This window comes from Salmo salar, chromosome 28, assembly GCF_965601325.2.
Source record: "Salmo salar chromosome 28, fSalSal1, whole genome shotgun sequence".
Taxonomy (NCBI): Eukaryota; Metazoa; Chordata; class Actinopteri; order Salmoniformes; family Salmonidae; genus Salmo; species Salmo salar.
In genome coordinates this window covers 6,140,041-6,262,500 of record NC_138318.1, presented here as the reverse complement: position 1 = coordinate 6,262,500, position 122,460 = coordinate 6,140,041, and the positions used below count along the sequence as shown (strand labels likewise).

At 42.2% G+C, this 122,460-nt stretch overlaps 3 protein-coding genes and 1 long non-coding RNA gene across 8 annotated transcripts; 2 read left to right on the top strand and 2 right to left on the bottom strand.

Moving 5' to 3' along the window:
* The first annotated feature begins 9,779 nt into the window (after window positions 1-9,779).
* Window positions 9,780-20,064, top strand: LOC106589221 (tumor necrosis factor receptor superfamily member 13B-like). The gene is made up of 4 exons (XM_014178939.3): window positions 9,780-9,920; window positions 10,255-10,371; window positions 19,162-19,458; window positions 19,695-20,064. The coding sequence occupies exons 1-4, from the start codon at window positions 9,806-9,808 to the stop codon at window positions 19,946-19,948; spliced, it is 783 nt and encodes a 260-aa protein (XP_014034414.1). The 5' UTR covers window positions 9,780-9,805; the 3' UTR covers window positions 19,949-20,064.
* Window positions 20,065-21,525: 1,461 nt separating this feature from the next.
* Window positions 21,526-73,795, bottom strand: LOC106589337 (ubiquitin carboxyl-terminal hydrolase 22). 5 transcript variants are annotated; one of them, XM_014179180.3, is made up of 13 exons: window positions 73,299-73,793; window positions 42,444-42,576; window positions 39,258-39,371; window positions 35,532-35,633; window positions 32,491-32,657; window positions 31,919-32,066; window positions 28,770-28,875; window positions 27,020-27,358; window positions 26,598-26,724; window positions 26,368-26,459; window positions 25,372-25,431; window positions 24,523-24,672; window positions 21,526-22,932 (listed from the first exon to the last, which is right to left on the bottom strand). In XM_014179180.3, exons 1-13 carry the CDS (start codon window positions 73,416-73,418, stop codon window positions 22,890-22,892), a joined length of 1,701 nt encoding a protein of 566 aa, XP_014034655.2. In that variant the 5' UTR covers window positions 73,419-73,793; the 3' UTR covers window positions 21,526-22,889. The 5 variants fall into 5 exon arrangements, 4 of the variants coding, with proteins under 4 accessions (XP_014034655.2, XP_045566025.1, XP_045566027.1 ...); XM_045710069.2 differs by having other exon boundaries at window positions 28,770-28,872; XM_045710071.2 differs by having other exon boundaries at window positions 27,200-27,358; window positions 73,299-73,792.
* An 11,086-nt stretch (window positions 73,796-84,881) lies between these two features.
* LOC100217343 (COP9 constitutive photomorphogenic homolog subunit 3) lies at window positions 84,882-97,593 on the bottom strand. Its single transcript, NM_001142710.1, is given in 12 exon segments — window positions 84,882-85,205; window positions 85,379-85,459; window positions 85,592-85,705; window positions 85,854-85,940; window positions 86,245-86,418; window positions 86,550-86,690; window positions 87,072-87,251; window positions 87,999-88,091; window positions 95,711-95,760; window positions 95,971-96,083; window positions 96,376-96,505; window positions 97,449-97,593. Coding segments are annotated over 12 exon segments (1,272 nt in total). The 5' UTR covers window positions 97,504-97,593; the 3' UTR covers window positions 84,882-85,151.
* Window positions 97,594-100,748: 3,155 nt separating this feature from the next.
* On the top strand, window positions 100,749-101,436 carry LOC106589336 (uncharacterized). Its single transcript, XR_014383018.1, has 3 exons — window positions 100,749-100,869; window positions 100,982-101,096; window positions 101,299-101,436. It is a non-coding gene; the product is annotated as an uncharacterized LOC106589336 (long non-coding RNA).
* The last annotated feature ends 21,024 nt before the right edge of the window (window positions 101,437-122,460 follow it).

Genomic DNA, 122,460 nt, shown 5'->3' with positions numbered 1-122,460 from the left:
ACATTTAATTTACAATGCGCTTATTGAAAAACATCCTCAAAGTGCTAAAATGTTATATGAGGTAGTCTACTGGGGCTGGAAATAGTTGGGGTATGGGGTCGTAATTTACTGGGGTCGTAATTTACTGACCAAAGACAGTTATCAGGTACAATGTACAGGTAACTGCCAAAATAAATGAAACACTTGAGTAAATGAGGGATACAAATTATATTGAAAGCAAGTGCTTCCACACAGGTGTGGTTCCTGAGTTAATTAAGCAATTCCAATCAATGCTTAGAACCATGTATAAAAATGCCCAGTTGCATTTTAGAGATCTCAGTGGTCTAGAAATCTCAGTGACTTTGAAAGAGGGGTCTCAAAGGAGCAAATCATATCAAATCACATTTTATTTGTCACATGTGCCGAATACAACAGGTGTAGATCTTACCGTGAAACGCTTACTCACAAGCCCTTAATCGAGTTAAGAAAATATTTACTAAATAAACTAAAGTAAAAAATGTAATAAAAATGAACACAATAAAATAACAATAACAAGGCTATATACGGGGGTACCGGTACCGAGTCAATGTGCGAGGGTACAGGTTAGTCGAGGTCATTTTTACCTGTAGGTAGGTGTAAAGTGACTATGCATAGATAATAAACAGTGAGTAGCAGCAGTGTCCGGGTGGCCATTTGATTCATTGTTCAGCAGTGGCTTGTGGGTTGAAGCTGTTAAGGAACCTTTTGGACGTAGAATTGGTGCTCCGGTACTGCTTGCCGTGTGGAAGCGAACAGTTCATGACTTGGGTGACTGGAGTCTTTGACAATTTTTTGGGCCTTCCTCTGACACCGCCTAGTATATAGGTCCTGGATGGCAGGGAGCTTGGCCCCAGTGATGTACTGGGCCGTACGCACTACCCTCTGTAGCGCCTTACGGTCGGCTGCCGAGCAGTTGCCATACCAGGCGGTGATGCAACCCTTCAGGATGCTCTCGATGTAGCAGATAAAGAACGTTTTGAGGATCTGGTGACCCATGCCAAATCTTTTCAGTCTTCTGAGGTGTTGTTATGCCCCCTTCACGACTGTCTTGGTGTGTTTGGACCATGATTGTTTGTTGGTGATGTGGACACCAAGGAACTTGAAACTCTCGACCCGCTCCACTACAGCCCTGTCCATGTGAATGGGGGCATGTTCGGCCCATCTTTTCCTGTAGTCCATGATCAGCTCCTTTGTCTTGCTCATGTTGAGGAAGAGGTTGTTGACCTCCTCCCTAAAGGCTGTCTCATTGTTGTCAGTGATCTGTTGTGTCTACAGCCAACTTAATGATGGTGTTGGAGTCGTGCTTGGCCACGCAGTCGTGGGTGAACAGTGAGTACAGGAGGGGACTAAGCACCCCTCCCTGAGGGGCCCCCGTGTTGAGGATCGGCGTGGCTTATGTGTTGTTCTTCAGGGATCAATTAACATTTTAAATAAAATTCCATAGTTTCAAACGAAATAACTTGTAAAACAATGCTCCCACAACCTTGCATTCTTTCATCTCCCAAAGCCATTGACTCAGTATGTAAATGGTAGACCCTATTACCACCACCTTGGGGCGGCCCGTCAGGAAGTCCAGGATCCAGTTGCAGAGGGAGGTGTTTAGTGCCAGGGTCCTTAGCTTAGTGATGAGCTTTGTGGGCACTATGGTGTTGATCGCAGAGCTGTAGTCAATGAACAGCATTCCAGCCACACCAATGTGTCGGAGGAAAGACCGTACACCTGGTGACTGTGTCAGCGTGCAAGCGCCCGGCCCGCCACAGGAGTCGGTAGAGCGCGATGGGACAAGGAGATCCCTGCCGGCCAAACCCTCCCCTAACCCGGATGTCGCTGGGCCAATTGTGCACCGCCCCATTGGCTCGTGGTGGCCAAATGCCCTATTTAGACACTTTATGTCGGTGTTTCCGTTATTTTGGCAGTTACATGCATCTCCTCTGACACTTTTACAGGTTGTTGTCTTTGAAACCCTGTACTGGTAAAATGGTTGGTTAGTTTTATTTGAGAGGTTGAGTTAGCAGCAGAGGCACACAGTTAGCCTATTATTAGAAAGATGTTTAGAGGTTCTGTTTTACTCACAATGGCCATAGAAATGGAGGAATATGTATCTGAATGTGTTGAGGTCATGTTGAATGGCTAATACTAACTAGCTTTTCATCCAATTAGCGACAGATTTTCATGTGAATATTCAAAAACAGAAATGTTTTCCATCAAATTGACTTGTGCGTAAAAGGCTGCATGATGACGCAATGCACATAAAAATAACTTTTGCGGTTAAATTCCCATGTACCGAATAAAAAATACAAGTTAAATGGGTTTCCATGGTATTTATTGATGTTTTTTCACAAAAAATGTTGCGTTATATAACAAATGTGTCCACTCTGGCCTTAGCACATGAGCTCTAGCCAACACCTCGCACTTGTAGATACAGTGCGGGTAGGCTACCTACTATACATAATGAGATTATTATGAACAAAAGAACTAGATTATTTTTATTTGTTAAACAGCAACCAAGCATTGTTCATTATCTCACCAGAATAAAACCCTCAATATTTATTGGAAATGAGCATTAAGCTCATCACCGTGCACTTTCACCACCCTGTGAAGTTCATAATAATTGATTTAATTTGTAGCCTAATAAACTGCATACCTTCCCGAGTCGTAGTGGGAGGACCACACAATATCATTGCGTGACTCCAATTTACTTTGAAATGATTGTTAATATATCAATATGTGCTCATAAAAGCATTTCCACCACCCTTTCTCACACAATACATTTTACCGACATTAAAGATTCCACCTTGTCTAGCGTATTTTGTTTAGTCAACATTTGGAAAGTTTACTGACAAATTAGCAGTTTCCATCAGGCCCCTCATGAAAAGTTTTATCCGACATGTACTTTACTTGCATTAAAAGGTTAGACGGAAACCTGCCCACTGGACACAGACATCAGTTCAACACCTAGTTTTGATTTACATTTGGTTGAGTTGTCATCTAATGTGAATTCAACATGAAATGAACAAAAAATGTCTCCATGTCATTGCATTTAGATTTTAAAAATTTGTGAAAAAAAAAACACTAAATGCCCTTACGTTGATGACTTTTTGCAAATCTAATCAGCTTTCCACGTTGATTCAAAGTCACCACATAGATTTTGGGGGTTGAAATGATATGGAAACAACGTTGATTCAACCAGCATTTGCCCAGTGGGTGGTTACTGAAACACGTAAAATCTGGTTGAGATATCACCAAAAATGTTACTAAATGTCTCCCTCATATGGTTCGTTTTTGAAATTATGTAATGTGATTGCCCCAAGGATATTAGCTAGATGTAGATATACAAACTACTTTGCAATAGTCAGACAAACCACTGTGGATACACTGGATATACAGTCAGGTTCATAATTATTGGAACCGTTGATAATACAATTCCTCAGAGAAAGTGGATTTTGTTTAACAAGTAATAAAAAATGATTTAAAAAATATATGGTTCTACATTTTTAGCACCCATGTTTTTTAAAATAATACTCTTGCACCCTCCCCTTGCGAGGATAATTTTTATATGAAAAATTGATTGGAGAACATGTTAGGAAGGATCTTACAGAATCTTTCCAGATCCATGATATCCCTCGCCTGCTCTTATAGACTGCCCTCTTCAATTCAAACCACAGGTTTTCAATTGGGTTCAAATCCTGAGACTGAGATAGCCATTGCAAAATGTTGATTTTGTGGTAAATTAAACATTCCTTTGTGGATTTTGATTAGTGCTTGGGGTTATTGTGTTGCTGGAAGATCCACTTGTGGCCAAACGTCAGACTCCCGGCAGAGGCAACCAGGTTTTTAGCAAAAATGTCTTGGTACTTGGTAAAGATAATGATGCTGTTGAGCCCAGGACTAGCGTCATAACACTATATTTTACCGTAAGTATGAGTTACTTTTCTGCATATGCTTCTGTTATTCAATGCCAAACCCACCACTGGTGAGTGAAAAAAATGATTCAATACATTTTTGAATAAATCTGTAACGTAACAAAATGTGGAAAAGTCGAGGGGTCTGAATACTTTCCGAAGGCACTGCATATTTCATGTTATCTGCCCATAGCACTGGATAAAGTTTGACAAATGGCATTGGCACATTGGATTGGAACCAGTGCTATGTTCAGATGACATGAAAATAGAGCTCCTTGGCCACGCACACCAGTGGTGGCTCAGTGACGTTATCCCAGCAAGGGTAGAGTGCTAGACTATTGAATACAGGGGTGCCAATCACTTTGACCCCTATGTTTTTTGTTGTTGATTTTTTTGTATTACTTGTTCAACAAAATCTCTTTATCTGAGCAACTGTAATAGCATAACATAATATTGTTTCCCATTTTTTTGAGCATACAATATAGCTCAGTATTTGTATAATTGATTTTATACAGTATGTTTTGCTCATCTTTATCAAGGGTGCCCATAATTATGGACCTGACTGTAATTACTCTGTTAGGCTTGAAGAAGGCTCTTTGTCCATACAGCCAAACAAACAGACATTGTGAGATCCTAAATGGTTTATCTGAGAATACCTGGGTGGAGATCATTTGTTCGATTTCTCATTGTATTCAAAGTCCACTGTAACATTTATGTTGGTTTCATATCAAATGTCTGTTTTCTGTAAATATGTCATATTGTTGCTACTGTTGTTGTTACTACTACTACTACTACTACTACTACTACTACTACTACTACTACTACTATTACTATTACTATTACTACTAATATTACTATTACTACTACTACTTGCAATTAAAACAGTTAGATTTAAAAATGGCTGGCTTCACTCGTTTGGGTTGACAAATTTGTTAGCATTTCCAGTGCTGTTGAGGTTTGAGTGTGTTGACTTGTTTGGGTTTTCCTTCTTCCTCCTATTTGACTGAACATCTGTTTGTAGGCCTATTCTGAGGGTTAGTAGGTTTCTGTAGGTGAACTGTTCAAAAACAGGTTGCCTGTTTCTACATGATGTCTACTAGTACACAGAGAACTAGTACACCAGGTGCAGAGGAGGGTACAATTATGTGTCGCCAGTTATAGTTTCACAGTGACTCAACACACAGATCTTTATAGCTGGGAAGTCATTGCAAATTCCCTTCCTTTGCAGTTGTGTTGTTATTAACGTAAGTAGGGGAGACCAGGGTTGGTTCTCAACACAAGCATACTGTACACTGAGTATACAAAATATGAAGAACACCTGCTCTTTCCATGGCATAGACTGACCAGTGGAATCCAGATGACAGCTATGATCCCTTATTGATATCACTTGTTAAACCCACTTCAGTGTAAATTAAGGGGAGGAGACAGGTTAAAGAAAGATTTTTAGACAATTGAGACATGGAATGTGTATGTGTGCCATTGTCACGTCGGTATAAAGGGATCGGGAGACAGGTGCAGGAATGCGTAATAGGGTTTTTTATTTACACAAATTACAGCGTGCCATGTAAAGGCACAGGGACAAAGACCAAACAAACACATATACAAAACACAGGGTTGAGACCCAAACAAAAGAGCGAGGAGTACCTCGAATAAATACTCAAGCGCACAATGATACCACACGGGACGAGACCCATAATCATCTGCGCAATACAAGCGGCACGAAAGCCAAAACAACACAGCACAGGTACTCACACGACCAACAGACATTGGAACAATAATCGACATCCCAATGGAAACCAAAGTGCACGTATAAATAATTACAATCAGTGGGAATGGGGTCCAGGTGTGCGTAATGACACAATTCCAGAGGGATCCGTGACAGCCATTCAAAGGGTGAATGGGCAAGACAAAATATTTAAGTGCCTTTGAACAGGGTATGTATTAGGTTTTATTTAACCCGGACGACGCTGGGTCAATTGTGCGCCGCCCTATGGTACTCCCAATCACGGCCGGATGTGATGCAGCCTGGATTTGAACCAGGGACTCCAGTGACGCCTCTTGCACTGAGATGCAGTGCCTTAGAACGCTGCGCCACTCGGGAGCCACTGCCAGGCACAACAGTTTAAGTGTGTCAAGAACTGCTGGGTTTTTCACGCTCAACAATTTCCTGTGTGTATCAAGAACGGTCCACCACCCAAAGGTCATCCAGCCAACTTGACACAACTGTGGGTAGCATTGGAGTCAACATGGCCCAGCATCCCTGTCGAACGCTTTCAACATCGTGTTGAGTCTATGTGCAAAAAAGTGGGATGGGGGGGTGCGACTCAATATTAGGATGGTGTTCCTACTGTTGGTATGTCACGACGATTCAAATGGTCGGACCAAAGCGTAGCGTGTTCGTAGTTCCCCATCTTTATTAACCGTGAAACTAAATGCAATACACCAAACACTTGAAATAACAAAACAACAAACCGTGACGCAGAGAGAAAACACACTACTCAAAAATGAATCACCCACAAAACCCAGGAAGAAACCCCCCCTACTTAAATATGATCTCCAATCAGAGGTAACGAGGACCAGCTGCCTCCAATTGGAGATCAACCCCAAAAAAACAACAACACAGAACTTAAACATAGAAATAGAAAACATAGAAAAACACAAAACACCCCCTGTCACGCCCTGACCTACTCTACTATAGAAAATTACATCTTACTAGGGTCAGGACGTGACATGGTATGCTCAGTGTAAGTCATCTATATATCATGGGCTAGGCTCTGACAGTGGGAATTCCAAACCACCAGTTTGTATGACTCATTTAAAAATGTATAGAAAGACCAAAGTCTTGGGGTGAAGTGGGGACCCTTTTTATCCTCATATCTAATTCCAACATGTAGTTATTAGCCAGTCAACTTGTCACAATGTTTGCTAGTAGCTTATTAATTTTGTAACAGGAAATAAAGCAATATGGCATACAGTCTTAAAAATAGCTTTTCATTGATCAAACGATATTCCTGAGAAAATGCAGTGTTTTATGCCTTGAGAACAACATATATATATAGGTTCAGAAATGTTGTGAAATAGCACAGTTACAAACTGGATGGACATCAGAAATAGAGGAAGGACTAAAAACAAACAAAATATAACTATTGTAAAATAGATTGTGTCTATAAAATGTGTATAAGATGTATAAACCAAGTGTATATTCTTAAAAAAGTATGTATATCTATATAGGTATGTTTATGTATATATGTGTATATGTATGCATACGTATATGTATATGGATATATTTACCCCAAAAATATATGGGGGATTGGAAATGATGCAGACAATTACATTGATGGAAGCAACAATCTTTCCGCAATATTATGCTGATTTAAAAAATTAAAAAATAAAAACATGCTCACACACAAAACATACACACACATGCATATTGACGACACACACACACACTCACACATAGACACACTTTCACACCCGCTGCTGCCACTCTGTTTATTATCCGTTTTTCTGTCCTGATTGCCTAGTCACTTTTACCCCTACCTACCTGTACATTACATATTGCATCAATCACCTCAACTACTTCGTACTCCAGCATATTGACTCGGTACTGGTAGTCCTTGTATATAACCTCATTATTGTTATTTTATTGTGTTACTATTTCTTATTTATTTTCTTACTATTTAACTCTGCATTGTTGGGAAAGGGCTCGTAAGACCACACCTGTTGTATTCGGCCCATGTGATGAATATAATTAGATAATTCCATAATTCAAGAAAATATCAATACATATAAAAACACATACAGTACATTCCCATCACCTAAATGTTTTGTCATGCCGTTATTAATTGACCAGGTGGATGAGTTCTTTCCAAAAATTCACACATTATAAGTTTAGAATGATTACACAGTGCTCTCTGGATTGGTAGTAATAAGCAACGGGACAACCAACCCGTGATACAACCAACCCTGGTCTCCCCTAAGTAGCCTTGCATGAGCGAGCCGGAACAGCTCATAGGAGCAGGAGCCTATCTCCTGTGTCTGTAGCGTGAGGCAGCTTGATGTACAAGTATAACCCCCTGGAAAGTATGTGGCTAGTCTATAGCAGATGCTTACCCCCCAATTATATCTCCTTAATGCTACGTGGCAAGCAGAGACACATCGGGTCCCATTTTCACAGTCTTTGGTATGAATCTGCCCGGGATCAAACTCTGAACCTTCCGATCTCAGGACAGACACTCTAACCACAAGGCCATTGAGTGGATGCTGTTATTACAGCTTAATCTACAAACTACTTGCATGCATGTAAAAACATAAACATTGAATTAAAGTAAATCTGCTGTGTGTAAGTCTAGCAATATTTATGAACAGTAGCTTATGAAACAGATATGCATGCATACTGTATGTAACCTCTCTGTCAAATTATTATTAAAAACAGACAATTGTTATTCTGCAGAACACCTGTGCAAATGAACAGAATATGGTTATGCAGGACAGGTGAGTGCATGCTCTTTCAAATAGGATAGTAAGATGGTCATGGAAGTCTATTGCAATATAAGAACCTTACGGTATATTGCTCTCCAAGTCTGCATTCTCCATGAACTTGACACGGAACTGACATCTTACCAACTGCACCATGTATAAATGACACACCACTGAAAATAACTTATGGTCTCATTCAACATTTGGGAAAGGTAGGCAAATTCATATTTCTTAGTAATAGTATATACATAGATATGACAAAACTCCACATTTTAGTCACAATTCACACCTATCAAGCCTGACTCATCATAACTGGAGAGGAGCTTACCTTCACTGCAAGGGGGAAGTCCCAGAAAATGCATTGTGGTTGCACCCAAATCAGCCCCTAACTCAAATACATGTAGCCTAAGGTCACTGCAAGAGGGGCACATTTCAAGCTGAGGTCCTTAGAGGTCTTTCTTCTCTCTGTAGGTAAGTCATACGATGTCATGTTTCATTACATTGGGCATTGTTATTACATTCCATTATGAGATGTATTTTTAGTTACAAGTGAGCTGGTTAATGAGTAAACTGTTGACGGTTTATAACTTTTTAAAAGATGGATGTTGCCTTTGATTATTCATAGACCACCTGGGAATGGTATTGAAGGAGAACATAAAAAAAAAAAGGTTTACTTATCGGATATCCAGACTTAAAGATCAACATCATGCCTTGAATACATGACTTACTGGTGTAAGCAATGAGCCACTGCTTATGCTACAGAGTGTTACACCAACCAAGACACCATTGATCATATCATATGTGGTAAAAGGAATGAATAACCAGTAAAGGCGTTAAATGGTATTGTTGGAGAATGATTTCGGCAAATTCACAGATAAGAACAAATGTATAAGTCCATTTTATGAAGTTGAAGACCAAGGCGAGGCGTAGCTTCATTTGTGGAGCGTGTTATTTCTCCAGCTCAGTGATTTTGTGCCCAGTAGAGCACAGCGCAGTATGCCTCTGTCAAGAAAAGTGCATTCAAATCTTTGAAGTTGTGTATAGAGGCTTGTCCTCTCTTCTGATACCTTCTAGAGTTACTTGGACAGAATAATATACTGTACATGAGTAATTCATTCTTTTTTTGTATCCGGTTTGTTTGAGCCTGCTTGTCTGCCTGTAGACGAACCTACACCATCTAAAAAGTAAAGAAGAAAAATAGAACACAAAATCTAAGGATTCCATCATAAAGTAATGTAAAATCTGGAAGCCTAACCCCCCCAAATCAACTTGATTAGTGTCAGGTTTGAATCAATCCCAACCAAGTGATACAAAGCTGATTACGCAAGGATTCTATGAACTGACCCTGATTTCCCTCTGCCTGTCATTCAGTGAGTCAGAGTGTGAGTTGACACCCGAGCTGAGCCATGGGGTTAGGCTGCCATGAGGGTCACTTCTGGGATGGCCTGGTCAGGAAGTGTCTGACCTGTCAGATGGTCTGCCAGCAGCCTCACCACCACCTCAGATGCATCGAGTACTGCGGTAAGTTCACACACACAAACACTCACCGGAGGAAATAACACATACACTTAAGAAGTCAACGAGAGGCCAACGCACCGCACAATTGTCCATATGACTCAGTCCTCAAAGTTATACACAGAGATACATACATGTTATATTTCATTCTATGGTGTTGTATCAGTGGTAAAAGGCTCATAGAAAGATCAATGAATCTCGAGATCCTTTTTGTGGGGTTAAGTAACAAGTATAGCCTAGTGCAATTGTGATTGATACATAGCAGCCATTTTGTATCAAAACACAGGCATGTTATAATACGTATACCATCCCTGTGCCATTGTGTGTATGTTTGTGCCAGTGTCTCTAGGGTGTAAAGCAGTCCCAGGGCAGTACTACGACAGGCTGTTGAAGAAGTGTCTGACGTGTGCTGTGGTGTGTGGCAACCATCCCTCAGAGTGTTCCCACCAATGTCAGGGTGAGTGTGAACAGCATTATTTTTGTATCACATATGTTCTCTCTCTCTTTCTCTGTAAAACACTCACACACACACAGGCAGGTACACACATACACACACACAGCTCTCACAAACAGTCATAAGAGTTTGTACACTACTAAATAATTCATTGAGCCTACAGCCATCTCCAAAATAGTTTCTGGCTGATGATCCAATATTTAGACACATTTTTTATTTCGAAAATTGGTCCAAAATTCCATGACCCAGAAGTACTTTTTTAGTGTTGCTGATGACACGCTGATCATGTGATGAGTTCGCAAATCAAATGCCCCACTTGTGCTGCCACTGGACACTGAAAAACAAGTAAGTTAATATTTATTTATTGTAATATAAATTAGTTTGTAATCGTTAAGTGTTGAGTTAGATTACATACTGTAGCTACCTTAATCATTATTTTATGTTATTTCAATGACTTCACAGCAATTTCTCGCTAACCGAAATGTAACTAGCTAGCAGGCTCAACTAAATACAAATCCCTCTAGATACAGTGTGCAAAGCTGTCATCAAGGCAAAGGCTGGCTATTTGAAGGATCTCAAATATAAAATATATTTTGATTTGTTTAACACCTTTTTGGTTACTACATTATTCCGTATGTATTATTTCATAGTTTTGATGTCTTCACTATTATTCTACAATGTAGAAAATAGTAAAAATAAAGAAAAATCCTTGAATGGGTAGGTGTTCTAAAACTTTCGACCGGTAGTGTACATACCCCATCAGACACGCCACTATGGGTTTCTTCACGGAACACAAACCAAAACAGATTTAATGCTTCGCTCAGTTATGTATAGAGTCATGTCATCATGGAATGATCTCCCACCAGAGGTTTCTCAAGCAAAAAGCAAGTTTAGCTTTAAAAAACAGACCAAAAAAGATCCTGTATCACAGCACCTCTCCTCTTTCTAAAGATCTAATTTAACTCTACTGTATATAACAATATGAATATGTACTGTATATATGAATAGAGCAAATAGCATTTTTTGTTGTTGTTTCTTGGTGTCTTCCCAAAATACAGTGCCTTCAGAAAGTATTCACACCTCTTGACTTTTTCCACATTTTGTTGTGTTACAGGCTGAATTTAAAATTGATTCAATTGAGATGTGTTTGTCACTGGCCTACACACAATCCCTATAATGTCAAAGTGTAATTATATATATATATTTTTTTACTAATTAATAAAAAATTAAAAGCTTAAATGTTATGAGTCAATAAGTATTCAACCCCTTTGTTATGGCAAGACTAAATAAGTGCTTAACAAGTCACACAATCAGTTGCATGGACTCATTCTGTGTGCAATAATAGTGTTTACCTTGACTTTTGAATGACTACCTCATCTTTGTACCCCACACATACTGTAAGGTCCTTCAGTTGAGCAGTGTTCAAACACAGATTCAACCACAAAGACCGGGGAGACTTTCCAATGCCTTGCAAACAAGTGCACCTATTGGTAGATGGGAAGGGGGGGGGGTATACATTGAATATCCCTTTGAGCATGGTGACGTTATTAATGACACTTTGAATGCTGTATTAGTACACCCAGTCACTACAAAGATAGAGGCCTCTCTTGTAACTCAGTTGCCGGAGAGGAAGGAAACCACACAGGGATTTCACCAGGCCAATGGTGACTTTAAAACAGTTACAGAGTTTAACGGCTGTGATAATAGAACACTTTGGATGTATCAACATTGTAGTTACTCCACAATACTAACCTAATTGACAGGGTGAAAAAGAAGGAAGCCTGTACAGAATTTTAAAAAATATTCCAAAACATGCATCCTGTTTGAAACAAGGCACAAAAGTAATACTGCAAAACATTTGGCAAAGCAATTCACTTTTTGTCCTGAATACAAAGTGTTAGGTTTGAAGTAAATCCAACACATTACTGAGTACCACTCTCCATATTTTCAATCTTAGTGGTGGCTACATCATGTTATGGGTATGCTTGTAATTGTTAAGGACGGGAGTTTTTCAGGGTAAAAAATAAACAGAATGGAGCTAAGCACAGGCAAAATCCTCGAGTATAACCTGGTTGAGTCTGCTTTCCACCAGACACTGGGAGATGAATCTTTCAGCAGGACAATAACCTAAAACACAAGGCCAAATCTACAGTACACTGGAGTTCCTTACCAGGAAGACAGTGAATGTTTCTGAGTGGCCAAGTTACAGTGTTGACTTAAATCTATAATCAAGATAAGACAAAACTAGAGCCTGCAGGATTTGCCTTTGAGAGTGTGGTGTCAAAAAAGTAGAGCACCTCTTTATTACGGACAGACATCTCCCCATCTTTACAACCATTGAATATATATGTTTTGACCATGACAGTTTACAATCAATCAAATGTATTTACAATGCCCTTTTTACATCAGCCGATGTCACAAAGTGCTATACAGAAACCCAGCCTAAAACCCCAAACAGCAAGAAATGCAACTCCCTAGAAAGGTAGGAACCTAGGAAGAAACCTAGAGAGGAACCAGGCTCTGAGGGGTGGCCAGCCCTCTTCTGGCTGTGCCAGGTGGAGATTATAGCAGAACATGGCCAAGATGTTCAAATGTTCATAGATGACCAGCAGGGTCAAATAATAATAATCACAGTGATTGTAGAGGGTGCAACAGGTCAGCACCTCAGGAGTAAATGTCAGTTGGATTTTCATAGCCGAGCATTCAGAGTTAGAGACAGCAGGCGCAGTAGAGAGAGAGAGTCGAAAACAGCAGATCCGGGACAAGGTAGCAGATCCGGTGAACAGGTCAGTGTTCCATAGCCGCAAGCAGAACAGTTGAAACTGGAGCAGCAGCACGACCAGGTGGACTGGGGACAGCAAGGAGTCATCAGGCCAGGTAGTCCTGAGGCATGGTCCCAGGGATCAGGTCCTTCGGGAGGAGAGAGAGCATTAGAAGGAGAATACTTAAATTCACTCAGGACACCGGATAAGACAGGAGAAATACTCCAGATATAACAAACTGACACATAAACTATTGCAGCATAAATACTGGAGGCTGAGACAGGAGGGGTCGGGAGACACTGTTTCCCCGTCCGACGATACCCCTGGACAGGGCCAACCCGGCAGGATATAAAATCACCCACTTTGCCAAAGCACAACCTCCACACCACTAGAGGGATATCTTCAACCACCAACTTACTACCCTGGGACAAGGCTGAGTATAGCCCACGAAGATCTCTCCCACGGCACGAACCCGAGGGGGGCACCAACCCGGACAGGAAGATCACGTCAGTGACTCAACCCACTCAAGTGACACACCCCTCCTAGGGACGGCATGGAAGAGCACCAGTAAGCCAGTGACTCAGCCCCCCGTAATAGGGTTAAAGGCAGAGAATCCCACACTGTAAAAATATTGTCCCCCTTTTACTTAAACATTTTTGGTAACTATTTGCCTCAGCTTTTTAAGTAAATCCAACAAGGAGGATGTTTTAAGTGTAATATACTTTGCTTTTAGTATATAACAAACTCAAATATATTAAGTGCAAACAACTAACTGGATCTCAAAAATTTATTTCATTCAACTTCATTTTATCAGTTTCAGAACTGTTTTTTTGTTGTTGACCTGCTAAAGTCTTCAAGTCCCAGAACTAATGTTATAAGTTTGATATACTTAATGTAATCAGCTACAGAACTAATATTGTAAGTTTAATTTCCTGAATTTACTCAGTATCGTAATTGATATTATATCTACAAATGTTTTTTGCTCAGTTACTTAAGGTACTCAGGTTAGTAAAATGTATTTAAATTGGGTTCGTACTACTCAAATATATACTCACAACTATACTTAAAAAGCTGATGCAAATAGTTACCTCAATATACTTGAGATAATTTACTTTAATTATTATTTCTATACAAGGGAATATGCAAAAAGAAACAACAGTGTTCAACTTCAGACACCTTTATTTTGAATAAATGTTATCGTTTTATCATTTCTTCGAACTTCAATCTCAAATTGCCCCTTAAAGTTTCTCGAAAATCTACCAAGTTTCAATAATTCATATTTGTCCCAGGAAATACCTCAAAAATCAGAAGTGCGAATTTAAAGCTTTTAAAACCAAGATATTTTTACTCGGGTTTCTCCCCCAAAAAAGATTGTTGCTGTGCCACTTTGTAAATATTTTACAGCAAGTGAAACTGATATTAAAGAAACGATAGAGTAACTTTGATCGACAATGACATTGTTGTGAATTGCTTAACAGGCCCGGTTTTGAGGTTTATCATGTTCCACAATTAATTCAACGCATTTCAGCACAGAGCGGTCCCCGAGTTGGCCATAGCGTTGTCAAATCATACGAACTTTGTAACGGCAGTCAAACAAAAGAAAAATGACCAAAGTTGCAAAGCTTACTAGATAACCTCCAACGAATGACATAATATGTCCTATTTGGTCAAATCGAATTGGTGATTATACAAGTAGCAGATCAGCTTGAATAATGGGGAGATGAAGAGAGGAAAATGCTTAAATATCAAGGTATAACGGGGACCAACTCTGTTAATAAAATCCATATCTACTCTCAAACCATTTAATGATCACATATTCTCTACCAAAGCTCTCATATGGACAGAAATACGGGGAAAATGTTATAACAATGTTATAGCAATATTTTGACATGCAAAGGCGAGACGTGCTTTGATAATGCCACCTATGGATTACAGAATAGTTAGGAATTCAGGAGTCTGAATTCTGGGTTTCAGTGGGATTGGGACGATAGGAAAATATCATGGAATCTATTTAAGGCAATATAAGGCTTCTACGTTGGTCATTAGATAAATAATACACTTGATGTAGGCTACATTATTTCATGCTACATGTTTCTGATCAGTGATAGATGAGAAAACAAATAAATGAGCTACAACTTCCAGTTTTCCAGACATAGATCAACTAACTACTGTGTACAGACAGAGAAACAGTGGGGAAAAAATCACATTGATTGATTATCAGACAAATCACAGGCTTTTGGTCGGGAGTATGACAGGCTACTATGCGAGTGAAGAGCAAAAACTATGCATAAGATGCTAGAAAAATGTTCTGATCAGCTAATATATGAGAAAACTAGAATGAAGATGATGATTAGCACTCACCTAACATTTTCCCCAGCCTAATTGTTACTAAATATCCAAACGGAGATTCAGCGAAAACAAAGATCTGACATTGATTAATTTATCTAGACGAGTCCCCTACACTCGTTTCAAAAAGGTGCAATGGTGCTGTCCCAATCAAAACAAGTAGGGGTGCTGAGGGTGCTGCAGCATCCCCTGAAAAATCTGAATACAAAAAAATATATTATTTTTGGAAAAATATATTTTTTCACAAAGTATTAAACTGGAGCTTTAAACTCCTGTATTAGCGGAATGATATAGACGTCTGCAGCGCCAGCGTTTCAACCAAATGTCAATGCCATCCTCCTCTCTTTCATGTTGACTAAATGGTCTGTGACTCTGTCATACAGTACACACTTTTTTTGTTGTTGTCCTAGGCTACCTCTCTAGCCTAACTTCCTTTCATGGGCAACGTTAGTTAGTTAACATTAGCCTTGTACATCTACTGTAGCTACATATTGAACTTCCATCCACTCAGGCCAGGGGCACAATGTATGAATTTATAATCATTGGCCAGTTATAATCACTGGCCAGTATGGATAATTAAGTAAAACCATGAGTCCAAATCCCTATCTCCATCCATGGCTAATTTAGGAAAGGGACAATTTTTGCTAGCTAGCCACCGAGGGACAACAACACAACGAGATGCAACATTTCAAGTTGTTTCTGTCGATGACATATTGCTCTCGATTTGATTGGAGTGAAGGCAAATCCAAACTGGCTTGCCTTAACACTCTTTTTTTTGGTGCGCCAGGACCATTCACAGTTGAGCTCACTTGGTTTAGTTTAATGCCAGTCGACTGTGATTTAATATTTTTTTATCAAGGGAGGCCAAATGCTTGCTGGCTTCCCTTGCATTTAATGCTACGGGTGGCAACAATGTCATACTCTTTTTGACCACACAGCATCAGATAGATGGCCTACACATACAGAGACAAAGGAACGCTGTTTCACTTGCTCTGATGATTTCTCCGGTCGGATACATTCAGCCTCTTGAAAATGGAAGGAAAATAATGAATCCCAGAGACAAAATCTAAATTATTTTATGTTGTTTTCTTAGTACATTTTTGGGGAAAGCCTGGCTTCCCTTGGCATACATGAATACACACCACTGAGTGTCAATTATGCCTTTGCTTTGAATTTATGGTGACGTTGTGTGAAATAAATACACTAGGCTAAGGCTTCCACGCAACAACCTGTTAGGATAATGTGATCTAAATTTTTTTGCTTATCTGCTGCTGTGTATTTTTACGAGTTGCGACATTGGTAGAAAATATTGTAATTTTCTAGGTCTTGTCATTACCTTTTTTGGGGAAATGTGAAGAGTGGTCCCAGGCTAGTCCCAGGTTCCCGGTTACCCATGTTAATCCCTAGAGGGGACTAAGCACGCTCCTCTGAGGGGCCCCCATGTTGAGGGTCAGCGTGGCGGATGTTTTCTTGCCTGCCCTCACCACCTGGAGAAGTCAGGAAGTCCAGGATTCAGTTGTAGAAGGTGTTCAGTCCCAGGGACCTTAGCTTGGGATGAGCTTTGAGGGTATTAGGTGTTGATGCTGAGCTGTAGTCAATGAACAGCATTCTCACGTAGGTGTTCCTTTTGTACAAGTAGGAAAGGGCGGTGTGGAGTGCAATAGAGATTGCAGCATCTGTGGATCAGCTGGAGCAGTATGCAAATTGGAGTGGGTCCAGGGTGTCTGGGATGATGGTGTTGCTTTGAGCCATGACCAGCCAGCCTTTCAAAGCATTTCATGGCTACAGGTGTGAGTGCTACGGGGCGATAGTCAGGTTTAGATAGGTTACCTTGGTGTTCTTGGACACAGGGACTATTGTGGTCTGCTTGAAACATGTAGGTATTACAGACTCGGTCACGGAGAGGTTGAAAATGTAAGTGAAAACACTTACCAGCTTGTTAGCACATAGAAGGCATTTAGCTCATCTGGTAGGCTTGTGTCACTGGGCAACACGTGGCTGGGGTTCCCTTTGTAATCCTTGATAGTTAGCAAGCCCTGCCACATCCGACGAGCGTCAGAGCCGGTGTAGTAGAATTTGATCTGTCCTGTATTGACGCTTTGATGGTTCATCTGATTTTTTATAAGCGTCCGGGTTAGTGTTCCGCTCCTTGAAAGCAGCAGCTCTAGCCTTTAACTCAGTGTGGATGTTGCCTGTAATCTATGGCTTTGGGTTGGGATATGTATGCACTGTCACTGTGGGGATAACATCATCTATGCACTTTTTCATGAAGCTGGTGACTGATGTGGTAAACTCCTCAATGGCATCTGATGAATCCGGGGAACATATTCCAGTCTGTGCAAGCAAAACAGTCCTGTAGCTTAGCATCTGCTTCATCTGACCACTTCTGAATTGAGCTTGTCACTGGTACTTCCTGTTTGAGTTTTTGCTTGTAAGCAGGAATCAGGAGGATAGAGTTATGGTCAGATTTGCAGAATCGAGGGCAAGGGACAGCTTCGTATGCAGCTCTGTATGTGGAGTAAAGGTGATCGTGTCACGTCCTGACCCTTGTAAGATGTCATTTTCTATATTAGAGTAGGTCAGGGCGTGACAGGGGTTGTTTTTGGGTGGTTTTCTGGTTATCTGTTTCTATGTGGGTTTCTAGGTTTCTATTTCTATGTTGGGGTTGTTGGGATGATCTCCAATTAGAGGCAGCCAGTTCTCGTTGTCTCTAATTGGAGATCATATTTACGTAGGGTTTTTTTCCAGTTGTGTTTGTGGGTTGTTAATTTGTGAGTAGTGTGTATTTCTCTCTGCGTCACGGTTTTGTTGTTTTGTTATTTCAAGTATTTGGTGTATTGCAACGTTTCACGTTAATAATAAATATGTGGAACTACAAACACGCTGCGCCTTGGTCCGATCCTTTATTAAACAGCCGTGACAGATCTAGAGTATTTTTTCCCTTTAGCTGCAGAGGTGAATTGCTAGTGGAAATTAGGTCAAACGGATTTCAGTTTTCCAGCATTGAAATCAGTGATTGTACATTCGCCAATAGAACAGAGGGTAGAGGCGGTTTATTTACTCACTGACGTAGTTTCATCAGGGTGCCCCCACGTCGGACTCTATATCGCCGTCTGTTGGGGATTAGGGCCTGGTCCCATGTAAGCATTATGTCCTGCCGGAGTCAGGGAAGTAGGATTCTTCATCCAAATCGAGGTTAGTGATCACTGTTCTGATGTCCAGAAGCTCTTTTCGGTCATAAGAAACAATGGTGCAAACATTATGTACAAAAATATTTAAGATCAGGGCAACAACAACAAAAAAGACAAAATAGCATAATTGGTCAGGAGCCGTAAAACCGTAAAACTGCTGCCATACATCCCAGCTTCATTCAGCGCCAATGGATGAAATGTATTGTCTACGTCCCAAATGGCACCCTGCCATAAGGCACTGGCCAAAAGTAGTGCACTATTTAGGGAATAGGGTGCCATTTGGTGTCTTTTCTAATTCAGTCACATTTAAATAGGATAACCTTGGGATTAAATGCATTTGGTTTTGATCTTTTGAACTGAGAACCTCCTAGAAGTAGAGCTTTGACATTTGGAAATGGTGCACACATTTGTTTAGACTCACTTTGCATTACATGGATGTTATTGCAAGGCAAATAAGAATTTAAATTAATTTAAGTAATTTAATTCCCCTTAAGCCCAACAGCCTGACTTGAGAGCAACCTTGAGGCCTGTGGACGGGACAGTCTCCCAGAACCCTACCACCAGGGGGGACTCCCTACTCAGTGGCCTGCCTAACTCAGTCATCCTGGTGTACTCTCTGCTGGGCTTGGGTCTGACTCTGCTGCTGTTGACCCTGTCTTTGGCCCTGCTTGTGCTGCTGAGGAGGGCCAGTGCCAGAGGTCCCCGACCAGGGGCCACACAGAGCAGTCCCACCCAGGGCCGTGGAAGCCAGGAGGCCCAAGAGCCTAACCAGCACAGCAAGTCCTCCAAAGGTCAGTTTGGGCACAACTCTAGTCTAAAACATAGCTCAGGGCATGTCTTCATTAAGCCACTCAGAGTAGGAGTGCTGATCGGGGATCAGGACCCCGCGTCCATTTATTCCTATTCATTAAGATCTAAAAGGCAAAAATGATCCTAGATCACAATTGAATAATTCAGCATGGCTTCTTTTAGCTTGTTTATCTCTCTCTCTCTCTCTCTCGAGTGTATGCATTCGTACCATCTTTAGACAACCTGATGGATCCATCCCTGCCCAAGCTGAACAGCGTGACAGCGGGCCGTTCGTCCAGCCCAATAGAGACCTGTGTGTGTGTTCACTGCTTCCCTGACCTCAGAGTGCCTGGCAGAGGAGAGAAGCAGCAGAGACCCCCTCTCACCCTCTACCAGCAGGCTGTCCCCCAGGACGTCCACACTCCTACCAGACCACTCACTTGTGGATCATCAGAAAAAATCATCTGCTCCCCCTCTCAGCCTAGCTTCTGACAGGAGCAGAACTGAAACCCACTGAACACTACGGCAATCATCGAGATCCTATTAAATTACTAGAGGGGCTATGTCATAAACCCTCAAAGTTCCATAATGGGGTAAAAATGGCAGCAATCTTGGTCAGGGAAGAAATCCAAAACCAGTCTAATTGGAATGAATGGCAGAGGCATAGGTGACGCATTTCCTGCTTTTACTTATGCAGGAAAATAAAAGTAAGGCAGGTGATGTATTAGAAATAGTGTAATTATAGTCAACCTAAAATAGTGTCGTAATTATGAATACATTTGATACTGGTTTTATACCAATTTTCTGTACAAATACCTTCTAAAATACATGTAAACAGACCATACGTCACTTAGTTTTCTTGGAAAACGGTGTGCTATTCTATGATACAATATCAGTACTTGTTGCATTTACGTCTCTAAGTCATATCATCAACTGATTTGAGCCAGTGTATGGCTGTGTATTGACTGCCTTGTTTGAATGGAATGTTTGCTTGCTGTCAGTTAATTAGAAACATTTATGGTGTCATTCCTCGAAAACTGGTTGGCCAGCTAGCTAGCAAACACCCATACTGTCATGCCCTGATCTGTTTCACCTGTCCTTGTGATTGTCTCCACCCCCTCCAGGTGTCGCTTATTTTCCCCAGTGTATTTATCCCTGTGTTTCCTGTCTCTCTGTGCCAGTTCACCTTGTATGTTTCCAAGTCAACCAGCAGTTTTCCCGTTCTCCTGCTTTTTGCATTCTCCTTTTTCTAGTCCTTCCGGTATTGACCCTTGCCTGTTTCTGGACTTTGTACCTGCCTGTCTGACCATTCTGCCTGCCTTGACCACGAGCCTGTCTGCCACTCTGTACCTCTTGGACTCTGATCTGGTTTTGACCTTTTGCCTGTCCACGACCATTCTCTTGCCTACTCCTTTTGGATTAATAAACATTGTAAGACTCCAACCATCTGCCTCCTGTGTCTGCATTTGGGTCTCACCTTGATACACACAGAGCAGATCAATTCTTCACATTCATTGTTTTACACTATCTTATCACAGCACTGGTTGACCAACTCCCTGACCATCATGGCTGACCTTTGGACCATCATGAGGTTCATGGCCATTCTAGTATTATAAATCTATTATATCGCAATAAACAACCCTAGACAGATTTGACACCGCCCACTCCAGGATCAGCTTGCCCTCCACAACCCTAACCTGAACCATTAGGAGAGGAAGAAAAAAAACAACTCTAAACTGTCCCAAGATCAGCCACATCTATGGGTAACTTCACCTGGCCTACACCATGCAGACCAGAAACAACTCTCACTGTGACATGAGAAGTCTGGAGAGCAGAAATTAATAGGTGGTGAAGGAAAAAGGATACACAAGAAATGGTATTGAGGGAGTGACACATAAGGGAGTAACAGAGAACATGATTTATGCCTGTATGTACTCACCCCAAACAAAATGACACCTGCTGCATCTCTCGGGAGACATTCACATGTGGGTGGCCTCCTTGTGCCATGATTCAGCAAAGACCTCCAGTAAATATTGTACAAGTTAATAAAACCCTGAAGCACACGAGAGTATAGATATAGATTTTTATTGTGTGTGTCTCACCATCAGTGTCCAGTTCTTGCAGCAGATAAAGTGTGGGGGATGTATTTTGACTAGCATAATAACCCTTGACCTTTTCCAGCAACATGGATAAAGGAACTCAGTTTATACCTTGGTTTTCTTTTTTAACATACATACTTTAACATACATAATTAACATGTGAAAAAAAAGTACTGATTCAGTACACAAACATGCGCACAACACATGTGCGTACACCCACACACACACAATTAGAGCAACATGTGGCCAAAGTTTAACACTGTTGGATCGAGCCGCGGCAGGATACACACCGTGTCAGAATAGTTCTCATCTTTTTGTTATTCACAACAACGCATCACCTGAAACATCTTCACAACCATGTCAGCAACAAAATAATTATCCCATCACAAGAAACAAACAAACAAACCAACCAACAAATGTGAAAAAGGCTCCACAACAGCAGTCTCATGAGAAGAAGCATAAATTTTTCAAAAATACATGATTGACTGCACAACATAACAAGGACAGGGGTTCGAGGGGGGGGGGGACATTGGAAACTGTGAACAAGGATTCAAATGACTTACAAAAATATACTTCTATATTTTCCCTGCCCTCAAAGAAAGAAAGAAAAAAAAAAGAAAAAAAAAGAGGGGGGGGGGACTTTTCACAGAACAACAACCTCCCTTTCTCTACCTCCATCTTTTTTCAGTAAAAAAAAAAGAAAAAAAATGTGCGCTAGATTCATCATACAGTATTTTCAAAACTAAAAAGTTCAAACAACGATTATAGTCATCTCTTCTTGTGTTTGCAATGTTCTTAATATAATTTCTCAGCTTGTTTTGCATTTAGAGCAACAACAATGCATATAATGAACTTAGACAAACAAATGTCTTCCCTCAGAAATGTTTGGTCACTTGGGAGATGGGTGTGTGTGTGTGGGGGGAGTGGAATTATGGTTTTCAGAAAAATAATACAACGTGAAGTTGACTGTTTTTATGACTTGTGGCCACTGTCGGACTGTTCCTTCATCTGCCCGAAACGAGAGGAGGAGAGCGAGAGAGCGAAGCACCTCATCTTCCAACAAAGGCTTCTCGTTTCTCTTTCCATTCGGCAATCTTCCCCCTCCTCTTCCTCCTTTCCGTCCTATCAAGTAGATCCTACGTAGTAGCTTCCATGCAGATTGGTTTTGGAGTGTCCTTTAGTTAGAAAGGATGCGGGATTCGTTTTCCTTTGCCTCCATTCCCACAGCTTTCAATCTTCACTGATGTAGAGTTTCAGGTAGGCTTGTGTTATGTTGCCGTTTTGTTGTTGCGCAACTCTTGGTGGCGGTTGACATCAGTGCTGAAGGAAGCTGGCTATTCATACTCCAGAAACTGTTTATGGTAGAACAAAAGGTACCTGACAACAGAAAAAGAATCACTGATAAGATGATTTCACACTCAAAAGATATTTTTCTCATTATCATGAGGAATTACACAAGGTAGAAGCTACTGCATAATAATGATACATCAAAAGAATAGGGGAGATGGAGTTTTGGATGAAATAATATACACCGAGTGTACAAAACATTAAAACACCTTCCTAATAGCAGGTGTTCATAATGTGGCTTTGAAGTTCCTTAAAAAAAATAATAATAATGTAGCTTTGAAGTCTACTGATTGACCATAAAATATAAACTGGGCTACAAGTAAGTTTAATGGAGAATCTCCAAGTGCTTTTTAGTTCTGGACTAGGCTTAATCGACGTCTGGGAAACCTCCCCCAAAAGACAGAGTAGGTAGAAGTTGCCCCTAACCCCTGACACCAGATCTGCTATATGTTTAACCCCGTAATGGTAAAGGTAAGGATTGTATGAGCTTTTAACCCATAAGAGTCTAAGCCCTCTCTAAGCCAGGTGGGGGTTTCTACATTTTAGTCATATAGCAGATGCTCTTATCCAGAGCGACTTACAGGAGCAATTAGGGTTAAGTGCCTTGCTCAAGGGCACAGACAGATTTTTCAACTAGTCGGCTCAGGGATTCAAACTGACCTTTCGGTCACTGGCCCAACGCTCTTAACCGCTAGGCTACCTGCAGCCCAGTTCTACTAAGCTATAGGAAATTGTTTTAAGAAGGTCATACCGAGGATCATTTAGCTATTTGATTTTGAATGTTAGGACCCCTTGAAGTACCCCAAAAAAATATAATTTGATGAAAAACTATTTTTTGGCTAACTGCTATTAGCCCATACAAAACGCATTGACTAACAGATTCACTACATGGAACAACAGATCGTTCCCCTAAAAAAATCGAAAGGAAGTTTGTTCTGAAGTGGCTGACATATATCTGAGAGATAAGAAAGATCAGGACACATTTGTATTATTTTTATTTATCTAAACCCTTATTTTTGGCACTAAACAGTGTCCATATATACACTTGCATTAATGTTTTCTACCGGTACCAGGGAACCTTCAGACGAGTCTTGTGAGGCCTGTGGGCATCCTAGAGCAAAACAACATTACGTGTTCATGAGAGTCTCACTTTTCTACAGAGGGGTCATATTAGTGTGTAGCCAGAACTGTTCGGACGCTACCGACAGAAGTTGGCAGATCAGCTGTACCGACTTCAGACCAGTCCCAAGACGCTTGTGGGGTTCAAAGAGCAAAGCGGAGAACACCACCGTGTTCGTTAGAGTCTCATCTTTCCATAGAGGGGTCAAAATAGTTTGTAACCCATTCGGACGCTACAGACGTTTCGGTGAGGAGACCAAATTTTCACCACGTCTTATGGTCTGACAAACGCTGTCACCGCAGATGCGGAAGTACGACGGATACGGTGGATTGAGGCGCATTCAATGCGACAAAAAAACAACAACATATCTGTAGCTTAACCTGACAGATTTCTGTGGGGATTTTTTTATTATTACGCTAATTCAATTTCCGCAGGGGAGCGGACGTCGAGCTTAGGGGGTTAGCACCGTAAAGGTCGAGGTTGCAGCGGTCTGAGCTCACCCTTCACTGTCCAGCACGTCCTTGTTGCTGGCCTTGGTGATGATGGCATCGTCACACTTGAACCACTGGTCCATGTGCTGCCGGATGAATGTGGTGTAGTGACCGCTCTCCAGAGTACCCTGGTGGTTGACCACCGCAAATAGAGAATACCTGGAGGGAGGGAGGGAGGGAGGGAGGGAGGGAGGGAGGGAGGGAGGAGAGGGGAAGGCATGGAGAGAGAGTGGAGGGAGGGAAGGAGGGGGAGGGAAAGAGAGAAGAGAGAGCGAGGAAGGGAGGCAGAAAATGGGTGAGAATTGGTTCAAATCAAAGCAAAAGAGAACAGAGCAAATTCACTGTCATTATATATTGTTCTTTACATGCAACATACACTGAGTATACCAAACATTAGGAACACTTCCTAAAATGTAGTTGCAACCCTCCCTTTTGCCCTCAAAACAGCCTCAATTCGTCAAGGCAAGGACTCTACAAGGATGCTGGCCCATGTTGTCTCCAATGCTTCCCAATGTTGTGTCAAGTTGGCTGGATGTCATTTGGGTGGTGGACCATTCTCGATACACACGGGAAACTGTTGAGCGTGAAAAAACCCAGCAGCGTTGCAGTTCTTGACGGACACCGGTACTTAAATCTTTTGTCTTACCCATTCACCCTCTTAATGGCACACATACACAATCCATGTCTCAATTTTCTCAAGACTGATTGAAGTGTATTTAAAAAAAAAAGTGACATCAATAAGGGATCATAGCTTTAACCTGGAATCACCTGGTTAGTCTATGTCATGGAAAGAGCACGTATTTTGTAATGTTTTGTACACTCAGTGTAGTACCAGTGTTAGAGGGACAGTCCACTTACTTATTGTCGTTGAAAACGTCTACTGACTGCTGGTACTGTCCGTTTATCCTGTTCTCTTTACTGAAAGACACACGATCAGACAATATGTCAGCAACAATGAACAAAGACCATCACACTAAGCCATCCTCTAGCGTAATACCACACGTATACATTACAATCAATCCTCAGAGCAGGCCTCCTGAGTGGCGCAGCGGTCTGAGGCACTGCATCTCAGTGCTAGAGGAGTCCCCACAGACCCTGGTTCGATCCCGGGCCGTATCACAACCGGCTGTGATCGGGAGACCCATAAGGCGACGCACAATTGGCCCAGCGTCGGCCAGGTTAGGGGAGGGTTTGGTCATTGTAAATAAGAATTTGTTCTTAACCGACTTGCCTAGTTAAATAAAGGTTAAATAAAAAAAAAACACTTTAACACCTCACCCTGTCTGGCACTGGTTCTAATAAGGCCCCTGACTGACTGCTTAGTCCAATATGGCGCATCCCTTTCATACGTACACCCATTCATTCAATTCATGCAGTTCCAGTCATCCCTCTCTTTCTCTCTGGAGGAGAGAGATTTGAGTCCCCTTCAGCAGCAGGTGCTGTTTTGACATGCTGCACATCAGGGGACACGCATGGGGAGTCACGGGTTGATGTGTGTGTGTGTGTGTGTGTGAGCGCACACCTGTGTTTGGCTAATTAAGTTAAAAACACCAATTACACACACACACACGGCAAATTAATGTGGCTGGTCGGGCAGCACATACACACACGAATACGCGCACACCTATATAAGTCTATGCCTCTCAATCGACTCAAGGGGCTTCCTTTCCCAGGCTCCTTCACGTCACTAGCACTGATTTAAGAATCAGAAGGTGAAGGCTAAATAGCAAAGAGACCATCAGCGGAGTGACTTTCACTTCTCTCGGATCAGTGCAGATGAAGAATAATATGAATAAAGGAAGGGTCTTCAGACTATTGAGATGCAGCCCTTGTCTCCGCATTGTTCAGACTGACCTGGAGGCCATGAAGGGAGTCATGTCCAGCTCTAAGGGGAACGAGACGTACGTAATGATCTTCCTCCGCAGCTTCGCAGAGTGTTCAAACCTCTGGGGGGGAAGAGAGAGAGAGAGAGAGAGAGAGAGAGAGAGAGATATTACAGTGCGAAGGACGAACTAAAGTTGACCTCTCACACTTAATTTCTTTTACACAAATACAGACAACAAAAAAAACATGCGCTCGCTCACTTTGAGGTGGAAACACGCCACAATGGGGAGCTTCTTCATAGTCAGCTGTTTGGTGGACTCTTGGTAACTATGGCAACCACTACACTTAATCTTGGCGCCGCTCCCTAAGTGTTCTGGTCGGGTAAACCTGCAGAAGACGGACCAGGGTCAGAACCCACACCGTGTGTGTGCGCATGATAGAAAGATGGACAGCAGAACAGAGATACACAGAGAAGGTTAAAGCGATGATGTGGAAGGAATTAGCTAGAGGGATGATTACCTGCATAGACAGAAAGTGGGAGTGGTGGCCCCTGATAGACGAAGAGAGAACGAGAGAAAGAGAGCGATAGAGAAAGGGATGGTGATAAAGGGATGAGTAGAACCTGCCTAGACAATCAGTGAATTTGGTGGCCCCCTGAGAGAGGGGTAGAGTGATGAGATACCTGCGTAGACAGTCTGTGAGTGTGGTGGCCCCCTGAGAGAGGGGTAGAGTGATGAGATACCTGCGTAGACAGTCTGTGAGTGTGGTGGCCCCCTGAGAGAGGGGTAGAGTGATGAGATACCTGCGTAGACAGTCTGTGAGTGTGGTGGCCCCCTGAGAGAGGGGTAGAGTGATGAGATACCTGCGTAGACAGTCTGTGAGTGTGGTGGCCCCTGAGAGGTGGCTCTCTCCGTTGAGTGTGCTGCCGTCTCCCCCGGGGCTGAGGGGCCAGAAGGGCGTGGACGACCCCGGCAGGTCCAGACTGATGTCCCAGAACGGGTCTATCGTCGTGGAAACACCACTACAGGACGAGAGGGGAGGGGTCTGTTAGGGAATGGCTTTTGGGCTTTGACTGACCCAAAGCCTATGAATCCATCTTATGACCCATACATTTTAGTCATTTAGCAGATGCTCTTATCCAGAGCGACTTACAGTAGCAATTAGGGTTAAGTGCCTTGGCACTTATAGGGCACATGAAATTAGGGCACATGAGATTTTTCACCTAGTTGGCTCAGGGATTCAGTTACTGACCCCACGCTTTTAACCGCTAGAATACCTAAGTAGCCAGTTACAACACTTAAACAATGTTAGCTTGCATGCGAGTGTGAGTGTATATATAGACGAGTTAGCTGACAAAGTCACGAAAACGATGCGCACGCTTCAATGGGGTAGAAGTCGGAGTTGTTGTGATTCGGGATGGCTACCAACAATGACAAGAAACTGTGACGTGGGGAAACATTAAGCGACTCGTTTCCGTAAGCGACTCGTGATTCGGGATGGCTACCAACAGTGACAAGAAACTGTGACGTGGGGAAACATTAAGCGACTCGTTTCCGTAAGCGACTCGTGATTCGGGATGGCTACCAACAGTGACAAGAAACGGTGACGTGCGGAAACATTAAGCGACTCGTTTCCGTAAGCGACTCGTTTCCGCTAGTTTCATCTTGTTCTTGATACGATGTCTTGTTTTGAGGTATTTCCACTGATTTCATGTCAATCCTAATATGGCTCAAGTTTGCTAGCTAGCTAACCAACCAACAAACATCTGTAACGATGAATTTGAGAGACAACAAGTGCTCACTGTGCAAATTAACTTATGTTTTCATGAAATATTGGAGACGGAAAATTGTTTCCATCTTGTCACCAATCTAAGCCAACCTCGTCTGTTTTGCCCCCTAGTTGCGTCCACGTCGGTTTTGTTGCTAAACAACCAACCCGTCTATACACATTTACAAAACGTAGCACAAATGCTTCTCAATCAGTGTTGCAAACTCCACACGAAATCACTGATTCTTTGTGAATGAGTAAATATTGTGCAATACTCCGTGTCCACCAGATGTAGGTAGAACACTGTGTCAGAGTCTACACTGCCCAGTAGGGTGCCTGGCTGCTAAAGCAGTGGGAGTGGAGCAACGGGTGATGTGTGTGTTAAAAAATAAAAAAATTAAATCAGTCCCACTCTCCTTGACTCACTGCAGAGAGGGGGTCTGACCAGGGCTGAGAGTGAGTGATGTAAAACAAAAGAAAATGTTTTTAAAAGTGCTGGTTTGAAACCTGATCAACATGATGCATCAATGGTACACACGCCCACACAAACAAACAGTAAGGGTGAAGCAAAGATGTAGAGGAAAGAACTTTCACACGGCTGACACGCACGCACACGCACACACACACACACACACACACACACAGAGAAAGATGGAGGAGCATACTGGCAGACTTGACAGGTGACGTCAGACTGCAGACCCCCAGTGAAGATTTGGTCGATGATGCAGTTGCAGTTATTGGGGTTGTTGGCCTTCTTCCCGTTATCATCTCCTTGGTGAACATCGAGAGGACAGGGACAAAACACACGATTGAGAATTAAAGCTTGTCGACTGCTGCAGAACTCCCCCCCCCCCCCCCCCCACACCACAGTATCAGAGAAAGACAAATCGAGAGAGAAAGAGTGGAGAGAATGAGGGATGTTGAAGGAGGACACAGAGCTAAGCAAACACAATCAGCACTTATGTAAAGAGGCTCTTTGTCTGTGTCAATTAGCAGCCCCTCATCTCAGCTCATCCAGGCAGTCAGCTAGCAGACCAGTCATTTTCTTCACTTCTCCTCCTCTCTAGTTCATTCTCCCCCAACCACTGCTCCCTTCCTTTCCCGTATTCCTGCTTTTCCTCCCACCATTTGACTGTAGCAGAAGTAGAGAGCGTGGGTGCCATTTGAGTAGAGCAGTCTGCTTTCTGCAATCTGATTGTCTGTACAAGTTTGTATGAGTACATGTACAGTGCCTTCGGAAAGTATTCATACCCTTTGAGTTTTTCCGATAGAGCCATATTCTAAAAACAGGTTTTTAGAAATTTTACAAAACGTATTAAAACGAGAAATACCTTATTTACATAAGTATTCAGACCCTTTGCTATGAGACTCGAAATTGAGTCCTGGTGGATCCTGTTTCCATTGATCATCCTTGAAAAGTTTCTACAACTTGGAGTCCCCTGTGGTAAATTAGATTGATTGGACATGATCTGGAAAGGCACACTGTCTATAAAAAAAGTCCCACAGTTGACAGTGCATGTCACAGCAAAATCCAAGCCATGAGGTCGAAGGAATTGTCCGTAGAGCTCAGAGACAGGATTGTGTCGAGGCACAGATCTGGGGAAGGGTACCCAAACATTTCTGCAGCATTGAATGTCCCCAAGAAAACGGTGCCCTCCATCATTCTTAAATGGAAGTTTGGAACCACAAAGAGCTGGCCGCCCAGCCAAACTGAACAATTGGGGGAGAAGGGCCTTGGTCAGGGAGGTGACCAAGAACCCGATGGCACAGAGTTCCTCTGTGGAGATGGGAGAACCTTCCAGAAGGACAACCATCTCTGAAGCACTCCACCAATCAGGACATTATGGTAGAGTGGCCAGATGGAAGCCACTCTTCAGTAAAAGGCACATGACAGCACGCTTGGAGTTTGAAATCAAGATTGAATGCCAAGCGTCATATCTGGAGGAAACTTGACAACATCCCTACGGTGAAGCATGGTGGTGGCAGCATCATGCTGTGGGGATGTTTTTCAGCGGCAGGGACTGGGAGACTAGTCAGGATCGAGGGAAAGAGGAACGGAGAAAAGTACAGAGATCCTTGATGAAAACCTAGTCCCGAGTGTTCAGGACTTCAGACTGGGGCTTAGGTTCATCTTCCAATTAGACAACGACCCTAAGCACACAACCAAGACAACACAGGAGTGGCTTCAGGACACGTCTCTGAATGTCCTTGTGTGGCTCAGCCAGAACCTGGACTTGAACCTGATCTAACATTTCTGGAGAGACATAAAAAATAGCTGTGCAGCAACGCTCCCCATCCAACCTGACAGAGCTTGAGAGGATCTGCAGAGAAGAATGAGAGAAAATCCCCAAATAGAGGTGTGCCAAAGTTATAGCATCATACCCAAGAAGACTCGAGGCTGTAATCGCTGCCAATGGTGCTTCAACAAAGTACTGAGTAACGGGTCTGAATACTTATGTAAATATGATATTTCAGTGTTTTGTTTTATTATAAATTAGCAATATTTCAAAAACCTGTTTTTTCTTTGACATTATGGGGTACTGTGTTAATGAGGGAAAAAAACTATTTAATACATTTTAGAATAAGGCTTAATAACCTCTTTGGGCTAGGGGGCAGTATTTTGACGTCCGGATGAAAAGCGTGCCCAAAGTCAACTGCCTGTTACTCAGGCCCAGAAGCTAGGATATGCATATAATTGGTAGATTTGGGTATAAAACACTCTAAAATTATGTCTGTGAGTATAACAGAACTGATATGGCAGGCAAAACCCCGAGGACAAACCATCCAAAACATAAAAAGATTTTAGCCTACCACTGTTTCCAATGGCTGTCATGTTTATTATGAGGCAAAATCCTCCCAGAGTGCAGTTCCTAGGGCTTCCACTAGATGTCAACAGTCTTTAGAAAGAGTTTCAGGCTTGTTTTTGGGAAAATGAGCTAGAATTTGTAGTTTTTCTAAGTGGCTCCCATTTTGGCTGTAGTGTTCTCATGCGCGTGGATGAGAGCGCGTTCTTTGTTGTTTATCTCCGGTAAAGACAATAACGATTCTCCATCTTAAATTTTATCATTTATTTACGTATTAGGGTACCTGAGGTTTGATTATAAACGTTGTTTGACTTGTTTGGAGAAGTTCATTGGTAACGTTTGGGATTCATTTTGTATGCATTTTGAAGGAGGGAAACCGGTGGATTATTGAATGAAGGGCGCCAGCTAAACTGAGTTTTTGGGGTTATAAAAGAAGGACTTAATCGAATAAAAGGAGCATTTGTGATGTAGCTGGGACCTTTTGGAGTGCCAACAGAAGATGATCTTCAAAGGTAAGGCATTTATTATATCGCCATCTCTGACTTTCGTAGCGCACCTGCCTGGTTGAACATTTTTTTCATGCTTTTGTATGCGGGGTGCTGTCCTCAGATAATTGCATGGTGTGCTTTCGCCGTAAAGCCTTTTTGAAATCTGACACAGCGGCTGGATTAACAAGAAGTTAAGCTTTATTTTGATGTATGACACTTGTATTTTCATGAATGTTAAATATTTCTATTTGTGTAATTTGAATTTCGCGTTCTGCAATTTCACCGGATGTTATCGAGGTGGGTCGCTAGCGGAACCCCTGCGCCAGAAAGGTTAAACGTAACAATGTGGAATAAGTCAAGGGGTCTGAATACTTTCCGAAGGCACTGTATGTGGGTGTAAGGCTGTGTAATGTATTCGTGTTTGCCACTGTATATATAAAAAAGGTAGGTCTTATAATGTAGTGTGTGTGTGTGTGTTCCTGCGTGATTCTATGCGTACGACCCCTGTACTATGACGCAAACCTTTGCAATGGCGGTGCAACACGTCCAGGGCAGCGATGAGGAACTCGTGGGCATCCTGCTGCTCGTATCCTGCTAGGTGGCGCGCGTGAGTCCACACCAGGTGCAGCAGTCGGAAGGGAATGTGGGGCGAACGGTGGCCCGAGTAGAACTGACAGAGAGAGAGGGAGAGATGAGAAAAATAGGAGGAAGAAAGAACGAAAATGTTAAATGTGAGGGTAGAAGAAGAGGGGGAATGGAGAGAGAGAGAAATTGAGGCGAGGGAAAATAAAAAGAGGTATAAGAGAGAATAAGGGTTGGAGAAGGGGCGGGATGAAACAGGAACTTAAACCATGCAAATCCCACCACGTACTGATTCAATGTGACAACGACCTCGCTAGCTAAGTACTTCCACTACAATGGTTTTAGAGGGAGAGAGGGGGTAGAGAAAAATAAAAAGAGAAGATAGTTTTGGGTTGAGAGAGATTTAGAACAAGAGCGTTAGACAGCCGTAGAGGTGGGGTGGGAAAGAAAGAGGAAGGAGAATGGAGGAGGTGTGCGAGCCTGAAAGAGAGAGATATTTTGAACCCCCTTACCTCCTGAAAGAGCTGTGACATCTCACACACCAGACAGGAGTTGGACTGCATTTCACACTTGTGTCTGTCGGACAGGAAGAAGTCCCGCAGCAGGGGTGTATGGGTGAGGGCCTGGACGATACAGTTCATAAAACACGTGTTGCCCAGGTTGATCAGACCTCGAAGACCTGACGGCGAGAGGGGAGGGTTAGAGGTCGAGCAAGAGAGAGAGAGAAGCAGAAGGCAGAGGAAGATGGAGAGAGAAAGGAAGACAGGTAAATGGGGGAAATAAAGAGAGCGCTTGAGAGAGAGACATGCAGAAACAGACATAATACCAATCTTGAATATCATTTCCAGTGCCAAAACCACTACAGTAAATGAGAACCAGTGGAGACATGGCTGTAACAGATGGCCACAGTGGTCCCTAGACGGAGGCTGGAGTGAACACAGCAGCCTCACACTGGCAGGAGGGCAACAGGGTAAGACCCACTGAGCTGGGATACCCTGACAGGTAGGGTTGCATGTAAAGCTACAGGTAATTTACCGAAGTTACTGGAATTTTCAGTCATTTGGGTAAATAACAGGTCATCTACGGCAATCTATGGTAACTTTGGTAATTTATACTTGAATAATAGTCCCCCGTGCCCAAGAAAGCCACGGTAACCTGCCTAAAGGACTATCGCCCCATAGCACTCACATCTATAGCCATGAAAAGCTTTGAAAGACTGGTCATGGCTCACATCAACACCATGACGCAATCTCTATTGCACTCTACACTGCCCACCTGGACAAAAGCAATACCCAAGGTAAGAATGCTGTTCATTGACTACAGCTTATCATTCAATGCCATAGTCCACTCCAAGCTCAGGACACTGACTGAACACCTCCCTCTGCAACTGGATTCTGGACGTCCTGACCGGCCGCCCCCAGGCGGTGAGGGTAGGCAACAACACATCCGCCATGCAGACCATCAACACGGGAGCCCCTCAGGGGTGTGTGCTCAATCCCCTCCTGTACACCCTGTTCACACGCGACTGCATGTAAGACGCCAACACCATCAAGTTTTCTGATGACACGACGGTGGTAGGACTGATCACACACACATGACAATGATGCAGCCTATATGGATGTTGTCAGAGACCTGGCAGTGTGGTGCCAGGACAACAACAACCTCACCCTCAACATCAGCAAGACAAAGGAGCTGATCGTGGACTACAGGAAACTACAGGAAACAGAGGGGCGAGAATGTGCAAAGCTGTCATCAAGGCAATGGGTGGCTACTTTGAAGAATCTCAAATACAATATATATTTTGATTTGTTTAACACTTTTTTGGCTACATGATTCCATATGTGTTATTTCATAGTTTTGATGTCTTTACTATTATGCAGAAAATAGTAAACAAAGAAGAACCCTGGAATGAGTAGGTGTTTCTAAACTTTGGACTGGTACTGTAACTACCTCAATTACCTGGTACCCCTGCACATCGACTTGGTACTGGTACTCCCTGTATATAGCCATGTTATTTTTGACTCGTTATTGTTATTCTTTATTCACTGTGCGTTTATTCCTCATGTCTCTACGTCATTTAATGTTTTATCTGACTCTGTGTTGTTGGAAAGGACCTGTAAGTAAGCATTTCACTAATAGCCTACACCTGCTGTTTACAAAGCATGTGACAAATACAATTTTGATTTGAATAACTTTTTATAAAATGAATTATATATACAGTATAGACGTGTTATATCTCTGTCCATATTGTCCATGAGTTTCTAGTAGATAGACCATATGGTTCAAGAGAAAAATAGCCTAAATAATGAAAAAAAAAGCATTGAAATCAACAATGGCATTATTTTCAATTATCTCTTCTAAACGTATTATACAAATGCCACGAAAACAAAGACATAATGGCATACACTTCCGTTCAAAAGTTTGGGGTCAGTTGGAAATGTCCTTGTTTTTTAAAGAAAACGCCTATGTAGATATTCCTTTAAAAAAATCAGCCGTTTCCAGCTACAATAGTAAATGTATAACATTAACAATGTCTACACTGCATTTCTGATCAATTTGATGTTATTTTAATGGGCAATTTTTTGGGGGGCTTTTCTTTCAAAAACAAGGACATTTCTAAATGACTCCAAACGTTTGTGTATTAAAAAACACATTGCCCCTGACCAGCTGCTCACTCTAGAACCCTGGGGTGAGCAGCATGTTGCCACCACCACAGGGCACCATTACACACAGTACACGGCATCTTGACAAAAAGACAAATTGAGATTTCCAAGTGCGAGAGAGACAGCACGAGAGAGAGAGCAAGCGAGCGTGAACGTTTAGCACCTAGCAGTAGCACACTGCGATGCTTTTTAACACCACTCATCTCCAACTCTGTCTGAGCTGCTCCATAGCTGTGTGGAGGAGGAGGGGTGAGAATTAGAGAGGGATGAGAGAGAGGAGAGGAATGTCTTATTTCTCCACTGGACAGCACTTCCTAAATCCCTGATCAATAACATACTACTACTGTATGTATTTCTCTCTCTCTCTCTCTCTCTCTCTCTCTCTCTCTCTCCCCCTCTCCCGCACACACACTTTCCCAGATAAACACATTTTTCAGACACAGCCAACAGAAGTCTCTGCAATGAGATTAAGGAGAGACTGGGGGTTCTATCCGCCCACAGACATCACACAGTCTGTACTGCAGATGCTGTCATCACACTGAACCTCATAGGAAATGAACTACGCCCATATAGAGAGAAGCAGACTAGAGCTGTTCACCCTAGTCCCTTCCAACCCTTCTGTGTTGGCAGGTCTGAATGGACCAATATGGCGGGTTCAATAAGCCAATGGCCTTATAATATGCCAAGCCTTATAATTTCCTTCTGCCATATTGTTTATCCCATTATTGGGATTCTTCAGATTTGGAAATACAGAAAGGGGAGAGGGTATGGGCTAGGCAGGGGTAAGAAGCTAGGATAAGGGACCAGGGAGTATGGTTTGTTTTCAGACCAGGCACAAGACAACTCTTGCTGTAGCCAGACAGTGCAGCACTGGGAGGAGGAGCCCTTACCAATGGTGCAGTTTGTCGTCATTTTCCGACGCTTTGGATTGTGCCGCAGCAGCTCCAGCTCTCGTTTGGTGGGCTCCCACGTCGAATACTTCTCCCCTACACCTGACACACACACACACACACACACACACACACACACACACACACACACACACACACACACACACACACACACACACACACACACACACACACACACACACACACACACACACACACGACAACAGGAAAGAAATCAGTAAAAAAAACAAGTGCAAGGCGGAGAGCTAGAGAGAGGATGTGAGGACTTAGATTTAACTAGATAGGTAGCTTTACCTTAAACCTGAAGGGAGGGGAATAGGAAATAGGGAAACCTACATGGCCAATGCAGTGGAATCTCTAGATAATATGCATTTTATATATACCAGAGGTGCAGTAATGTACAGCACTAGGGCTGCACAATAAAGGGAAACCCCCCAAAATTATTGCGATTTTGGTCCCAAATATTGCGATTTTTACTTGCGATAGTCAAGTTCTTCCACACCGACCAAAACCATTTCTGTATGGACCTCGCTTTGTACACTGGGGCATTGTCATGCTGAAACAGGAAAGGGCCTTCCCCAAACTGTTGCCACAAAGTTGGAAGTAGATAATTGTCTAGAATGTCATTGTACGCTGTAGCGTTAAGATTTCCCTTCACTAGAACTAAGGGGCAGGTAACATTCTCCAGGCATCTGCCAAGCCCACTCCAGCCAACGCTTGGCATTGCGCATGGTGATCTTAGGCTTGTGTGCGGCAGCTCGGCCGCGGAAGCCCATTTCATGAAGCTTCCGACAAACAGTTATTGTGCTGACATTGCTTCCAGAGGCAGTTTGTTGCTCGTAGTGAGTGTTGAGGACCAACGATTTTTATACGTTAGGTGCTTCAGCACTCGGCGGTCCCGTTCTGTGAGCTTGTAAGGCCTACCACTTCGTGGCTGAGCAGTTATTGCTCCTAGACGTTTCCACTTCACAATAACAGCACTTACAGGTGGACGGGGATAGCTCTAGTATGGCATAAATTTGACGAACTGACTTGTTGGAAAGGTGGCATCCTATGACGGTGCCACGTTGAAAGTCACTGAGCTCTTCTGTAAGGCCATTCTACTGCCAATGTTTGTCTATGGAGATTGCATGGCTGTATGCTTGATTTTATACATCTGTCAGCAACGGGTGTGGCTCAAACTGCCGAATCCACTAATTTGAAAGGATGTCCACATACGTACTTGCATGCATGTATGCATGTACAGCGCATTCGGAATGTATTCAGACCTCCAAATTTTGTTATGTTACATACTTATTCTAAAATTGATTAAATTGTTTTTTCCCCCTCAATCCACACACAATACCAAATAATGACAAAGCAAAAACAGTTTTCAAGAAATATCCCAAGTATTCAGACCCTTTACTCAGTACTTTTGGCAGCGATTACAGCCTCGAGTCTTGAGTATGACGCTACAAGCTTGGCACACCTGAATTTGGGGAGTTTCTCCCATTCTTCGCTGCAGATCCTCTCAAGCTATGTCAGGTTGGATGTGGAGCATCGCAGCACAGTTATTTTCAGGTCTCTCTAGAGATATTTGAGTCAAGTCCGGGCTCTGGCTGGGCCACTCAAGGACATTCAGAGACTTGTCCCGAAGCCACTCCTCCGTTGTCTTGGCTTTGTGCTTTGGGTTGATGTCATTTGGAAGGTGAACCTTCACCCCAGTCTGAGGTCCCGAGCACTCTGGAGCAGGTTTGAATCAAGGTTCTCTCTGTACTTTGCTACGTTCATCTTTGCCTCGATCCTGACTAGTCTCCCAGGCCCTGCGACTGAAAAACATCCCCACAGCGTGATGCTGCCACCACCATGCTTAACCGTAGGGATGGTGCCAGGTTTCCTCCTGACGTGACGCTTGGCATTCAGGCCAAAGAGTTCAATCTTTGTTTCATCAGACCAGAGAATCTTGTTTCTCATGCTTTAGGTGCCTTTTGGCAAACTCGAAGCGGGCTATCAGTTGCTTTTTACTGAGCAGTGCTTCTGTCTGGCCACTCTACCATAAAGGCCTGATTGGTAGAGTGCTGCAGAGATGGTGGTTTTTCTGGAAGGTTCTCCCATCTCCACAGAGGAACTCTGGAGCTCTGTCAGAGTGACCATCGGGTGCTTGAGACCAAGGCCCTTCTCCCCCGATTGCTCAGTTTGGCCGGTAGGACAGCTCTAGGAAGGGTCTTGGTGGTTCCAAACTTCTTCCATTTATAATGATGGAGGCCACTGTGTTCTTGAGGACCTTCAATGCTGAAATCATTTTTAGGTTCCTTTCCCCAGATCTGTGCCTTGACACAATCCTGTCTCCTCAATGTATTTGAAAAATATTTCCAGCTCTCTCCCTTTCGATAACCACTCAGCATGAAAGAGAAAAAGTTAATAAAATAGGCCTACTTGATTACTTATTTTTCCTTGCCAAACTAGCCTATATATCTGTGTCTTTCACGAGCTTACTGGCTTGGGAAACTGAGGGCCCATAATATCTTATACAATGTTGCAATTTTGCTAGCATGAGCTTCAGGCCAGACCCAAGTTAATAGTTAAACCAATGTTTCAAGTTAGTTGCAGACAGGCCATGCATAGCCAATGTGATTTATTGGATAAACATTTTTTTTAATGGATATTTTCTACCTGCAGGCTGCAATGTTTTTATTTGTTGTCTTTATAGGCTATTTTTACATAATTGGCAATGACAATAGAAGTTGCCTTTTAGGTTTGTATCATTTTCATTTAGATAGAATTTTGATTAACCACATGACAATAATTGTGATATACGAAGACATTATTATAAATGAAATTAAACTGTTGCACAAAAAAGTGCATATGAAAACCATAACTGGCACGCAGATCAGGTAGAAGTGGTAAGATAAATTTAAATTCCACATCAGAAAAGGTTGCTGACTCCTCGTGTAGCCAATTACCGGCAACTTCAGGAAAGTAACAGCAGAATCTGCCAAAGCCAGTAGGAGCAGTATGGGGATGGTCGGGGCAATTTTTTTCTCCTAGTTATCCTGATATCTGGCTCCCCTCTTGTTTGTGTCTTATTTCAAACAGTACGCTTAAAGCATCAGACAAGATCGATGCATATAGGGTGTGTCTATGTGGGAAAAAATACACGTTTTTAAAAAGTTGAGACACTTCACACCACTTAGAGAAAAAGCGATTTTCGTAGCAGGTTAGGAGTGCATTTTCGCTAACCCTTTTCCTAACCTTAACATCAATCTCCTAACCTGCTATCGAAGTAGTGTGAAAAGAGTGTTTCCCAGATTTAGCTAGCAAGCGATTAGCATTAGGGGGACTTTTGTAGCTTGCTCTAACCAACTTATTAGCAAGTTACACAAAAGAATAGTATACTACAGAAAACATGTGGATTTATATTAAGAAGCAAAATAGAAAGGTGCGTTGTTCTTTTTTGGAAAGACCTGTTGACTGCATGCCGTTGTTTGGTCAATGCATTGCACTGCAGAGTGAATCTTGAGCATGAGAAACTGCCTGCTTGAGTGACAGGGGGGCAGGGCTTGGTGAATGGGACTGGGTACAGGCCAAAAGAGAGAGCGAGAGAGAACGCTAAACTCGAGCAATAAATCAAAAAGTTTAAAAAACAAAAGCTGTGATTATAACCGAGGTGTCACTGTATAAGTCAGAGGGAAATACTGGGGGGATTGAATAGGGGAAAGAACTTACCTTGCAATTTCCACGCTTTCCTTTGTTCCTCTTTGGCAATCTGTTCCATATCTTTGTCGTATATGTAGTCTTGGCACACAAAGCAATATATACCTCCATACAATAGATCTATAGCTGGAAGAAAAACAGAGACAGAAAGAGAATGAAGTGACAAATGATAAATGGGGAGGAGAAGGAGGTATGAAACAGCTCAAGGCTACGTTGGAACATTCTATTCATTTGTAGCTCTAGGGGTGCATCCTAAATGGCACCCTACTCCCTATATAGTGTACTACCTCTGACCAGGGCCCAGTGCACTACAGAGGGAAAAGGGTGCCAATTTGGGTCGCAAATCCAAGATTTGTCCTGGAGAAAGGAGTAAGCAGCTAGCTAGCTCTCTACCTCTGCAAGGCCAGCTTATGCGCTGACATCTTGACTTTCTGATAACATTCTTGGCGTAGAAAAAGATCCGGGTTGAGAGGGAGGGATTATAGTCAATGTGACGATGTGAACACATCCCCACTTGATAATGTTTTGATAAATGTCTATTTATGAACGTAGTGTAAAGTGCCCCCCGTTTTCTAATACCATTGTCAGCCATTGTTCATATCTTTACACCACTTCATCTGAAAATCTGACTTTTCACAGTCAACTAGTCAGCTACCATGCATGCAGGTACCCACACAGACAGAGGGATAGAAAGAGGATAGAGCCAGGTAAAAGCTTCACCTCTCCCTATTCCTCTCTCCCCCCTCCCTCTCTCATATCCTCCTCACCTTCTCAGCAACCGCAGCTCCAATACCTGTTTGCAGTTCCCATGACAACCTGCCTATGCAATTGGCTGCTTGAGGCAGACATAACAATCATTAGGTGTATGTGGAGAAAGCACGGGAATGCAGGTTGTGTGTGTCTAAATGATCGCCCGAATGATTCATTACGGGTATTAAAATGTGGATAGATATGGTGTTGACTGGTGTCCCAGCTGTGACTGAATGTATTGAAATGACAGACTGGGCCCTGCAGGTGTTGAAGAGTACCAAGCTGCAGCTAATAGCAAAGAGTGGAACATCAAGTCTGCCTGTGGATTCAATTCACACACCAAACCAAATACAACCAGTTTTACAGCTGTAATATGTTGTGGATATTGGACATAAGTGTATAATGCTGTCATTACAGTGAAAATATAACTTTCCTGCAGATTGCCACATCAACGAGGGATGCAATTTACCTAAAAACCCGGGCACAAAAATAGGATAGAGAGACTGAAAAAGTAAAACACTAGCCTTAGGACTCAGATTGAATAACAGCCACACTGTTAATGGCACAATAAGAGCTGGAGAGAGAGAGAGAGAGAGTGAGAACAAAGTTGCATAACAAGGTGAGACTTGCTGAGAGAAGACAAAATGAAAATAAACCCACAGACCTTCATGTAACCATGGGAACCGAGAAAAAGAAGGGAGAGAAAGAAATAACCCGATACAGGGAGAAACAACATGAAGAGCCAAAATAGAGGAAGAACAGACCAAATATCTGAAAGGAAGAAAGAAACCCCCCCCAAAAAAATGACTGCAAAATGAAGGAACTGGTTTAATTGAATTGTGTTGGGTTTTATTAAGACATGTTAATTACTCTGCACACTCATCTAGTGAGATCGGCCGTTCTTTTCTTCTCCTCCCGCTGTAGTGTAAATCTATCTATGGCCTACAGGCTAATAGACCTGGGCTGCAATGCACTGAGCTGCTCAGGCACATTTGTGCAACAGAGAATCAGCAACCCCACTGGTGCCTAGTGCTTATGTGGCCAACTACACAGGCGACATTCAATAGCCCCTGGGGCATCAGTCCTGGCGTGTTGCATTGTGTTGCAATTATGTTGCGTTAGGTTGCATAACGAGTTGGTGATTTATGTCGCCATCAGCTCCATCTCTGATGTGGTACAGCGACGATAACCCAAACAAGGTTTGTCGACACGTTCATCTTGACATTGGCTCATTTGGGGTTCTGCCACCATAAAAACCCTTGAGCGGAACAAAAGGATGTACCTTTTTATTTACTGGGTGCTTATTACCCTCCTCAACAGTATAATTAACTACTTAGCAGCCTTTGTTCGGGCCCCGTGTGTGATTGGAGGCTGAATGGGGGTGGAGGAGGGGCGGCCGAGGCCTGCCTAGTTAAGCGAAGGGGGTAATTAGGAGTCTTTAATGTTTCAGGGGTTTGGGTGAGGGACCTGGCAGGGGGCGGAGTGTCGTGGTGGTGCTGTACAGGTCTGACGTGTCAAATATGAATGAAGTAAGACGGAGGAGCAGAGCACATACATTTTTTTTTAAATTATCCGTGATAATTTTTTTATATTATAAAAAATGTTTAAAAAAAATCTAGTGCCATTTTTTTATTATTATTATTTATAATTTTTTTTTTAAATCGGGCGCCATTTTTATTATTATTATTTTTTTTATCGGGTGCCAGCACGCTTCTTTCTCATGTCAGGCAGTCATGTGCGAGGTTCTACATGGTCTAAATAACTCAACTGGCTGTCTGTAAAGAGAAGGGCGGGCTGTACTTTGATCCTGCGCTCTAATTGGATAAAGTGAAACTGTATTTCTCCGTCCACTCGCGTCATAATTTCACCCAATCACTTTTCCTTGCATGTTTTTCGGTTTAGATTGCTGCTGCCTGCTACTATGATAAATTACACGGCGAGGACGTTTGCTATGAAGCTATCAATGTGAATAATATCTAACAAGCGGGGGCAAGGGTAAGGGGGAAAAAAAGACGAACCGCTGATCCGCATTCTAACTGGTTGACAGCAAATTTGGCTGCCCGCTGCAAGTTCAGACACCCCTCTGTGCGCTGCTTCTAATCTGCAGATTCTTTGCAGTGAGAATGTGCAGGGAGGTATTTTGCCTATATCTACTTAGGCATATTAAAAAAAACACTTCCGTTTTTCTCCAATCATGAGTATCATCCGATCCGACTATCAACTGTCGATTTGAGTATAGGATGACCAGTACGGCCATGTCGGCACAACACTATTCCTATGGCTTCCCCTCTGTGAGGGCAGTGTAGAGCTGGTGTGGACTCAAGCTGTGGTCCATAGGAGAGGAGGAGAGCTATACTACAGCACCGCCCAACCTGACAGGACAGTGAGCAGTTTGATGTGATGTTCTCAAGCGTTTGTTGCGCTTGTGTGTGCGCGCGCCTGTCTTACCTAGATTGTGTCGTTTGTTTTTGGCGTGCTCGTGGATGTGTTTCTTGGTGAAGCAGCCGAAGAAGACGCAGTAGAGGCAGGAGTGGAGCCGGTTCAGGTGGGCACCGCACATGTGACAGACACACGACTTGGCCTGCGGGGGACGAGAGAGGGCCACAGGTTGAGGATCACTGATAGAAACCAAAAGCGTCATCATCACCATCATAAACTCACAAAGACTCAGGTCGGTCAATCAGACCGGATTTATCCGGTTTATAGTGAAAGTCGGCAGCCATGTTAGAGCTTAATGGAGAGAAAGTCTGCAACGAAAAGAGGAGCAAATTTACATTGTCTTTTGTGAAAAGAAAGTAAAGTACAACAAACTGGCTGAAGAGAACACCTGGCATCTCTGGGACACAAAGGGATGGAAGGCACATGATAAAACACCACATCCATTTTGTCATGGAGAGAGAAAGCCAGTGTCGTTTTCAGCTGGCGTGTGGGTGTTTGCTTACACTGTCCTTGCCACATCTCTGCACTTTTGGCAAGGTGGAAAAGATCACTAGCTTCCACACCTGCCAAACCCCTCCCCTGACATCATCAGCCTGGAGATCACAAGTCCACTACACACAATGTATTCTCAATAAAGAGAACCCATCTGGCATCATATCAATAATATAGGTAGGCCTACAACCAGATCTTGAAATAGACCTAGACTTTTGGTTCCCTTTTCTTTAGGCTGCTTTTAGGGTAGCCTTCCTGTTAGTTTCTTTGCTGTAACATTTTGCACTGAGCCCATTTCGGCGTGGCAAGCTGTCCTGCCACAGTGTCCCTGGTGACATGCCACCTGAGTGAGCTGAGAGATCATAGTGACACGTGACTATTGCCTCGGCCAAAATCCGTTGGTGAGGTGGAAGCACAAATCACACACACAGAGACAGAAACGGAGAGGAGAGAGAGAGTGCACGCGTGAGAAAGAAAACACAGACAAGACAAAAACTCCATAAAACCCTGGGGCCATACTTGCGAATATTAGAAAAAGTTTAAGCATCAGCCAATTAAAATCATTGACGTAGTAGTACGTGATCAAAGGCTACATGTTAGCCTTTCCCATTACATAACCTGGCCCATTTAGCCCCATGTCATCCTCACCAGGTGGCCGTGAATATATCCGGTTTTAATTCCGTATCAGCCAATTAAAATTGTCGATGTAGCTGGACGCGATAGAAAACTTCTCTGTGACAGCCTCCTTAACAGCAATCAAAACGGCACGGTCTGCTAATCAAAGTTAGCTAAAACACGCACCAATTTTCAAATTGGACAATTAGGCTAGCTCACAGTGTTGCGAGCCTGGAACCTGGTTATTTTATCCATTTGCGGCAGGTTCAAATCCCAGCTGAGTTTTTTTTATTTTGAAATGTAGAATTACATTTATTGTGCTAGCGTGTTGTGAAGAGAAGGCCAGCCAAAACCTTTTAAATTAAGATTGAATACATTTAAAGAAGAGCTTTTTGTTGGAGTCCCTCTTGCAGACCGACACATATGCTACTGGCACTGATACATAATAAATAATTGCTGCTACTATAGCCAATATTATATAGATGTTCAGGCCTACACTTACATGTACTTGGGATGCAAATTTCAGGCAATTTTGTTGCCAACTAACCGACCCTCATTAACCGGTCAACAAACAGTAATTTTTTCCCTAAACAGTAAAATGTGACTAACAGAAAATGCATACAAAGAACGGACATTTTTCGTTGAGAGCTTAATGAAAACATCCAACAATAGCAAGCCTATCGTCTTACAGTCAAAAGGCTATAGCCTATTATCGAACATGCAACATCAAAGTAGCCACCCTTTGCCTTGATGACAGCTTTGCACACTCTTGGCATTCTCTCAAACAGCTTCATGAGGTAGTTACCTAGAATGCATTTCAATTAACAGGTGTGCCTTATTAAAAGTTAATTTGTGGAATTTCTTTCCTTCTTAATGCATTCAAGCCAATCAGTTGTGTTGTGACAAAGTAGGGGTGGTATATAGAAGATATCTGTATTTAGTAAAACACCAAGTCCATATTATGACAAGAACAGCTCAAATAAGCAAAGAGAAACGACAGTCCTTTACTTTATTAAGACATGGTCAGTCAATCTGGAAAATTTCAAGAACTTTGAATGTTTCTTCAAGTGCAGTCGCAAAAACCATCAAGCGCTATGATGAAACTGGCTCTCATGAGGAAAGGAAGACCCAGAGTTACCTCTGCTGCAGAGGATAAGTTCATTAGAGTTACCAGCCTCAGAAATTGCAGCGCAAATAAATGCTTCAGAGTTCAAGTAATAGACACATCTCAACATCAACTGTTTAGAGGAGACTGCGTGAAATCAGGCCTTCTTGGTTGAATTGCTGCAAAGAAATCACAACTAAAGGACACCAATAAGAAGAAGAGACTTTCTTGGGCCAAGAAACATGAGCAATGGACATTAGACCGGTGGAAATCTGTCCTTTGGTCAGAGGAGTCCAAATGTGAGATTTTTGGTTCCATCCGCCATGTCTTTGTGAGACGCAGAGTAGGTGAATGGATGATCTCTGTGATGGTGCTTTGCTGGTGACACTGTCGGTGATTTATTTATAATTCAAGGCACACTGAACCAGCATGGCTATCACAACATTCTGAAGCGAAACGCCATCCCATCTGGTTAGCTTTTTTTTTCATTTGTTTTTCAACAGGACAATGACCCAAAGAGTTGGGAAGAGTTGGACCGCAAAGTGAAGGAAAAGCAGCCAACAAGTGCTCAGCATATGTGGGAACACCTTCAAGACTGTTGGAGAAGCATTCCAGATTAAGCTGGTTGAGAATTTAACACTTTTTTGGGTTACTACATGATTCCATATGTGTTATTTCATACTGTTGATGTCTTCACTATTATTCTACAATGTAGAAAATAGTACAAATAAAGAAAAACCCTTAAAATGAGTAGGTGTACAAACTTTTGACTGGTGCTGTAGATTCAATGGTTGTAAAGATGGGGCTGAGGTCTGTCCGTAATAAAGAGATGCTGGCAACACATTCCAAAAACCAAATCCCGCAGGCTCTAGTTTTGTCTAATCTTGATTATTGTCCAGTCGTGTGGTCGAGTGCTGCAAGGAAACACCTAGTTAAGCTGCAGCTGAACAAGAACAGAGAGGCACGTCTTGCTCTTCATTGTAATCAGAGGGTTGATATAAATACTATGGCATGCCAGTCTCTCTTGGATAAGAGTTGAGGAGAGACTGACTGCATCACATTCTTTTTATAAGTGACATTAATGTGTTGAAAATCCCAAATTGTTTGCATTGTCAACTTACACAGCTGACACACATTTACCCCACCAGACATGCCACCAGGGGTCTTTTCACAGTCCCCAAATCCAGAACAAATTCAAGCGTACAGTATTATAGAGACATTATTGCATGGAACTCCGTTTCATCTCAAATTGCTCAAGTGAACAGCAAACCTGGTTTAAAAAAAACAGATAAAGCAACACCTCACGGCACAACACCTCTCCCCAATTTGACCTAGATAGTTTGTGTGCATGTACAGTTGTGAACAAAAATATTGGCACCCTTGCACTTTTTTCAAATAATGCACCATTTCTTCCAGAAAACTGTTGAAATGAAAAAAATAATTTTGGTATCCACATTAGAGGTCGACCGATTAATCGGAATGGCCGATTTCACGTTTTCATAACAATCGGTAATCGGTATATTTGGCCACCGATTTGCCGATTTTTTATTTTGTTTTAAATATTAAAAAAATAATATACATATATTTTTTTACACCTTTATTTAACTAGGCAAGTCAGATTAAGAACACATTCTTATTTACAATGACGGCCTAGAAATGGGGGTTAACTGCCTTGTTCAGGGGGGATTCGTTTTTGCAACCTTCGGTTACCAGTCCAACGCTCTAACCACCTGCCTTACATTGCACTCCACAAGGATTAACAGGCTGACTACCTGTAACGCGAGGGCAGCAAGAAGCAAAGGTAAGTCCCTAGCTAGCATTAGACTTATAAAAAACTATCAATCTTAAACATAATCACTAGTTAACTACACATGGTTGATGATATTACTAGTTTATCTAACGTGTCCTGCGTTGCATATGATCGCCTGTTCATTTTCATTGAATCACAGCCTACTTCGACAAAACGGGTGTTGATTTAACAAGCGCATTTGCGAAAAAAAGTACTGTCGTTGCACCAATGTACCTAACCATAAACATCAATGCCTAACAGGAATATTTAAACTTAGGGATGCCACCCGTTAGATAAAATACGTCACAGTTCCGTATTTCACTGAAAGAAAAAAACTTTTGTTTTCGAGATGATAATTTCCAGATTCGACCATATTAATGACCCAAGGCTCGTATTTCTGTGTGTTTATTATATTATAATTAAGTCTATGATTTGATAGAGCAGTCTGACTGAGCGGTGGTAGGCAGCAGCAGGCTCGTAAGCATTCATTCAAAACAGCCCTTTGCTGTGCTTCAAGCATTGCGCTGTTTATGACTTCAACCTGGGTGGGTATAATTTGTGGAACGTTCCAACAGGAATCTATTCCAAAAACTTCGTAAATAACAAGGTTTCCAAAAAACAACGCATACAAAGTTGTATAGCGGCAGAATAAGATACCGGGTAGGGAGTGGTCTATTTCATTGCGTTTTTCACTCATCACGTTTATTCCGAAAAATGTCTGTCCTCACTCTGGTAGCCTATGGACAAACATTAAGAATAAGCTACGTGGTGAGTTGATGCCTATTCGGCAGCTAGTTAGCTAGGTTTGTATGCGTTGCTACTTTGTATGCGTTGTTGGTTGGCAACCTTTTACTTTACGTTTTTTTGGAACAGATTCCTGTTGGAACGTTCCACAAATTATACCCACCCCTTCAAGCCTATCAACTCCCAAGATTAGGCTGGTGTAACCGATGTGAAATGGCTAGCTAGTTAGCCGGGTGCACGCTAATAGCGTTTCAAACGTCACTCGCTCTGAGACTTGGGAGTGGTTGTTTCCCTTCCTCTGCATGGGTAACGCTGCTTCGAGGGTGGCTGTTGTCGATGTGTTCCTGATTTGAGCCCAGGTAGGATCGAGGAGAGGGACGGAAGCTATACTGTTACACTGGCAATACTAAAGTGCCTATAAGAACATCCAATAGTCAAAGGTATATGTAATAGTAATAGTCCTATAATTCCTATAATAATATAATAACTACAACCTAAAACTTCTTACCTGGGAATATTGAAGACTCGTGTTAAAAGGAACCACTAGCTTTCATATGTTCCCATGTTCTGAGCAAGGCACTTAAACATTAGCTTTCTTACATGGCACATATTGCACTTTTACTTTCTTCTCCAACACTTTGTTTTGCATTATTTAAACCAAATTGAACATGTTTCATTATTTATTTGAGGCTAAATTGATTTTATTGATGTATTATATTAAGTTAAAATAAGTGTTCATTCAGTATTGTTGTAATTGTCATTATAAAAAAAAAAGAAAATAACCGGCCGATTAATCAGTATCGGCGTTGAAAAATCATAATCGGTCGACCTCTAATCCACATATGTATGGTCTTCGGTGTGCAGTTGAACGAAAAAAAAGAGTAAACCTTGAATTTGGAGGTTTAAATATATCCCTCTCGTGGCCAAGTTGACCTATTTTAAGAAACACTATTGGTTTGTGGAGAAAAAGTTTAAGATCTTTGATAGGCTGATGCGGAATTTGTTACAGGAAATAATTACGGCCACCTGGTGAGGTTAGAAAAGCGCTGAATGTGCCATGTTATATAATGGGAACAGCTAACATGTAGCCTACGATTTTAATTGGCTGATGCTTAAAAACACTTAACGTTCACAAGTATGGCCACCCTGAGTCTGACACACACTCTAGGTGTGTGAACGTTTAAACCTTAAAACAAAGTTGGGACCCTTAACCTCTTGACGGTCGCCAAGGATAGGGGGCGCTACAGCGATTTTTGAAAAAAAATTGTGCCCATTTTAAATGGCCTCCTACTCAAACTCAGAAGCTAGGATATGCATATAATTAATACTTGTGGATAGAAAACACCCTAAAGTTTCTAAAACTGTTTGAATGGTGTCTGTGAGTATAACAGAACTCATATGGCAGTCAAAACCCAAAGACCGATCGTAACAGGATGTGGAATTCTGAATTGCGGACTCAACTTCATCACTTTGCCTATTAATCACACCGTGAGCAATGTTTCATTGACCACTTCCTATTGCTTCCACTAGATGTCCCCAGTCTTTACAAAGTGGTTTGAGTCTCCTACTGTGAAAACTGACTGAATGAGACGCTGTGGAAAGTGGTCACATGAGGAGGGCCATCACCATTATGACGCCGGCGCCCCTGGCTACCCTCCCCTTTCGAAACGTTTTGAAAGACAATGCAATCGTCCCCCTTGAATCTTATTGGAGCTCTGGTTGAAAAAGGCCCTAAAGATTTATGTTATACAACGTTTGACATGTTTGAATGAACCTAAATTTTAAAAAAAATGCATTTTATTGCCGACGGAAGTTTTGGAGCAGCCTTCAGAACGCGCTAACAAGAACAAGCCATTGGGACGTAAAGGATTAACTTTTTCGAATGAAAATACATTGTTGTGGACCTGGGATTCCTGGAAGTGCTTTTCTGAGGAAGATAATCAAAGGTAAGGGATTATTGACAATAGTATACAAGAGTAGATTTGATATGCAATTGTTCCAAGATGGCGCTGACCTGTAACGGTAGCCTATTTTTCTGAGAATCGCATCCCCTTTTATCGCAAAGTGTGATTACCCAGTAAAGTTATTTTTAAATCTGGCATTACAGGTGCTTTCAAGAGATATTCATCTATAAATCTTAGAATGACAATATTACATTTGAAAAATGTTTTCGAATAGTAATTTAGTAAATTGTAGCGCTGTTTCACCGGATGCATTTGAGGGAAAATAGTTAGTCAACGTCACGCGCCGATGTAAAATGCTGTTTTTATATATAAATATGAACTTTATCGAACAAAAGAATGCATGTATTGTGTAACATGATGTCCTAGGAGTGTCATCTGATGAAGATTGTCAAAGGTTAGTGCTGCATTTAGCTGTTTTTTTTGGTTATTTGTGATGCATGTGGTTGGTCGGAAAATGGCTATGTGGCTACTTTTACGATATACTCCTCTAACATAATCTAATGTTTTGCTTTTGCTGTAAAGCCTTTTTGAAATCGGACAACGTGGTTCGATTCAGGAGAGGTGTATCTATAAAACGATATAACATAGTCCTATATTCGCTAATGGCGATAGGATTTTTCGCTGGATGTCCGTCCCGTAGCCCGACCAGGGGTTAATGTTAAGAAAACATTTCCATTTGTCACATCCCTAACACACACTGCTGGATGTTCTGCACTCATGTTGCAAGGTATACGAAACTTCTGTACTTTTTCGATACTAGAATTTGTGATACTTCTATCAAATGTGTCTCCCGTAGTAGTTTACTGATTGAAAGAGGATCCAGTTGGTCTACTGATTGAAAGAGGATGAAATTGGTCAATCAGCACAGCCAATGTCCCCTTATAGCACGAGCGCACCGTGCCTGCTCCACTTTCTCATTGCCAGCTGTAGCCTGTCCTGAACCACTGCACTCACTGGGAGTCTTGGCTGCATCATGTTAGCTCCCCACTCATGCTGCACAGAAGTTAACACACTTGAATAATGCAAACACGGAATGTAGAACTACTGCAAATTGTTAAAAGGGAAACCATTTTTTACAACTTCATATTCAGCATCTCCACCCCAACATCAACATGTGAAATGCACCATTTTCACATGTTGGGGTGGTGGTACTGGAGATTATGAATGCAAACCATGCGTGTGGTGTTTGATTTCATTCCATTCCAGCCACTAGTATAAACCCGTCCTCCCCAATTAAGGTGCCACCAGACACCTGTGATTCACCTGTATTGTGAATAGACCTAGGCTACATCTTGATTAAACCAGTTTATTAATAGAGATGTATCATTCAAATCAATTATTACTATTATGTTGTTATGTAGTTAAATTGGTAAAACCTAAGTGAGATCGATTGTATCACTGTATAATTGATTCATTAATGCATGGCTCTCTCTTGAACTCAAAAGAGCTGTTCTGTAACTGGCTATTACGGCAAAATATGTGGGTATCGTGACAACAGGATTCTGCACTGCAGTACAGCTGCTCTCAGCCTCCCTCTCCTTGGTCTGTCCCAGTCTCACAGCCTGCCCTCTCACACCCCCGTCGTCATACATCTCTCCTCCACTGCTCACTCTCCCTTTCCATCTATTCCTCTCATCGTTCTCTTCACTTTCTCCATCTGTATTTTAACCAGTATGGATGCATTCTCTATCCTCTCTCCTTTTCTCTTTTTTCCACAGTCCCCCATCCTTTCCTGCTATCCCGCCTTCCCTCCTCTGTAGCAGGCAATGTTGTCAGCAGTCTTTCCTGTTGGTGTTGATGTGCTATTAGGGGGTGCATCGATCACAGCCTTGCCCGTGACCAGACCATCTGATAAAGAGGGCTGAGACAGATCAGATCAGGGCCCATCTTAAGGCTAAGTTCATCATTACAACTTTCGTAGGACCTAGGCTTGGGCGGTATCCAGATTTTCATACCGGGATTTACGGCATTACCGGCATAGCACACAAGGGGGCGCTAAAATGCAAGAAAAGCCCATTGGGCCTCTAACCAGACTGGAAAATTAGCACAAACTAAAAGCGAAATCACATAGCTAAATGTTAACGAGCTAAAACTAACCTAAACTAATTGCAAAAACAGGCAAATCCAGCTTATAAAAAGTTATACAAGCATAGCTAGCAGCTACCAAATATTTTTATTTTTCAACTGGTAATTAAAGTGTGCCTCCCATTCACCATTCAAGTGCAGGCAACAGTCAAGTTAGCAGTAACTGCATAAAGTTAGTGTGAAACCAAGGTAAATAAAAATAATTTTTCTCAGTTCCACGCGATGAGCAGTTACTGCCTTTTTGCTTGGTAGGGCAGCATTCCACACGCTAAAGAAATTAGCGTGTGGAACTCATAGCCTATAGGCCAATGTATCAGTAGGACAATAACTTCCATTGGGCTTTCACACTGAGGATTGGTGATTATCAAATGGGAGATTGTTGGAAAGATTTTTCAAATAACTTACTTTGAGGAACTATAGCTTTACTATATTATCATTCGCAATGGATGTTAAAAACACTCCTACATTTCAACGCAGCAGGCCAGGTACTTCTGTGTGCGCACGCTCCTTCAACATTATCAGGACAGAGAAATCAGTTTACCTGTTTATTGCTCACATGGAGCACTCCAAACAAAATAAATCTCGTAAATTATGGTTATGAAATGAACCAAAACCTGTTTGTTTCTCACAAATGTAGCAGGTCGTGAACTCTGCAAACAACATTTCCACTCCGAGACTGAGAACAGTAAATGGCAGGGCTAGAGCGGTGCTTGTCAGACAATGAGACATCCCGGGAAAAAATGGGTCTTCTCACTTAGACGTCTGTAGCATCCGAACAGTTTGACCTAGAAACCACTATATGGAAAAGGGAGACTCAAACGCGATGGTGTTCTCCGTTTTTCTGTACGACACCCACAAGTGTCACAGGATTTTTGTGCCTACCCACACAAAAAGGGGTTAATGTGAAGAAAAAAAACACACATCTATATATCTCTAAAAAATATACACACACATTTCCTTATTTTTAGATATCTCCTAGATTTAGGATAGACACATCAAAAGCCTTGTTTCTTATTAAAAAAAAATTACTGTCCTTTTTGACATTTATGAATTTGTTGTTCAATGCGTCTCTATGGCCTTTAGTAATAAAGGCCAAAAGACATTTTTTTATCAACATTTTTTTTTTTGATACAGTGCCTTGCGAAAGAATTCGGCCCCCTTGAACTTTTCGACCTTTTGCCACATTTCAGGCTTCAAACATAGATATAAAACTGTAATTTTTTGTGAAGAATCAACAACAAGTGGGACACAATCATGAAGTGGAACGAAATTTATTGGATATTTCAAACAAATAAAAAACTGAAAAATTGGGCGTGCAAAATTATTCAGCCCCCTTAAGTTAATACTTTGTAGCGCCACCTTTTGCTGCAATTACAGCTGTAAGTCGCTTGGGGTATGTCTCTATCAGTTTTGCACATCGAGAGACTGACATTTTTGCCCATTCCTCCTTGCAAAACAGCTCGAGCTCAGTGAGGTTGGATGGAGAGCGTTTGTGAACAGCAGTTTTCAGTTCTTTCCACAGATTCTCGATTGGATTCAGGTCTGGACTTTGACTTGGCCATTCTAACACCTGGATATGTTTATTTGTGAACCATTCCATTGTAGATTTTGCTTTATGTTTTGGATCATTGTCTTGTTGGAAGACAAATCTCCGTCCCAGTCTCAGGTCTTTTGCAGACTCCATCAGGTTTTCTTCCAGAATGGTCCTGTATTTGGCTCCATCCATCTTCCCATCAATTTTAACCATCTTCCCTGCCCCTGCTGAAGAAAAGCAGGCCCAAACCATGATGCTGCCACCACCATGTTTGACAGTGGGGATGGTGTGTTCAGGGTGATGAGCTGTGTTGCTTTTACGCCAAACATAACGTTTTGCATTGTTGCCAAAAAGTTCGATTTTGGTTTCATCTGACCAGAGCACCTTCTTCCACATGTTTGGTGTGTCTCCCAGGTGGCTAGTGGCAAACTTTAAACAACACTTTTTATGGATATCTTTAAGAAATGGCTTTCTTCTTGCCACTCTTCCATAAAGGCCAGATTTGTGCAGTATACGACTGATTGTTGTCCTATGGACAGAGTCTCCCACCTCAGCTGTAGATCTCTGCAGTTCATCCAGAGTGATCATGGGCCTCTTGGCTGCATCTCTGATCAGTCTTCTCCTTGTATGAGCTGAAAGTTTAGAGGGACGGCCGGGTCTTCGTAGATTTGCAGTGGTCTGATACTCCTTCCATTTCAATATTATCGCTTGCACAGTGCTCCTTGGGATGTTTAAAGCTTGGGAAATCTTTTTGTATCCAAATCCGGCTTTAAACTTCTCCACAACAGTATCTCGGACCTGCCTGGTGTGTTCCTTGTTCTTCATGATGCTAACCGCGCTTTAAACGGACCTCTGAGACTATCACAGAGCAGATGCATTTATACGGAGACTTGATTACACACAGGTGGATTCTATTTATCATCATTAGTCATTTAGGTCAACATTGGATCATTCAGAGATCCTCACTGAACTTCTGGAGAGAGTTTGCTGCACTGAAAGTAAAGGGACTGAATAATTTAGCACGCCCAATTTTTCAGTTTTTTATTTGTTAAAAAAGTTTGAAATTTCCAATAAATTTCGTTCCACTTCATGATTGTGTCCCACTTGTTGTTGATTCTTCACAAAAAATTACAGTTTTATATCTTTATGTTTGAAGCCTGAAATGTGGCAAAAGGTCGAAAAGTTCAAGGGGGCCGAATACTTTCGCAAGGCACTGTACCTAAAGGGGTACTAAATTAAAAATCAAATAGCTAAATGAACCATAACATGACCATCTTAACCGGTTAGGGCTAGGGGGCAGTATTGACACAGCCGGATAAAAAACGTACCCGATTTAATCTGGTTACTACTCCTGCCCAGTAACTAGAATATGCATATAATTATTGGCTTTGGATAGAAAACACCCTAAAGTTTCTAAAACTGTTTGAATGGTGTCTATATATAACAGAATTCATATGGCAGGCCAAAACCTGAGAAGATTCCATGCAGGAAGTGGCCTGTCTGAGAAGTTGTGTTTCATCTTGACTCTTTTTATTGAAGACTGAGGATCTTTGCAATAACGTGACACTTCCTACAGCTCCCATAGGCTCTCAGAGCCCGGGAAAAAGCTGAACGATATCGAGGCAGGCTCTGACTGAAACACTTTATCGCTTTTGGCAAGTGGCCGCTCAGAGTACTATGGGCTTAGGCGCGTGCCCGAGTCGACCGAATGCTTTCTTTTCTTTTGTCTGTTTACCTAAACGCAGATTCCCGGTCGGAATATTATCGCTTTTTTATGAGACAAATTTATTTTAAACAGCGGTTGACATGCTTCGAAGTACGGTAATGGAATATTTAGAATTTTTTTGTCACGAATTGTGCCATGCTCGTCACCCTTATTTACCCTTTCGGATAGGGTCTTGAACGCACGAACAAAACGCCGCTGTTTGGATATAACGATGGATTATTTTGGACCAAACCAACATTTGTTATTGAAGTAGAAGTCCTGGGAGTGCATTCTGACAAAAACAGCAAAGGTAATAACATTTTTCTTATAGTAAATCTGACTTTGGTGAGTGCTAAACTTGCTGGGTGTCTAAATAGCTAGCCCTGTGACGCCGGGCTATCTACTGAGAATATTGCAAAATGTGCTTTCACCGAAAAGCTATTTGAAAATCGGACATATCGAGTGCATAGAGGAGTTCTGTATCTATAATTATTAAAATAATTGTTATGCTTTTTGTGAACGTTTATCGTGAGTAATTTAGTAAATTCACCGGCAGTGTTCGGTGGGAATGCTAGTCACATGCTAATGTACAAAGCTGGTTTTTGATATAAATATGAACTTGATTGAACAAAACATGCATGTATTGTATAACATAATGTCCTAGGGTTGTCATCTGATGAAGATCATCAAAGGTTAGTGCTACATTTAGCTGCGGTTTGGGTTTATGTGACATTATATGCTAGCTTGAAAAATGGGTGTCTGATTATTTCTGGCTGGGTATTCTGCTGACATAATCTAATGTTTTGCTTTCGTTGTAAAGCCTTTTTGAAATCGGACAGTGTGGTTAGATTAACGAGAGTCTTATCTTTAAAATGGTGTAAAATAGTCATATGTTTGAAAAATTGAAGGTTTTGCATTTCTAAGGTATTTGAATAACGCGCCACGGGATTACACTGGCTGTTGAGTAGGTGGGACGCAAGCGTCCCACCTAGCCCATAGAGGTTAAAACAATTCCATATGTCAGCATAGCAACCCACCACCAATGTCTTAGATGCTAAATAAATAAAATAAATGTAACCAAATGACGGGGATTAACTGTAAATTTACGACTGGTGACATACAGTTGAAGACGGAAGGTTACATACACTTAGGTTGGAGTCATTAAAACTCGTTTTTCAAGCACTCCACAAATTTCTTGTTAACAAACTATAGTTTTGGCAAGTCGGTTAGGACATCTACTTTCTGCATGACACAAGTAATTTTTCCAACAATTGTTTACAGACAGATTATTTCACTTATAATTCACTGTATCACAATTCCAGTGGGTCAGAAGTTTACATACACTAAGTTGACTGTGCCTTTAAACAGCTTGGAAAATTCCAGAAAATGATGTCATGGCTTTAGAAGCTTCTGATAGGCTAATTGACATAATTTCAGTCAATTGGAGGTGTACCTGTGGATGTATTTCAAGGCCTACCTTCAAACTCAGTGCCTCTTTGCTTGACATCATGGGAAAATCAAAAGAAATCAGCCAAGACCTCAGGAAAAAAAATTGTAGACCTCCACAAGTCTGGTTCATCCTTGGGAGCAATTTCCAAACGCCTGAAGGTACCACGGTCATCTGTACAAACAATAGTATGCAAGTATAAACACCATGGGACCACGCAGCCGTCATACCGCTCAGGAAGGAGACGCGTTCTGTGTCCTAGACATGAACGTACTTTGGTGCGAAATGTGCAAATCAATCCCAGAACAACAGCAAAGGACTGTAATGGTGAATTTATAAAAAATAAAATAAAAATGGCAAACAATTCACACAATGAAAGTGCAAGAACTGGAGGGAGACAGCTGAGCCATTCTGGAGAAACGTGCCTATATCTACACCACACACCCCTCACCTTCTTATCTCAACATTTGAAACAATACTCAAGACACATTTTAGATGCTTTTCACCGACAGCCACAATTCAATAATAAGCTAGGCCTCCACACGCGCTGCCCAAATTACAGGCTTCCCAAATAGACATAGGCCTACAAGCTTGTGGTTTGAAACAATCCACAGCAAACAAAAAAAAATGAAAGAAGCTAATGATCCTCAATTCCTCTGTGGCCATGTCATGCTTGTTGGTGAAGTATTGTAGGCAGACTTTTGATCCAACCCTGTTCAAACACAGCAGTCAGCTTATCAAGGTCCTGTTAAGCAGCTGATGTTTTACAAATGTGGCATGTTCGAGCAGGGCTGGAGCAAAAGCCTGCACACCCAGTAGCTCTCCTGAAATCTCCTGGAGGATGGTTGGCCACCCTGCAACGTTACAATTACAACCAAAATAATTCCCTCATTCAATTAACCAGGGATCAAATGGCTAAAGTGGGGGATTTAGCTAACGAAAGATGTTTATCTATTTGTAAGGTTAAAATATTCAGTGTTCGATCTTGACAGCATAGGAGTTACTTGTCAATTAAAATATTTCTGTAACTTTGTCAGAATTGGCCAGTATTGAATCTTAGACAATTTTGAGTTTTACAACCGGAGCATGCAGCATTGGTTTCATCCACTGTGCACCCGTATCAACTGTGTGTCGGCCATTTGCAATTATACACGAGTGCCTGTGGAAGGTTATTTTAGTACATCGGACATGACAATAATACATGCTAATAGCTAAACAGCGAGATAGCCAATTCAAAACATATTGTGTAGGTTGGCTGGTTATCAAGTTAGTCTGTTGTATATAATCATTTTTCCTGCTGTGCAAAATGTCTCTCGCTCCTCTGCCACACACAGGTGATGAACACACCATGACTTTTCCAGGATTTTCATTGCTGACAAAAAAAATAGCTATAACTGGGAAAATAACTCAAATGTGCACACTGATCTGAAAGAACGCATCTCTCGACTACATGATTGAAAAACCGCTCGTGCCGGTCAATGCATGCCTAGAATATTACATGAAAGTAAGACATTTAAGCGCGTTAACCCTTGCAAGGCTGCCCGCCCAGACGGCATTCCTAGCCGTGTCCTCAGAGCATGGGCAAAACAGCTGGTTGGAGTGTTTACGGACATATTCAATCTCTCCCTATGTCCACCACCATTGTTACTGTACCCAAGAAAGCAAAAGTAATTTAGTTCAGTTACCATCTTCTGTCATCCTGAAGTGCTTTGAGAGGCTAGTTAAGGATCCTAGAACCACTTCAATTTTCTTACTGACCCAATAGATCCACAGACGATACAATTGCCATCGCAAGAGGAATACCTACGTAAGAATGCTGTTCATTGACTATAGCTTAGCCTTCAACATCATAGTACCCTCCAATCTCCTTCCACACCATAGAACCCCACCCGGTGCAACTGGGTCCTGGACTTCCTGACGGGCCCCCCCAAGGTGGTGAAGGTAGGAAACAACACCTCCACTTCGTTGATCATCAACACACAAGGGTGTATGCTCAGCCCCCTCCTGTACTCCCTGTTCATCCATGACCGTGTGGCCAAAAACTCAATCTTTGCAGACGACAACAGTAGTAGGCCTGAATACCAACAATGACGAGACAGTCTACAGGGAGGAGGTGAGGGCCCTGGCGTAGTGCCAGGAAAATAACCTCTCCCTCAACAAAACGAAGGAGCTGATTGTGGACTTCAGGAAACAGCAGAGGGAGCACAGCTTGAAGTCATAAACAGCGCTCAAGCATTGCTAAGAGCTGCTGGAAAACGCAGTAAAGTGCTGTTTGAATCAATGCTTACGAGCCTGCTGCTGCCTACCACCGCTCAGTCAGACTGCTCTATCAAATCATAGACTTAATTATAATAAACACACAGAAATACGAGCCTTTGGTCATTTTTTTTTTTTCACCTTTATTTTACTAGGCAAGTCAGTTAAGATCAAATTCTTATTTTCAATGACGGCCTAGGAACAGTGGGTTAACTACCTTGTTCAGGGGCAGAACGACAGATTTTTACCTTGTCAGCTCAGGGATTTGATCTTGCAACCTTTTGGTTACTGGACCAACGCTTTAACCACTAGGCTATCTGCCGCACCATTAATATGGTCAAATCCAGAAACTATCATTTTGAAAACAAAAATGTTTATTCTTTCAGTGAAATACGGAACCGTTCTGTATTTTATCAAACAGGTGGCAACCCTAAGTCTAAATATTGCTCTTACATTGCACAACCTTCAATGTTATTCTGGCAAATTAATTACGGTCTTTGTTAGGAATAAATGTACTTCACACAGTTCGCAACGAGCCAGGTGGCCCAAATTGCTGCATATTCCCTGACTCTGCTTGCACTGAACGCAAGAGATGTGACACAATTTCGATAGTTAATATTGCCTGCTAACATGCATTTATTTTAACTAAATGCGCACGTTTAAAAAATATATACTTCTGTATTGATTTTAATTAAGGCATTGATGTTCATGGTTAGGTACATTTGTGCAGCGATTGTGCTTTTTTCACGAATATGCTTTTGTTAAATCATCACCCATTTGACAAAGTTGAAGTAGGCTGTGATTCGATGGTAAATTACCAGGCACCGCTTTGATTATATGCAACGCAAGACAATCTAGTTAACCTAGTAATATCATCAACCATGTGTAGTTAACTAGTGATTATGTGAAGATTGTTTTTTTTTTTATAAGATAAGTTTAATGCTAGCTAGCAACTTACCTGGGCTCCTTGCTGCCACAAGGTCCTTTTGATGCTGCACTCGCGTAACAGGTGGTCACAGCCTGCCACGCAGTCTCCTTCTGGATTGCAATGTAAATCGGCGTCCACCGATTGTTATGAAAACTTGAAATCAGCCATAATTAATCGGCCATGCCGATTAACCTGTTATGGCTAGGGGGCAGTATTTTCACAGCTGGATAAAAAACATACCCGATTTAATCTGGTTACCACTCCTACCCAGTAACTAGAATATGCATATACTTATTACATATGGATAGAAAACACTCCAAAGTTTCTAAAACTGTTTGAATGGTGTCTGTGAGTATAACAGAACTCATTTGGCAGGCAAAAACCTGACAAGGTTTCAGGCAGGAAGTGGCCTGTCTGACAAGGTGTCGTTCTTCTTGTCTCTGTTTATTGAAGAGTGAGGATCTTAGCTGTCCCGTGACACTTCCTACGGCTGCCATAGGGTCTCAGAAGGCGGTAAAAAGCTGAATCGTGGCTTTGCAGGCTCTGGCTGAAACAAAGTAGCGCGTTTGGGTAGTGGCTGGTTACAGTACTGTGAGACTCAGGCTCGTGCCCGCATCGACCGAAAGCTTTGTTTACTTTCCTCAGTTTAGCTAAAAGGAGATTCCTGGTGGGAATATTATCGCTTTTTTACGAGAAAAATGGCATAAAAATTGATTTTAAACAGCGGTTGACATGCTTCGAAGTACGGTAATGGAATATTTAGATTTTTTTTGTCACGAATTGCGCCATGCGCGCGACCCTGATTTACCATTTCAGATAGTGTCTGGGACGCACGAACAAAACGCCGCTATTCGGATATAACGATGGATTATTTTGGACCAAACCAACATTTGTTATTGAAGTAGCAGTCCTGGGAGTGCATTCTGACGAAGACAACAAAAGGTAATGAAACTTTTATAATAGTAAAGCTGATATTGGTGAGTGCTAAACTTGCCGGGTGTCTAAATAGCTAGCCCATGATGCCTGGGCTATGTACTTAGAATATTGCAAAATGTGCTTTCACCAAAAAGCTATTTTAAAATTGGAGATATCGAGTGCATAGAGGAGGTCTGTATCTATAATTCTTAAAATAATTGTTATGCTTTTTGTGAACGTTTATCGTGAGTAATTTAGTAAAATGTTAGCGAATTCCCCGGAAGTTTGCGGGGGGTATGCTAGTTCTGAACGTCACATGCTAATGTAAAAAGCTGGTTTTTGATATAAATATGAACTTGATTGAACAAAACATGCATGTATTGTATAACATAATGTCCTAGGGTTGTCATCTGATGAAGATCATCAAAGGTTAGTGTTGCATTTAGCTGTCTTCTAGGTTTTTGTGACATTATATGCTAGCTTGAAAAATGGGTGTCTGATTATTTCTGGCTTGGTACTCTGCTGACATAATCTAATGTTTTGCTTTCGTTGTAAAGCCTTTTTGAAATCGGACAGTGTGGTTAGATAAAGGAGAGTCTTATCTTTAAAATGCTGTGAAATAGTCATATGTTTGAAAAATGGAAGTTTTTGTATTTTAGAGGAGTTTGTATTTCGCGCCACGCCCATCATTGGATAATGGAGCAGGTGTTCCGCTAGCGGAACGTCTAGATGTAAGAGGTTAATCGGTCAACCTAATACATAGGCATGGATTCACTAGCCACTTTAATAATGTTTACATACTGCTTTACTCATATGTATATACTGTATTCTGCTGTATTTTAGTCAATGCCACTCGGAAATTGCTCGTCCTAATATTTATATTTCTTAATTTCATTATTTTACTTTTAGATGTGTTTTGTTGTGAATTCTTAGATACTACTGCACTGTTGGAGCTAGGAACACAAGCATTTCGCTACACCCGCAATAACATCTGCTAAATATATGTATGTGACCAATAAAATGGGATTTTGATTAGATTATACTCCGATGCGCTCTGCAGAGATTGGTAGGACAGTGTGCAAAACATTGCATCCGGAGGACACTGATACAATTCTGATCAGAGTAGCCTAATTGTTTGAAAGTGATTTTTGTTTACTTGTCCATTCGGACAACTTAAATCTATATTTTTGTTGTCCGACATTTTTTTTTTTTTTTTTTACTTGCAAGCGGACAAGCATTAATGTTGAGCCCTGAAGCCATTCTAGTTGATATATCTTTAGATTCCCCCTTTAAGTTTCTTTCTAACAGAGATTTTAATCTCTGTCACAAATGGGACTGCTATCAGGATCGCTGTTTAGAATGGTGTATTCCCGCAAATTTTATTTTGTCAAATGTTTCAAAATGACGTTTTATTGGCTGCTTCATTACATGTGTTGCATGTTCTATTAAGATGCATTACCACAATCTAAATGTGATTTCTGTCATTGAGCACTGTGGGTGGACAACCTAATGGGATATGCACCAAATGCATATGGGTACGGTAAATTTCGCAAATGGCCGGTAAATTTAAATCTTCCCGTCACGTTGTCTGGCTCCGTTTTCTTAACGAAAACCCTGACACACACGCACAAATGATACAAGCACAAACCCATTCATGCTGATGCATTTTAGCTCACACACTGGTGTTCAATGTGGAAGTGGAATTGGACAAGAGTGAGCGAGGCATAAGAATGTTGATTGGTCTTCTTCCGGGATGACATCAGTGCTTGGCTGGGCCAGAGTGAGAGAAGGGCTGCTCTGTGTTGGCGAGGGGGCATGGTGCAGTGAGGGTGAAAGGGGGCTAGGCAGCAGAAGTGCAACAGTGGCGATTAAAATCAGACAAACATCAAAAGGAGAGGCGAGCAGCAGGCTGATGGAAAGATCCCGTGAACTGACCAAGAAGACTCACTGTAATGCTCGGACTGAAAAACAGAGAGAGACAGAGAGCGTGACTGTGAAATGCAAGACATGATGGGATAGAAAGCAAATGAGCTCAGAAGAGCAAGATAGATCAAATGTAATATGCTTCATAAACATATGTAGACTAACAGTGAACTGCTTACTTACAGGCCCTTCACAACAGTGCAGAGAAAAAAAGAGATATAATAGAAAAACAACACAATGAATAAATACACAATGAAAAACAATAACTTGCCTACACACACACGAGGTACCAGTACCTACCTAGTCCTGTGCAGGGGTACCAGGTCATTTAGGTAGATATGTACATATAAGTAGGGATAAAGTGACTAGGCAACAGGATAGATAAACAGTAACAGGAGTGTATGTTATGAGTGAAAAGAGTTAGTGCAAAAGCTGTTCAGTGTCCTGTTGGTTCCAAACTTGTTGCATCGGTACCACTTGCCGTGCAGTAGCAGAGAGAACAGTCTGACTTGGCGGCTGGAGTATTTTACAATTTTTAGGGCCTTCCCCTGACACCACCTGGTATAGAGGTGCTGGATGGTAGCGAGCACAGCCCCAGTGATGTACTGGGCCGTACGCACTACCCACTGTAGCGTCTTGCTGGTCGGAAGCCAAGCAGTTGCCGTACCAAAAGGTGATGCAGCCAGTCAAGATGCTCTCAATGGTGCAGATATGGAACCTTTTGCGAATCTGAGGGCCCAAGCCCAATCTTTTCAGCCTCCTGAGTGGGAAGAGGCTTTGTCATGCCCTCTTCACGACTGTGTTGGTGTGTGTGGACCACGATAATTCCTTAGTGATGTGGACACCGAGGAACTTGAAGCTCTCGACCTGCTCCACTACAGCCTCATCGATGTGGATGGGGTGTGCTCGGCCCACTGTTTCCTGTAGTCCACGATCAGCTCCTTTCTCCTAATTACATTGAGAGAGGTTGTTGTCCTGGCGCCACACTGCCAGATCTCTGACCTCCTCCCTGTAGGCTGTCTCATCGTCGTTGGTGATCAGGCCTACCACCTTTGTGACATAGGCAAACTTAATGATGGCATTGGAATTGTGCACGGCCACGCAGTCATGGGTGAACAGGAAGTACGGGAGGGGAGTAAGCATGCACCCCAGAGGGGCCCCGTGTTGAGGGTCAGCATGGTGGATGGGTTCTTGCCTACCATCACCACCTGGGAGGTGGCCCGCCAGGAAGTTCAGAAGCTAGTTGCAGAGAGCAATGTCTAATTCCAGAGTCCTTAGCTTAGTGATGAGCTTGGAGGGCACTATGGTGTTGAATGCTGAGCTGTAGAAAATATTATGGATATACTGACAAGATACAGGTTTCTCTGCCCTAACAATGGGAGTCGTTGTCCACAAAAAGACATACATCTCATTATTGTAATCTTTTTTGAATATTCGATGAGGGTTGTTGACGTCACCCGTCGGTATTCAATGGAAAGAGATGCTATGCTACTAATCTCATTCCATGAATATGCATAACCATCGAGACAACTCCAATATAGTTTTTTCTCAAAGTTGATGGAGGAAGACAGATTTTCTGCCAAGTTGGGCCTTGCTCTTCCTCGGCTATAGTCAATGAACAGCATGCTCACCTAGGTGTTCCTTTTGTCCAGGTGGGAAAGGGCAGTGTGGAGTGCAATAGAGATTGCATCATCTGTGGATCTGTTGAGGTGGTATGCGAATTGGAGTGGTTCTAGGGTGTCTGGGATGATGGTGTTGATATGAGCCATGACCAGCCTTTCAAAGCATTTCATGGCTACAGGTGTGAGTGCTACTGGACGATAGTCAGGTTACCTGGGCGTTCTTGGACACAGGGACTATGGTGGTCTGCTTGAAACATGTAGGTATTACAGACTGTCAGGGATTGGTTGAATATGTCAGTGAAGACACTTGCCAGCTGGTCAGCACATGTTCTGAGTACGTGTCCTGGTAATTCGTGTATATGAATCTGTTTTAAAGGTTTTACTAACATCGGCTACAAAGAGTGTGATCACAGTCATCCAGAACAGCTGATGCTCTCATGCATGGTTCAGTGTTGATAGACTCGAAGCGAGCATAGAAGGTATTTAGCTCATCTGATAGGCTTGCGTCACTGGACAGCTCGCAGCTGGGTTTCCCTTTGTAAATCAGAGATAGTTTGCAAGCCCTTCCACATGCGACGAGAGTCAGAGCTGGTGTAGTAGGATTGGATCTTGGTCCTGTATTGACGCTTTGCCTGTTTGATGGTTCGTCTGAGGGCATAGCGGGATTTCTTATAAGAGTCCGGATGTGTGTCAAGCTCCTTGAAAGTGGCAGCTTTAGCCTTTAACTTCTTATGGATGGTGGCAGTACTGAGTCGCTTGGATGACTGACGTGCCCAGAGTAAATCGCCTCCTACTCACTCCCAGAAACTAAGATATGCATATTATTAGTAGATTTGGATAGAAAACACTGATGTTTCTAAAACTGTTTGAATGATGTCTGTGAGTATAACAGAACTCATATGGCAGGCAAAAACCTGAGAAAGAAATCCAACCAAGAAGTGATTTGTAGTTCTTCTATCTACTGTCTATTCAAACTACAGTGTCTGTGGGGTCATTTTGCACTTCCTAAGGCTTCCATTGGCTGTCAACAGCCTTTAGAAATGTCTTTCATGCGTCTCCTGTTACTGGGCAAAGAACAGCAGCTCAGTTTATCTGTGGACTGCCTGGGAGCAGAGAGTTGTTTACTGCGCGTTCACGTTTGGCACGCCGCTCATTTGAATACGCTATTGTCCGGTTGGAATATTGTCAACGTTTTAATTTAAAAAGACCCTAAGGATTGATTGTAAATATCGTTTGACATGTTTCTACGAACGGTAATGGAACTATTTGACTTTTTGTCTCTTATTTTACGCACACACTTTGTCTTTTGGATAGTGATCTGTACGCACGGACATAAATATAGAGTATTTCGAACAAAACAAACATTTCTTGTGCAAGTAGGAGTCCTCGGAGTGCATTCTGATGAAGATCAGCAAAGGTAAGAGAATATTTGTAATAGTAATTCAGAGATTTGTTGATGCCAGAACTTGGCGGGTAGCTGTATAGCTTGCTTCGATGGCTGAGCTATGTACTCAGAATATTGAACAATGTGCTTTCTCCGTAAAGTTATTTTGAAATCTGACAAAGCGGTTGCGTCAAGGAGTAGTGCGGCTATAATTCTTTCAATAACTGTTGTAAATTTTAGCAACGTTTATGATGAGTATTTTTGTAAATTGATGTGCATATTGACCGGGAGTTTTGGTTGGAATACATTTTCTGAACATCACGCGCCAATGTAAAATGCTGTTTTTGGATATAAATATGAACTTTATCGAGCAAAACATACATGTATTGTATAACATGATGTCCTAGGAGTGTCATCTGATGAAGATCATCAAAAGGTTAGTGAATATTTTAGCTTAACTTTTGGTTTTTGTGATGCATGTCCTTGATTGGAAAATGGCTGTGTGGATTTTCTTGTGAAGTTTATGTCCTAACATAATCTAATGTTTTGCTTTCGCTGTAAAGCCTTTTTGAAATCGGACACTGTGGTTAGATTAACCTGTTAGGGCTAGGGGGCAGTATTGACACGGCTGGATAAAAAACATACCCGATTTAATCTGGTTACCACTCCTACCCAGTAACTAGAATATGCATATACTTATTACATATGGATAGAAAACACCCTAAATTTTCTAAAACTGTTTGAATGGTGTCTGTGAGTATAACAGAACTCAAATGGCAGGTCAAAACCTGAGAGATTCCTTTACAGGAAGTGGCCTGTCTGACCATTTCTTGAACTTCTTTTCCATCTCTATCATTTACTAAGGATCTCTGCTCTAACGTGACACTTCCCACGTCGTCCATAGGCGCTCAGAGCCCGGGAAAAAACAGAATGTCGTCATTCCAGCCCCAGGCTGAAACACATTATCGCCTTTCTCAAGTGGCCGATCAAGGGACACTGGGCTTATGCGCATGACCCGACCGCCCCCGCCTTTGGGATTTTTTCCTCTGTTTGCCGAAAAGGAGATTCCCTGTCGGAATATTATCGCTTTTCTACGAGAAAAATGGCGTAAAAATTGATTTTAAACAGCGGTTGACATGCTTCGAAGTACGGTAATGGAATATTTAGAATTTTATTGTCACGAATTGCGCCATGCGCGCGACACTTCTTTACTATTTCGGATAGTGTCTGGAACGCACGAACAAAACGCCGCTATTCGGATATAACGATGGATTATTTTGGACCAAACCAACATTTGTTATTGAAGTAGCAGTCCTGGGTGTGCATTCTGACGAAGACAACAAAAGGTAATCAAACTTTTATAATAGTAAATATGATTATGGTGAGTGCTAAACTTGCCGGGTGTCTAAATAGCGAGCCCGTGATGCCTGGGCTATGTACTTAGAATATTGCAAAATGTGCTTTCACCAAAAAGCTATTTTAAAAATCGGACATATCGAGTGCATAGAGGAGGTCTGTATCTATAATTCTTAAAATAATTGTTATGCTTTTTGTGAACGTTTATCGTGAGTAATTTAGTAAAATGTTAGCGAATTCCCCGGAAGTATGCTAGTTCTGAACGTCACATGCTAATGTAAAAAGCTGTTTTTTGATATAAATATGAACTTGATTGAACAAAACATGCATGTATTGTATAACATAATGTCCTAGGGTTGTCATCTGATGAAGATCATCAAAGGTGAGTGCTGCATTTAGCTGTCTTCTGGGTTTTGGTGACATTATATGCTGGCTTGAAAAATGGGTGTCTGATTATTTCTGGCTTGGTACTCTGCTGACATAATCTAATGTTTTGCTTTCGTTGTAAAGCCTTTTTGAAATCGGACAGTGTGGTTAGATTAACGAGAGTCTTGTCTTTAAATAGCTGTAAAATAGTCATATGTTTGAGAAATTGAAGTAATAGGATTTTTAAGGTTTTGAAAATCGCGCCACAGGCTGCCAGTGGCTGTTACGTAGGTGGGACGCAAGCGTCCCACCTAGCCCATAGAGGTTAAGGAGAATCTTATCTTTAAAATGGTGTATAATACTTGTATGTTTGAGAAATTTTAATTATGAGATTTTTGTTGTCTTGAATTTGCCGCCGTGCACTTTCACTGGCTGTCGTCATATCAATCCCACTAACGGGATTCAAGCCATAACAGGTCAGTGTGGCTGTTGCCTGTAATCTATGGCTTCCGGTTGGGAAATGTACCTACGGTCCTGAAGTAAACAAAAATGTTATCCTTAGGCTATATTTCAGAGCTAGTATATCAAATGACAGACGCCCTTTGATATAAACATTACATGTTTATTCCAGTCAGAACGCTGCAGCATGTTTAAAAGGGATACTGTGATATTTTGAAATTCCGGAAGTTTAATTACCCAGAGTCTGAGAAACTCATGGATACCATTTTTATGTCTCTGGGTGCAGTTTTGAGATTATTTAAGTTAGCATATCATGAGCTTAGCACAATTGCTGAAAGTCTTCCAGTACGGTAGCCAGCAGCCTTTCAAAAGCAGGGAAATAGACCCAACTACTCCAAAGCTGGGTGGTTGGTCATTTATAGTATTAAAAAGCTAGTAATCCATTTTATAAATGTTAACTTTACTGATAATCATGAGAAACGAGATCTATCCACTTCCTCATTGTGTCCATGAATTATGAAGAAGCATAAATATGCAACAGTGTGTGTGTGAGGCTGTGTGTGCAAGCCACTCCTCCTACCATTGCGCTAGGACACACACACACACACTCTAAAACCCAGCAGGGACTGGGCATGTGGACAATGACCTGCAGTCTCCAGAACTAGTCTCTCTTAAGAGGTAACATACATTTGAAAATAACCTTGAGCCCCTCATCTCAACCAGCAGCCTGGAGATCATATGTATTCTGAACACACTCGCTGTAGCATATATATATATATTATATGAGCATGAAAAATGGCTGCTGGTTACAATGTGCATGAATTATTGATGTACTGCTGCTATATAGCTTGTTAGGCGCTATGATTTCCTCAACAATTAGATAACTCAAAGACCCATCTGCAAAGAGGAGTGGCTGGTCCAAGGTGGTGAGGGGACTTCACACGGTGTGCTCAAAACAACTGCTTCTTCTTCTTCAAATGGAGCCTTTGTGGGGGTTAGGAGGTAGGCACAGTATCAAAAGAGAAAACAGACTAGGTTGAGACATGGAACAGGTTTGAAATAGAATGATACGGGGAGGTAATACCTGCATTTTCCCCGATTAGAAACTCTCCTTTTTATTTTCTGTTTCAAAACGTTTTGCTACAGTGTGCTGTACAGCACAACCTGGATGGTTGCCAACGGTATGTCACCTCATCTCTTTGGGTCTGTTCATCTTAGGGCAGAAACGAGGTGTTTATAAAGCAGACCGATGAGCAATTCGACTGCTCATTAGGAGGTCCTCCCCAGATGGTTGATCTGTTAGCTCTCCTCCTCCATCCATGCAACATTCACTCCATTTATCCTAATTGAGGTATCCATGGAGCAGGGGCAACTGCATGTGGGGGGGGAGTGAGAAAGAAGTGAGAGTAAGAAAGGAAGGCATAAAGAGAAAGAGGGCAAAAAAACGGAGCAAAAGACGCTAGTGTTTAAACTGATGATAAATCTTTGTGTAGTCCCCGCTCCACACCCCCCAGACAGTCGCGCCAGCCCTGATTAAAGACAAGCCTGGTCTGTGACAGCTCTGAACACAGGTGTCACCGTCCCTCTCCATAACTCACCACTACCCAGTGAATAGGTAGGTTTACATTACCAATCCATGCAATAAATCTAAGATTGCCAGGCCTAACACACGATGACAGTACATCAACGTCTTATATGATTGGGTGGCGTGGAGTCAAACAAATATAGAGGCTCCAGCAGAAATGGAGAGTTGGTGGGTGGGGGTGGGGTTATGAATTGTCTGTTTCATGCAGCATCAATGACTTTATGATCCATGGGCCCACTTTTCAAGAGCCATGGCAGATTTTTATGTAGCATTACTGATACAAACCAGCAGTCTTATGAGGACTCTGTCAGTACTGCTCATAATGTTTTTAGATAGTGAGGTGGTTACCGTTTACCTTACCATTACTGGCTACACTGTGTGTGTGTTGCTGTTAAGCAAGCTGAGGCCCCCCCGAGAAGAAACAGTTACATTTCTTCAATGGTGAAACCATTAAGAAGGAAGCCACACTGTACATTTGAAACCTTCACTGCAGCCTCTCAGTGTAACTTCACAGATGAACTCAGAAAAAAACGCAAGGGTGGGATAAGTTGGTTTAAGTCGGCCTAACCTTTGAAAATATATGCGAATGGAAATTTCGCTGCCCACCCACACTAACTCCCACAGGTATAGTCTCTAATCTAGCTAAAATTACAGCAGTTACACAATATATAAGAAAAAGTATGTGGACACCCATTCAAATTAGTGGATTCGGCTAATTTAGCCACACCCTTTGCTGACAGGTGTATAAAATCGAGCACACAGCCATGGAATCTCCATAGACAAACATTGTCCTTACTAAGAGCTCAGTGACATTCAACGTGCCACTGTCATAGAATGCTACCTTTCCAACAAGTCACTTCGTCAAATTTCTGCCATGCTAGAGCTGTCCCTGTCAACTGTAAGTGCTGTTATTGTGAAGTGGAAACGTCTAGAAGAAACAATGGCTCAGCTGCGAAATGGAAGGCCACACAAGCTCACAGAATGGGACCGCCGAGTGCTGAAGCGTGTAAAAATCATCTGTCCTCGGTTGCAACACTCACTACAGAGTTAAAAAGTGCCTCTGGAAGCAACGTCAGCACGAGAACTGTTTGTCAGGAGCTTCATGAAATGGGTTCCCATGGCCGAGCAGCCGCACACAAGCCTAAGATCACCATGCACAATGCCAAGCATTGGCTGGAGTGTACAGCTCGCCGCCATTGGACTCTGGAGCAGTGGAAACGCCTTCTCTGGAGTGATGAATCACGCTTCACCATCTGACAGTCCGATGGACAAATCTGGGATTGGCGGGTGCCAGGAAAACGCTACCTGCCCCAACGCATAGTGCCAACTATAAAGTTTAGAGGAGGAATAATGGTCCGGGGCTGTTTTTCATGGTTCGGGCTAGTCCCCTTAGTTCCAGTGAAGGGAAATCTTAACACTACAGCATACAATGACATTCTAGACAATTCTGTGCTTCCAACTTTGATGCAACAGTTTGGAGATGTCCCTTTCCTGTTTCAACATGACAACGCCCCCGTGCACAAAGCGAGGTCCATACAGAAATGGTTTGAGATTGGTTTGGAAGAACTTGACTGACCTGCATAGAGCACTGACCCCAACCCCATCGAACACTTTTGGGATTAATTAATACGTTAATGAGCACTGCCTGTATCCAATGGGAGCATGGGTTACATTAACATGCTATGGACATACACGTAAATGTTGATTTTACAACAGCTAGTTAGTAATATCCCCAGACTGTACTCGGGTGAAAATGGACATAAGATTATCAGTCGTATGTTGTGTCTGTCTGTACCATTGAGGTACTGATGCACCAACAGGACCCTACCCACAAGACATAAGACTGCTAAATAATTAAGCAAATAGCTACCCGGACTAGCTACATTGATCCCCTTTTGCACTAACTATTTTGACTCATAACATACGCTGCTGCTACTACTTATTATCTATCCTATTGCCTAGTCACTTAACCCCTACCTATATGTTCATATGTACCTAAATGAATTTGTACCCCTGCACATTAACTCGGTACTGGTACCCCATGTACACCATGTACAAAACATTTCTTACACCTGCTCTTCCACGACAGACCAACTAGGTGAATCCAGGTGAAAGCTATGATCCCTTATTGGATGTCCCTTGTTAAATCCAATTAAAATCAGTGTAGATGAAGGGGAGGAGACAGGTTAAAGAAGGATGTTTAAGCCTTGAGACATGGATTGTGTATGTGTGCCATTCAGATGGTGAATGGGGAAGACAAAAGTGCCTTTGAACAGGGTATGGTAGTAGTTGCCAGGCACGCTGGTTTGAGTGTGCACTGCAACGTGGAACTGCAATGCAGCTGGGTTATTCACGCTCAACAGTTTCCCATGTGTATCAAGAATGGTCCACCACCCAAAGGACATCCAGCCAACTTGACACAACTGTGGGAAGCATTGGAGTCAACATGGGCCAGCATCCATGGGGAACGCTTTCGACACCTTGTAGAGTTTAAGCCCCAATGAATTGAGGCTGTTCTAAGGGCAAAATGGGGTGCAACTCAATATTAGGAAGGTGTTCCTAACGTTTTGTACACTCAGTGTATATACCCAAGTTATCATTGCTCATTATATATTTATTCCTCGTGTTACAATTCTTCTATGTTTCTCTGCATTGCCAAAAAGGCCAGTAAGTAAGCATTTCATAGTTAGTTTACACCTGTTTACGAAACATGTGACAAATACAATTTTATTTGATGAGCACTGATGGCGTACCATAAAAGTAGATATATCAGCGGTATTGCACATTTGGATGAGACAACCAAAGTACTGTGTTCATGTTCTTCATGAAGCATGGCATGATTGAAAATAAGTCAATGTAACCACAAGATACTTTCCAGAGAGACTAGCAATGTAGCTAACTGGGAATGCAATGACGTTACTCTTAAAAATGTAAACCCCATTTGTTTTTTTCAATTCAATCTGGTATTAGAACGGTAGCCCCTACGCGCAAAAGCGGTGTGTCTGCGGAAAGCTGAGTATCTTGGCTATTGATCAGCCGGTGACCTAATTTCAAGATGGTTGCTATCTTTATTCCAGGTAGCGTTGCGAAGCACAAACAAAATAAACACGGAATACATTGATACACACCGATTGCCGGAACTCCACAGACCATGAGAATATCTTATTTGTCTGCCTGTGATCTACCGTTATTGATCACCAGCCCCGAGAGTCAAAATATTTATTTTACACAACATCTTACAAGGTATGCTTACATTTTTTAAAAATGTTTTAGTCATTTAGCAGACGCTCTTATCCAGAGTGACTTACAGTAGTGAATGCATACATTTCATACTTTTTCCCCCGTACTGGTCCCCCGTGGGAATCGAACCCACAACCCTGGCGTTGCAAACATGATGCAAACACCATGCTCTACCAACTGAGCCACACCCTCCCCACAGATTTGGTCTGTGTTTGAGCTATAGATACATGGTGGGTATGAAATTAATCTTTAGGTTGGTAGGAACAAATCTAGCCCATTTCCATTATGTATGACTTAATGGCAAAATCAAAATGTCTGCTGAGTGACTAGGTTGGGAAAAAAGAAAATGGAAAATAAAACCACTTGGATGTTCCCCGACACCACCACAATGTTTGTGAGAGGTTGATGTGGTAGAAATGTTGTTTTTATAGTGAACAATAACTTTTAGGCACATCCAGTGTGCAAATACAGTGCAATTACCACATTCGGACCCTTTTGGAGAGTTTAAAAGGACAATTGAATGTACCCTGGATACCACATTTCTAGTTGTTAGCTCTATCAATCCCATTTTTTTCTGATATTGTTCACATGCTGTGGAAGCCATCTGATGAATTTCTAGCTCTAGTCATCAATAACTCACTTATAGCTTGTCAATGAAAGATGACTCAAAAACGTATGTGCTTGATCTTGTGTATTCTGAACTATGTAACTCCTATCTTCTGACAATTTCCTCAATCTCCCAGATGTTCTCTTTCCAAATATACCAAGTTATTACATGTCAGAATCATGTAACTACACATGAATATCAGTTACTTTTGGGTATGTCTATTTAGACGGAAATCTACATTTTGCCATTGCATTTAAGTTTTGAACTGGGACTGCTTAAACAGGCTCGCGCACACACATAGGCAGAGTTGACACTCAGATTGTGTGATGCAAGAGACGCAGGGGGTTTAGGTAGTGAGCTGAGCTAACTAACAGTCTCTCTCACACACCCCTCAGTCCTTGTCAATTATGTCTAAAACTGCAGCAGTCCGCGTCAGCAAACTTACAAGTGCCCAAGCCGAGAAAAAGACATGCCTGAAAATGTGTACCTAGCTAACGTCGGACAAGGTCTATCCGTGCAAGGGAAACAGTAGCATATATCACCAGTTAATCGAAGAAAAAAAAAACAGTGTCTTTCACACACTGTACGAGTTGCCTCTTCGCGTGTGGATTGGTAACAATGACGATGAACGACAGCTAGCCAGAGATGTTGTAGGCACTGTTCTCTCGAGAAGCAGTCTGCATACATGTTCTGAGCTAGTTAGTAGTAGCTAACGTTAGCTAACTAACGTTTAAAATGTTTACCTTGCGTTTCCTGGTTTCGGCAGACCCACTCCACACAAAGCATTGGTAAATGACCCGTAGATTCTGTTTCCAGTTATCCACTTTGAACCCGTTCACATGGGGGCACCCGGCTGGACCCATGACAGTAACAACATTCGTTTTGTGTATTTTTAGCGATGAAGCGTGCTCCGTCCTAGTCCTGACGTTAAAGAATTAGCTAGCTAGTTACGTTTAACGTTAGTTAGCCAGTTATCCGCCGATTGTTCCGATTCGGCTAGCTTGAGAGGTAGCCACAGCTAAATCGGAGGTAAATGCAGTACACATCAAAGCAATCCTTGAGTAATCCCATTCCAGAATTTTTACATGTTTTCCCCAAATTAAATCCACATTTGGGTGGTATTGGTCGTTGTCCACACTTCGGAAGCTATATCCTTAGTTCCAGTTATTTTAGCTTGCTAATGTTCGGCAATGGAATTTCAACAGAACACCGCGACCGTTGCTGCAAGCCCCACCTCATTCATTTCTCGATCGGCCAATGGAAAGGAGTGCCTGGTTTTGATTGGCGTGTGTGGGTATCGTTTCCGTATTATGTCCCGCCTCTATTTGGAAACTGATATTGTGATTGGCTCAATTATTTATTACGATCCTTATCCGCTCGTAAAACGACTCCCATTGGTTACATGAAGCGCTGGTACTGTACATTAGACTCAAATATTGTTATAACTAACCTCATTTTTATATCTGTGTTACACTGTTCGAAACATATACAGAGGTTTTCTAGTTTGGGCGAAAGACCACCATGCTTCCTCTCCAGTGGTCCTCTTTCCTTGGTGGACACACTCTTTTCACGACATTTCGCCCGGTGGGCGGCGCTATACATCAAGGTGTGCGTACAGTTCCGCACGCATATGGGTGTACACAGGGCGAGAACTGAACCAAGCACTTGCTTAAATCCGGATCGTGGAATCTATTTAACCCACTTGCCTAACTACAATATGGATGTTACTGTTTTATCAGGGTGTAACAAAGATAAAGTAATGTCATTGTTGAATTCACATTATGTTTGCTATTTCATGCAGCCACAGAATAGAAAGAAGCTAAACAAAGATTTTGTATTACAATTTGTTTAAAGTTCAGAGATATCATTCACGCAAATGAGACAGGATGTGTAAGTATGCCTCCAGGATAATATAGTAAAATTGGCCTCATGTATTCACCTTATTTAAGAACCTGGAAAACAAAACAATGTCTGAATTTTCTGTTTTGTGGAGGACATCCGGTGTGGTATTCTTGCCGTTTTTGCAAACATTGGCTAGCTAGCTCAAAATGTCGTAAGATCTTTGTGTGAAAGCATCTCTTCTCCATGTCCCATGGGAACTCGGCAACCACATTTGGCAAGGAGAACGAGCAGGTGGCTTATACACTTCTAGAAATCAAATGTCCTGTTCTGAGTAAGAAGTGTGTCTCTGACTGAACTGTTCTCTGGCAAACTCACTGATGTGAAACTGGTGGATGGGGTTCCTCAGCTGCAACCTAATGGAGCCCATGGGTACTACATGCAGGTGCAAATGGGCACGTTCTACATTGGACTGGAGAGATGCAAACTACTTGTCTGGGCTCCATCCAAGCAAGTTGTTATTGATGTGCCATTTGATGTGAAGTTCTGTGCTGATGTTATTCCTAAACTGAAGGCATTCTATTTCACACATATGCTGCCAAGGATAGTAGATGAGTTCCAGTCATTCAGACTAACTCTGTGCTCCGAATATGTTCATATATGTGGTATCTAGGCTCGGGGCCTAATCCTTTGTGTTTTTAAATAGGTCTTATATTTTGTGCCTTGTAAAGCTCTCTCTGTCAGCTCTACCTTATTATCTAAGCATAACTCTTGATATGTGTTTTTGTTCTTGTTGTCTTGTACAGCTCTCTTCATACATGTTTATCTGATGGCTAAAGATAACTCCTTGTGATTTATTAATATTTGAATTCTACCTTGTATACCTCTTTATTTTCATATGGCACTTAATGAACTCATCTAAGCATACCATAACACATCTTGTACTTAGCAAATTATGGGGTTAATAAAACACTATGAAATTCTACTTTGTTGACATTCTTTGATACTTAACATTCTGAAAGGAAGGACGAGGAGGCATGTCTAAGGGTTTCAAAAGTCTTTTCAGTTTGATTCTGGGTTTGGTTTTCAAGGGCAAAAATTAAGAAAACAGTGTCGCACTTGATAAACAGTTGTCTTCCCTTTTGGTCTGTTAGAGACATTTTGGTGTAGAAGAAAATGTATTTTAAATAGATGTAAGAATGCATGATAGAAGCACCTAGTGGATGCCTGTAATTATCAGGAACAGGCAAAGTTACAGTACATTTAAAAAAAAAAGAATCCACATTTTGTTACTTTACAGCCTTATTCTAAAATTGATTAAATCGTATTTTTCCCTCATCAATCTACACAAAAAACCCAATAATTAAATTAATTTTGGAAATGTTTGCAAATTTGTAAAATAAAAAAATAATTTCAAGCTTCTGTAAGTTTTCAGACTCGTTACTCAGTACTTTGTTGAAGCAGCTTTGGCAGCGATTACAGCCTTGGGTCTTGGGTATGGCGCTACAAGCTTGGCACACCTGTATCTCTGCAGATCCTCTCAAGCTCTGTCAGGTTGGATGGGGAGAGTTGCTGCACAGCTATTTTCAGGGCTCTTCAAAGATGTTAGATGGGGTTCATGTCCGGGATCTTGCTGGGCCACCCAGTCCCTGCCGCTGAAAAACATCCCCACAGGATGATGCTGCCACCACCATGCTTCACTGTAGGGATGGTGCCAGGTTTCCTCCAGATTCAGATTGGCATTCATGCCAAAGAGTTAAATCTTTGTTTCCTCAGACCAGAGAATGTTGTTTCTCATGGTCTGAGAGTCCTTTAGGCAAACTCCAAGTGGGCTGTCATGTGCCTTTTACTGAGGTGTGGCTTCCATCTGGCCACTCTACCATAAAAGCCTGATTGGTGGAGTGCTGCAGAGATGGTTGTCCTTCTGAAAGGTTCTCCCATCTCCACAGAGGAACTATGGAGCTCTGTCAGAGTGACCATCAGGTTCTTGGTCACCTCCCTTACCAAGGCTCTTCTCCCCCGATTGCTCAGTTTGGCCGGGTGGCCAGCTCTGAGAAGAGTCTTGGTGGTTCCAAACTTCTTCCAGTTAAGAATGATGGAGGCCACGGTGTTCTTGGGGACCTTCAATGCTGCAGAATTTTTTTGGTACCCTTCTCCAGATCTGTGCCTCGACACAATTCTGTCTCTGAGCTCTACGGACAATTCCTTCGACCTCATGGCTTGGTTTTACTCTGACATGCACTGTCAACTGTGGAACCTTATATAGACAGGTGTGTACATTTCCAAATAATGTCCAGTCAATTGGATTTACCACAGGTGGACTCCAATCAAGTTGTAGAAACATCTCAAGGATGATCAATGGAAACAAGATGCACCTGATCTCAATTTCGAGTCTCATAGCAAAGGGTCTGAATACTTATGTAAATAAGGTATCTGTTTTTTATATTTTATAAGTTTGCTAAAATGTCTAAAGACCTGTTTTCACTTTGTCATTATGGGGTATAGTTTGTAGATTTATAATACATTTCAGAATAAGGCTGTAACGTAACAAAATGTGGAAAAAGGGAAGGGGTCTGTATACTTTCCGAATGCACTGCTATATGTACTGTATGTATGTACACTACTGTTCAAAAGTCACTTAGAAATGTTCTTGTTTTTGTAAGAAAATACATTTTTTTGTCCATTTAAATAACATCAAATGGATCAGAAATACAGTGTAGACATTGTTACTGTTGTAAATGACTATTGTAGCTGGAAAAGGCTGATTTTTAATGGAATATCTACATAGGTGTAGAGGCCCATTATCAGCAACCATCACTCCTGTGTTCCAATGGCACGTTGTGTAAGTTAATCCAAGTTCATCATTTTAAAAGGCTAATTGATCATTAGAAAACCCTTTTGCAATTATGTTAGCACAGCTGAAAACTGTTGTCCTGAATAAAGAAGCAATAAAACTGGCCTTCTTTAGACTCATTGACTATCTGGAGCATCAGCATTTGTGGGTTCGATTGCAGGCTCAAAATGGCTAGAAACAAATAACTTTCTTCTGAAACTCGTCAGTCTATTCTCGTTCTGAGAAATGAAGGCTATTCCAATCGAGAAATTGTCAAGAAACTGAAGATCTCGTACAACGCTGTGTACTACTCCCTTCACAGAACAGTGCAAACTGCCTCTAACCAGAATAGAAAGAGGAGTGGGAGGCCCCGGTGCACAACTGAGCAAGAGGACAAGAACATTAGAGTGTCTAGTTTGAGAAACAGACGCCTCACAAGTCCTCAACTGGCAACTTCATTAAATAGTACCCGCAAAACACCAGTCTCAAGGTCAACAGTGAAGAGGCAACTCCGGGATGCTGGCCTTCTAGGCAGAGTTCCTTTGTCCAGTGTCTGTGTTCTTTTGCCCATTTTTACTGGCCAGTCTGAAATGTGGCTTTTTCTTTGCAACTGCCTAGAAGGCTAGCATCCCGGAGTCACCTCTTCACTGTTGACTGTGGTAAACCGTGGGGTGTTGGGTTGAGCGTGCCGAGATTAACACAGAGACAGGGAAGTTTTAGTCCACAAACAACTTTACTAGGCCATAAAATAAACATAACAAAGAAAATCACGTAGGTTTGGCTCGATCCTTCTTCTCAGCTCTGGCTCTGTGTTGGTCTCTCACCGTCCTCCCTGGCGGTGTGCCACAGTACTCCTTTTATTTGACCTCCAAGGCTGGTTGGCACTTTCCCCTAATTACCTCCACTTGGAGCTATCCGTGTCGGGGTGCCCAGCTCATGTACTCCCAGCAGAGGGAGCCAACGTCGCATCACGCACCTCCCCTCTATTACCATCCCCCCGAAGTAGACCTCCCGTCCATCGCATCGTCTGGGGTAGTCGTGCCTTTGTTAAGTCTGTGAGGGGAGAAGGTATTGCAGCAAAGTTAGGTACAAATCGACTGTGGTAGCCTGCTAACCCCAGGAATGACTTCACCTGCCTCTTGGTTCGGGGGACCGACCATCCCCTAATGACAGCAATTTTTTTTCTTGGGGTTTCACATTTCCCCTCCCGATCTGGTAGCCCAGGTACTCCACTTCGGCGTAGCCCAGCTTGCACTTGTGGGGGTTCGCGGTCAGACCTGAATCCCTTTAGCGCATCCACCACTGCCTGTAACCTACAAAGATGGGACTCCCAACTGTCACTGTGCACAATTATGTCATCCAAATAAACAGCCGCGTACTCACTGTGCGGCCACAAGACGCGGTCTATGAGTCGCTGAAAGGTAGCTGGTGCCCCGTGGAGCCCGAAAGGAATAACCCGGTAGTGGTATAGCCCCCCCCCCCCCCCCCCCCCCGGGGGAGAAGGCAGTCTTCTCCCGGAGGCCGCTGCCAGCGGCACCTGCCAGTACCCCTTTGTTAGGTCCAAGGTGCTGACGTATCTCGCCATCCCCAAGCGGTCGATCAGTTCGTCCACCCGGGGCATGGGGTAGGCATCGAACCTACTGACCTCGTTCAGGCCCGGAAGTCATTGCAGAAGCGGACGGTTTCTTCTGGTTTCGGAACCAGCACTATAGGGCTAGACCACTCACTGTGGGACTCCTCCAGTACCCCCATCTCTAGCATTGTTGTCGCTTCCCGCTGGACCGCCACCCTCCGGGCTTCTGGTATCCGGTATGGCCGTTTACGCACTTTTTCTCCCGGACGTGTGTGGACATGATATTCCACGAGATCCGTGCGCCCCGGCACCTCGGAGAACACGGACGTATTCTGCTGGACCAAGTCTCTGAGCTCTTGTCGTTGGGTCGGGCTGAGGTTTTCCCCCATTGCAACTTCAACAGAGGGCGGGCTCTGCTGTGGCCGGGTCCACATTACGCACTAACCATTTACACAGGTGTTCTTTGTATGACAATAAATAAAGTGTTGATTCTTTGAATTAATAACCTCTTAAGGATCAATTTTCACTTAAAATGACATACCCATATCTAAATTACTGTAGTATTTTGTCATTGAACATTCCCCGTTTGTCTGTTTTATTTTGTTGTCACTCACTCTCATTTTGTCTGATGATATTGCACAGATTTGCCACTGTAGCTGATGTCCTTGATCATTGGTGTGGGTGTAACACTCCCTGTATGTCTGACCTAGGATGCAACCCCTGTCCACAACAGCACTTCATACCCACAAAGCAGAAACCATTATTATACCAAAACCATGACCTTGGTTGGGCTAGGATAACGGTACTTTAGGTCTCAGGTCGGGTGACCACCACATGATGGCTACTTGGGCTTTCTCACTTTGTCTTTCCTTGATTACTCGCATCCTATCTCCCCACTTGTATTGCACTACATCTGTATTGGAAGAGAAGGTACAAGGTCTCTCCGCCCGGACCTTCTTCTCCAATGGGTTTTTAGAAGGAGACAAGGAGAGGAATCGAGGAAGGATGAATTGAGAAAGAGCCTAGCATTCACCTGTAAACTAGTTCACATGTGCTACACACTCACCCCTCTGCTGCACTCATTGACCTCCTCCTTCTCCTCATCAACCTCAGCAGCCAGCAGAGCAGACTGTGTGAACTGGGTCAATCTAGCACCCACCGATTTATTTTTGTGGGTATTTGATTGTGCTACATTGACTCAGATCACAGTCGGTGGCTGAGTTATACTGTCGGTGGGGTAGGAGGTGAAAGGGGTGTGTATGTAATAGAGGAGACTTGAAGTCGTGTCTCCTCCTGTCTATCATGAATGCATCGATATTTTAATACTGTAAGCATCTCGGCTGCGGGTGAATCTCCTCCTGCAATTTTGCGCCAATTTGCTTCACTCTGCTACACTCACTGTCCTCCTTCTCCAGTGGTTGGCATGCTAGCTACAAGTGTAATTTGATTAGGGTTTGTGTCCTGGCCGGTCAGCCATACAGGGATGGAACTCATAAATTAAATAGCAACTTTGCAGCCCATGTAAAAGTTACCCTTCGATGTGGTCACTCTCCAGGGTGTTTTTCTTTTGTCTCCACTATTTGCGCTCTACCCTTTTGGTTACAGTGGATGTGAGATTATTTATGGCATGCATGCCCATTGCAAACATGATGGGATTAGTATTGGCCTTGTGGGCATGTCTAATGCAATGCACTTGTACATGTGGCTTGTCATTTCTATACTGAAACAGGATTCACAAATCCTCACACATTGTTTACATTTTGCTGAGATGTTTTCTACATTGGAAATGATACACTATTAGAAATAGGAAAAACACTCACACATCTTTGAACGTGTGTGTGTGGGAATAATTTGATTGAAACTGGCAAGATCAGTGTGTGGGTTTTTCTTTTTCATTAGACATTGAGGCTAACCATGTTAAAAGATACCAGATTTGACTTCTACACCTACTGTACATGCCGGCATGAAATTGATTATAGCAAGCCTTACCCTTGTAATGAAGGTAGGCCTTAAGGATGACATGCTCAGAAGAGACATTATTAGCAAATATCACTTTCAATAGGGGGTGCAGAAATGAATATTTTAAGGTACATTTGATTTAATTTCAAAATACATGTTGCTTGAAATAAAGTTGCAATTTGAACTTCATGTAATGTATCGTCCTGGTGTAATTCATATGCAGTTCAACATTATAACCACAAGGTGTCAGCGTTAGCAGTAACTTTGATGTAAACAATATGGCCATCGCACGTTGGACTCATATGCTAGCCAGATTTAGTTGAGTTATATTGTTGGCTGTCATGAGATAAATTCATCTAGCTGCTAACAAGGTAAACTGATCTTTCTCTACCTTTACGTCACGCTGGCTCTGTGGTTATTGCTAGCCAAATGTAACACCACCAGAACAAATGGATTAACGGGAAATAATCATTGCCCGATGATTTTTTGTGGATCTGGTGGCAACAATTCAATGTGTATATATAATTCATTTGTTGGTTGGATCAGTTAATACGAACTTAACATTTTGTGCTAGCTAAGTAACGTTAGCCAACTAATAGTCATTTCCTAGTTAGCAATTATGGCGCGCTGCAGCGCCAGATGTTTACACCTAGATCACATCTACAGTGTCATTGCGCAAAATGGTACACAGCATTAGTGGCAACCCGTCATTCAGGGCTGTTTTGAGCCCCTGCCTGTTGAGCTTTTTTTTGTGTGCCTGTTTTTCATGTCATTTTGGCTTTAGTAGGAGCCACATATCAGTTTGCAAACAATGTAAAAAAAAATATAGATATAATAATTGAGTTAATAAAGTAGCATTCAAACATGTCTCTTTTTTGCTTCCTTGAGTAAGGCAGCTCCAAAACACAGGTGTTTCAGCCTAGCGCAGTGCTTTATGTGGTGGTGGGGCAGCCAGCGGAACATACGTACCGTAGGGGTTGGTAATGTTCTCTAATTGTGCAGTGATTGGCTCACTGTTCTGTCACTCATGGGGACACTACATCGCAGCAAAATCTACAGGGAGAGCTCGGAAATTCAAGCCCCTTGGGTGCTGCCATAGAGTTACATTAGAAGTGCCCATCCATGAAGGCTCAAGATCATTGGCCACAGATAAAATGACATCAAATCACGTTATATCGACGGTAGTTTGATTGAACTGATCATGTCAACATCATACTTTGAAAATCTTTGCTAGCAGTCATCATCATGAATCAAGTCAATATTTGACTGGCAAATCCTTTTCAATCCTTGTCATATGAAGACAAATTATGATGACAAATTATAGATAAATCGTGTCGGGGCTCATCGGCCATTGGACATAAACATTACATAAGTTGGAAATTGCAAATTCAACAATGAGTGGTTTGGAAGGAACTGCAAGCATTGCAAAGCAATCACTAGCCTGCTATTCAGTGGAGTGGGTGTGTGATCCAAGTCTGGGTTTAAGGGTCTCTTTTCCAAGCTTAAAATAATAAACATTCAACATTGGCCATGCTGTCAATCTAGCATGACTTCTGCCGTGTTCAAAACAACTGGAAACTCAGAACTGGGAAATCTCAGACTTCAGTGAGTTCAAGACAACTGGGAACTCCGACTGGGAAAATACATTTTGAACGGTCATCCAACTCGGAATTCCAAGTTGGGAACTCGGGCCTCTTTCTAGAGCTCTGACCTGAAGATCACTGATGTCGTAATTCAACCTTGTTTTTTTCTGAGTTCCCAGTTGTCTTGAAAGCACCATAAATCCAGAGAACTACAGACTCTGATGACAAAATTTACCCACGAAGGACCGCCACACCACCTTCCTGTTTAAGTGAGCACAGCACAACAAGGTAAGTCCAATAATGTCTTGTATGCTGCTGCAAAAATGATGTAATATGCCAGGGAGATATGTATACTGTAGCTAAGAAAGTAATACTAAGTGGATGTTGTGTAGTAAGCTGTGAGTAGCCCATGTGCCTCATCCTAATCATTTGTTCCCTTTTCCTCCTCATAATTTAGCCTACTGTTCTGACTTGGTGGTGCACATGTAGCATATAGCCTCTTTTTCGAAAAATGTCATAGAATATTGTAAGAGCTTTCATTTTCTGCTTATATGTCCCCTTTATTTATCCTAAAGGTTCTGACTTGGTGTACAGCGAGCATACTGTAAGAACGGCCCATGTTCGGAATTCTGTTGCTTTATATTTCAAAAGTGCTGAACAAATAATTATATTGACTATGTCCGTCCTAGCTCGCTCATTAATGTCCTAATCTAAATTACGGATTGAGTATTAAAAGTCTGTTGTTCTGCCCCTGAACAAGGCAGTTAACCCACTGTTCCTAGGCCATCATTGTAAATAAGAATTTGTTCTTAACTGACTTGCCTAGTTAAATAAAGGTCAAATAAAATAAATATCTGTTTGTCGTCCCCTTAACTTATGCTAAAGTTTGTACATCTCAATTGTCAGTAGAAACCACATTTGTTTAAACAAGTCAGCCACATCAGCTATTTTTTTTAAAGGCAGTAAATGAGGCTGAATGAACTGTTTCTCTGCCAGACAAGGCTCTGCTGATAGCCAGGTGTAGCAGTGGTAAGTTGTTGGGACTGCTGTTGGGACAGCTTTATGCAGGCCCTAACAGTTTGTGGGCACCGTTTGTCACCGTTATAGTGCAGTTCATGTATTTTTTTGTGTTGTGGCTTTGCTGGCATGCATAAAACATTTTTTTTAGGGGGGGGGGGTTGCCCCACCAAGATCTACATGCCAAATTCACAACTGCACAGCATCATCTAGATAGGTGTGCAACAAAAGTTCAACATTCACCTTCTGCTACCATTTCTGTCAAGCCGTCTACGCATGTATTTTGACGCATACGTTAAATAAATCCTACATATGCACCACACAGAACGCACTGCAACTTGCCTCCGCAAGGCAAACGCAGCGTTCCATTGGAAATGAATGTACTTCTGGTGAACCAAAATGCAATGACAGTCAGTGTGATTGCATTTTGGTACACCAGAAGTCCATTAATTTCCAATGGAACGCTGCGTTTGCTTTGCAGAAGCAGTTGCAATGTGTTCTGTGTGGTGCCTACGTTGGATTTATTGAACGTATGCGTCAAACTGTATGCGTAGACGGCTTGATAGAAAATAGTAGCAGAAGGTGAATGTTGAACTTTTGCAAACATACAGATGACGCTGGGTACCATTTTGCGCATTGACGCTGTAGGTGTGATTGAGGCATTACTGGGGAACCTATTGGTTGTGCGTGCATATAGAACGTGTTGTTGTTTTGACAGTTGAAAAGGTCTGTATCCAAATCAGACTTTAGTAACCACATTGTGAGCATGTTACAAGACATAAATTATGGATTTGAAGAATATTCACTTTGTTAGATCAGATTTGTTAAATGGTGCCCATTCCAGCGTCCCATTGACCTCTTTACCACATCTACCGGCTACAAAAACAACGCTTTTTGATCTTCATTTAAGGTTAGCAGTGTGGTTAAGGTTAGGTATTAAATTAGATTTTAAGAAGAAACATTTTAGAAATGGGCAGGGTTTAGCCATAATTATGACTTGGTGGCTGTGTTAACTACATAACACACTACACAAATACCTGAGCACACAATGGCAGAAAACTAGGGTAAACAATGCTGACAAAATAGTAATGTGACGTGATCCATTTAATGCAAAATTGTGTCAATTTACTGAATCAATTTATTCCAACATTCAACATTGCTAATCTTGAGTCCTTCCACATAACAGATAATATTTATTCAGCTCAGTGCTCATCCCACCTGCAGTAAATGCAAACTACAGTACAAAAGTACACGAGAGACCTCTAGGGGATAGAAAAAAAAAACAGTGCACCATTTTTAATTTGTTTTTTAAAGCTGTACTCTCCTCTGTACATTTGGTCAAGGGCAGAAGTACAGTCTTGCTTTTGTTGTCAAATCTACATTTGATTTGACCCCCCAAAAAATATGCTAGCTCATCGAGGGAAATTACTGATCTTGGAAACAGGAGACTAAGTCCAAGCTTTCCTCAAATTTCAAGTTAGCCTAGAAGGAAATACCAAAGAAATGAACATGCAACAGATAATTTTTTGAACAAATAAGTCCAGTTTTTATTATTATGGTTGTTAATGCAGCAGTGGCTCTTCCATCTGAACATTGATAAATAAAACACCGACAAAAAATGTTTTTGTTAAGGTTTCCTCAAGACACTGTGAAAGAAATAACCAAATTATCATTCCACACATTTAGATTTTCCTTGACCAATGTCCATACTCAATAGAATGTTTTTCCTCTTTAAAAAAAGTCATCCAACAAGAACCTGAAGGGTGGCAGCGTTCTCCCCTGTCCATGCCCCTCAGGAGTAACTTGATGTTTTGCTGCCGACATCATCCTCCTGCGTTCCCATACTCTGAAACATACAGTGTGATACAAACCATTAGCAATCATTTTAATACTAACTAAAAGACCAGGGGTTTCATATAAATAAAAAATACCAACAAATATTCAACCAACTAAACTGTGAAACTACTCCTGTTGGAAAACCACTAGAGGAGCCTAAAGAATGTAATTGTTGCTTCCTACCTTCTGAACAAACTGCGGGTTTACTGTGATTTCTTGATCCATGGACTTTAGTTTCTCATCCAGCTCTATACACTTCAGCATCTGTGAAGGACACAAGACAAGGCATTTACTTCACTAAAACAGTACCAAATGATATGCAAATAATTGTCACTTCATTGCACCTCAATTGAAATTTCCATATAAGGATAGATAATCAATACGCCGTTCTCTTACCTCTTGGTCAATTTTGTGAAGCATTGCGGGGTTGTTGTATTTCTCTGGGTTGTCATGGAAACAGACCATGCCATCCTTTTGGTTGATACTGGCATATATCTCACCATCTTCAATCTGTAAGGAACAGAAAGGTCATTAATGGACGAAGCAATGTTAGATCTAGTCTTTGAAGTGAACGCCATTTTCTTTGATACATTCAAAATTGAGTGTTCTCAGAGTACTGAGAAAGTGTGTCTATCCTCCTGCGGTCACGTTGGCTTACCATGTGCAAGACATACTTCTCTGCCTCCTGGGGCCCTGACAGCTGCACTCGACTTGCCATGTCTTGCAAGGACAGCGTCAGGAAAGTCTGCAAAGAAAGAAGGGTGGTCAGATACATTGCTTTTCCGACCATTTGCTTTAAATCCTTTGTTTACACCCCGGTAACAGGGTGAAGATGGGGACGAAGAAGTTAGATTTGAGGTGAAGGACAGGAGGTATATTTTGAATATAGTTGAGGTAAGTGCAGATGGAGATATATTAAGAATGAGAATGGTGTATTGGGGTAAACGAGTTGAGCGAGGACTACTGATAGACATATTAGGAGGTATATGTGAGATGAGGGGTCATATTTGAGGTGAAGAAGACATGATCTGAAGGGGAAGGAAGTATACCTTTGTTAGCCTCTGGATGTTCTTCTTGTAGAGGGAGGACAGGCACTGCTTGACCAGCCCTGTGTTGTTGTCGCGTGTGAAGGTCTCACTGTGTTTATTCACCTGGGAGCGCAGTTCTGCTGGGTTGTTGGTGGCGTACACCTGAGCAAGCTCATGGTACGCATTGCTGAGAGGCTGCAGAAACAAAAAGCAGTAGAATATATGTCATATGTATAGTATGTAGTACAACAGACAATTCAAAATATAATGGCATGTTTAAGCCTTAAGGATGTGAAATATGGCCCTTTTTGGATCTTCATTCTCACCTTTATGAACCTGCCAACTATCTGTGACGTGTACTTGGGGAGCTGCTGCACTTTGCCGTGGAGAATCAGGGAGACCAGGATGTACTTCTTATAGGCCTCCAACATGATGTGACTGACAGCCATGGCTGGAGTGGTTATTGCCTGCGGGAAAAGAGATCACCAGAATATCACAGAAGGGAACTAGAGATGTAAACAAAATACTGCATTGTTGGGAAAGAGTTTGCAAGTAAACATTTCACTGTACTGATTACACCCGTTGTATCCTGTTCATGTGACAAAAAAAAAAACTCTGATTTGATACGTCATTGCCGTTACAGATTAAATGTCAACTCAGTGTATAGTGTACTTGACTACTGTATGCATCAAAATAGTAATTTGAAGGTAATGTCAAATGGTATTACAATGAGCAAAGGTTTTACTAGTAGTATGCTAAATCAATTCACTTTTGATAACAGGAACACTAGGTCACATCCAAAACAGCTTTAGCACACACACATTTTAGGTTCTCAAATAAGCCAGTACCTGTTCATAAAAATACAGTGCTCTTTCAAAGTTCTTCAGACCCGTGTAGATCAGGCCTCCGTAATAGTAGTAACATAGAAAGTGCTTTGCGTCGTAGGCGCCATTCTCCTTACAGATGTCCATCATGTCAAGCTCAAGAAACGGGAGGACAGGCTTGAAGCACTTTGCTAACAAGCACAGCTGTGGATGTACACACAAAAATGGTTGAGGGGTCATTCAATATACCGTAATTTCCGGACTATAAGCCGCGACTTTGTTCCCAGGCTTTGAACCTCGCGGCTTAAACAATGACGCGGCTAATATATGGATTTTTCCCGCTTCAAATTTAAAAAATACAAAAAAAAGAACACATTCTGTGACGTGCTCAGTGTTTTGGCGGCATGAAGCTTTCATTAGACCAATGAAATTGCCGAACGGGTTAAGGTCAAACAACTTTTTTGTTTACTGTTTAGATTAAATCGAGCGCTCTCAAACTTCCCATCATTCTGATTACGGTAGTCATTTTGTCACCCTCATCATGGCAAAGACACGGAGAAATGCATATGATGCAGCTTTCAAGTTGAAGGCGATTGATCTGGCTGTTGGAAAAGCAAATAGAGCTGCTGCACGGGAGTTTGGTCTGGAGCAATTACTTTTTTGGTAGGCTACTGTTTACTACAAATTTTTTATTTTTGTTACAAGCCGTGTTTCGTTAAAGCCTGTGTAAAGTTCATTTGTTTCAATGTACCGGTAGGCACCTGCGGCTTATAGACATGTGCGGCTTATTTATGTTCAAAATAATAATTTAAAAAAAATTCAGTGGTTAGAGGCTTATATTCAGGTACGCTCAATAGTCCGGAAATTACGGTAGTCTCGCAGCCAAGCATCAATACATTCCAATAATCATATAAGGTCAAAGATCCTGTTGATACAAATCAGTTTACTCACCTGACACAGGTCTGCATGAACTGAGGTAAGTTGGTTTGTGTTAATTTGCATTTTGTCTATTGCCTGTTTTAGAATGCCGACACCCCTCAATGGCTGTGAAAGAAAGAGATGCATTAAAACCATACGTAACAGAGATAAGAATGTGTCGTGAGCTCACTCCACACAGCTAGCTTGAAAATTCGCCAATAATGCCATCGAAAGCGCTCCTTTTCAGTGGCACAACTGGATAGTACGACGTTGTCAATCAGTGCGATCACCTGATTCGGCAAGGCAGAGGGCCCCAGGTTTGAGGCGTGGTACGGTCAATTTGCCCTGAGTTGTAGTCAGAGAGAAAGGAAGCTAATCCTGCTAAGCTAGCACATTGGGCTGGGCGATATGGCCAAAATATATCACTATATTTAAAAAATTGACAGTATGGCTGTATTTTATGTTTCTGAATAATACAAGTTAAATATGTTTAATGATATATGATTTTATTAGTCACAGGGTTGCCGATGTACTTGCAGGGCTCAGTTAAATTCTTAATTGGGGGGTTTTGGCCTTTCTCCATTCCGATGGTTTTATACTCAACCAAACTCGGACAAAACTGACAGTGAAGTAGTCCAATGTGCAGAACCTTTCATTTAATTTAGCACTAGATCATTATTGTAAAAACCCATACTGGTATGTGGATTCACGATATATCGCCCAGCCCTAGTTTCACATATCCTTCTTTGAAAAACACATGCATTACACTTAGATCATGTAGAATGAACCGATATTAGTGATGGGGGATCGATAGTTACATATCACAATATTATTTTGGACAATATTATAGTGCCCTCCACTAATATTGGCACCATTTTGTAAATATGAGCAAAAGAAGCCGTGGAAAAGAATGTCTTGTTTATCCTCTTGGTCTTCCATTCAAAATATTCACAAAAATCTAACCTTTAATTAAAGTAAAATAATTTGCAAGAAAAATTACACATTTTTCTCAAATATCTGTGTGCCACAATTATTGGCACCTCTTCATTCAATACTTCGTGCAACCTCCCTCTGCCAAGAAAACAACTCTGAGTCTTCTCCTATGATGCATAATGAGGTTGGAGAACACATGGCAAGGGACCTGAGACCATTCCTCCATACAGAATCTCTCCAGATTCCAAGGTCCTCTTCAGATCATCCCACAGGTTTTCTATTGGGTTTAGGTCAGGGGACTGGGATGGCAAAACCTTGATTCTGTAGTCAGTGAAACATTTTTGTGTTGATTTTGAGGTGTGCTTTGGATCATTGTCCTGCTGGAAGATCCAACCACGGCCCAGTTTAAGCTTCCTAGCAGAGGCAGTCTGGTATTGATATAATATCTATAGAGTCCATGATACCATGTATCCTAACAAGTTGTCCAGGGCATTTGGAAGAAAAACAGCGCCACAACATCAAAGACCCACCAATGTGGCAGGGCTTGAAAACTATTACAGACTACAAAGGGAAACCAAGATGCGAGCTGCCCAGTGACACGAGCCTACCAGACGAGCTAAATGCCTTTTATGCTAGCTTCGAAGCAGCAACACTGAAGCATGCACGAGAGCACCAGCTGTTCTGGATGATTGTGTGATAACGCTCTCGGTAGCTGATGTGAACAAAACCTTTAAACAGGTCAACATTCAAAGCCGTTGGGCCAGACGGATTACCAGGACGTGTACTCAAAGCATGCGCAGACCAACTATCAAGTGTCTTCACTGACATTTTCAACCTCTCCCTGACTGAGTCTGTAATACCTACATGTTTCAAGCAGACCACCATAGTCCCTGTGCCCAAGGAAGCAAAGGTAACCTGCCTAAATGATTACCGCCTCGTGGCACTCACGTCTGTAGCCATGAAGTGCTTTGAAAGGCTGGTCATGGCTCACATCAACAGCATCCTCCCGGACAACCTAGACCCACTCCAATTCACATACCGCCCCAACAGATCCACAGATGATGCAATCACTATTGCATTCCACACTGCCCTTTCCCATCTGGACAAAAGGAACACCTATGTGAGAATGCTATTCAGCTCACCGTTCAACAACATAGTGCCCATGAAGCTCATCACTAAGCTAAGGACTCTGGGATTAAACACCTACCTCTGAAACTGGATCCTTGACTTCCCGACGGGCCGCCCCCAGGTGGTAAGAGTAGGCAACAATACGTCTTCCACGCTGATCCTTAACACTGGGGCCCCTCAGGGTTGTGTACTTAGTCCCCTCCTGTATTCCCTGTTCACCCACGACTGCGTGGCCAAACACGACTCCAACACCATCATTAAGTTTTCTGACGACACAACAGTGATCACCAGTGAACACTGATCACCGACAACAATGAGACGGCCTATAGGGAGGAGGTCAGAGAACTGTCAGTGTGGTGCCAGGACAACAACCTCTCCCTCAATGTGAGCAAGACAAAGGAGCTGATAGTGGACTACAGGAAAAGGCGGACTGAACAGGCCCCCAATTAACATCGACAGGGCTGTAGTGGAGCGGGTCGAGAGTATCAAATTCCTTGGTGTCCACATCACCAACGAACTATCATGGTCCAAACATACCAAGACAGTTGTGAAGAGGGCACAACAAAACCTTTTCCCCCCTCAGGAGACTGAAAAGATTTGGCATTGGCCCCTAGATCCTCAAAAGGTTCTACAGCTGCACCATCGAGAGCATCCTGGCCGGTTGCATCACCACCTGGTATGGCAACTGCTCGGCATCTGACCGTAAGGCGCTACAGAGGGTAGTGCGAACGGCTCAGTACATTACTGGGGCCAAGCTTCCTGCCATCCAGGACCTATATAATAGGCGTGTCAGAGGAAAGCCCATAATTGTCAGAGACTCCAGTCACCTAAGTTATAGACCGTTTTCTCTGCTACTGCATGGCAAGCGGTACCGGAGCGCCAAGTCTAGGACCAAAAGGCTCCTCAACAGCTTCTACCCCGAAGACAGACTGCTGAACAATTCATAAAAATCGCCACCGGACAATTTACATTGACACCACCCCTCATGTACACTGCTGCTACTCGCTGTTTGCTTGTTACCTATGCATAGTCACTTCGCCCCCACCTACATGAACAGATTACCTCAACTAGCCTGTACCCCTTCACACTGACTCGGTACCGGTGCCCCCTGTATATAGCCTCGTTATTGTTATTCTTATTGTGTTACTTTTTATTTTAGCCTACTTGGTAAATACCTTCTTCTTGAACTGCAATGTTGGTTCAGGGCTGGTAAGTAAGCATGTCACGGTAAAGTCTACACTTGTTGTATTCGGCTCATGTGGAAAATAAAGTTTGATTTGATACTTCAGTGGGGATGAGGTGCTTTTCTGCATGGCTGTCTTTCTGTCTACATCAAACCCACTTCTGGTGTTTGTTTCCAAAAAGCTCTATTTCAGTCTCATCTGACCATAGAACCCGGTCCCATTGAAAGTTCCAGTAATGTCTGGCAAACTGTAGGCGCATGAGTTTGTTGTTTGATGACACCAAAGGCTTTTTTCTGGCAACACTCCCAAACAATTTTTGGTTATGTAGGTGGCATCTGATTGTAGTTTTGGAGACTTTCTAACCCCAAGACCCAACTAACGTCTGCAAATCTCCAGTTGTGATCCTTGGAGATTTTTTTGGCCACTCGAACCATCCCATCACTGTGCGTGGGGTCAATATAGACACACGTCCTCTTCCAGGCCAATTGTTAACATCTTTAGTTGCTTTAAACTCGTTAATTATTGCCCTGATAGTGGAAATTGGCATTTTCAACAGTTGAGCTATTTTCTTAAAGCCATTTCCTGATTTGTGCAGCTCAACAACCTTTTGTCGCACATCATTACTGTATTCTCGGGTCTTTCCCATAGTGATGGATGACTATGGGAAGATGGCCTGTGTGTCACCTCATATTTATACCCAAGTGAAACAGGAAGTCATGGCTTACTACTTAAGTGTTCCTAATCACTCAGGTGAACTTATAAACGTAAAATATGAATGGGAATATACTTCAGTTAGATTTTACTCATAAGAATTTCTAGGGGTGCCAATAAATGTGGCACATATGTTTGAGAAAAATATTCATCGCACATTTGTATTATTTTTTTTCAATCATTTTACACTGCTCAAAAAAATAAAGGGAACACTTTAAACAACACAATGTAACTCCAAGTCAATCACACTTCTGTGAAATCAAACTGTCCACTTAGGAAGCAACACTGATTGACAATAAATTTCACATGCTGTTGTGAAAATGGAATAGACAACAGGTGGAAATTATAGGCAATTAGCAAGACACCCCCAATAAAGGAGTGGTTCTGCAGGTGGGGACCACAGACCACTTCTCAGTTCCTATGCTTCCTGGCTGATGTTTTGGTCACTTTTGAATGCTGGCGGTGCTTTCACTCTAGTGGTAGCATGAGACGGAGTCTACAACCCACACAAGTGGCTCAGGTAGTGCAGCTCATCCAGGTTGGCACATCAATGCAAGCTGTGGCAAGAAGGTTTGCTGTGTCTGTCAGCGTAGTGTCCAGAGCATGGAGGCGCTACCAGGAGACAGGCCAGTACATCAGGAGACGTGGAGGAGGCCGTAGGAGGGCAACAACCCAGCAGCAGGACCGCTACCTCCGCCTTTGTGCAAGGAGGAGCAGGAGGAGCACTGCCAGAGCCCTGCAAAATGACCTCCAGCAGGCCACAAATGTGCATGTGTCTGCTCAAACGGTCAGAAACAGACTCCATGAGGGTGGTATGAGGGCCCGACGTCCACAGGTGGGGGTTGTGCTTACAGCCCAACACCGTGCAGGACGTTTGGCATTTGCCAGAGAACACCAAGATTGGCAAATTCGCCACTGGCGCCCTGTGCTCTTCACAGATGAAAGCAGGTTCACACTGAGCACATGTGACAGAGTCTGGAGACGCCGTGGAGAACGTTCTGCTGCCTGCAACATCCTCCAGCATGACCGGTTTGGCGGTGGGTCAGTCATGGTGTGGGGGTGGCATTTCTTTGGGGGGGCCACACAGCCCTCCATGTGCTCGCCAGAGGTAGCCTGACTGCCATTAGGTACCGAGATGAGATCCTCAGACCCCTTGTGAGACCATATGCTGGTGCGGTTGGCCCTGGGTTCCTCCTAATGCAAGACAATGCTAGACCTCATGTGGCTGAAGTGTGTCAGCAGTTCCTGAAAGAGGAAGGCATTGATGCTATGGACTGGCCCGCCCGTTCCCCAGACCTGAATCCAACTGAGCACATCTGGGACATCATGTCTCGCTCCATCCACCAACGCCACGTTGCACCACAGACTGTCCAGGAGTTGGCGGATGCTTTAGTCCAGGTCTGGGAGGAGATCCCTCAGGAGACCATCCGCCACCTCATCAGGAGCATGCCCAGGCGTTGTAGGGAGGTCATACAGGCACGTGGAGGCCACACACACTACTGAGCCTCATTTTGACTTGTTTTAAGGACATTACATCAAAGTTGGATCAGCCTGTAGTGTGGTTTTCCACTTTAATTTTGAGTGTGACTCCAAATCCAGACCTCCATGGGTTGATAAATTGGATTTCCATTGATTATTTGTGTGATTTTGTTGTCAGCGCATTCAACTATGTAAAGAAAAAAGTATAATAAGATTATTTCATTCATTCAGATCTAGGATGTGTTATTTTAGTGTTCCCTTTATTTTTTTGAGCAGTGTACTTCAATTAAAGGTTCCATGTTTGTGAATAATTTGAATGAAAGACCAAGAGGATAAACAGCAAATAAATGTTTTCCACAGTCCATTTTGCTCATATTTACCAAGGGTGCCACAAAATTAGCGGAGGGCACTGTATATTGGTACTTTGGCTCCAAGTATCGATTTGTAAAAAAAAAAATACAAAAAAGGGTTTGGTAGCGTGCACTAGTCGGCTGTACCTATGCCAAAACTCCGATATTTTTCATCCTATGGCATGTTCGCCATCTTTTTAAATAGTGAGCCAACATGTTTTTAGAACTGTTATTTCCATGACTGATCAAAACAAACTTTGTCATACCTCTCTGCAGTCATGCCTCTCTGCAGCAGACATATAGTGAGCAATATGTTTGGAACATCAAATCAGAATACATATTGCATCGTCACCTAAGTATTGTGATAATATCGTATCGTGAGTAATACCCTAATCTGGGCTGTATCTTGTAAAAACATGAGTCATTTCGTTAAATAGAGCATGTAAATGTGTTAACCTGTTAGGGCTAGGGGGCAGCATTTGCACGTCTGGATAAAAAAAATGTACCCGATTTAATCTGGTTACTAATCCTACCCAGTAACTAGAATATGCATATACTTATTATATATGGATAGAAAACACCCTAAAGTTTCTAAAACTGTTTGAATGGTGTCTGTGAGTATAACAGAACTCATTTGGCAGGCAAAACCCTGAGACATTTTCTGACAGGAAGTGGATACCTGATGTGTTGTATTACCTTTAAACCTATCCCATTGAAAAACACAGGGGCTGAGGAATATTTTGGCACTTCCTATTGCTTCCACTAGATGTCACCAGCCTTTACAAAGTGTTTTGAGTCTTCTGGAGGGAGATCTGACCGAACAAGAGCCATGGAACGATGATGTCCCATTAGACACCTGGCGCGCGAGTTCATGTTGGGTACCCTCGTTCCAATACGTTATAAAAGAGTATGCATTCGTCCACCTTGAATATTATTCATGTTCTGGTTAAAAAAGGCCCTAATGATTTATGCTATACAACGTTTGACATGTTTGAACGAACGTAAATATATTTTTTCCCCTCGTTCATGACGAGAAGTCCGGCTGGCTTAGATCATGTGCTAACAAGACGGAGATTTTTGGACATAAATTATGAGCTTTTTTGAACAAAACTACATTCGTTATGGACCTGTGATACCTGGAAGTGACATCTGATGAAGAGAATCAAAGGTAATGGATTATTTACATAGTATTTTCGATTTTAGATCTTCCCAACATGACGTCTAGTCTGTATCGCAACGCGTATTTTTCTGGGCGCAGTGCTCAGATTATTGCAAAGTGTGATTTCCCAGTAAGGTTATTTTTAAATCTGGCAAGTTGATTGCGTTCAAGAGATGTAAATCTATAATTCTTTAAATGACAATATCATATTTTACCAATGTTTTCTAATTTTAATTATTTAATTTGTGACGCTGACTTGACTGCCGGTTATTGGAGGGAAACGATTTCCTCAACATCAATGCCATAGTAAAACGCTGTTTTTGGATATAAATATGAACTTGATAGAGCTAAAAATGCATGCATTGTCTAACATAATGTCCTAGGAGTGTCATCTGATGGAGATTGTAAAAGGTTAGTGCATCATTTTAGCTGGTTTTATGGTTTTGGTTACCCTGTCTTCGAATTGACAAAACATTACACACAACTCTTGTAAATGTACTGTCCTAACATACTCTAAATTTATGCTTTCGCCGTAAAACCTTTTTGAAATCGTAAAACGTGGTTAGATTAAGGAGATGTTTATCTTTCAAAGGGTGTAAAATAGTTGTATGTTTGAAAAATTTGAATTTTGACATTTATTTGGATTCAAATTTGCCGCTCTTGAAATGCACCTGCTGTTGATGGAGTGCACCACGGGTGGCACGCTAGCGTCCCACCTAGCCCATAGAGGTTAACAGAGAAGTAAGTTCATGCATTAGCTCTTCTGGTTTAAATGTTTTGCCCCCGTTTGGCAAGTCCTACCTGTTTTCGTTCTACAAGGGCATTTGTCAACTGATGGCAGAGGCCGGCAACTGTGAAGAGAAATAATAAAAGTAGTAAGTAGGTTTAACAGGTTCAATCAAGCTAAATTAATTTTGCCCTGAACATTTGACCTTGAACATTCTCCACATTCCTTAGGATTTAACTCTAATAAATAACACCTCACAGAGTAAACCATTCCTCTGAAACTCAGTTGAATCCAAGGCTTCTAAAAACCAAAAGTTATTTAAGTTTAGACTTACAAGTGTCTGTTGCATATCGGATGTGCTCCCCATTGCAGGTACTGATGAAGAGCTGGACTTGGGAAAAGAGCGTCTCAAAGTCAGGGATGTTTGGCATGGAGAACTTCACAAACCTGTATGAAGGGAAAGTGAAAACTGGCAGTGAGTACACAAGTAATTTTTTTTACACAGTACATGAAAGCAAAAAGGATTGTAGACTCTATAAGACAGTTTCAACAGGCACATCATTTAATTTGAACACCAGGGGTAGAAACCTTGATCTGTGTGATATACTTCTGAGTCATGAGCCCCGAATGCACAGGTACACTAAGCAGAAAATGACTCAAAGTCATAGCCTAGATCAGTGATTTACTTATAATCATTGATCAGGGATTAAAGGACTGCAGAGGAGAGCAGGCTACTCACAGCACAGCCAGGACGCCCAGGGAGTGCTCCTGGATGTCCAAGGCCCCCAGTACGGTGTCCAGGTGGGACAGGTTCTTGGCCAACAGCTCCCCGCTCTTGTTGATCAGTTCACACAGCTGTGTCATCTGACCTGAGATGCAACATTAAAGACAATTGGTAAACAAACAATGTAGCCCTATTAGAGCTGGTTGAAGAGAAGTACAGGTCCAAATCAAGAAACAGTTAGTGTTATGCTGTTGAGTATATAACCTAAATAGTGTATTTTACACAAGTGTTTCTCCCATTTTTAGATGAGACCTCCCTAACCCAAACATTATTGTCCAGACCCAGTTCACACCCATCTAACCCAGAGATGAAAGCGTGTCAGTCATAAATAAATATTTCATTATGTTGGTCCCATATAATGCTTATTTCTAACGATATTGTAATGCAGGCTATAACAACTCTGTACCAACAAACTAACCAGAACGTCAACTGAATACACCTGCATATGTAAATAATTAAGTAATAAAACATATTTTTCAAATATTGGGTGCCACTAAGAACATTGAGCATGCTTTTATAATGAAACCCGGTCCAGCTGCATAGTTCACATTCTTTGCAGTTACTGTAAAATATATCGGCCGGTCAAGTGTCCTGTCAAGGCCTGCACTGGGTACATTAGCTATGGAAGTAACGCATATTGCTTTACAGATGGGACTGTCGACCAATACCATGTGACAATGGCGCTCTGCAACCAATCGCGCCTACTTAGGGCGGAACTACCGGTAAGCATTCCACTGAAATATATTTCTCGAACAAAAACAAAGTTAGATTTTAAAACACGTATTCGTTTACTCTGTTGTTATTGGTACGCTTTTAGTGTCCAGGGGTAAAAACACATCTTTCTGAACTACTTTTTTGAGGCCTCATTCAAAAAACAGTAAATGTAGGGCTGTGTTTACATGATAAAGCAAAAAGGAGGATCTAGCTATCCAGTTTGGCTAGCTAGCTATGCTATCAGCAAAGCATTGCTTAGCATTGGCTAATAGTTTCAGCTCGTCTGACAACTAAAACATGTTTAATGTCCATACCTTGAGCGGAGAGCTGCCGCACATTGTTCACGAACTGCTCCAAGGCTGAAGCCATTGTTATATATGTCCAAAGTGGTAGCAATTCAGACTGTTTTTCATTCAGATGTCAGAAATAACTCCGTCCGGACTGAGACAGGGGGCCACACAGCCGCCACTGAGAGAAAAGTATCGCGAGACCTTCGTAAGAACAGACGGGATCCAACGAGATCTAAGGGTTGGAACTTTAGGCTCTTAAAGGGACAGCCACAGAGTTTTGCGAAATATTAATTTCAGAAACCTTGTTATTGCGGTTTGCTACCATTTATTCCCCACTTTTCTCTAAACGTAATCCCCCTGAAAACATATTGTGATTGTTGTTCTTTGCTATCAATAATTGTTATAATTGGGAATTTGGCTTCCTTACAAAAGGCGGCTCACTTTTTTTTTTCCCTCACAGCCAAGTAAACACAGGAAGGGCAGTGCAGTGCAGTGCAGTGCAGGCAAAGATATTATAAAGTTGGAGATTTCCCACTCAACTACAGCCATGGAGGGCCAGAGTGCTGAACTGTTTTTCAGTGTTTCCTTCTAATTGGACTGATTCAGATCTGGATGGGGACACCTGTAACACAAGGTGAATTGAATAGCTCTGCAACTGCATTTTAAAATGTTCAAATTAAGTTTATTTGTCATATGGATACACGTGGTACACAGTACAATGAAATGCGTACATGCAAGATCCCCGCTCAACAATGCGACATAATAAGAATAGGAGAAAGTTAAAAGTCATAATAAATAATACATGGGTTATAATGTACAGACCTTTATCATTTTTCCAGGTGTGATTTGGCAAAACAAGATTATTGGGGGCCCCTACAACACCTCCCTGAAGCTTACCAATGAACCAGAGGCCACCCCTGCTTCCTACCCAGTACCACAGACCGTTATCAAACCATACAGTAGGCCAGCACACTCCACTCTTCTACCTGTAGCTGCCTGATACTGCTTCTCAGGATGTCTTCATTGTTCTGGTGCCTCATTGGATCGGTCTTGCGATTGACTACAGCTGCTTAGTCTTTCTTGCCAGACTCATGGTTGGCACTAATAGACTCATGGTTGGCCATTAATAGATGCAAACTGCTTTAGCGCCTATTAACAATAGTATCTTCTGGTCGGGGGCGTTTTGTTAAGATCCCCGAGACTCGTTCTGAGCGTTATGGTTTGTGGTATGGTTTTGGAAACATAAGGAAATATCTTTCATATCAGCGACAAATAATAATTAAAAAAAGGTTAAATTACTACACACCTTTATAGGGTTAGCGTAAGTGTTCCCACACAGCCATATCTCCATGTTACATCACTTGTTTACGGAAGACAGACTGAAGACATAGGTGGCAAGACACCTGTGCTAATTAGCTATCTAGCGTGCTCGGAACACCTGTGTGTAAGCGTAACTGGGGAGGAAGTGTAGTTCTTCAACTGTAGGCACACACAGCTTGTCTGTCTGTGCAAACTGCTACAGTAAGTGTACAACCTTTATATGAAAGGTTCTTTCTTGTTGATATTAAAGAAAAGAGTCTGAAAACCCTACATATGGAGAAGAAGTGATCCCCAGAGCTGACTGATTCCTCCCTTCACTGTTATTTTGCTTGTCCTGCTGCATGCATGCTGTCAGCCTGTTTTGATGTAAAAATTCATGTTGATATGCTAATATTGAATGTTGTTGATGTTTACCCTTTCAGACTCCATGGTACCAGTTTGCCTCTGGATTTTTAAACCCAACTGAGAAACTGAGGACATGTGCGTCAACTTGTTTCAGGACATTGTCTTTGACTGGAAGATGTAGGCAGGCTTTACATCTTGGGGGATTTTGTACAGTAGGCAACACTTCTGGGAGCATTTGCACCAAATTTTACAGCTGCTGTGTGGCTGACGGTTGCGGCACTAATAGCTGAGGGTTGTGACACCAGTTCATACTGATAGTCGTGCACAAGTCCAAATACAGTGCTGAAAGGCATAATCAACAGTGCTTTGTTTAGCTAGCTTGCTGGCTAATGCTATGCAGCACAAATGCCAAAGTCTGAACAATTGCAATAAAGGTTAAAACCAGAAAAAGTATATTTGACAGTGTCAATTAGTTTGTTGCATTAGCAACGAATCAACATTCCAAAATTGTTTTTATTGAAATGGAACCCTATTAAGAATAACACATTGACGTTCTGGACTTTCGAACACATCTCACGCTTCGTGAAGCCATTGTTTGATCACGGACAGAAATTAGTGAAGCAAGTAAATAATGTCATTACTGCCTAAGATAACTTTACGCCTATTTGGCAGAGAGACATTTTCTTCATGACCAGTTCAAGTGTATATCCGCGAAAATGTCTTCTTCCTCTGGTGGACATGGAAGCAGACTTGGAAGGGGGATTCCTTAAAAAATACCGGGCCAGGTACCCCAACGAACTGTACATCACCCTGGAGGACAGACAAGGATTCTGGGTGTCATCTCAGTATGGGAACTTGAGGCGTGATCTGTGTTGAAGTAGTTCTGAACTGTCCATGTTGCCTGTATTTGGCTCCATTCATTGTTCCCTCTATCCTTACCAGTCTCCCAGTCCCTGAAAAGCATCACCAGTCTCCCAGACGCTGAAAAGCATCCCCATAGCATGATGCTGCCACCACCATGCTCCACAGTAGGGATGGTGTTAGACAGGTGATGAGTTGTGCCTGGTTTTCTCCAAACATAGCACTTTGCATTACATTTTTGTTTCGTCAGACCACAGAATCTTTTTATATTATTTGTATTTAATTTTTTTATTTAACCAGGCAAGTCAGTTAACAACAAATTGTTATTTACAATGACGGCCTACCCTGGCCAAACCCGGACGATGCTGGGTCAATTGTGCGCTGCCCTATGGGACTCCCAATCATGGCCAGATGTGATACAGCCTGGAATCGAACCAGGGATTGTGACACCTCTTGCACTGAGATGCAGTGCCTTAGACCGCTGCACCACTCGGAAGCACTCATGACATAGTGTGCTCTGCTGAATGTCTTTGCTATGCGTTGTTTGCATAGCTAAAAAGTCACCATGCTTAGTGCCTACAGTATTTCTGGGAAAACTATTTTTATAGCTGTAACCTTTGCTTTACCCTTTGTTAGTGTTTCACTTTGGCCTAGCTGATGTGAACAACCATATAGCAGTTAACTTCAAGGGCAATTGTCCTCATTTAACAAATTCACAGGTCTCCCTGTTCCATCATTAGCCTACATTCTCATGTTAGGACATCTTCTTTGCTCACCTGTATGTTGTTGAAACTGTATGTTGTTGAACATTTACATTGAAAACAAACTAACCCAGTTGTTTTCTTCTCTGTTTTCCAGCACAGATGTTTTTATTTGCACCAGCCCTATAAAACATTATATACACTGCCCTGATGAGAAGGTAAGCTCGGAGTCAAGACAGAAATCCTGTAGGCTGGAGGCAGAGTGGTGATTGTGTTACCTCTTTCTAACAATAATGGTCTTTGCGCTCTCCCTTGCGCATGCATGTTCAGTGTGCGTGGATAGAGAAACACCTGAGCTATGACTTCTTGGAGCAGATCATCCTGACCTGAGACAAGACCATGGTGACTGGGGACATCCTCATAGATGACACGCCAGACATCCTAGGTGAGTCAAGTGTTTGTAGCAAAGCTGGAAAACTGGGTGTGTCTAAATGTATGTGTTTTGCATTTATGTGATGGTGTCATATGCATGCTACTTTGTCATACATTTAGGTATATTACAGTTTAGTTTGTTGGTAGTTAGTATTCCAGACCGTTAGATGAATCGACAAGCATTACGTGACCTTTGTGATGTGCCTCTGTTGCAGGTGTAGAGCCCAACCCAACCTGGGAGCCCATCCTGTTCACTGTCTGCCACAACAAAAACGTATCCTCCAGCCACCGCCGCCTGCTCTCCTGGGCCGATGACTGGAGGGCCATCCTGGAGAGCAAGAGGCACTGAACCCTTAAGCACACACCAACCTCCCCTTCTCCACCCTGATGACCTACACTACATTGGGGTTCAACTGCTAGAGTGAATACCTCCACTAATACACCACAGTGAATCTCCAACTTGAAGTTAAGTGAGTATTAATCTGTTTGACCACTAGGGGACACACATAGACTGAAGCATGAGGTAGAAATGAGTGGTGTGCCTATCTCATCCTACTCGTAATCGTATCCGTTTTATCACACATCATACTCCAAAAACCCAGAAGTGTGCTTTAAATGCTGGTAAAGCCTATACCTTCAGGGCGCATTACTGCGCTATCACTCAAATGTGCATTGTTATGCCCCTTCACTCATTCATGCACACATTGTTAAATGACCCAGACAGATGAAAATGCACATGATTTACTTACTTCTATTCAATTATCAACGAAACAGGCTAATAAATAGCCTAATGCATGACTGGCTACTATTACATTTACATTTTAGTAATTTAGCAGACGCTCTTATCCAGAGCCACTTACAGTAGTGAATGCATACATTTCATAAATGTTTTATTTTTTTTTGTACTGGCCCCCCGTGGGAATCGAACCCACCACCCTGGCGTTGCGCACACCATGCTCTACCACTGAGCCACAGGGAAGACCGATTGACTGCATTTATTCCAGACACAGGTTAAGATGAAGGTAACGCTAGGCTAATTCGCTTGCCCCATATATTGTTTCACTTTCGAGAGGAGCAAAACTTTTCCCTCCCGACACTTATGCCACAACATTTGTACAATCAAAATAAACAATCTACATTTGTCATTTTATTTTCTACTGATCTGTTGCTCGGTAAACTTGTCTGGGCTAGAGTAAATAATAATAGCAAGCAAGCATGGGTTTGGATCACGATTTAATGACAGACGTCGTCAGCAATGGAATATATGGACAAACAACATAGGCCTACTGAACAACCGTATGGCCTCAGCAAAGTCGACAGGAAATAACTAGCTATGGATTCTGATTCATACGCGATGTTTGGAGAAGGGGAGTTTCCTGATCACAAATAATTACAAAAAATAATACTTGTCATAATCGTATTTGGAAAATTGATCTCCATTACGGTACTCGTTTTGTCCGAGTACTCGGCACATCACTAGTAAAAATAATGAAAATGATTTTACTGTTTTTACTGTTTTCAGAGTTGACTGTTTTTATTCACTCATTATAGTTGTTTGAGTATCTATTGTCAGTTGTCTGTCTGTATGGTTTTGGAAAGTTTTGCAGCCTGTGTTTTGACAATTTGTGAGAATAGAGTATAATTTCAAAGGGATAAAATTATCCATTTTAAAAGTGGTCTAGAGTTGTTTAGTGTGGTGTGCACTTTATCCATCGATTAAGCACCATTCCTTATCAACTGACAGAGAGACTTACTATCACTCCACCCAAAGGCACACATCATTGCAAAATGTTTAAATAGTCACCACTGTCAATCACCTGAAAGACATACCACACGCATACACATTTTGTATGTTGACAAGGACATTGGCCCGAGGAGCATAGGACTCTGTTTTACATGTACTGTATGCGAATGACTCCATATTGTAAATGTTGTTTTCCACCATTGTGCCAACATACTGTAGATCAAATGTGGGAGGACCACCAGAGGGCAGGCTGGGCTCACGGATAGTAGCCCAACCAGGCATGTGAGTCAATGTGACCAGAGGCAATTAAGCACAGCTTACTAATGACTTATTCTCTTTTCCCTACAAGAGGGAGGGGGGAACCAGCGAAGAGGGAGAAGATAAACTGTCTCTGTAGAATGGCTACCAAGAGAGGGGAGCGATCCAAGAAGATCCATTAAGACGGTGACAAACCTGTGATTGGTGTTATAGTTTAAAGATAATCGTCTTGTGTTCCTGTGTCATCTGAAGAAGATGTGTTTTTCTTCGGGAGATTCTCATTGATTGTGTTGGAGTGTTTGTATCGTCAGAAATCTCTCAACAGAGAACTGTGTTCAATCAAGAAAACCTACTCGTGACTCGTTTATTCCACCTTTCTGCTTTAGAGTGACACCAAATTACTTGGTCCGCTCACACTATATATATTTTTTCAACCTAGTTTAGGTCGATTTTTATAGAGGGTTACATAAATGAATATGTTTTCAAGCTGCACCCATTGCTTATGTAATTATGTGTCCTTACCAATCCACATGCATGTATAAGGAATGACAGATATAACTAGGTTTCATGATTTAAAATGCATGTTAAATATATAACAATTATTAAAGTAGAAGAAAGTGAATATACTTAATTTTTTGAATATACATTATACATCACAAATATTTTATTTCAATATTGTCATTCATCTAAGCGTAACTTATTTGCATTAGTCGTATGTGTCTTTGTCACGGTTGTCGAAGGGTAAAGACCAAGATGCAGCGGGAAAATATATACTCATCTTCTTTTTATTTGGTGAAGAAGGGAAACACAAACGTATACAAAAACACAAACGAACTGTACAGTCTTGTCAGGCACACAGCTAAACAAGCACAATCTCCCACCAACTAACAGGTGAAAACAGGCGACCTAAGTATGACTCTCAATCAGCAACAACGATGTACAGCAGTTCCTGATTGAGAGCCACACCAGGCCAACACAGAAATACAACACTAGACCAGCCCCCTAGAAATACAATACAAGAACATACCCAACAACCCGGAACACCTAAATCAAACACCCCATCTTACATAAATACATATCTAATAAACCCTGAACCACTTAAATAAATACCATTTCTACATAGATATACCACTAAACCCAGAAACACTCTACACAAAATAACCCTCTATATAAACACATAACCAAAAACATGTACAACAAATACCCTCTGCCACATCCTGACCAAACTACAATAACAAATAGGCCCTTTACTGGTCAGGACGTGACAGTCTTATTGTTAGTGAGACAAAAAAAAAACTTAACCTCAAAATATCCTATACCCTCTGTTGTGAACAAATATGGTCAAGCTCTTCCATCAAAAAGCATGTATATCTCTTTGCAGGCCTTGCAGTATATTCACAAAGTGGTCTACTGAAGAACTTATGATCAAGTTGCCTTTATTAACAAAGAACAACACTGATTGCGAGCAAACAACTAAACGGGTAACCATTTTGTGCTATTTGTTGCAATGGTGTCAGCTATTGCTGCTACTTCCTAAAATGTGGTCGCAGGCAGCATTGTCAATGGCCTATCAAGCTTCTTAAATGTTTCATCCATCACTCCTAGTGAGAGAATGTACTGTACAGTACTTACACCTAGCTGAATGTCTCTAGCTTCTAATTCAGTTGTACAAAATCATTTGAAATTGATGCTAAAATGTTGTTCATTGGTAGTTCACCTATTGTGAGTGTCCTTTCCCCCAGTGATTCAGAGCGGGCATAGCAAGCTTTGGCCTGACCTCTATGTGGCTCTGGTTCTATCTGTTTTCAGTCTAACCATATCAGCATGATGTTGAAGCGAACTAATTTTGAATCTTGTTTCACACAATGCCTTTGTACCAATGCCCCCTCCTTTTCTCTCCTCCTATCTCTGATGTTAATCAAATTGTAAAAGCACTGGTAGGCTTTTCTTGTGTTGATTTTTAACCTTCCATGTGTCTTTACAGTTGTCATGAAGGTAAGGAGATTAGGAAAAGAATGTTGTCAAGACTGTTGGACAACAAGTGTTGTTGTTCACACATGATTGCCCTGATGATGACTGTCTATGGGGCGAGTTAGGGCTAAGCAATGTGTGTGACCACTGTACACTGCCCAGTCAACCACTGCGTCTCACAAAGCCTCTTCACGTCACTGCATCTTGTCAATGATTGCCTCGTGTCTTTGGTGTTGAATAATATGCCAATGTGCTTTTTTGGAGAACAGAAAATACACCAAATGTTGCCATTAACAACCGATTGAATAAAGAATGCAACATATTGAAAATATAGAGTATTCAATGATTTATTGAAAGTTTTACCTGATACATGATCCTTTTAAAGGTCAAGTAGGAAACATGTCTTGAGTTTAGGGGGGAAAACATCTCCAGATTCAGCAGTAGGGGCCACTCTTACCATGCACTTCAGACCCAGGCACAGTAAAGCTCAACATATGCATTTGTTGTTTGTTTTAGTGTTTCAGATTTTTTTGTGCCCAATAGAAATGAATGTGAAATAATATACTGTGTCATTTTGGAGTCACTTTTATTGTAAATGAGAATGTAATATGTTTCTAAACACTTCTACATTAATGTGGATGCTACCATGATTACGGATAGTCCTGAATTAATCATGAATAATGAGTGAGAAAGTTACATAGGCACAAATATCATACCCCCAAGACATGCTAACCTCTCACCATTACAATAACAGGGGAGGTTAGCAGTTTATATCATACCCCCAAGACATGCTATAACCTCTCACCATTACAATAACAGGGAGGTTAGCATTTTTTTTGGGGGGGGGGGGGTATGTTTTTTGTTGTTGGGTAGGGTTATTTTCTGTTGCCGCCCACCAGAACAGTGCATAACTCAGGGAGTCCAACCAGTACACAGAATCACAATGTTGTGTCCCAAAACTGAGTGTAAAAACCTACAGAGTACTCAGAAATGTTTTTGAACGAGGGAGGCCTACAACCAACCATAAAACATATATAAATAAGGGACGTTTGTGTGGGCAACAAACTTTTGAGAAACAATATTTGTGCCGTCTTTATCTAGCATGTAGGCATTGTTATTGTACTTTTACGTTCATTTTCTAAACTGTTCTCTTTTAGATATCCAGGAAGACGGACCATGGAAAAACTTGCATAAAAAGAAACAGTATCACCAAATGGAATATTTGTCCTCATTGGGATCCAAATGAAGTACTGTGTAGTCATGGAAAGTGTTGAACTGTTATGTAAACATACTTGGTAATACATAGATAGAATAGTACAGTGGTGGAATGCCAGCAGTTGTGTGTTGTAAGGTGCGTGAGTCTTTGGATTTAGCGGTAACCCTTCATTTTACAGCCCGGTAATTACTAGATATTAACAAGGTAAATACCTAGGAACAAAAAATAAATACATGGTAACAATTTAGTACCAAACGTACTTCCTATGAACCAAGCAAGTAGGTACTACATACTTAATTAGTAAATACAAAATAATAAAATGTAATGATATAGTATTCCCCTTTAGACCAAAGGTAAGTATTGAAGACCTTATGAGTACAACGTCTATTTGCGCCCCTACTGGATGGAAACTACAAATGTAATGGCTGTGCTGAATGCAAAGGCACTTATAAATGTAGATCCTTCAAACACCCCCAAACAGGGAAACAGATCCCAATCAAAGGTGTTATCACGTGTCTCCACTAAGGCAGTTACTTATCTTATAACTTGTCCTTGTGGTAAAAATGATGTGGGTAAAACAAAGCGTGAATTAAAAGTACGTATCTCGGAGCATTGTAGCACTTGGTGCAAAAACTCGACTTACCCAGTTGCGGCCCACTTTTTGGAAGAAAACCACTTGATTTCGTCTCTACGTTATATCGGCATCGAACATGTCACCCGCCCTAGGAGAGGGGGTGACCTCGACAATTTATTGTTAAAACGAGAGGCTGCCTGGACCTTTACATTTAAAGACCCTTGCTCCCTTCGGTCTCAACGTAGACTTTGATCTGAAGCCATTATTGTGATTATTGTAATTTTGCTATTGTAAATGTTTGTAGGCTTATGGAGCCAAATTGTATCTATGATCGTACACTATCCATTTATGTTTTTTGTATGCTATTTTAATATATGAGAATTAACCAATGATATCAGGCCTCACCTGGCCATGATTACAGACACCTGTGTGTCTTTTGACACTATATAAATGAGTCATCCCGCAATGTTTTTCATTATACCCTGATGAAGACAGCTTGTCTGTCGAAACGTTGGACATAAATATTTTTGCATCTGAGCTCCTAGAGTGTGCGGCTCTCCTTTATTTTTTTAAGTGTTCCACTCCGCTAGCCAGCACCTCGCCTAAATAGGTGTGCGTTTCTTTCGCCTCTAGATCATTGCTAGACAACCATCTTAATAAGGTCTTGCCATAGATTTTCAAGTAGATTTAAGTCAAAACTGTAACTCCGCCACAACGTTCACTGTCTTCTTGGTAAGCAACTCCAGTGTAGATTGGACTTGTGTTTTAGGTTATTGGATATATTAATATATTTCTGGATCAGATATTTTATTATATATAAGGAGCAGACATATTCCAGATATGCATGTCCTTAATTTCATATATGCAGCAACAATATTCTCCGTAATGGGAAAGTTTCTACGTGCATCCAATCCGGACCTCAAAAATCTCACTGCTACTGTATGAGCCCTGGGAGATATCTGAGGTGAGATAAATTGAAGACACGAACCTGATGCGTGTGCACCCACTCACATATATATTATATCTGGTGCATGAAAGAAAAATATGGATTTCATATCTGTCAAATTACTGAGCATGTGCTGAAAACTCAGAAATGCATCAGAAATCCTCCTTATTTTCAGCATATCGAAAAGTATATAAAGATCCGCATATGCACCTCAGCCAAGAGAAGCATTTGTAGAATCAATATAGCTTCATATCTTGAATGTGCTGAGAAAACACAGATATGTGATGTACAGTGCTTTGGGAAAATATTCAGACCCCTTGACTTTTTCCACATTTTGTTACGTTACGTTATTTTATTCTAAAATTAATTAAATATTCCTGCTGAGTTAGACAGCGGGCTGCCATTTCACACGAGATCTCCCACTAATAAATCTAGCACTGTCTACACAGCAGAAATATGGTGTTTCGGACAAAAGTTGGATTCAGATGTTTATTTGATAGCGAGGGACACATTTCACTTTATGTCTGGTAAGTAGAGTTCCTAGAGTTTATACATATATCCTTGTTGACGGGAAACATTTTTTTTGTGAAGCTGCCATATCGGGGTAAGGTTATTTTCCGTTGCCACCCACCAGATCCATGCGCAATTCAGGGAGTCCAACCATTACACAGACTCTCAGTGTTGTGTCCCAAAGCTTTCCCTATTGACAGACTTGTGAAAACCTACAGAGTACACAGAAATGTTGTTGAAAGAGGGGGGCCTACAACCAAACATATAAATTATATGTAAATAAGGGAAGTTTGTGTGGGCAATATGTGCGCAGTCTTTATCTAGCATACAGTATAAGCATCATTATTGTACTTTTTACGTTTATTTACTAAACTGTTCTCTTTTCCTGGATATCTATGCTCCTTACGGTTTTCACTTCAAATTAGCAGACCTAACAGGAGGGTAGATATCTAGGAAGACGGAACATGGAAAAAAAATCATATAAAAACAAAGTAGAAAGATCTAGCATATTTTTCCATTTGGTGATACTGTGAAGTCAGTCTGAAAGGAGAGGACATTTCCTTTACGGTGGATGATACACCCGTAATTCCTATTGGAATCTAGCCAGAGTGAGGATATCTAAAAAATGTTCGCAACCAGCATTGAAAATGATTGTCGGATAGGGAAGATTTATTATTGAGACTAAATCAAAACTATAAACTGGAACAACCGTCTCAGTAACGGGTGCAAAAAGTCCAAAAACGAACAGATTGGATTAGTTTAGAAAACGGTATGTTATTTATGATTGTGTAGCATAAGATTGGTTGATTAATCAATGTACATGCATAAACACAGGTATTGAAACAAACAATTCTGAAAATCAACCTGCAGTAGAGCATGCTAGGAAATATGATCGTGATGGGTGTGGTTTTGAGAAAACAACATACATTTGTAATTTGACTCAATAAGCATGTTCAAATTCAGCTCACTTTGAGCAGAGTTTGTTGATTCAACATACAATTGTAAAGGCCAATTCAAACAAAAAGCGCTTTTTTTGTGTATACATGCTGGCATTAAAATGCACAGGAGTGAATGAGAGAGAACAACTGTTTAGAGCAGGCAGGTACGGTGGCTCCTGTAGGACATATAAGGTGAGTTAAAATGAACACACAACAATAAGGGCTACATAGCGAATATAACAAATACAACTGTTTATTATGGATTCTCAGGTGTACACCTTATAGTGAAATGCTTACTTACGAGCCCCTAACCAACAATGCAGTTTACATTTTTGGGGGATAAGAGTAAGATATAAAAGTAACAAGTAATTAAAGAGCAGCAGTAAAATAACAATAGCGAGACTATGTACAGGGGGGTACCGATACAGAGTCAATGTGCAGGGGCACCGGTTAGTTGAGGTAGTATGTACATGTAGGTATAGTTATCAAAGTGACTATCCACAGATGACAACAGAGAGTAGCAGTGGTGTAAAGAAGGGTGGGGGGGGGGCACTGCTAATAGCCTAGGTAGCCATTTGACTAGATCTTCAGGAGTCTTATGGCTTGGGGGTAGAAGTTGTTTAGAACCTAGACTTGGCGCTCTGGAACCGCTTGCCAGGCTGTAGCAGAGAGAACAGTATATGGCTAGGGTGGCTGGAGTTTTTGACAATTTCTAGGGCCTTCCTCTGACACCGCCTGGCATAGAGGTCCTGGATGGCAGGAAGCTTGGCCCCAGTGATGTACTGGGCTGTTCGCACTACCCTCTGTGGTGCCTTGCGGTCGGATGCCGAGCAGTTGCCATAGCAGGCAGTGATGCAACCAATCATGATGCTCTCGATGGTGCAGCTGTAGAACTTTTTGAGGATCTGAGGACCCATACCAAATCTTTTCAGTCTCCTGAGGGGGAATAGGTTTTATCGTGCCCTCTTCACGACTGTCTTGGTGTGCTTGGACCATGTTAGTTTGTTGGTGATGTGGACCCCAAGGAACTTGAAGCTCTCAACTTGATCCACTACAGCCCCGTCGATGAGAATGGGGGCGTGTTTGGTCCTCTATTTCCTGTAGTCCACAATCATCACCTTTGTCTTGATCACGTTGAGAGAGAGGTTGTTGTCCTGGCACCACACGGCCAGGTCTCTGACCTCCTCCCTATAGACTGTCTCGTCGTTGTCGGTGATCAGGCCTACCACTGTTGTGTCATCGGCAATTTTAATGACGGTGTTGGAGTCGTGCCTGGCCGTGCAGTCATGAGTAAACAGGGAGTACAGGAGGGGACTGAGTGTGCACCCCTGAGGGGCCCTTGTGTGGCGGATGTGTTGTTACCTACCCTTACCACCTGGGGCGGCCCGTCAGGAAGTCCAGGATCCAGTTGCAGAGGGAGGGGTTTAGTCCCAGGGTCTTTAGCTTATTGATGAGCTTTGAGGGCACTATGGTGTTGAACGCTGAGCTGTAGTCAATGAATAGCATTCTCACATAGGTATTCCTTTTGTCCAGGTGGGAAAGGGCAGTGTGGAGTGCAATAGAGATTGCATCATCTGTGGATCTGTTGGGGCGGTATGTAAATTGGAGTGGGTCTAGGGTTTCTGGGATGACGGTGTTGATGTGAGCCATGACCAGCCTTTCAAAGCACTTCATGGCTACAGAGGTGAGTGCTACGGGTCTGTAGTCATTTAGGCAGGTTGGTTACCTTAGTGTTCTTGGGCACAGAGACAATGGTGGTCTGCTTAAAACATGTTGGTATTACAGACTCAGACAGGGAAAGGTTGAAAATGTCAGTGAAGACACTTGCCAGTTGGTCAGTGCATGCTCGCAGTACACGTCCTGGTAATCCGTCTGGCCCTGCGGCCTTGTGAATGTTGACCTGTTTAAAGGTCTTACTCACATCGGCTGCGGAAAGCGTGATCAGTCTTCCGGAATAGCTGATGCTCTCATGCATGTTTCAGTGTTATTTGCCTCGAAGCGAGCATAGAAGTAGTTTTGCTCGTCTGGTAGGCTCATATCACTGGGCAGCTCTCGGCTGTGCTTCCCTTTGTAGTCTGTAATGGTTTGCAAGCCCTGCCACATCCGGCGAGCGTCAGAGCCGATATAGTACGAATCGATCTTAGTCCTGTATTGACGCTTTGCCTGTTTGATGGTTCATCGGAGGGCATAGCGGGATTTCTTATAAGCTTCCAGGTTAGAGTCCCGCTCCTTCAAAGCGACAGCTCTAGCCTTTAGCTCAGTGCGGATGCTGCCTGTAATCCATGGCTTCTGATTGGGGTATGTACGTACGGTCACTGTGGGGACGACATCATCGATACACTTATGGATGAAGCCAATGACTGATGTGGTGTACTCCTCAACGCCATCAGAGGAATCCCGGAACATATTCCAGTCTGTGCTAGAAAAACAGTCCTGTAGCTTAGCATCTGCTTCCTGCTTTAATTTTTGCTTGTCAACAGGAATCAGGAGGATAGAATTGTGGTCAGATTTGCCAAATGGAGGGAGAGCTTTGTATGCGTCTCTGTGGGTGGAGTATAGGTGGTCCAGAGTTCCTTTTCCTCTGGTTGCACATTTAACATGCTGATGGAAATTTGGTAAAACGGATTTAAGTTTCCCTGCATTAAAGTCCCCGGCTACTAGGAGCGCTGCCTCTGGGTGAGTGTTTTCTTGTTTTGCTTATGGCGGAATACAGCTCATTCAATGCTGTCTTAGTGCCAGACTCTGACTGTGGTGGTATGTTAACAACTACAAAGAATACATATAGGATTGTGAGTTTGCTCAACATTTGGGCATTTAGCTGAACCAACATACAGTGCTGCTTTCCAAAAGCAAACATGAAGTTGTAATTTTACTCAACAAGTTTTTTTAAAATTCAGCTCACTTCGAGCAGAGTTTGTTGTGTACAAACTTTAACACATTAGCTCAAATTCTTGTCTATTTGAAGTCCACTCAACTCACAGAATAAAACTGATTAAGCAATTGGTTAAGGTATATTTTTTACAGTGTGTCTGTTGTGGAAAATGTCCAGTTGTACACACACACACACACACACACACACACACACACACTGTCCATTCATCCTCCATCAGCATCCCCTTAAATTGGGTTACAGTATCTGAGAGGTCTGTGACACGACTGTTTGCTCAGTGCTTGGCCTTTGTCACCACTCAGAAATAACATGGGTCCCTAATGTAATACATTTCTGTAACACTGACACCGAGCATTCACAACACAATCACATATAGTTACAGCAAAACAACACACAATGCATGGTTTACCACAACACAGCTAGATTATCTGAGTGACCACAACACAACAGCACTATCCGAAAGACCAACCGACAAGCCAGTTGCATTGAAGGTTTTTGGAAAGGTAGGTCAGTGCCATGGATACACCTACGCAACATCCACGGCCATGGAAGAACCAGTGCTTCCATGGCCGTTTGCAATGACATTGTATTTGAATGTGATCTTTTTGCGTTGGTGCTTCCATGGCCGTGGATGTTGCGTAGGTGTATCCATGGCACTGACCTACCTTTCCAACAACTAATTATAGGTAATTGGGTCAGAATGTAAGGTACTAGATTATGCATATAATAACAACACTTTCATATATCCAGAGGTTGGTGAGTCAACACAGCACATTTGCGAGGGGTTCCTAAGATGAGTCATTAATGTCTATACGTAAGCAGGCATAGACTGGTGGCATAAATAATACAAGCTTAGCGCAAAAACAGAAAACAACATTCCAATCAATCCATACAATGCCGAAAGCATACAGACATTGACATCACTCACTGACGCATACACTCGTTATAGATGTGATTGGTATGCAGCTTGGGTGGAAATGTGAATGTATTAGGCTTTCGAATTTTGACTTGTCTGGGTAGACTAAAACAGCGCAACATTTTAATCACCAAGCCCCGAGGCATAAAGAAAGATGCATGCTAAAAATATCAGGAGTTTTTTTTATATTAGTTGGAGGAATTGTGACTCACACATGGAGCAAATACTTCAAAATGTCCTTATTGGGAGGTGGAAGGAGGGGTGAGGTTTAAAAAGGTGTTTTACAGGATTGAAGCTTCTACAAGACATTGTTTGGAGGGAAACAGGCCCAAAATAGATGTGTTTTGTCATAGCATTTCATACTTGTGTCTAAATATTTAGAACATAAACATACTCCCTTCTTAGGGTGTATGTCAAAATGCTTAATTTTACAACTGAAACTCCACTATTAAGACTGTCCTACTAAAGGATTAGCAGCAGTTTCAGTAGAACAGAGAAAATTACTAGGCAGGGAAATTCTCATTATAGTCACGTCACACACAGGAGGTTGGAGGCACCTTAATTGGGGAGGACGGGTTCGTGGTAATGGCTGGAGCAGAATCAGTGGAACGGTATCAAATACATCAAACACATGGTGTTTGATGCCATTCCATTCTCGCCGTTCCGGACCTTATAATGAGCCGTCTTCCCCTCAGCAGCCTCCTGTGATGTCACAGTAGCAGTCTATTCGAAAAAAAACTTAGATCACATTTCAATGCTTTTGTTTCTGCAGAACACAGGTGAATCATCACCATCCTGGAAGTTTCCATATGCTATTTCATTGAAACCACAAAACTCTCTAAGCAGGATGCAGAATATAGCCTGATCATTGACTCCCAATGGGACCAGTGGACAGTGGTGGTGTCCATCTGCAGCCTGATTGTGATTGTCTGTTGCTAGGCAGACTAACCACGCTGGTAAACACAATGAACGTGTTGATGATTCGGACACGTGTTATAACTCCATCATGCTCTGACATGCTGTCGCTCTTCCCAATTTGGGGCTATTTTAGGCTCTATAATGATTGTAGGTGGTTTATTTTCTCTTGGGCCCAGCGCCCAAGCAATTTTTTCACACTCCGCCTTTGGAGCACAGAGAACGTATGGATAGAGATTGAAGGCAGCTATTAACTTGGCACAAGGCTGCAGGCCTGGAAATGGTCACCAGCCCAGATCATCCTACGTTCCTGTTCGCTTCTGGAGGGAGTGCCAATCCATCCATGACCAGCTCCCGCTGCACACACATACACATGCCACGCACACGGCATCATCACACACTCTGATTAATTCATGCTACTGCCAGTGTCAATGGGGGTGTGTATCCGTCTCCGACACCTCAACAGCTTGAGGAAACAGACACACTGACTCAGAATGGAGCTTAAATAGGCAACTGATCACGCATGTACTTACGCACATGCCACATGATTTTGTACCAATCATTTTGAGGGTTTACTCTCTGTAATCCTTTAATCAATCCATGGTGATTTCTTATCTACGTGATCATATGCAAAACAACTAAATCACTACTAGACAATAACAAAACAAAAAACAAGTGACTCACTGTTATTTGTCCATTGAACAGTTTTAAAGTGTGCAACACTAACAGTAGTTTCTGCAAAGGCAACATGCAAATTAGTGTGCCGGCAGAGAAAAGAGAGAATGAAGACATTTTAGAAGGCCAACACGACACAGAGAAATTGCAACAAGCTCTCACAGTCTCATTGCAGAATTAGACGTTTCTCCAAACATCAAATTTGTGTGTTTTTGACGCTCTGGGTTGATTTCTCCTGCTCAGTATTGTTCTGTTTCTCCAAATGTCAAATTTCCAAACTTAACACTTAGAAGGTTAAGGGTTAGGGTTTTGGATAGGGTTAAAACATTAAGTTTAGGCACTCATTCCAAATGGTTAAATTAAGGGATAAGGTTTGGGATAGGGTTAAACCCAACCAAAAAATTAGAAGTGTCCACCACTGGAATCAAACATGCAACTTTCTGATCCAGAGTTGTGGGATTATGCCCATCATACAAACCCCGTCCACAATACCCTAGCAAAATCCAAGCCTACTTGATGGTAATAGCGCTCACTGTTGCCCCTAGTGGATGGTTGTGCTGTTCATTGACTACAGCTCAGCATTCAACACCATAGTGCCCTCCAAGCTCATCATCAAGCTGGAGGCCCTGGGCCTCAACCCCGCCCTGTGCAATTGGGTCCTGGACTTTCTGACGGGCCGCCCCTGGTGGTGAAGGTAGGAAACAACATCTCCAACGCGCTGACCTTCAACACTGGGGCCCCACAAGGGTGCGTGCTCAGCCCCCTCCTGTACTCCCTGTTCACCCATGACTGTGTGGCTATGCACACCTCCAACTCAATCATCAAGTTTGCAGACGACACAACAGTACTAGGCTTGATTACCAACAATGACGAGACAGCCTACAGGGAGGAGGTAAGGGCACTCGGAGTGTGGTGTCAGGAAAACACTCAATGTCAACAAAACAAAGGACATGATCAGAGGGAGCACCCCCCTATCCACATTGAAGTGACAGCAGTGGAGAAAGTGGAACGTTTTAAATTCCTCGGCGTACACATCAACGACAAACTGAAATGGTTCACCCACACAGACAGTGTGGTGAAGAAGGCGCAACAGCACCTTTTCAACCTCGAGGCTGAAGAAATGTGGCTTGTCACCCACAACCCTGACTAACTTTTACAGATCCACAATCGAGAGCATCCTGTCTGGCTGTATCACAGCCTGGTACGGCAACTGCTCCGCCCTCAACCGCAAGGCACTCCAGATGGTGGTGCAGTCTGCACAACGCATCACTGGGGGCAAACTACCTGCCCTCCATGACACCTTCACAGGAAGGCAAAAAAGATCATCAATGACAACAACCACCCGAGCCACTGCCTGTTCACACCGCTACCATCCAGAAGGCGAGGTCAGTACAGATGCATCAAAGCTGGGACCGAGAGACTGAAGAACAGCTTCTATCTCAAGGCCATCAGACTGCTAAACAGCAATCACTAACTCAGAGAGGCTGCTGCCGACATGGATACCCAATCACTGGCCACTTTAACAAATGGATCACTAGTCACTTTAAACAATGCCACTTTAAATAACACCACTTTAATAATGTTTACATATCTTACATTACTCATATCATATGTATATACTGTATTTTATACTATCTATTGCACCTTGCCTATGCCGCTCGGCCATCGCTCATCCATATATTTATATGTACATATTCTCATTCCCCCTTTTAGATTTGTGTGTACTAGGTAGTTGTTGGGGAATTGTTAGATTACTTGTTAGATATTACTGCACTGTCGGAACCAGAAGCACAAGAAATTCGCTACACTCGCATTAACATTTGCTAACCATGTGTATGTGACCAATATAATTTGATTTGAAGGCATTTCCCGATGTCCTCAGGACATGGATAAACGTCCAATTTTGAAGTCCCTCTTGAGTGATTTACCTGGAAATTGAGTTACTCCAACTGAATGAAAAGTGCAAAAACAGTGGGGTGCACTCAAAATGCAGGTCTCTAAGTGCGTCATTGCCCTAAATTATAAATCTCCTCACTTAACAAAAACAATTGGGATAGACACTGCCTGTCTATTCAAACTCTTTCTGGGAATAAATAAGAGGATGATTCCTTGAAACCCTTGCAGTGTTATGATTGGTTTGTTCTGCCTATCGCAATAAGTTGTCAGAATGGTGCATGCAGTCAGGCTGTCACGATACACTTCAATAGCAGGAGGGGTGAAGTCAGGCGCAGGAGACTGAGGTCCGTGAAACACACATTTAATAAATCCTTGAAAAATTGCTGCAACAAGGCAGGGTGCACAATATACACAAATGGAGAACAGCTCCAAAAGTACTGAGGGACGGGACGCAGCCCGGCAACCCTAATGCCTAAAACACGCAGCGTAAATAAGGAACCACAATATTCCCCTTCGTGCCCAAAAGGCATGACAATAAACAATCCCGCACAAATCCCCCAAAAAACAGACACACTAAATACCCCATTAATGAACTAACACAGAACAGGTGCAGACCTAAACAGACATAACCAAAAGACACAGAAACATAGATCGGTGGCAGCTACTAGGCCGGCGACGACCGCCGAGCACCGCCTGACCGGGGAGAGGCGCCACCTTCTGTGGACGTTGTGACACAGGCGCAGGAGAGCTGAGAATTGGGAGCAATGTAACTTTACTCAATATAAAATAAATGGTGCAAGGTAAAACAATACACTTGCCCAAACACAACACACGAATATCAACTTTACGCACGGGCAAGACACAGCACCAACAATATCGAAACATGACAATAAACAATCCCGCACAACACCATGGGGGAAACAGAGGGTTAAATACATGAACAATAATTGGGGAATGAAAAACAGGTGTGTAGAATCAAAGACAAAACAAATGGAAAATGAAAAGAGGATCGGCGATGGCTAGTAGACCGGTGACACCGACCGCCGCCCTAACAAGGAGAGGAACCGACTTCGGCGGAAGTCGTGACATAAGTGTAATTGCCAAGAGCCAACAACTGAGCTATAGTACCAAAGCAGTATAGAGGGGCTGTGGGAGAGAGGAAAATATGTTTTGACGCTGCAGGAGCCTTAACCCTCATATGACCGACTTGGGTCATTTTAACCCCAGCCAAAAACACCTACAGTAAGTCTGCTTATAGAAATTTGATAAAAAAGGACCTGTACTTGTATCTAGGAGACATAATTCCAATTTATCCATACCACCATATGGTGGAGAGGGACCTGTATCAGTGATTTTGACCAGATAGACAGATCGTCTGCCGAAATATAGCCCATGTATTTGCCTAAGATTGTACTCTTCAATACCACGTATCGTATTACTGTCTGCGAAACCTAAATTAATTATATGTTTTTGCATATAAAATCTGCCAATAGTAGACAGTCTGCCAATGGTATACTTGATAGAACTGCAATACAGAATTCAGACACCATCTGAACATACATAGAGATCTGTATTGGTGTGTAATTCTCCGAAAAGTAGTTATTCTAGGGCAAATCCAAAAATGTCAATACAGGTTTCTCTGGAGACATAATATTAAGTTATGCATATCCTCAGAGGGTGGAGGGGGGGCAGCATCCCGGAGTCGCCTCTTCACTGTTGACATTGAGACTGGTGTTTTGCGGGTACTATTTAATGAAGTTGCCAGTTGAGGACTTGTGAGGCGCCTGTTTCTCAAACTAGACACTAATATACTTGTCCTCTTACTCAGTTGTGCACCGGGGCCTTCCACTCCTCTTTCTATTCTGGTTAGGGCCAGTTTGCGCTGTGACCCCAATTTCTAAGTGACCCCAAACTTTTGAACGGTAGTGTACATTATGGTGTGTTATGCCGTCAACATACTGTATGGACACACACAATATTAATGTATTTTATTTATAAAGCGCAAAATATCAATTTGTTTGTCACAAACAGTGGGCTAGTGTTATCCATTTAGCACAGACCAGGTCTGTCAGTGTCATAAGGCCCCATGCCAAATAAACCACCTGGCTGCAGGTGGATGCTACTGACTGAACATACAGTATGCTTAGTCTAATACAGTGACAACTTAAAGATACCAAAAACTATTTAGTCCTATCAACGTAAGCTAAATATCATGTGGCTGTCCATGGTACTCTATCTCGCTCTGTCTGTGTGTGTGTGTCTCTCCATCCATGGCTAATTTAGGAAAGGAACGATTTTAGCTAGCTAGCCACCGGAGGATAACGACACAACGAGATGCAACAATTACATTTTTTTCTGTCAATTACGTTTTGCTTTTGATGCGATGTGATTGGTGTGAAGCCAAATCCAAACTTTGTTTTTGGTGCGCCAGGACCATTCACGGTTGAGCTCACTCAGTTTAGCTCAACACTGATTGGCTATTCCTTTATATAAAAAAATAGGCCAAATGCTTGCTTCCATTGCTATTTAATTCAATGCTACGGTTAGCAACAATCTCATATTCTTTCTGACCAGACAGAATCAGTTAGATGGGCTCTAAATACGGAGACAGAGGGGCGCTGTTTCGCTCACTTTGATGCTTTCTCCGGTGAGATAGATTCAGCGACTTGCAAACTGAAGGACAATTATGAAACACAGAGGCCTAATATGCGTTATTTTATTTAAAATTAAGAATAATTACACATTTCTGGGGAAGCCTGGCTTCCATTGGCATCCATGAATACACGCCACTGTTACCAGTAGGAGACACATGTATTATTTTGATCATACTGCCTTACTTTCAGCTAGGTTATTCTGCACAGTCTTTCTCTTCTCCTGGTGTAGAGCAGACAAAAGCTATTGATGCTGTGATTTGGCCTTTAGTATGGATGTTTCTGTGCACTGAAAAGAAAGACGGTGTGAGACTAAGTAGGGTAGATTCTAAAATATTGATTTTATCAGTGAAGGAAGACGGTAAAAGCAACAACTTGATAGAATAGAATAGCATAGAATACATGTTTGTTGTCCATTGGTTACAACGGAAATTTGTCTTCTGAATTCCCAACACCCCCAGATACACACACAAACACACACAACGCACACTCACACACATATACACACATGCAAACACACTTTAAGAGGCACAGGGTCAGCAGCACTGCAGCACCCCTAGATGGAGAGCAATTGTAGGGGGTTAAGTGCCTTGCTTAAGGGCACAATGGCGGAGATGGTACATTGGATAAGAGACTAGCAGCCTTCCAGCTGCCAGTTAAATTCCGACTGCTGGTCTGCCTCTCTAACCTTTAGGCTACTGCCGAAAATAATTGGAACCGCCCTCACATGTTCAGCGCCTGCAGTGCTAGAAGTTTGCACGTGTCATGCTGCATCTGGCAGGGAGTTTCATTCCTCCATCTATCGCTTTCAGGCACTACAGAGGGTAGTGCGAACGGCCCAGTACATCACTGGGGCCAAGCTTCCTACCATCCAAGAAACCCTATACTAGGCGGTGTCAGAGGAAGGCCCTAAAAATTGTCAAAGACTCCAGCAACCCTAGTCATAGACTGTTCTCTCTGCTACCGCATGGCAAGCGGTACCGGAGCGCCAAGTCTAGGTCCAAGAGGCTTCTAAACAGCTTCTACCAACAAGCCATAAGACTCCTAAACATCTAATCAAATGGCTACCCAGACTATTTGCATTGCCCCCCCCCCCCCCCCCTTTAATGTTGCTGCTACTCTCTGTTTATTATCTACATCGACTACAGAGAGCGTGATCACACAGTCGTCCGGAACAGCTGGTGTTCTCATGCATGCTTCAGTGTTGCTTGCCTCGAAGCACGCATATAATTAATTTAGTTCATCTGGTAGGTTTGTGTTACAGGGAAGCTCGTGGCTGTGCTTCCCTTTGTAGTCCGTAATAGTTTTCAAGTCCTGCCACATCCGATGAGCGTCAGAGCCAGTGTAATAGGATTCAATCTTAGTCCTGTATTAACGCTTTGCCTGTTTGATGGTTCGTCGGAGGGCATAGTGAGATTTCTTATAAGCGGCCGGGTTAGTGCGGCAGCTCTAGCCTTTAGCTCAGTGTGGATGCTGCCTGTAATCCATGGCTTCTGGTTGGGGTAAGTACGTACTGTCACTGTGGGGACAACGTCATCGATGCACTTATTGATGAAGCCAGGGACTGATGTGGTGTACTCCTCAATGCCATCAGAAGAACCCTGGAACATATTCCAGTCTGTGCCAGCAAAACAGTCCTGTAGCTTAGCATCTGCGTCATCTGACCACTTCACACTCTCTTCATTACTCATGTGATATTTCGGACTCATATGACTCATATGACTCCATAGAAATAGAATCTCTATGTAGCCCCCATCCCAAGTGCATGCAATGAACTAGGTTATTAGGCCTGTATGTACCTGGTCTCCCCGCGCGCGCTCACCAGGCGCTACACCGTGCATTCTGAAAGTATTCAGACCAACTTATTCTAAAATTGATTATATCCTTTTTTCCCTCATCAATCTACACACAATACCCCATAATGACAAAGCAAAAACTAGTTTTTATAATTCTTTGCAAATGTATTAAAAAACGGAAATACCTTACAATTGGCTCATTCATGTCCCTCCTCTCCCCTGTAACTATTCCCCAGGTCGCTGCTGTAAATGAGAATGTGTTCTCAGTCAACTTACCTGGTAAAATAAGGGTTAAATAAAAAATAAATAAATCTACACTTTACGATGAGACTTGAAATTGAGCTCATTTGCATCATGTTTCCATTGATCATCCTTGAGATGTTTCTACAACTTTATTGGAGTCCATCTGTAGTAAATTCAATTGATTGGTCATGATTTGGAAAGGCACACACCTGTCTATAAGGTGCATGTCAGAGCAAAAGCCAAGCAATGAGGTCGAAGGAAATGTCTGTAGTGCTCCGAGACAGGATTGTGTCGAGGCACAGATCTGGGGAAGGGTACCAAAACATTTCTGCAGCACTGAAGGTCCCCAGGAACACAGTGGCCTCCATCATTCTTAAATGGAAGAAGTTTGGAACCACCAAGAAACTTCCAAGAGCTGCCCGTCCAGCCAAACTGAGCAATCGGGGAAGAAGGGCCTTGGTCAGGGAGGTGACCAATAGCCCGATGGTCATGTTGACAGAGCTCCAGAGTTCCTCTGTGGAGATGGGAGAACCTTCCAGAAGGACAACTATCGCTGCAACCATCGCTGCAGCAACCATCGCTGCAGGTATAGACAGACCATGACCAGTGACCTAGTTGCTGTCAAGTGAAGGTTGAATTATACTTAGTGTGGCTGCTGTGGTGCAGTTCCAGTTCTGGACAAGAGACCAGTGTAGCGTTAAGGTGAAAGATGACACCTTTATATTACATGAGATAAAAGAGAAGTGAAACAGGTTTTTGACGAGGGCTGAAGAGGAGTGATGAAAAGAGAATGATGAGGAGCAGAGCATGGTTGAGCGTGAATATATACTGAACAAAAATATGAATGCAACTTGTAAAGTGTTGTTCCCATGTTTCATGAGCTGAAATAAAAGATCCCAGAAATTGTCCATATGCACAAAAAGCTTATTTTTCTCAAATTTTGTGCACACATTTGTTTACATCCCTGTTAGTAAGCATTTCTTCTTTGCCAAGATAATCCATCTACCTCACAGGTGTGGCATATCAAGAAGCTGATTATACAGCATGATCATTACACAGGTGCACCTTATGCTGGGAAAAATGAAAAGCCACTCTAAAATGTGCAGTTTTGTCACAGATATCTCAAGTTTTGAGGGAGCATGCATCTGGCATGCTGACTGCAGGAATGTCCACCAGAGCAATGGCCAGAAAATTGAATGTTCATTTATTTTCCATAAACCGCATCCTACGTCGTCTTA

Bases quoted from the DNA above. Each gene is read 5' to 3' on its own strand.
- LOC106589221 (XM_014178939.3), top strand. From the start codon at position 9,806: ATGGGGTTAGGCTGCCATGAGGGTCACTTCTGGGATGGCCTGGTCAGG. The intron at 10,372-19,161 runs GTGAGTGTGAAC...ATTCCCCTTAAG, and splicing joins GTGTTCCCACCAATGTCAGG to CCCAACAGCCTGACTTGAGA. The intron at 19,459-19,694 runs GTCAGTTTGGGC...TACCATCTTTAG, and splicing joins GCACAGCAAGTCCTCCAAAG to ACAACCTGATGGATCCATCC.
- LOC106589337 (XM_014179180.3), bottom strand. From the start codon at position 73,418: ATGGGTCCAGCCGGGTGCCCCCATGTGAACGGGTTCAAAGTGGATAAC. The intron at 39,372-42,443 runs GTAAGACAGGCG...TTTTTCTTCCAG, and splicing joins AAACAAACGACACAATCTAG to CTATAGATCTATTGTATGGA. The intron at 22,933-24,522 runs GTGAGCTCAGAC...TTCTGTTGTCAG, and splicing joins GACGTGCTGGACAGTGAAGG to GTACCTTTTGTTCTACCATA.